This window comes from Rissa tridactyla, chromosome Z (genome assembly GCF_028500815.1).
Source record: "Rissa tridactyla isolate bRisTri1 chromosome Z, bRisTri1.patW.cur.20221130, whole genome shotgun sequence".
In the NCBI taxonomy this organism is placed as follows: domain Eukaryota; kingdom Metazoa; phylum Chordata; class Aves; order Charadriiformes; family Laridae; genus Rissa; species Rissa tridactyla.
This window is the reverse complement of record NC_071497.1, coordinates 14,330,001-14,451,896: the sequence shown is the minus strand read 5'-3', so window position 1 is coordinate 14,451,896 and position 121,896 is coordinate 14,330,001. Positions and strand designations below refer to the sequence as shown.

At 38.3% G+C, this 121,896-nt stretch overlaps 4 protein-coding genes and 2 long non-coding RNA genes across 11 annotated transcripts; 4 read left to right on the top strand and 2 right to left on the bottom strand.

The window, feature by feature from the left end:
• Nucleotides 1-5,288: 5,288 nt before the first annotated feature.
• IFT74 (intraflagellar transport 74) lies at nucleotides 5,289-42,775 on the bottom strand. Of its 2 annotated transcripts, XM_054186801.1 has the most exons (20): nucleotides 42,637-42,775; nucleotides 41,713-41,853; nucleotides 41,143-41,278; nucleotides 40,264-40,312; nucleotides 39,316-39,414; nucleotides 39,090-39,150; nucleotides 38,565-38,624; nucleotides 37,450-37,511; nucleotides 26,255-26,393; nucleotides 25,196-25,258; nucleotides 24,118-24,261; nucleotides 23,424-23,464; nucleotides 22,113-22,192; nucleotides 18,918-18,971; nucleotides 16,159-16,256; nucleotides 15,052-15,178; nucleotides 11,178-11,341; nucleotides 10,380-10,505; nucleotides 7,874-7,934; nucleotides 5,289-6,157 (listed from the first exon to the last, which is right to left on the bottom strand). In XM_054186801.1, exons 2-20 carry the CDS (start codon nucleotides 41,827-41,829, stop codon nucleotides 6,042-6,044), a joined length of 1,797 nt encoding a protein of 598 aa, XP_054042776.1. In that variant the 5' UTR covers nucleotides 41,830-41,853; nucleotides 42,637-42,775; the 3' UTR covers nucleotides 5,289-6,041. The 2 variants fall into 2 exon arrangements, with proteins under 2 accessions (XP_054042776.1, XP_054042777.1); XM_054186802.1 differs by lacking the exons at nucleotides 40,264-40,312; nucleotides 41,713-41,853; nucleotides 42,637-42,775 and having other exon boundaries at nucleotides 41,143-41,279.
• On the top strand, nucleotides 29,578-37,770 carry LRRC19 (leucine rich repeat containing 19). Its single transcript, XM_054186805.1, has 4 exons — nucleotides 29,578-29,617; nucleotides 33,762-34,272; nucleotides 34,437-34,646; nucleotides 35,760-37,770. The coding sequence occupies exons 2-4, from the start codon at nucleotides 33,927-33,929 to the stop codon at nucleotides 36,083-36,085; spliced, it is 882 nt and encodes a 293-aa protein (XP_054042780.1). The 5' UTR covers nucleotides 29,578-29,617; nucleotides 33,762-33,926; the 3' UTR covers nucleotides 36,086-37,770.
• Nucleotides 42,776-42,867: 92 nt separating the features above from the next.
• PLAA (phospholipase A2 activating protein) lies at nucleotides 42,868-61,432 on the top strand. The gene is made up of 14 exons (XM_054186800.1): nucleotides 42,868-43,101; nucleotides 45,057-45,250; nucleotides 47,529-47,629; nucleotides 47,717-47,837; nucleotides 48,170-48,337; nucleotides 49,366-49,501; nucleotides 49,981-50,150; nucleotides 51,083-51,240; nucleotides 52,176-52,395; nucleotides 53,472-53,540; nucleotides 55,126-55,197; nucleotides 55,987-56,088; nucleotides 59,002-59,166; nucleotides 60,709-61,432. The coding sequence occupies exons 1-14, from the start codon at nucleotides 42,953-42,955 to the stop codon at nucleotides 61,272-61,274; spliced, it is 2,391 nt and encodes a 796-aa protein (XP_054042775.1). The 5' UTR covers nucleotides 42,868-42,952; the 3' UTR covers nucleotides 61,275-61,432.
• Nucleotides 52,230-67,079, bottom strand: LOC128902991 (uncharacterized). 4 transcript variants are annotated; one of them, XR_008463930.1, is made up of 4 exons: nucleotides 66,944-67,079; nucleotides 57,613-57,823; nucleotides 55,080-55,211; nucleotides 52,230-52,718 (listed from the first exon to the last, which is right to left on the bottom strand). It is a non-coding gene; the product is annotated as an uncharacterized LOC128902991 (long non-coding RNA). The 4 variants fall into 4 exon arrangements; XR_008463928.1 differs by lacking the exon at nucleotides 66,944-67,079 and adding an exon at nucleotides 66,688-66,824; XR_008463931.1 differs by lacking the exon at nucleotides 57,613-57,823 and having other exon boundaries at nucleotides 66,944-67,017.
• On the top strand, nucleotides 67,059-86,399 carry CAAP1 (caspase activity and apoptosis inhibitor 1). 2 transcript variants are annotated; one of them, XM_054186803.1, is made up of 7 exons: nucleotides 67,059-67,315; nucleotides 68,259-68,459; nucleotides 70,005-70,089; nucleotides 71,111-71,186; nucleotides 74,894-74,968; nucleotides 80,960-81,033; nucleotides 84,346-86,399. In XM_054186803.1, the coding sequence occupies exons 1-7, from the start codon at nucleotides 67,184-67,186 to the stop codon at nucleotides 84,687-84,689; spliced, it is 987 nt and encodes a 328-aa protein (XP_054042778.1). In that variant the 5' UTR covers nucleotides 67,059-67,183; the 3' UTR covers nucleotides 84,690-86,399. The 2 variants fall into 2 exon arrangements, with proteins under 2 accessions (XP_054042778.1, XP_054042779.1); XM_054186804.1 differs by lacking the exon at nucleotides 74,894-74,968.
• Nucleotides 86,400-88,747: 2,348 nt separating this feature from the next.
• Nucleotides 88,748-92,814, top strand: LOC128902993 (uncharacterized). Its single transcript, XR_008463932.1, has 3 exons — nucleotides 88,748-90,010; nucleotides 90,990-91,084; nucleotides 92,392-92,814. It is a non-coding gene; the product is annotated as an uncharacterized LOC128902993 (long non-coding RNA).
• The last annotated feature ends 29,082 nt before the right edge of the window (nucleotides 92,815-121,896 follow it).

Here is a 121,896-nt window from a genome sequence, read left to right as displayed (position 1 = left end):
ACTGATGATGTCAAATACGTATATGAAGTCACATGAGTGAGAAGTAGGTGAGGTAGTTACATCCCACTTAGTTTGTATGAAAAGGACAAAACTGCATCCTTGTCATTGCTTTTTGAGCCTATTGTTTTTCTACTTTAGAGCATGTCTGCTTTTTTTTTAGAAGACCTGCTAAAATGGGTGATTTTGAACATGTGCTAAATTAGCCTCAAACCAAGTTTTTGCTTCTCCGCCAAGATTGGACCAGATTCTGGGAGCACAAATGTAAGTGATGTTAATACTTCTACTGCCCAAAAGCCAAAAGAAGTCCAGAGATGAACGAGATTCTCCAGCCTGAAAGAGGTGTCATCCAACGGGAAGTAAGCAGAGCTCATACAGAAGCTACAGAGCTCACAATTTTTCTCCTCTGTCTCTTACTGCTTTTCTGCTTAATTTTTCTACAATACATTTTGAAAGATGAATGAGTCTGTGCATTTCTGTTTAATGGTAACAACTGTGTATCCAAGTGTCTTTAAGATATTGACACTGAATCACCCCAAATTATGCACAGCAATAAAATATGACTGCCTAAAGTAGCCCAGCATTAACGAGGCAAATTTCATTACCTGTGCAATTTGGAGAGTTAAAGACTAATTGCATGAGCCACTTAATGCATGTGAAGTTTGCAGATCCGACTATTGCTTCCCAGGGCCAGGAAATGGGTCAGGCTAATTAGATCTCAGGGTTAGTGTTTTCATCCACTAAGGTTGCAAAAATTCATTCTGAAAGTCCTGTTTGCAGGACCCACTGTCTTCCACTGAATTAACGTCACACTGTAAATGTGATTTGAATTATAAGTTTTATTTGATGACTGCATCATTTAACTTTATTTAACTTTAACCAGCATTAAAAAAGTGCAACTTAGGGACAAATTTGCTATCAACCTGGTTTTGCTTCCAAATTTATGTCACACTGGGTATTGGCCAAAATTTTGTTACAGGGGAGCCACTTGCACACTGTTGGTGAGCTGCAGTGTGACAGTTCCTTCTCTTGAACATTCCGGCTTTAACTTCAGTCTTCTCTCTCTGTGAGAGAAAGATTTCTAAATGGCAACATATTGAACAATATAATTTTAGCATTTCTTGAAATATGGAAATGTGAAAGACAGGTTAAAAAAGTTAAAATGTAGGTTTGTGTATAGGTAAAGGATTTCAGTAACTTTCAACTCAGTAATCCTAAAAAATTATTAAATACCAGAAACCTGAACACAAGTTCAAGCCACAAACACCCTCTTTTCATTTGATTTGGAAGAAAAAGAAGGAACAGGAAGGATACTGAAAATTTGAAGGCTTTATTTGGAATTTTGTCTCTCATGCGTAACTGATAATTTCTGCTATAATCATTATTTTCTTTTTCTTTCTAATTCTCAGATGTGCTGAGTCCCCCCCTCTCCACTTGGAATATTGTTTATGAGCAGGCTCGTGTTGTGCATTGGAGACAGAGGTCTTGCATCTTTGCTCATCCTTTGTGGTGCAGCAGAAATCTTGGGCCTGATCCAAAGGTACCAGCGCTCCGTGAGTCAAGCTCAGTCACTTTAAATGAATGTAGCTTTCAAGGAATTAGCTTTACAAGAGGAAACAAGAGCGGATCATTTTACACTTCTGGCACTTTTTTTTTTTTTTTTAAATGTCGGAGGCTTCCTCCATTTCACACATTTGGCAAATTGTGCAGTTACTCCTCCTTCCTGAAAGCAGAACCTGCAAGTGTAGACCACGAGTCATGGGCAAGGAACATTTTTTCCTCTGCTCCAAACTTCTGCCAATCCCAATGAATGGCTGATCAAAGCTGGGGTTTGGATTCAGATCATCTCTGCAGTTATGAAATGCTTAAAGGCTTCCTTCCTTTTTTACGAAGGAAGAACAAGATGGCAACTCTTGTTTGGGAGTAATTCAGTTCCCCTTCCCAGGGATGAAACCGCATTTCACAGCTGTGCTCTGGCTGGAGTTGTCACCCACAACATATGTAGGGTTCAGTGGTCAGCTGGTATTCATCATTCTGCATGTGTTCAAGCGAACTTTGGTTTTATGATCTTTCAGAATCCAAGGGTGTTCTTTTTTCACTCAGGACAATTGCCACACCCACTTCACCCAGATGCCTTGTCACTACAAGGCACGTTTCCAAGGTGTTCACTCAAAGCAGATACTTTGCAGAACAGTTATAAAGTAAGTATTGTAATATCTTTCTCCTCACAGTAAGATATTCTTATGGCCAATGCCTCACCATAAGGTCCGCCTTATGCCTTGTATTCTTCTTTTACACTTGCAGCAAAAAAATAGCGGTGTGCTGAAAGACTTTACAAATGCTTCACTTTGGAAACGCATCCCTCTGATTGTGAAACAGCACTAAGAAGCATTAACATTAACTAATGTTGTCAGCCAGAAAAAACTAAAAAAGAATCTCAGTGTTCTGCCTGCCTGGAATTCCTCACAGGTGTGCTGCATGTCATCTTCTAAGCTCACCAGTGCAAGGAAAAAAAACAACTGGTTTGGAAAGAAAAATAAGTTTTTTTTCATCACAGTGAAAAGCAGTGAAGGCAAGATGAAGCAGGGAGACCAATAAGAAGATGAGCTCCTATGCTTATCCTCATGCACAAAACATAGCACAGAAATAACAGTCCCTTCGGTTGAAGATTTGGAAACCAAAATGCTTATTTCCATGCCATGTGCCAGTGAAGTGGGATTTGGAGTGACAGACACCGTAAAACCTGGTCTCCTAATGCCTCAGTGGGATCTTCCCAGAGGTGGACCAGGTTAGGGAACTTCTAAAGACTGGACATATGTAAATCCATGGGGCTTGTTGGGATGTACACAACATGTGCAGAGGGAGGTGGCTGATGGCATTGCGAGGCCATTCTCGATTATCTTTTTTTCATGGTGATCTGAAGACTGAAAGAAAGCAAATGTCACTCCTATCTTTAGGAAGAGCAAGAAGAGCGAGCCAGGGAACTACAAGCTGGTCAGGCTTACCTTGATCCTTGAGAAACTGATGCAGCAACTTATGCTGGAAACCATTTCCAGACACGTGAAAGATGAGAAGATGGTCATGAGTAGACAGCAGAGGTTTATGAAGGGATAATTAAGCTTAACCAGCCTGATAGCCTTCCACAATGAGGCAACTAACTCAGTGAGCCAGGAGAAAAGTGTGGATGTTGTTTACCTCAACATTAGGAAGGTGTTTGACACGGTTTCCCATAAAACGCTCATAAACTGACAACATATGGTTCAGGTAAGCAGACAGCGAGGTGGACTGAGAACTGACTTGGGGTTCACCATGTGCTCAGCAGCCTAAAGTCCAGCTGGAGGCCAGTCAGTAGTGGTGTACCCCTGGGTGGATACTTATGCCAGGACTGTTTAACCTTTTCACTCATGACCTGGATGATGGGTCAGATCACACCCTCAACAATTCTGCAAATGGTACAAAGCTGGGAGGAGTGGCTGATGTACCAGCTTGGTGTCCCGCTGTTCAGAGGCACCTCAACAGGCTGGAGAAACAGGTAGACAGGAATCTCACGAAGTTCCACAATGGTATATGCACATTGCTGCCCCTGGGGAGGAACAACCCAGGCACCTATACACACTGGGGGCTGAGTAGCTGGAAAGCAACTTTGCTGAGAAGGACCTTGGGGTCCTTTATTGGTGGACACCAAGCTGACCAGGAGCCAACAATGCATGGCAAAAAAGGCCAACAGTATGCTGGGGTGTGTTAGGAAGAGCATTGCCAGCAGGCTGTGGGAGGTGATCCTTACCTCTACTCAGCCCTGGTGAGACATATGAGCAGAAAAGGTTTTAAACTTCTCCACCCCATAGAAGCTGCCACTTAATTAATGTCCTGTCAGTATGTAGTCAGCATAAAAAATGTATAAAAGATTGCTTAGGTAGAAGGACCTGTGTCACTGAATTTGTGTCTTGATATACACACAGGAGCTTTGGTGAAAAAAGTGCTCTGTGTCTGGTACTTAAACTTGTATTAAAAAAAAAAAAAAAAGAGACTTTAGGAGCTAGATATGGATACAATTTGCTCAGCTCACTACTGGGAATGAGTTATTGATCTCCTAGAGGGAGATTAAGCACCTGCTGCATAGCTGGCCATTCAGAATCCACACAGTTCTTTTCAGTCACGTGTACTATGACCATCATCCAGGACCATATGGATGAACCGCAAAGGAATGAAGGACGAGATTCTGAGACAGAAACAGGTAATCTGGAGATCCTTCAGTAGAACGAGAACAGCATGCTGGAGAGAGGGCTTTTGTGACAGGCATCTCCTAGGGAACACAACAAGAACCTGTGAACTTCACCATGCTGTTTTAGAGAATCACTACCAAGGAATAAAACCGTCCCCTGCCCTGAGTGAAAGCAAATTTAAAGCAGTCTGTTTATTCAGTCTGCAGCTTTTTTCCATTGTTCATTAAAATATGTTATTGTTGCACAAGTGGAATTCAGGAGGCGATCTCTCCAGCTGATGGTTTGATTGGTGAGAGTATTAGACTTCAACTTTATCTCAACAAATAATGGGCTCTCTCTGGAATAGCTGAAACTTTGAGAGGAAGGAAGAGACATTAGTGGGAATTTCCCATAGATAACAGTCCTAGGTTTATAGAAATCCTGTTCCATTATCTCTAAATGTTATACAGACACAAATATACAGAGCAACAGCGTTTACTGTGCTGAATTTGGAAACACAGTGCTCTGTGCAAGAACCTTCAATATTCTTGTTTTACATACCTCTTTATATGGTATGTAAATGACATACCATAGATTTGGATAAATTTAGAGACAAAAATACAGAACTTCTGTTTTAATGGACTCAGTGCATTTTCTAACTCTTTCTGTACTCCATTTCTGTAAAGTGGACCATATAGTCTAATCCTCTTTTGGAAAAGTTCTCTAAGAGAGAGCAGAATGCCTATAAATCCAGACCTCACTGTTTTTTATTATTTTTTGTAAAAATAGTCAACTGTGCTTTTTTCTCTTTGATCAGGACTAGCTTATAACATACCAGGTGGAGGAAATTATCAACAGGTATTTTATAATTACATTACATGTAGAATGTGAGGGAAATATATACATGGAAATTTTGTTTTATGTAAATTTTTCTGAAATTTCTGTATCATAAAGCACATTGTTATTTATGCATCAATCCTAGTTTTGTTCTATGTTTAATTTCTTCCTATATATTTTTGTCAAAGAAGTGGTTGCTTGTGACACTGCAGCTTGAAACCTGAGGAAATAAAACACTGCAAAAACCATAAATAATTTTCCCTGTTATTTCCTTTATTGGTGAATACTACAAAAGTAAAATGCGCCACACAAGGTCAGTATTAGCTATGTTTCACTACTTTTTATCACAGTTCTCTCGTTACATTAAAAAAATGTAAAATAAGGAATTTAACTGGGAAATGAAAATTTGCTGACAGATCCAAAGTACACTTGCTTTTATTATAAAATTTTACACTATGACGCAGTTCTGACTTACAAGATGCTTGCAATCCTTAGATGTTTTCATTACTTTTAAAAAATTGCTATTTAAATAGGGATGGTATGCTGATGTTACCATTTATCTTATTACATACTTCATTCAAGATAATGTGTAGGAGAGCCTGTCAGGCAGTCCTTATTCAGGGAAAACTCCTATTCTGTTTGGCAGGGATAGGACTACAAGACAATTAGAGATTCATTGTGTAAAGCAGACTGAAGCTTCACACTTGAGACGCGATCCAGCAATGTTTCTCAGTAAAATATTCTGATGATTTTACACTCATTGTGCAGCATTTCCTTTTTATTTCTACAAGTTTCTAATATTCAGAACTTTATTCCTAAAATTTTTAAATGTTGCAAAAGGAGGGATACTATTAAAACCCGTGACTTCTAAAAACCTGGAAAAATACTTTTAAGAACATCTGTTGCTGTAGAGGTGAGCAAATGAGCTCAGTAATCCAGCTTTCCACGCTGCCTGTGCACATCTCTCATTGTCGGTCCACTGGGGCAGGAAGGAAGTGCCTCAGCTCAGTTCTTGATGTTCTGTAAAGCTTCTATGAGAGCTTTGTTGTATTCTGTGACCAGCTTTCTCACGTTCTTCATTATTGGTTGGTAGTCACTCTCCTGACTTTTAGTTGCTATAACTGATTAAAAGAATTAAGGAAACAAACTGCCAGTATAAATATTAGCATAATTTGAGACCATAAGGGAACCACAATACAGTAAGTTTCCTTCTGTCAAAACCGTCAAAGGATTGCAAATAATGGAAAAAAATCAAATTGGATCTAAAAGATTTACGCTAGCTGTCATCTCATGCCAAGCAGGGTAAAAAGAAGAGACTACACGCCTAAGTCAGTTTTGTTTTCATCTTTATAGGCAATAGGTTCCTCGTGGAAGACTCTGCTTGTTGTTACACTGCAAACAAACCCATTTCAAGGCAGTTAGCTATTGCAGCCATACAATTTGGCACTTTAGAACTCTGTCTACAGAAGTTCTAGTCCAAGAAGGTAGGACCTTTCTTTCCACTAGCTCAAGCAGGCATAAAACTCTGTAAAAGGGTCTGCACTTGGATAGGAAATGCGTTATAGCAAGTTAGGAGGTCCTTTTAATATCCCAATCAACAACGCTTAAGTTTGTTTTAGAGTATTTTTCTGTTAGAAAAAATAGGATCCATGATTCTTGCCTTAATAAAATATTCCTGTAGAGCCTTTGTCATAGAGGAGATGGCTCCAGTTACGTTATGTTGTCCAAGACCTTTTTCAGACTTTTCCTAAGAATTAGAGCAGATATGAGAAATAGGATATTTGGTATATGAAAAAGATAACAATACATGCAGATCCTATATTATTTTTTTCCCCTGATGGCTAGGCTATTACAGACTTGCCTGAAATATATTCTTGTGCCATTATCTGAGACATGTCCATTGTCCAACACACAACACTGGATGATAACTTTAAGGTTACTTTTACCAATTACATTTGTAATATAATCATGTGACAGTGATTCTATGCATCTATTTCAGTTATTTTGTTTCATAAGTAATTTTAAAGAAGTGAATTTATTGAAGTGAATTTGAATCAGAAAAAAATAGAATAAAAAATAAAACTGCAACTATGCCCCACTCAGATCTCTACAATAACTACGGAGAATTGTACAAGATAAGAAGAACATCAATTCTAATTAAAAAAACTTCAGTGTTCTTTCCTAATTTCAAAAACTACTTTATGAAAATCGCTTGCAGCAAATAAGATTTTGCTGATGTTTTGTAAGGTCTTATATGATTAGTGGAATTCAATTCTGCTGTTCACTCACCCCAGCCATTTTGCATGTTCTTGTCATACCTTATTTATCTATCCCATGTATCTGATTTTTTTCCTCTCTAATATGCAATTCCTCTTTTATTTGATACGAAATACATTAAATGCATACAATTTGTTGTTTACTTTTTCATCATTGATATTTATTGTGTTTTATAACTAAAATACCATGAAAAGTTACTATGTTGTAGAGATTTTCAAACAATGCTATACTTGCTGGCTAATTTCAGATAATCCTAGACATATGTGAAGATGATCTTCATATGAAATCTAATGGCAAAACCGACCCAACAGGAAAAACTCCAGACTGCAAGACAAATATTAGGCATTAGGACCCCTTAAAATTGTTTCAGACAACACATGCAAGTTTCGCTCCATATAATATCTATTGGCTAATCAGACATTTGCAAAGCATCACCTTTCCCCTCCTCCCGTGTCTCCTGCTCCTCATTCCGTCCTGTCTTATTCTGCTGGAGGAAACAGACTTCTTCCTCAATTAATACAGTGTGTGAATTTCACTGTATTTCTTAAAGAAAAGGATACATTCCTTCATCATAAAGTTATTTTGCTCATGGTGCTGCCACTTCCTCTCCAAATTTGTAAGCTGAAAACACAAAAAAAGCCAAAATGAAAACAACAATTATTACAGACGTACTTCACACAAAGAATCTCCGAAAACTGTTGTATCGATACGTTGTGCTCTATCACCTTGTAAGATCAAAGTTATCTCACAAAAAAAACCTGCAAATATGACAAACCACGGCAAAATGATTTTTAAAACTACTAGTGATTAACCTGAATATAATTTAACATTTTATATATCTACCTATAAAAGAGCACTGTATGCAACTGCAGTGGTAGATGGATAAAATCAGATGAGAATTCAAGACTTGTCACATAGGGAAATGTGTAAGCAAGTCAGAAGTAAAAAGGTGAACACTGCAGGGAGATACCCATTCTCATTATACTTCATATCATTGAAACGATCTCTTCTTAAAATCAGTAAGATCTAAAATCACCAAAGATACAATATTTCCTGACACTGTCTTGGACTTTGAGCTATACAGAAGAAACTTCCTTACTTCCATAGTTAAGTTTCCTGTCTGATGCCAGAAGCTGTGATAAGAACAGAGCTGCAGTGAGAAGATTGTAGGAGTGTGGGTTAAGTGCTGGCACTTCTTCAATACTTTCAGCATCAACAGGAAACTAATGTGGACATTATATCGATGGCTGCTTCCTTACAATACAATTTTATAATATTTGTTTTTCTGATGCTACTGTTCAAGGTTCTGCATTTCAAGATAGGCAGATGTTATTTTTAAATGCAAAAACTGAAAATCGTTCTGAGACTAAACTTTCTGTGGAAACTAAGGTAATAAATTGGGAAAATACTGCAACATTTTACTTAAAAGCTTATACTTAAGCCAGAAGATATGAAAATACTTGCTATATTACTCAAAGTAAATCTTATGGTGAAGAGTAAGTTGTCTAGTGTACTGCTTCACAGCAAAAATGTCATTTTTTCCCAAGATATGATATTTCTCACCAATTATAACTTTTACTGCCCCCTTTGTAGATGTTGCTACGTGCAATACAGCTGGTAAAGGAGCCTAGGTTTAAAACAGTCCGATATATACCAAAGGAAATATTCGTTGTATTTTTATAGTAACTCCTTGAACACTACAACTCATACGGTTTACTGCTTGCAAAATTGCACGAACCCTCAAGATACGTAAACGCTATTTGTACTTCACAATGCTTGATGCATGTCAACTAATCAGCCACTTTATGATATACCTTTATTCACCCTAAAGACATTTACACTCATGACATTAAAAGCAAAGAAACAAATCCTTTTTGCACAGATTGAAATAGAACTGCCACAGCTTAATGAACTGAAGAAATGCTGTACAACTACTACTTTATATAAAATTTTAGCATCATTACGCAAGTATCTTAACACCGGCTGGGTGACCATTTCTGATTTACATTATCTCTAGGAATAAGAATGTGATCTTGGCATAAAGATTATACAATATCTGAAGTCTTGTGCACTTTGGCGTGCAGCTGTGGGGATTTATATCATCACCCTAGAGTGAGACCACGATGATCTTACGCTATGAGTGTATCCATGTACCTCCTCAATTAGAGCTATGCCTTCTCATCTGCACCATAAAGTTCACTCCAGAAGAAAGTTACCTTAAATATGTACAAACACCACCTTCAGCTTTTAACTGAATAAGGAAAAAGTTACAGTTTTAAGCGGCAAAGATCTCAACAACCTGAAACAACAAAAATCACTGAAATGCAGAAAAAATAAGAAATTTCCATTTTTCAGCTTATTTGGAGGTTTTCCATTTTCCTTCTGTGCATTCAAACCTATATGCCAGTAAAGTTCTGTTGCCAAAATGACAGCAATTTATGGGTGTTTACAATGGAAGAATCAAAGCTGTTCAAGAGTTTATAAACATCTTCTTTCCTGATTCACTTTTGAAATATAAATGTTAATATACTTGTATACCAAAGTTCCTTGGGTTTAAAGAAGTCTGAACAAATCCTAAAACTTCAGTGGTCTGCAAGGAGAAGAAGGATTGGAAAAAGGGAAATGGAATAATATAGACTGCAAGAAAAAACTTACTACTGTAACTTTAAAAGGGATCTTATCTAATTAGCAGTGACTTTTTTTTCCTGTAGTTTCTTTCTAAGTTGGTCCTCGAAACTCCTCAAGCAAAGAAATGGCAGAAGTGGAGAGATCTGAGCAAGATAAATACAAACATTTAAACAAAGGATTCACACAAAGGATTAATTTTTAAGCTCAGAAAGATCTCTGTCTAGTAACTTTGAAATCCAAACCTTACAAGAAGTTTACTGGCATGATATTAACTTCTGTTTGAAAACAGAAAACACGGCTATGCATTTAGAACACACAATTTTGAAAACTCACTGAGAAGGAATAAACTGATTCCGTCGACACAATGCTTCATGTGTACAAGAAAATTAAAACTGCAATAGAAACAACTGAAGAGGTAATACGTCGCTTGAGCTATACCTGAGAATGTGTCTCATTGTCTTGCAGCTCTCTCTTTAGTGTCTCATACTCTGTATTCAATTGTTCCATTACTTTCTTAAAAGCATGGCTTCGTTTTGTTAATTTTTCTTTGTCATCCTGGAGTCTCTAGTTGGAAAAAAAACAACAGAAACTGATTAATGGATGAGTTCATTTGCTGTGGGCTATAGACTAATTATTTTAATACAGCTTTCAGGATGCTACTTTTTCTTCCTTTCAGAACAAGATCACATGCATAAAGAACTCATAAGGCTTTTCTCCATCAATGCATTCTCTATCTTAAAGAATTTAATGGTTATGACCAAGTTGTAGGCTTAGACCATATTATATCAGCACACGTGGGAACACTGATGTTAAGAATTTGTAGGAAATTTATCACGTTAAATTGATAGTGCTCTAGATAGAGTTTGTCTTCGAGCAAATACATGCAGGATGGATTTTTCTTTTTTGTTTGGGTTCTGTGGTTAGATGGCTAAATTCAAACTTACAGGTAGTCATAAGTTACAGCAGAAAACTTCAGATGAATCACTAAAATAAATGGAAGATTTTGGGGAAGGAAGTTATTGAAAGGTATCCAGCTGATAGCCTGCTACATGTACCCAGTTAATAAATCACATATATAAGCAGAGAAGCACCACGTGTGCAAGCCTTTGTACTGGTGTGCGAGCCCAGTTTTCAGCTATCAGTCAGGATTCCCAGTCACAAGCCTGGATTCCCCTCCACTAGGTGATCAAAACCACACAAATTCTGTATAATCCAAGGGTTCATTGCTTTCATTACCTTTTTCTTCTCTTCTCCTGATGCTTTCAGAGCTGGCAAATTATTATAGACCTCCAACTCTGTTTTTGTTTGTTCCATTTTGTCTTTAAGAGAAGCCAGTTCATCAACCATCTTGCCCTCCAAGAGTTCCATCTTCTGTAGGTCCATCTGTAGTTTTTGACTCTCTAGATCAACAGATACACAATCTCTAATTAACAGTGCAGAATACTTAAGCAACACAAACAGCTCCTGCATATCTTTCTGATTTTGATATTCATGGGAATGTTAATGTGAATGAACGAAAAAAAATTGATCTTCACAATCATTCCGTAAATCAGACTCCTTTAGTACAATTACTGTATTATAGTCTGTAAGTGAAGAGTAATGAAAATGTGGTGATTTCCTATATCACAATGGGGTATTTCTGTTGTTAAAGTTGTTTATAGTATCAGTCAATTTCAAGTCTTAAAGCAGTGGTGATACTGTACAAAAAGTTGACTGCAAAACTGCAGACAATTTAAAAAATATATTTTTATAAGTTTTTTAGCATCATGTTGTTATTATTTATGTTGCTTGTATATGATAAGTCTTAGTTTTATGACAGTAAATAGCCAAATTTGCTTTAAATATTCACTCTGTACAGGAAAATACTTCTGTATCTCCACAGAACTGTCAAACCTTACAAAATGAGCATGTGCAACAATATACAGCATTTACTTCTGACAATCCATTAAAAAGAAACAACAGAGATACAGGTAATTAAAGGAATTAGAAGTATGAATGGATTCTTATATGAAGAGAGATGTAAAGACTGAAACTGTTCAGACATGAGATGCTTAAGAGAGATACACAAAAAATATACTTGATCCAGTTTTGGGGACAAATTATCCACCCTGTGGAAGGACTAGATGTGGCTAGACTTGGTTTGGGTGGTTTTCTGACCTGCAGCCGTGTCATTTTATTTTCTTCATGTTCCTGAACATTGAAACACATGGCTACATAATCTCACGTTTGAGAGTTGCGTCTAACTCAGAAGAATGACACACATAATGCAGGTTTTTTCCTACATTCTAAAATATCTCCCAAAGCGTGCTATTGGGCAGGATGAGGCAGCACAAAGAAACCTCTCTCAGCTTTGACTATATTTTGCTCACACACTCAGATTTGTTCTGATCACCTGGAAAAAGGGTAGGAAGTTCCCCCCCACAACTAACCAAAGCAGTAGAGATCTTTATGGCAGAAGGGAGTGGATGGGCATATGAGCGAGAGGAAGAGTTCACCTTTCCAAAAAATGTGGGTATGGTTTCCTTAGTGGAATTATTTGGGAAAATCTCATCTGATCAAAACCCTGTCATGGCAAGATTTTGGTACTATTCTCTCCCCTTGTGTATTTGTGTCATATACTCATTTTTTAGAGTGAAATATTGGCTTTAATCAACATTTCTGGCTTATTACGGAGTGCTTTGGGGATTTCTTTAGGAACCTCAAAATAAAAAAAGCCAAGATTTTTGTGTACAGTATGCAATTATCCTGAGAAACACACTTCTACAAGGTAAGACTGAAAAGGTGGTGTATGTGCAAAGAGCATTTATATAAATACAAAAAAAAATCCATACTGGTAGAAAGAAGGGTTTAAAAATAAAAGGTTTGAAACTGCATTGCATGTCTGTGATTCGATCTTTATGCTGCCTTCCACCCTAAAGGGCTTGAGAAAACACCTTCCCCGTGTCTAGAGTATTTCATAATTGCACATAGTTTCACTTTGAAGTTCCTGGTATTGGTCAATGCCAGACCCTAAAACAGGACTGAACAGACCACAGCTCTACTTCTCTTCTCTCTATGGCACTGTGGTTTATAGACAGGCAAATGCTTAAGGACCTCAATAAATCAGGGCCTTAACATTAAAAACAGTAAAAAATAGAATTATAAAATCAAAATAATTCAAATTGGAGGGGAAAAGCAGAAAACAACTTTAGATTTTCTTAAGGATTTATTTAGGCCTAATCACAGCATTTTCACATTTTATAGAGTTGTTCTAATATTTATATTTTGTTATTTTAAAATAATACATAGTTGATTAATTAGGATTTATTTTACATACAAAGAGTAATAAAAACATAAATGCCAAAAAGCCAGAAAGGATTCTTAGACTGTTCTATCTGTATACTGATAAAAACTACGGTGAGACAGCAATGGGCTATTCCTACCCATTCACACTGTCTGGTGAAAATGGAAGAAACTGGAAGGGGTGAATTTTATCTTTATCCAGCAATAGCCTCAATGAAAAAAACCTCAAAACTAAAAAAACTCAAAACTTCTCTAGGGGAAGAGACAGGAAAAGGATGCAGTCCAGTTCCTTCTGATACGCCATGAAGTTGCAGCGTCTAGCAGGCACTGTGTACGCAGTAGCAAACTCTCAGACCAAACTACAGTGACCCAGGGAAATGTTTTTGGGAAACTATGCCATCAGCACTTCTGTTTACTCTTCATGGTTTCCTTTTTTTTTTCTTTTTTTTTTTTTTACCCCTAAGGGTTCTGCTGGTGGACTTTTTATATCTTTGTTATGTCAAGAAAATATGTAAATCCAGACTTTAATCACAACAAAAGAATCCTGAAGATGACTGTGCTATAATTCAAGGGTTAGGAAGAACTTTCACTGAAACTGAACATTCACTGTATTTTTTAAAGAATTTTAAGTTGTTTGTTACAATATCTGTGACTCCCTGCTTTCAGAAGTTTACTTATGAATCATTTAAATGATCTGCTGAAAATTATGTACTGTCACTTCCTTTTCTCCCCTTGCGAAGAAAGAAATATGTCTTTCAATAATGTCTCTATAGTGCTATGTGCTTCCAGAACATCCTCTGTAATATAATAAGAATTAATGCTTACACAAAAGAACAAAAGTCATATATGAACTTTTAATGCATGGCCCAGCTTTTTAAACCACACTACAACTGCAAAATGAGTATTTGCAGACAAGCAAACGCTAAATGTTCAAACACACAACACAACAATCAATTTCTGTAACGCTCTGTGCATAACAACTTCTTTATTGCACATAACCACTTTGAAGTTACAATACAGGCTCCTATTTTGAAAATTACTACCAAGTACAGCACGTAAAAGCCCTCTGAGAAAATGATTTATGGTTCTTAATTCCTGCCCCTTCCTTTCAGGCAAACAAACAAGGAAAGGCTTGCTGAACCAATAATGATATTGGCAAAGGCTTAGAATTATGAGAACAATTCTACTATAAACAGTGCAAATAAAGAACTAAATAGCTACTTGTTACAGAAATGAAAGAAAAATACTGTCTGCTTTTTGAAATTACAGGTTAGATCATGCAGATTCTTACACTTAAGTATTTGAGTAATTCCAAAGTGATGTCAAAATGAATATTCACTTTGCAGAATCAAAGCCTGAGAATTTGAGAGCTATTTACTGTTGTTGACAGTTATTCTCCCATGGTACATACCCCTTTAGAAAGGCACAAATGATAAGTAAGTGATACTAAGAACTACATCTACAAATAACACATGGTTAGATAACTGTGTCTCTACTTCAATATACTAAAAATTACATTAAGATTATGAAAAATGTTTATTGCAAGGTGAATATTAGTAAGTCAAACATCTAGCTCAAAGAACTCTGTACCCCTATATTAAAATACATCTGTTTAACGTACATCTGTGCCAGGAAACTCATAATTTTCTGATAATAGTAAGTGAAATACTCCTGAGGAATATAAATAACTTGTTACCCACAAGAGTTTCAATTTGTAAATTTGACACTTTATTCGTATTTCAGTATTTGAAGATCACTGATCTTGTTATTAGTGTAACAATTTTAATTTTTTTAAGGAATGAATCTGAAAATTCATTGGTGATCTCACCTGTAAGCAGATTCTTAGCAGTACTCTGTGATTTCTGCATTTCATTTGATTTGAAAGTGAGGTCTTCCTGCATTATCTTCAGCTCTTGATTGGTAACAGATGAAATTTGTTTCATACGATTCACATTCTGTGTGTTACCAATAACAATAACGAGAACATGCTGTATCTTTGAAACAACAAATGGTAACTGGACAAGTAAAAATCTCTCCTGTCCTAGTACATTGTCTATTATTTGGCTTTTCTACTGCAAAGACTGAAAATACTGGAAATAGTCTGAACTGACTTAAATGTGAGTGATTTTCATTCTGCCAGCTTTTGATAAAAGATGGCCAGGCCAGACAAGATGAAACAAAAATGCAGCAAGTATAAACTGTGTTGCCGTATTGATCTCTTTTAAATTAAGTGTCATTGCGTAAAATATACCTTATGGTATACCATACTGAAAGAGTTAGAAGACAATTAAAGTGGTGATATAATCAAAGTATTACACAGCTGAAAGATTTCTATGAGAAAAAATTCCATAGGAATCAAAAATGTTAAAAGAAAAAATGTTTTGAAAATGCAAAAAAATGGCACACTGCAAATGGGAACAATTTCTAAAGTGTTTACATTAAATACTACACAGCAGGGTACTCTAGACATAATTTTAGTAGATCAGAGAGACAACTGTAATGTTGTCTTTTACTTAATAGTATTGACAGAATACCCATGAACCGAGATTTGCAGACTTCAGGTGAACAAAATATTGCAGTAGTTCTACTAGCAGTATTCTGAAATGTTTATCATGAATGGAATAATGGCCATTATAGTAACGATGATGAGTTAGAGCAATTATGTAAACATTTGTTTTATTCTGGTCACCGGTATTATCTAATATTCAAAACTCTTTCCCCAGAAATAAAGAGAAATTAAACAAAGCTTTCTTTTTTTTTTTTTTTTTTAAACTACAGCTGTACATAGTTTAATACTTTTAAGAGATTATCATACAGATATTGACTGGATAATATACAAAACCCGCCACCCTTACCATCCTTCTTTATCCATTCATTCTCCTGTTCTGTGCTTCTAAATTCCTAGCTTGGCACAGGAGGAGGGAAATGCACTTACCCTGCTTGAGTGCTCCAGGAGTGCAACAATGTTGGCTTCTATTTGGGCCTTTCGTTCCAATTCCTGATTCTTCACCTCTTCAAAAGTCTCAAGAAAATCTAGACAACAAGAAGCATGATAAAGAACACTGTTACTTGCATGAGTACAGCACAAGCCCTCATTGTTTCCAGCCATAACCTTGTATTAAATTGATAAGCTGCACAATTTCAAACAGGTTACTTTAAGATTAATGGTTTATTTAAAGAGACATGTGATAAGAATCCTTGAAACTTGTCAACTTATGAATGGGAATGAAAAAGAGGACAACTTTTCCAGAGACACATATTCGACTGATAGGTGACATGAGGTCACCACCTTCTCAGATACTGTTTAGGTGAGGGGTGCCACCCAATGGGAAAGGAGTTTCACCACCATCATTTCTGACACCTTTCTGAATGCCTGTCTAGGCAGCTGTTGGTCTTCATTTTTCTGAAAGCTATAAAAATAAGCTACTAAATAAAGGAAATGTCTCACTTCACTACCTCTAATAGCCTGAACTAAATGCCAAACACTGCTGAGGACCTGTGACCATCTCCTTCTTTCAGTATGATGTCCCTTTGCTGCATCTCTTATTTATATTCATTCTAATAAGTGTCCAACTGAAGGAAATGGTCTGAAGTTGCAGCAGGGGAGGTTTAGATTAGATATTAGGAAGAATTACTTTACTGAAGGAGTGGTCAGGCACTGGAGCACCCTGCCCAGGGAGGTGGTTAAGTCACCATCCCTAGAGGTGTTTAAGAAATGTCTAGATGTGGCATTTCAGGGCATGCTCTAGTGGCAGAGATTGTAGGTTGTTTGGTTGGACTCGATGATCTCAAAGGTCTTTTCCAACCATGAAGATTCTGTGATTCTGTGATTCTATGAATCTGACAAGACAGTTGTAGTGGTGGTATGCACTCTGTATTTGTGTCCTAGGCATACTACATTGTATTCCTGGTGACAGACATATTGAAAAAAAGGTGCTGGACCCACCACATGTAAGTCAGAGGCCCAACAAGATGCCACCCAGGGCTATAAGTTATGATCATCCCTTTCTTGCTGGGTGTCCTCACAAAACATGGACTATGTACACAGGAGCACTGAGGAGATGTAAGAGTTTGCAAGTTTTCTAGCTGGATGAAAAAGGGGAGAGCTGCTTGTTTGAGCAAGAAGGATTACATAACAGTAAATTCAAGATGAATTATTTGGGAACAGAGAAAGAAGACAGAAGGAGCTACTGATGAGGAATAGGAACTGCGGATCCCAGAGCATCCAGGATTATTTAAAAATACCTAATTTTAAAATTCTTTATTAATAAAACATTTATGGATAAGGAAACTATTGTTTTGATATGTTATGATATCTGACATTATCTGCAATGCTGTCCATGAAAGAGTTAACAGAGACACTTCACAGAGTCAGCTTCTAAAACTTTTAGAGGGGAAAATGTGCATTATTGGAGCCAGGGGACAATACCAAGATACTACAAAGACTACCTCTCAGGCGGAGATTTCAGGATGAAAGACACTTGGAATTCTTAGAGGTCAATAAAAGTCATTGTACAACACATTTGTAAAACATGTGAGGTATTCTTCCAATTTTTGGTTAAAAAATTAAGTGGGTAATTTTTACAAAGAGAATCACTCAGATAACCTAATACACACAAAACTTTCAATCACATTTAACTGTTTATAGTGTCCTAGTAGTGAGCAAAGGCTTCATCAACACCTGTGTCTTGTGGGGGTCTGAGACACTTCTTTTCCACGTAACAGATGATGCCATGCCTTTGATGTGTCTTAGCAAGAGGTCTTAAATAAGTTCATTGCAGTATCTTGATAAAAACTATTTATTTGCTTCCAAGGAAGCTGTAGGCAATGAGGATATTGAATCTCCCAAAGCATATATATAGGGAAGGCAGAGGAACGAAATAAAAGCACCTTCATGAAGGAAAACCATTCAAAAATATGAAACAAGAGCAAACTAAAGCACTTTACATCCACAAATATATGATTTTATAAAACTGAGCCTGAAGCAGCGTAGGGCAGTAGCAGAACCAAACACCAAAAAGTCACAACGATCAGGAGGCCCTGCTTTCATAGTCTCTATTCATACTGAAAATCAAGATCAAGCAAGCTTTTGCCCTTTTGGTTCTCAGGAAATCAGGTAATTTGAAAATACAAAAACTCTCTTAAGTATGCTCTTATCCATCTTTCTTTATTGTCACCTGAGACCTTTTTTCAGTATCATGCTAGCCATAAGTTACATTGAATATTTTTAGAGAATACTGTTAGAATAAGGTATTACATACTTTGGCCTTCATGGCATATTTATTGATTATTTTCCCGTTTTGCTCAGTAACAGACCAACTTTTTTTGTAAGCTGCCTACTACAGTATACTAGCAATAGGATATATTTTAAAAACAGCTCTGTACATATCTGAACAGCTGGTTTTACATATCTTTTATTTAAATTAATTTTAAAATTAATTCATAAAATAGAGGTGTGTTCCTAAGACCCAAAGACCTTTAATGTTTGATGAAAAGCCTTGAAAGATGCTCCAAATATTTGTACCTGTAAGTGCTATGATATCAATTATCTTGTTCTGAAGCAGATCACAGAAACTTTATGCAAAGATCAGGACATCAGTTCTTTTCAGCTCTGAATTAACTCAGTGTTAACAATACCAGAAAACCTGTACTTTAGTTGAATTAGACCTAATTAAAGTATATTAGACAACTTACTATCCATGCTTTCTTCCCTCTTCTTCAGCTCCTTGTATTTCCAGTTTTCCTCTCCTGCAATAGAGGTTACATTGATTGAACTTTATGCTGCCTCAGTCCTGGATTCCTTTAGGTAGGCAAAATGTCAGTTTTAAAAATAAAAATTCTGCATGCCTAGAAACTACACGACTCATCCCATGTCATTTAATGTAGTCACTTCAACTATGTCATACACAGTTCTATATTAAAAGGAATATAATTAGCGCAATAAATCAGCCTCAATGCAATTTTTAGAACCTTTTTTAGGTTAGAATTCTCGATAAATAAGAGTGGGATAAATACTTAGTTTGAAAAAAGAAAGTTCATAGGATTTTATGAAGTCAGATGAATTCAGATGAATGAATAATAGAGAACAAATGTTTTTGTGTATTTGGGCGTCATGGTTAGTTAAAACGTTCTGCAGCTCTGTTTACCGTATAGGCCATTTTAATTGCACTTTCACCTATTAGAATGGACTTTCATAAGGATACACAGCTTGTAAGCAACAGTGTGACAATCTCAGGGAAATAAACAGGAAAACTGCACAAGTAATGGCATAGGAAAATAAAATGCAGAAAATAAAATAAAAGAAAGCTTTCTAAATTGAGTTTAAAATAACATTTCCATTCTCATTCTTTATAGCTGTTTTAGGAGTACTGAATAACACACAACACATAATTCACTCCATTTTAAAATCCAACCACTGACTATAAATAGCTCTTAATTAAAATGTACTAGTAAAGTGGGAGAACCTGATATATTTGTCACAGGTTTCAAGGAGATGAGACAATTCAGCTCCTAAGAATAATTTTAAGTTTCAAACATGTAAATTTTTAATATTTGTGTTGTGGTCACTGGTTAATTTTCAGCATAATCTTATAACTTTAAAGAATACAAAGAAAAAAAAATGAAGTAGATACAAATATAACTGAGCAAGCAAATTTCTCCAGGTCTTTTTTACTTGTAACCTCTCAGGCTTTCCTTTTTATCTAGTATATATAAACAATAAAAACACCCGTGGGCCCCTAAGGGACTGTGATTCTACTCCAGCTTCCTTGCAGCTGTGGCTTTGTTCCTTGCTGGATTCTCTCTTTCATTTTGCAAGGCCAGTCTCCAACACTTAATAACTCAGTATGTTCTACTCTTAAAATGCCTAGTTACAGTGATCCACGAAACAGAGAGCCACATGATCTGCCAAATGTTTAAAGAAAAAAAAAATTGAAATAAAGAACACAACCTTTGAAATGTCTTTACAGAGCAGTTTTCTTCAAAATATGGCATTATTGTATCAATATCCTAGCTTCTCATGCAATTTATAAAGTGTTAAGTCTATTCCATTACTAGTTAATGTTGATTTTGACTAATCAGTTAAAGGTAACTGTTAATATATGGAACATAAAATAAGTGGGTGGACATTTTACTTGTTTAGACTTTCTTAAGTGAAAACTAAAACCAGTTATTTCTATTTACAGTCTTTTTATTTTGTTTCTCCCACTCAAAAATGTTCCTAGTGCTGAAAAACTTATCCTGAAACATTAAAAAAATCCTTAATTTCTTCTTCACTGGCTATTTTACCTTAAATTTAACTAAAAAACTTCAGGAGCTGAAGTTTTGGGAATGCTTTGTAATGAACAGTTTAAATACTGAGCCAGAAGTAAGTTGACCAGGGCGGGAGAGAGAAAAGGAATCTAAAGGACACACCAAGGTGCTGATTTAGAGCAGAAGTATGAATGGTCCTCTGTGATTCTCTCTCCGTTCACTACAGAAGAGGGCATTGGGAATTTAGATTGCTGTGTCTTAAAGCTACTCCTTATGAATATCTTCTTTATTCCCTCCATGTTATACCAACAGGTATAATTCCCTCTGTATTATACCACAAAGTAACTTTATTCTGAATATCCTGACTGTTCCTCACAGGTTGAGAGAGAGCACGTGCTTCCTCCTACATACGGTTTAAACCCTCTTGTTCAATAGAACTCTTTTTTCTAAAACAGTGAAAGACATACAGTTCAGCAATGAATGACTGTGTGTGTAAACCAAACTATAAAATGCAATAAGCAACTCACTTCTTACCTTCTGCATTTCTCCAAAGATACAAAAAAAGAGTTGCAAGCCAAACAAAAAAGGAAAAATTAAAGCAGAATAGTGAAGTTGGCAATGATATTATCTGGAAACAAGAAAGCTAATAAAACAGTCTTAACAAATTATTTGCGCGAAAATAATGAAATATCTGGAGAAATATGAAATATTTTGTTATGCAAAAGATGAGAAATAGATGTATGAAACATCTGTTTAGGGTCAATTTTAGAAATATTTGTTCACCTTGAAGAAATTTACAGCCAAATTTTACACTGATTGCCCAAGAAAAGTAAAAAGGACATAAACACATTAATTCATCAGTCCTATAGAATTTAAATAACTTGTTAGAAAGCTTTCCCAAATGTATGCACATAGTTATGTAACTCCTATCTAAACAATAGTCCTTACAATTAGAAGAAGGATTTTCGTAGGATGAATCGCCATTTTAAGGAGAATGTTCCACAGCTGTTGAGGGCCTACGCTCAAACTAAGTAACTGTGACTTCCAGTGCTACGACAAATCCCAACATAACCTAGCCTAATGTACTACAGCAGGTGTTTGCTGGAGGCAAGTTTCTAAGCTAATGCCATTGCTAGGCAGCTCCCAAACTCTTCTTAGAAAGACCAACTCAAGAATTTTCAAGGACAGATAAAATAGTACTGAATTCTGCATGCTTTACACACTATTATTAAACATTCTCAATTCCACATTCACTGACAGTGTATCAGATCATGTAAAAGGTAAAATAAGTAAAAGCTTTTCTAAAACTAAGCTGGTTCTAATGTTGCCAGTAAGAGAAACTTTTATTCCTCAAGCAGTCCTAAAAATAAAACTGCGACAGAAAACCAGACAGCTGTACTTTTATTTTATATGGTAGTTTTACTACTTGATGAATGTGCCACTAAAGGTGGTTACTCCCCATTTCTCTCATCTGAAAAGAGAAGTCTGCACCCCTAGAAACAAAACCTTCTTCTGATGGTGAATAATGCACGTTTGCAGAAGCCTAAAAGCTTCAAGCAACTAATTTCCATAACAATACGTGTTACAATAGGAACAGATGCAGCTCTGCAGAGTCTGCAACAACTCTAGTCATATTACCTTGATGATTCTCCAGATCCATATCAAGCCGTTGAATAACCTTTTTAAAATGGTTTATTTTTTCTTTTACTTCTGTCAGCCTGACAAATAGATAATGAAATCCGAGGTTAAAAACGTGTTGTAAAATACTTATTTTTTTTCAGACAAAAATAGGAGAGAAAAAGCAAGAATAAAAATAGCAAACCTAAGTTTATCAAAACCGAAAGCAATCAGGAGGATTGCTGTTATTATAAAAGGTCTATGTAAAGCAGCTTTCACCTTAGTCCCTATATGTATTAAATATAAGTACTGCTGTTCTTTTTGATTAAAAACCTTTCTTGTTGAGTCACGAGTAGTTCTTAACTTACTCAACTGGTCCCTCTACTGGTTGCTATACAGCTTTGCAGAGGTACAACAAACTGGTAAACTGCAACAAGGAACTATTCCTTAAAGATTATGTATGTGTTCACTAAAATCTATTAAGAAATTGCCAAGTAAAACACTGATTACATAATCAATTGAAGTAAGAAACGAAATTACCTCAAAAAAATTCTATGTAAATTCTCAAATATAATTCTCTGTTACTGTTTCTTTCGAAAAATTGTGTTAAGCAACTTACTATCCAATCAAAGGTGACAATGCATTAAAAAATAACCAATTACTACAGTCGGGAATACTGCTTAAAACAATTTAAAATTGTTTCTAGGAAATTTCAGGAATTATCTCAATTCTTCTGTACAGAGAGAGAAATCAAATGGCTCAAAATCACAAAAATATTGTGCTGTTTTAACTCTCCACCCCAATACATTACTATTTACGATAACATTTACCAGAGTTTCTGGCAGATCTTCAGAAAGGTATAGTACCCAAGAATCAAGAAGCAATGCCCTGTTTCTCTTTAGAATGGAACTTTCTGTAAGCAACTTTGTAACTCTTGGGTTTTAAGAACACATAACAAACTAACTCTTCAAAATGTGATGCAGTGTAATGTAGGCTCAACTTCAAAGATGTCCCGGATCAGTAGCTCTTATAGATGAACGTCTTCTTCAGCCTTAAAGAAGTTTATGTCAGTGCTATTACCAATTTACATTCCCAAGGCATGTTCATAAGGATAGACGTACCTTCTTACGCAGATCTAAATGTCCCATCACTATAAAAGCTGTTTAGCTGAAACAGAAGGATATATTCTGTTCTCTGTGGAAGGTTAACACTAGCAGAGGCTCAGAAATGTGGTGATGTTCTAAAAGCCCATAGAAATACGTGATAGAATTCAACTACCTGTCTTTAGGGTCCAATTGTAATTTGTAGCAACAGTATAATGAGATTACTCACTGTCTTTCCATGCTTGCTATTTCTTGACTATCGTCTTTAACCTATAAAAAAGTGTAACAACTTTAACATATGAAATGAAATCTACAAATGAAAAAAGGAAAATCAAAAAAGATTTCTTAATTCCATATACAGGGAATAGAAACTCAGCATATGAAATCACAAACTGCTGTCATATTGTCCAACAACAGCTCTTCACTGAAGAGAAGTGATAGAAGTGTTATGTCTTCCAAACCTTCTCCTCCTTTCTCAATACGCATTTAAAATCAGACATCCTTATCGGTGTCATTCAGTCCAATAATCCATATAGTATATATGGATAGCTACATTACACAGCAAAGACCTTTGTCAACTAACTAAATTGTTCCTGGATTTGTACATCTGCTTACTACCTCACAGGGATACTGTTTGGAGTTATGATATAGAATTGCTCAATAGGATCAGTTTTCCCACACCAACATGAATGATGAATTGGAACAAGTCAACCATTTGAAAAGCTGACTGTGCCAATTTTGTTTTGGCTGAACCTAAAACGTCCCATCCATGCAATTTATTAACTGTTCTTCACTTCAAAAGATTTATGCTGCTTAAAGAGCAAATAAAGGCAAGATCCAAACACAAGTATTTTCAAATATTATCATCCCTTTAAAATACTAACTCAAAGAATCTTTTACTTCATAATATTTTATGTTCCTGCCTGCTTTAGTAATCTCTCTCTTTCCTCCTGTGGAGACTCCATGTTTTTATCCTCAGCAATCATTTGATCTCGACGTTCCTCGAGCTCATGGAGCTTTTCGTACAGCTGCACAGCTTCCTGTTTCAGCTGGGAGTGTGCTATTTCCTGTTGGGAAGAGCAAACACCTGCTAGCTATTTTCAGATGGCAAGACAGCATTGCAGAACTTATGCTTTAGTTAAGCAACACTTACCTATACATCAAAAGTGAAGCTTATTTGTCACAAACAGTACAGAGACAGTATAAACTTCATAATCAATATACTCAATATTCCATTTTTTGGAATTAAATATCCCAGTGAGCTACTTCTTGCTTTATGAGTTCATCCTCAGGCCAATTTTCTGAGTAGATTTACTATTTCATCATTTCTAGGGGTCACAAACAATATACAATATTCAAAAGGACTGAAAAAATGTCTAATGGTATTTGAAGAATACACTTTCTGAAAACATACATGACTATATTTTAGCTCACAGATCCTTTTATCTATGAAAGACCCAATACAAGAAAATTCTCCTTGGTCTAGCAATATGACAGTGTATTACAAGTTTGTGTTTACTTATGTATGTGGGATAAAAAATGTCTTAACAGGTAACACTTTGTGCTTTAAATGCCAGTTGCTTTTGAAATGGAATGTGGTACAAGAAAACCATTCTCACACATCCTGTGTTGCGTTGGAAGCACATTGGAAAATTAGGTGTCACAAATCCTTAAGATGGATGTGAATGATAATTTCATGTTTATCTTCAGAGAGTAAATCCAAGTCAACCAAACATCACACAAAACATTTGAAACCACAAAGTAACTAAATATAGGAAACCTCACTATTGCTATGAAAATTTTGTACTTGGCATCTAGCAAAAACAACTTTTACCCAAAACTAATTAGAAATTATTGATGGAAAACAGAGAGGCAGCTTTGCCTTCCCATTCTAGGGCATGATCCTATAGGAGCAAGATTATAGGTATTTTTCTATTGTATTATTTTTTACACTAGAGTTCAGCAAAGACTGGTACAGAGATGACTTGTTATCATACATACAGCTCTTAGAGCCTCCTCCTTTACACTTAGTGCATCCAATTCCTGCTGTTGAACGATCAATTCCTGAAGAGGAAAAAAAATGGAAAATTCAGATAAAAATCACTACTTGATGAAACCACTTTTTTGTTCTACAACTTAGTCTTCATAAAACGCTGCAAAACACCTTACTAAAAATCTAAAAGACAAGACTGTGTCCAGCTTCTCCAAGTAACTCAGATATAGTATTCACTTACTTTTAGCATTCAACTTTTCCAATAAACTCTTAGCACTGTTATTTGCAGTTGGGCTATAACCAAAGAACTGTTTGCCCTTTTTCCACTATTTTTCTGAAAATCCATACTGAGAGTAGAATTTATAAAATTCTGAAATCTGAACTAGCCACAACAGTTTCTTCATAGTCTTGAAAGAAAACAGGTAGGCCCTGACTAGTGATGCAGTTCATCCTAAAACAGTTGGGAAGCACTGGCCTTAAAAGATGCCTATCTCTCTGTACAGACTACACAGAGAAACTTTCTAAGACTGTATAGCTGAAGCTAGATGATCCCAGAGAACCTAGAAATTTGCTGTTGTTAACATTAGGATTAGTGAAGTCACAAAAATTTTACAAAGCCCAGTTCATTTTTCTGATACATTCAGATGTACAACAAGAACAATAAAAAAACCCCAGTCAGATTCATTTTTGTACACAGGAAGAAAACTTTCTACTCAAGTGAATTAAAAAAAATTGCTGGGGTTCTTTTTCCCTTTTGCTTGCTTTCTACACATGATGAAACATCTAAGCACTAGAGTGGCTTTTAAAATCTGCACGTCAGTCCCCAAATTTAAAAGGAAAATGATGAACATCACTTGTTCTTAAAATAATAAATACAAAAAGACAGTGTATTTGGTTTTAGTCAATCCCTGCATTTATTTTTCATGCACTTGTACAATTGATTAAGATATCGGAAAATTTTTAATTGTATTACTCCACTCTCAAGCTCTTTGATACTTAAATTGTATCTGGAACCAATGGAGCCAGATTGAGAAACATTTTAAGTGAGTACAATGAAACAAACCAACCTGGGAGAGTTTTTCATTTGCAGCCTTCATTTCCATATATTTAGCTTGATTTTCCTGCGACATGTCTTTTATTATGTCATCTGCTACAACCTTTTCACGTTCAATATCTTCTTCTACAGCTTGAATTAACTTTTCTGTGCTGTAAAAATAGAACATTTTTATTACTTTTACTAGATTATGTTTATTTTAAGCACCCATTTCAAACTCTGGTATTCCTTCAGCCTCACTGAAATGATCCTTTAACATAAAAACTCCACATATTTTAAAAAAAGGAGTTACCTACTTGAATCTAATCTTCCTGGAGATGGATTAGCTATGTAAACGTTCACACCACTGAATGCAGAAGTACCCACATAGTACTTTCCAACACTCCCACTCTGTCTACTTGCATAGTCCCCACCACTGGCAAAAATATACTGCTCCTTCTCAGTTGCTCTCAATCAGTGAATTCCTGGAATAAGAATATAATGTCCAGTAATTTCTATTAAATTCCTAAAAGCTAGAGTCAGAAAATTTGAGAACACAGCCAAAGATAATGGAAATTAACAAAAACTCCTGACACCCTGAGGAGGATACCTTCCCTTCACAGTTCATGAAAGACAGTTTAAACTGTTTGCTTATTTCCGGAGTGACTTCTGCTACTTAGGATGACAAAATAAGCTGTATACCTTCCTTCAGGATTTATTTTTCTTCTATTTTTTCATGAACTATTCTTGAGTTGCAAGATGCCAAAAATTTTAAATTGTGTAACTGACACTATGAGATCAATGATTGCAGCCAAGAATGCCCCCAGGCTTAAAAGACGATGAAAAATAGTGGAACTGCACAAGGATAATCTCAGGGTAAGGGAATAATGACAATTTCATAGAAGCAGAGTAAAGCGGTGTTGGAATAGACTGCTGAAGGTCATCTAGTCCAGCCCCACTACTTAAAGCACAGTGACCTAGAGCGAGTTGTCAGTGTCTTGTTCAGGCATGTTTTGAGTATCTTGAAGGATGGAGACCTCCACAACTTGTCCGGAAAACCTTTTGATGTTTGGCTATTCTTACAGTAAACAGAGTTGTTTCTTACATTTAAGTGGAATTTCCTGTTCACCACATTGTGGCTATTGTATCTTGTCCTGCCCTTGGGCATCACTGAGAACAGAACAGCTCCATTTTCTTTACTCCTGCCCATCAGGTATTTACTTTGATAAGATACCCACTAAACCTTCTCTTCTAGAGATCAAGCAATTCCAGCTCCCTCAGCCTTTCTCCATAGTTTTCACCACTTCCAAGGAATTCCCAAAAGAGATTCAAACATGTAACCAGTCTTCCAACTGGCTTCAAGAAAGACCTGTAATCTCCAGGAATCTGAGGATGTTAAGCAGAAATTCTGTCAGGTTAGCAACCCAAGCTGCAAAGATGCTTTGGAGTCTGATGATGAAGAAACAAATTAAAGTGATTTGCCACTTTCTGTGGCAAATTTGGAGTGCACCGGGACTAGGGTGGCCTAAGAAATACTGGATGGTTGTAACATGACATTAAATGGTACCCTCTCTTGAGAGTAAAAATGGTTTGTTCAAGTCCAGTCCAAAGAATGAGTCCCTCATTGTAAATACACTGGTTTGTGAATAGATAATTATGTTATGCTTGGTAGTGGAAAGGAGTAATTTTTTAAGTGAAGCATGTTCTTAAGCTGTGAAAGTAGTTTGATTCAAGAACCTCTGGAAGGCATGGAACTGGGTGTTGGCAGGGAGCTTTCATGTTCCTTCTTTATTGGAGGCTCCTCATCCCTCAACCTGGGCCTATGAAAGCTGTTGCAAGGTCTGAGCAGTGACATTTTCTCTCAAATCAAGCCCAACTGAAGACATGACAGAATGAAGACAGAGAAATTGCAATGAAGAATTCAAGAAAATGTTAAGGTTGCTGATTTCCAGAATAAACCTCCACACTAGATGTAAGTTAGCTGGAGAGACCGTCAGTACTGATCACAGGGAGCTTGTCTTTAAGTACCAACAGGGTGCCTTTTCCTAGAGATCACTGGGGCATTTAGGGAGGGAGAGAAAAATACTGCTTGCTGTATTTCTCCTGTGTTCCAAAACACCATGTGGAAGCAGCTGCCAGCGTTGAGGGCAGTGGCGTCTCCAAACTCTACTGGATTTTTCTCATCTATGCCTGAGACTGCAAGTATGGATGGCAGAGTAAGAAAAAAGCCTACTTTGCAAGCCCCAACAAAGTAAAGCATGCGTGGACACCTTAGAGAGTAGACCCTCTACCTGAGGCAAGACTCTTTTTCTTATATTCTTATGTTTCCTAGCTAAATATTTCAAGGTGATCCAGTATCTCCTTGAGACTAGAAATGTCTGACTTAGCTGTGATGCCTCTTCTCTGGTAGAAACCTTTTGATTGAAGGTTTAAACTCAGTGTTTTTCTAAGAGGCAATGACTGTCACAGGAAGACAATCCATTACAACAAGTGAATTGAACACTGTTGATGAAGCTGAATTGGGGATGAGGCTTGAAAAAGTTGCAGATTGTTTTGAGATAATAAGCAAAAAATATCAAAGTGGCAACAACATCAAAGAGGAATAGTGAAGTACAATGGTTTCTACAGCCACACATTTGAGAGGAATGGAGAATGAGAGGGGACTGAACTGTCTTGTAGCTTGATGCTATGCATTGTACAGAATGAGACTTAGAGAATGAGCACCAATGAAAAAAAAATTATTGGACATAGTGTTTGTGTATCAATATAATCACTCTTTCAACCTGCATATAGACATGCTCCCAAATCAGAGCAAGTATATTTTGTTTTTAGAATTTCTTCCTGAAATATAGTCCATATAACAGATGACTTTAAGAGCTTATAATTCTTTGTGAACAATGAGCTTTACATATTACACGTCGCAGCCCCTCTGATACTGATGTTTCAAAAACACAAGAATTTAACACAGATTAACTAACTACTAGAGATCTTTAGTATGCAAATATCTTGAAATGTTCTTCATTTGGTGACTGATCATATAAAAAAATGCAAGTCTTTAATTGATTATAACCCAACTTGCTTGTAAATTTCCAGTGGCATTTTAACTCAGTGCTTCCTATGCGACCTGGAACTTGACATTCGAGCATACTACTATTAGACTTCCCTATTGGCTGCAGATCCAATTAAATCCAAGATGATTATAAGAAGTTGCTCAACCTAGTCAATCTTTTGCTAAGGATTTTCTAGGTTTGTTTTTTTTTTTTTTTCTTCACACTGCCTGCTTATTCATCAGGTACAAAGGTTGAACAAAAACAAAGTGCTATTGCACCACGTTATTTCTTGTCAGTGCATTGAAAAATCTACACAACATAGGCTGCCTCTAAGAAGCAACAGAAAGGTAAGACATTTGGCATATCTTTTTCAAAATGTAGGCAAAGATTTATCAGTGTAACTTTGTTGCTAGACTGCAAACCAATACATCTTGAGATACATTAGAAGTTCAGGAATTACTATGAACCTTGGGCGTGCCAAGTAGTTAAGTAAATTGTAGTTCAGTAGAAAGTCAGGGAACAGTCAGTTTCTTCACTGAAAAGCAGATGACCTGATTATGTAAACTCCATCACCTCCCCAAATCTTCCTTTTTCTTTACAAATGTAAAAAAAAATAATAGGAATTACATTACTGTTAAACAATAAAATCTTGAAAAGTTCTCTGAGGAAAACTTCTTAAGGAAATGCTTCTAATTACAAGGAAATGTCAAGGTATTGCAAATGTATTGCCAGGCTCAGTTTCTTTCCAAAGCAATTACTTTAAACAGCAGTTCTTAAAAATAGCTAAACTGCAATTAAAATTATAGATGCTTTCCTGTTCTTCCATTGATTATATGGGTTGCCCCACACACAATGCAGGAAATCAAATTTATATGAAAACCCTAGCTTTTCAGTAGAAACTAAAGTAAAAAATAGGAACTATGTTTTTGGCTTAGACATATGTAGAGTGAATTTTTAGACAGGAAAAGATTTTTTCAAGTTAATCACATCCCCTTCATTCTGACATATTAACTTTTTGCTTGAAGTTTTGGAAAACTTTTAAATTAACTTTCATTTTCAGCTTGACTGTTATTGATTGACTTACAGATAATATTTTAAAATAATAACTTGAAAAATAATATTTTAATAGATTTTCCCCATTAAAGACAGTATTTTTCTTGAAATCTGCAAACTACAACCATACTATTAATCTGTGTTTCTAGATTGCCTGGTTAAGGTGTGCTCTGTTTCTGAACATCTTGGAAGAGATATCTTTAAATTCCAAGTATGCCATGAGACCCAACTGTTAACATTGTCTATTACCGGAAATTCTTAAAATGCATCACGTTTTCCACTAGCGACACAAAAACTGCCTCCATACAGTATGCAGGCCACCAGTACTATCACTGACAAGAACAATACCTAATATGGAACCACAGTGGCTGCTGCTGCTAGTACCCCCTGTACTGATAATATCAAACCAAAAGGTTTATGAACTCTTTTTGCATTTAATGTAAATTTAGACATTGGAAATGCACAATGGATCAGAGCAGCATAAGCAGCATTTATCTTCTTTTTCTTCCCAAGAAGTTAGTAAGTTTCCAGGCTGATTCAGCTAGGTGAACGAGGTCAGTCCTCAGACACACAACTGTACAGAAGAAACCAATTAGACTTGACCAGTTTGTTCTGTTACCTCATCTACCCCATACTGACCAGCAAAGGACTGCTGGCACTCTTTTTACGGATTGATGGAGTTTAAAATCTGACTGGGTGCCTATATCTAGCATTGTTCACGCAATTGAGCTTTCTTATGTAATTTCCCCAACTCTTTTCTGTTAAATCCAGTGAATACTCTCTACAGCTTAAGATACAACAGGCACTTTAAACAAGTATCTTACACTTCATCTTTTGGGTCTTTTTTGATCTGGAAAATAGAAACCTGGGAAGGAGACGCTGAGGTTCCCTTAGCTCCCTACCTTTTCTCTTGAGATGCTTAAGAAAAAGTGGAAAAATGAAGGGATAATCTACCTCTTACATAACATTTTAATTCAAATCTGGCATAAACAGGGACTGATTTAACATCTAACAGTGATGGTTTCACACTCCTGTTCAAAATTAGTATATGTTGCAAATAACGCCCGATTCAAAGGGGATGGATAAGTGACACTTTCTCTGAGAGAAGTTAATGTCACAGTGAATATCATTTGTCAGAAAAGCTTTGCTAAGCCTCAAAAAATAAGGTTTGAATCTGTACAAAAACTCCAGCACAAGAACTCCAGTTCAATCCAAGAGACTGAACCATGTTTATTTAGTTCCAAAGATCAGAGTAACTACACCTTCATAATACAGAGGTCCAGGTTTATGCCATATGATATATGTCATATTACGGATCATAAAGAGATTAGAATATCAATCTACTAATTAAAACTTCACAAGAACTGCTTTATAACTTACATAAGAACATAAAAGAAACCTGACTGGATAAACTAAAAACCCATCTAGTACAGTATTCTGCCTCTTGTCTATGTCAACAAGAGAAATTATTTATGGAGAGCATGCAAGCCTGAAAACTTTCTGCAGTTTACTCCTATGATAGTCTTCCAGTACCCACGATTGCTTTAACAGGGATATTATTGAGTACACCCCTGTCAATTTGTTTTATTGATTTATGAAATAGTTGTCTATTAACTTGTCCTTTTCTATTTGTTGATATAGTCTGCTTATTGGATTTTAAATTTGGGTCAATTAAGTGAAAGATGAATGCATTGATTCTGATAACCTATGGTTTTCCTCTTAATTTTACATTTCGTAGTACCTATGTAGAACAAAATTTATGAAATTACCATTGAAATAACTGTATCCATTAATATGTTAAACTACTACTACAGAAGACACTGGTATTCTGGTCCTGGTATACAAAAGTGTTGTTTTTTGCTAGGCTCTAAACATGAAACACTCTTGGCTTGTGATCTGGGCTGGAACACTGTTTTTGAATCCAGTCACTGCTGACTGCAACACTACTTCTCAAACTGTAAGTTTTACATGTATGTAAATTATCCTTATTTTTGAAAGATACACTGGAAGCTAAAGGCATTTGAAAAACCACCTTGCAACCATAAAATTCCTGAAGAAAGAAGCACACAGAGACAAATAAGATGGCGTGGTTTTCTGCAAAACTGACAATGAGCTGCTGGCAGTCATTTTAAGTGGGTGAATAACACTGAAACATATTTGAGATGGTTTTATATCCCAGTCAAATCTCTCTCCAGACAACAGGAGTGCCTCATTTATCTTTTTGGAATAGTCCTAAAAAGCAACAGTTATTTGGACAAGGCCAACTGCTGCTCAAGTTAGAGAGATTTATTGAGTTAGCACTTGCTCAAGTCACGTCCAAATGTATACAAGAAATTTTAAAGTTTTTTTTCAGAGATAAATTTAATGGGTTGTGTATTTATTGGGGAATGGAATACAAGGAAGAAGCCTTGATTAACAGTCAAGTGATAAAACTGGTATTGCACTATTTGCTCTGACTCACTGCCTATAGGTCCAGTACTGTATCTACTGCTTGTTCATCTTTGGGAAAAACATGAAGAACAAAGAAACACACAATGGATATACACGGTGTAGAAAAGGCACTCATCTACATTTGTTTTTAAATAAACCATCTAGACTCAACCTGCTCACAGCAGAGACACGCTGAACATAGGCTGCTTATTTAGGAAGAGTCATAACAAAACCAAACTGTTTCCAGTAGTTACAATCTCCTTTAAAGCCAGTTCCAGTACCTTGACACTAAACTATAGTCTGCAGTGATGCATACACATACATAAAAAGAAATCTACTGTTTTCAGGAAACAAAAATGTTTCAAGGTATTGAGAGTAAACACTCTCAAACCTGGTAAAACCGAGTTATGCTAAACTTTGACCCAGAAAACCAAAATTAATTAAAGTGCTATATTAATAATAAAAATATATATAAAATGTTTTGTTGAAGGTGTGCTCCAAAGATGCTTTAAACACAGCTGTTTTTAAAACAAAACATTACCTTTGAAAAAGCATATTTTAATTAATTTTCAGCCTTGAATCCACTTCCTCTATGACACCTTCTGTGCAGATTATGTGGGAAAGGAATCCTTTTTCTACCCAGCCAACCTTCACACAGAATTCTAAAACAAACAGTCCTACTAATTCCAAAATAGCATGCCACACTGGTTATATTTTGCATGATCATCACATAAAGATTCTTGCATTGCAGACAGTGATTAAGCACTAAGCGATCTGGAACTTCAGGTCTGTGTACACTAGGAGGATTCATTCCCCTGTATCACCAGGCCATGAGTATATTAAAAAGATAAATAAAATTACATGAAGAGAAGTAAAATTTTTCTTTTAAAGCTGGCATTAAAAAATACAAGAAAGATTTTTCATGCCCTTAATACTCATCACTGAGACACCTTCATCACTGGACCTCCCCACAGTATTTAATTGTTGTCATTCTCTTTTTTTCAACAGGTCACTTGTGAGGAGTCTGGAAAGAACCTCTCTGATATCCCCACTGGCCTTTTCCAAAATGTTACCAAATTAAGCCTCAAAAATAATAAAATCACTTTAAAACATAGTGACAAAGAGATTCTTCGAACTTTTATTAACCTCACTGAACTTTATCTGAATGAAAATATGATTACTGTACTGCATAATAACAGTTTCTGCAATCTGACAGAACTTCTAATTCTGGATATCAGCAACAATCATATTAGCACAGTTCATAAAGCAGCATTTGCAGGGTTAAATCAACTGTCAGTGTTGAATCTATCCTATAACATGATTACTCAACTAGATTCAGATGTATTTACCTCTCTAAAAAGTCTGACAGTTTTAAATCTACAGAATAACCTTCTCAAATCTTTTCATATAAAATCACCTTTTAAATTGATTGAAATCGGTTTAGCTGGAAACCCATGGAACTGCTCCAGTGACCTCCTTGATTTACAAATATGGCTAAAGGACCCCAGTGTGACAATGGGTAAGTTTTGGTAACAGCAGCATTTCACGCTTGTTTACATCAAACAGCCTTATCTTGTTTTTTCCTGATCTGGATAATATCCACCATCAACTTATCTGTATTTTGCAGTAATTACAGCGCCAATTAATAATCTCTCATAACCTTTCCACTGCTCACATTCACAGCAAATGAAGACAACGCTACATGTACATTCCCAAAAATCATGGAAAAACTCTCCATCAAGACAGCAGTTATCCAACCAGATGACTGCAAAATTGAAAAAGCTTCTTTAGAAAACACTGTAACTTCCACTTCTGCCATTAAGGTTAAAAGCAGTGCCTTACTAACAACTCAGATGCCAAACAACATCACTGAAAACAATAGAACACGTGCAGGTAATATACTCATGTTTTGCCTTACTGCTTACAAGCTGTTTGATTTGCTGTTCCATAGTTTCATACTGTTTTGTATTCCCAGTACACTGTAATTCTTCCATAAAAGCCAAGGCTACGGTACCAGTATACTTCCAGGTTTTGGTAGACTGTACACACATTATGATGAATGTTAAGCTCTACTGAGTAAGTGTTCAAAATAGATAAATCACACTTGAATTCTCAAATGATCCAGATTTCTGCCTAACAGAACTAAGGAAGTGTCTTTACAAAAATTCAATTACTTCTTCCAAACTAACTGCTTTCTAGACGTAGCTGCTTCTTAAAATGTGAAAGAATAAGCCAATTAATTTTACTCCTGCCCTCAACTCACAGTGCCCTCACATATGCGCCCATGTCATACTCTTTAAAAACTTCAGTGATAGCCTCCTTACTTTTCTTCACCTTTTGATGTTAATTCCATCCTCACTCTGTAATGTCAATTATTTTTTTTCTTACATGTAAATTAATGTTCTTCTCCACTCTCCTCTATTGAAATGCTTTACTTCTTGCTTCTGGCTAAAGCAGAAGAAATATCAATCTCCATAAAGCCACCACTGCCACATACTTCATTTGCTACTGAAATTTTTATTATAAAAGAAACACAATTGAAAGGATACACCAAACAGAAGATGTAATGTTTTAGGGTGCAGACATCATCACCATCAGAAATTTAAGCCTGGGAAATAGAATTTGAAGTCAATTGCTGTTTTTTCTTTTTTTTCCAAAAGCCTATTTTGGAATTTAAATATTGAAAAAAATGATTATTTTATCTTTTCTATGTCCCTATAACTTTATCTAACTTTGAAAATATTATTTTTTATAAATATGCATAGTGGATTTATATTGCTAGTAAATAGGAGACATATATGCATTTTTGGTCTGAGTGATGTTACTGACTCCCTAATAACATAGCAATAACATTTTACTAAAGCTTTGGAGACACTCAGTAATTCCCCTATCATTGTTTATTTTGTGAGTTCTCAAGTTTAACTACCAAAAAAAAAAAAAAAAATCATTCTTGCTGGTATTCGTCATGAAGGTGACTCTTCTTTTTTTTTCCTGTCTGTTTTAAAGATTTACCACCTCTTGGCAAAAGTTGGACCTTCCTAGCGGGTGTTCTAGGGTTTGTCCTTAGCACTACACTCCTGATTTTTACTGCTATAAAATGCCCAACATGGTATCACTATTTGATCAGCTACAGTCACCGTCGTCTGGAAGAAAATGACTCGGAGATGTTTGAAGAGGAGTTCTCAGCTGACATGAGTTCTTCTCCTACAGTATCGGGTACAGACAATGAAGAGCCCATAGTGATACTTGAGAAGATTCATGCATTTGTTCCTGGGGAAGATGGATTTATTGAGGATAAATACATAGATTCTTATGTAACTGAGGAGAGTTAATGTCTCAAACAATGGATGATGATCTGACTTTTCAAAACTGTAGTACATTTGTACTTCCGTATTACACTACTTATATACAATACAAAATGAAGATAAGCAGTCCATCTCCTTTCATCTTGTCAAATCCGTAACAAGGTATTGCTGCATGAATCATGAAGCCAAAAAATGTGGTGCTGTGCATGCTGCATACTGTCACAGCAAATATTTCATGACATGCAAAAAATACTCATAATCCACCTTTTATAAAAACGTATTTGGTTATTCATGGCAGGGCAGGAGCGCTTACTGTATATTGCTTAACATGAACAAGTCTTTGCAAAATAGCTTGTGATGCTGGCATAATCACTAATGCTTTCTATGCGAAGAAGTCCAGAAAGGAAAAGTAATTTCTCTAAAATGTTGAAGCAGACCACAGGCGGACTGGGGACTATGGACACCAAATCAATGGTGTCACAGCTCAGTAGTCTATTAAGCAAAACCAACACAGACACAGAGCATTTGGGTTTTTTTCACCTGAATGAGCAGAGCAAGAAAGACCAAATGCTCCATTCCCTTGAATATTTCTACATACAGTACAATGATAAAGTATCACTACTGCATATCTAGTGCCTTCATGCCTTAGTTTGCTACTGAATCAAGTTTTTTCTCTTCATATTTTGACACTTAAAAATGCATTCAAGGGTAGAACAGACACATTTGTGAGTTGTTGAAAACTGTGGTATTATTTAAAAGTGACTTATTATTAAATGGTAAATTGTTATTTAAAAGTGCTTATTTATACATAAAATCTCAACGTTGAGATTGCCCTTACTGGCAACAAGCAGGATCACATCTCTTTCTCCTGCACATCTTCTGTCCCTAAATTAAACATCTCAGAAACTCACCCTCTCAAACTATCACTACACAAGTCATTCTCACGGCTTACAAATTCTTACTGCAAGCATCTCACTGTCCTCATCTTCCCCTCCACACACCCTTATCCTCACCATACAAGAATCACCGTTCTAGTTCCCACTTCTGCTTGCTTTCCCCACTTTGCCACTCCTTAACACAACCTCCAAAACTCATGACCTTGACAGCAGGTTGCCAGAAGACAGGAAGTCTCCACTGACACCTCACTGCTCCTGGATGACAGGGCAAGTACTTCCACAGCAGATTACTCAGAAGAGTTTAAGGCTGGAAACTCCAGCTGCAGCCTGGCACTGATGTATCATCTTGAAATTGCTCAGTTATCGCTTGTGGTATCCATTGCGCTGTTAAGGAACTTCTGAATTAGGTAACACCTCGATTTTGCCAAGTTCAGTTATGATTTTAACAACTTCGGGGAAGCAAGTACTTAAGAAGCAAGCACTTCATGTACTTACGCTTGTCTTTCTGTGAAAATTTTATCCACGCTCTGAGCATCTCGGTCATTCTGAACCTTTAACTTAAAAAAAACCAAACCTATTTTAATATAACATATAATAATAAAGACACAAATTTTATACACAAATTCAAAGTTTCCTTTAAATGACCACAAAATTGCTTAAAATGCAGTAGAGGAAGAAGCAGCAGAGGTCACCTGCTACAGAGGTTTTTCACGGTTGAAAATTAAGAAAGACCTTCCAAAATTGCACTCTTCAATGGAAACCAAAGGAAGTAAGAAGGCGTCTTTATGTTTGAAAAAGAAACACCATCAGGTTTGTAACAAATCACTTCACTTACTGGAACACTTAGTAAAATACTATTTAAGTCTACAGAAAATAATGAAAATGTAACACTTGCAAAGTATTATTTTCTTTATGACACAGTCATTCTGAATTTGTTCTTCAATTAAATACAGGGGGAAAAAAAAGCTGTTTTGACCAAGAGACACCGAGGTGGTTTTTCAAGCTACCAAAATAACCTTTTCTAAAGCTAGTTTCTTTTGCTTATGGACAAAGTGACCATAGGAAATGGGACATGCTTAATGCCATTCGTGCCTTAATACTTAGCAGAACACTCTAACTGTGTTAGAAAATAGAGAAAGCGAAGGAAGAACAAAGTTCATTGATTTTGTGATTGGCAATGTCAGAGACCTATCTAATATTTATTACACTGAAGTCATTTAAAAGGCAGAAGACAAAAGAGAACTAAATTTCCAGACAACCAGGCAGCTTTACAAGGCAATGTAGTCTAGTGAATTTGCTTTTCATAAGATTAGTGTTCCATGCTTCCAAGTCAAATAAAGAATATGTTTATAAGACTCATAATTTGGGTTGGGATAACAGCCTTCTCAAATTTAAAACACAGAAAACTATCATGGGGCTGGTAATGCAACACCTAAGACAACTGTTTCACTACAAACACATTGCCAATATTATGGTTAATTTAAGTGGAAAAATGGGTAAATTTTAAATTAGTGCTGTGGTTTTTTTATATATGTCACATGTTTGAAGCACCAAGAATGTAACACACACCACTTTCACTGTTCCAACGTAGCAAATATCCTAATTCTTACCATATTGTAATCTCGAATCACTTCTGCTATATCCGTATTAGTGTTAAGTATGTCCACAACCTGAAATAAGACAGAATTCCAAGCTCTTACTGTTCTCCTTTTTTTTTAATTACAAACAAGAAAATCAGACAAGTAAGTAGCAACTTACAAAGTGCTCATGAAAACACAGTAATTTTCTGTTATTACAAATGGAAAAAGCATGTTTTGGGTATCTTAATAGATTACATGCAGTTTTCAGAAGTAATCATCATTGTATGTAGCTGTACAACAGCCACAGATACTATGCAGCAGTAATTTCTTAAATCCATATGCAACTGATGGTCCTAATGTATAGTACACTTTCTTTTTTTTTTGTTTTCCTTAGTTTCCATCTTTTTCCTTTCCAAAAACTGAAAAAAAGCAGTATTAACCAGTACATTTTTACAGAGAATGTCAATAAAAAAAGTTGCTGAAGCAAAACAAAAGCAGTACAAAGTAAATGAGAGAAGGGAGAGCACTCAGTATCAAAAGCTGACAGCAGCATACCATGTTGTAGTCTGCTAGCTGACCTTGAAAGTCTTTGATTTCACCAGCTAAAGCCTCTGCCCTAAATACAAAACAAAAAGCCAAATTTAATATGGGAAGATTTGTACATGTAAAAACAGAAGAATGAAAAAAGAATTATGTAATGGTTCCTTGAAGCCTGAACAATACCTGAGACTAGATTTGTGACTGAGAAAGTTAGCACTGCATTAGCTGCAATACATCTCACCTTTTTTCATATGACAAATAGACAGATTTCTCTTGCTTGTACATTTCTACTTCTTCCTGTAACTTGTTAATTTCTGTTGTGAGTTCATTTGTTTTGCTTCTGCAAAAAAATAAACCAAAAGGATCATTAATATTTGAATGGACAATGAAAACATAGATAGAACAGAAATTTTATTTTACTACAAGAGATACACAATCAGTCTCTCTTTCTCACACTGCACTGTGTTTCAAATCAGTATTTCAAAGAAGAGCTGGATAAGTGAGGAAAAAAGCAGAGTGGTTCTATTAGATAAAATCACAAGTAGTTGTTTGAAAACCTGGATATGAAATAAAATGTTTTAATTAGCTTTTTGTCCCTAATGGTGAAACATATATGAATTATTCTCAAATGGACAGGAAAAAAATCACAGTATCATTCCACAGAATGTGGGTAACGTCCATATTTAAAATGACATATTTTAGGACTCATTATACAATACTGCAATATGATCAACAGACAAAGTAGCTCATGCAATACAGTTTCTGCAAAGCCTTGCCTTTGTCAGTGTTATCACAATGTATAATTCAAGTAAACCACCTGAAATGTACACTAAAAAGCGCTTAGTTTGTAATGCTACTTCTTACAAATGGAGCTATCAGACCTATCAAGCGTTACAGGTAGAAGTTCAAAATCACTGACCCTCCTTCTACTAACGCTGTGGGAGTGCATTTCACTTAGCAAACCTAGTAACAAAATGTCAAAGGAATATACTTGTACTTGGAAATAAGCATAACATTCCTTTCCTTCTACAAACTATATGCAAAATGGCCTTAACTCTTTTAACAGGACAGATTTCATTGTAAGTAAACACCACTTATCCCACTCTATTGTTAAGCACAACAAACTTCAAGTCAGAAAGGGAACAGAGCATTAAAACTTCTGCAGTTTCAATGTGTTGTTAAGACACACCTCAGTAGTCCAAGGTAATATGTTTTATCCATTATCTGTCTCTGAGGACCTATCAAAGGAGAATAAGATGACATTTTGTCAGAAAACAACTGATTTTGATGAACTGTAAATTATTACAACAATCTGCAGAATTTGCAGGCAGAGAACTGCCACCTTCTCAGTGTTCTTAAATAGATTTTACCTCATTAAAACAAATGAAGGCAGAAATTCATTTTAGACTCTTGTGGAGATAAACATTAAAAATCTTGTGAAGATTAAACATTTTTAGGATGTCGGGTAATGGTAGGACCAGAGGGAATGGATTGAAACTAGACATGGGTTGATTCAGACTGGACGTTAGGAAGAAGTTCTTCCCCATGAGGGTGGTGAGACACTGGAACAGGTTGCCCAGAGAGGTGGTGGAAGCCCCATCCCTGGAAGTTTTTAAGGCCAGGCTGGATGGGGCTTTGAGCAGCCTGGTCTAGTGGGAGGTGTCCCTGCCCATGGCAGGGGGGTTGGAACTAGATGATCTTTAAGGTCCCTTCCAATGCTAACAATTCTATGATTCTATGATTACTTTTCAGCTATATGAATAGTTACTATATAACACAGTCTTTTAATTAGTCTGCGGTGCCGGAAGAAGACACAATTTATCCTGTTCTATTCTTTTGAACGATTTTTAAATACAGCTAAGGCACAGAACAGCCTTTGTCTTCAACTGACTGCCAAGAGCAAAGAAAATAAGAGGCATGCTTTAATCTTCCTTTCCTTTCTTCTACTCCTATTAATCATAGCTATTCACTCTGCAATTTATACAGCAACGAAGTTTTCCTTTAAAAACCTAAATATTCCTTTAAAACGTTTGCAGACACTTTGATAGCTATTTTCAGTCAAAAATACCTTTTATTGCAGTTTTCATTCCACTTAATCCCTGCTGAGTCACTGGACGGTCTGCCACTTTAATCTGAGATGATAAGACTCCTCCGGTAGTCGAAGAACCACCACGAGAACCAGGTCTTGAGGTACTAGGAGGAATCTATAAAAAACAACAAAACACAAACCTCCCAACTCTGAATTATGAATTTATGCAATTGCCAAAGCAATTAAAAACTTAAGTTTGTCTCTATACTGTTCCTAGAAGAATCTTTTAGCATTTACATCTCTTCAGGTAAACAAAGCTTCAGTCAAATGTCTGCTGCAGAAGGGCAAAAAATTACCTTTAAGCAGCTGTTCGTTGTTCCCTCTCTCTGCAACATTAATGCTATTACAGTCTCCCAGGTGAACTCCTGATGCAAGAGCTCCTTGACTCTTTCAGTCAAAATTAGAAAATAAAACTCTGTAAAAAATTATAATCTTAAAATTCTTCCTGAGAACCTATCACTCCAGTCACGGTACTAAAAAAAAAATCACTCAAAAAACCTGATAGAAATCTAAATATATGGAAGCTCATGTTCAAATTTTTTAACTTACCCCTGTTCCTATTCTGGTTGCTGATGGAGTCCTTGATGAAGAGGTAGGCCTTGCAGTCAGCCCTATTCCTGCTCTTGAAGAAGGACGAGCTATTGGAGGTCTGTGACTGCTGGCCATATTTGCTCCCTTTTGAACTTCGCCCTGGAAAGAGGAATAGAAATTGTCCTTTAATTTGCACAAGTTCTTTAAAACTACCACAGATCAACTCTTTAAAGCTTAATTCTTCATCTTATTAAAAGGAGCTTAGCTTTTTTTAGAAACTTGTAAAGCACTTCCCTACTGAAAAAGCACAGTACGAGAGAGGAAAAAGAGCTCAGAAAGGAACACAGAAGCTCCATCAGTAAGGTGAGACAGCTGCCCCTCTTCAGTACTTAGTTAGTACTGTTTATATGGTTAAACAGGTAATTACTGCTAATTCTTGTCGCATTTATTGTTTCAGCATTCACTCATACAATTCAAGTCTCTCATGAAACAACCTGGAAGTGAACTGCTGTTGTAAATTCCCATTTCGTCTATCTGGGGAGAGTCCTTCAAGCATCACCAGTCACCAACGCAAACCCAGGCTGCGCTAACCCGACAAACCCTGGTCGCTTTCACCAGCCCCCTGAGGAGCTCCCCTCCAAGCCGTAGAGCCACACAGAGACAGCCTTTCAATGGCTGAGGCTGCCAGGTGGGCCCTAGGAGATGCCGTAACTGTCGGCCACGACCCAAACGAGCAGAAGCGCCCCTGCTCCCCCGGGGCAGAAGTATCCTTGCTCCCCCAGGGAGATAAACACCCGCCCCCAGATAGGCTGAGGGCCTCTGGAGCCGGGCAGGCGCGGAGGTCACAGCACCAGCGGCCCCAGCTACAGAACCGGCAAGCCCAGCGGAGCCGCAAGAAGGCGTCGATCCCGCTTCCCGGGTGGCGCAGCCTTTTCCTCTCACCGGCAGCCATTAAAGCCTCCACAGACAACGGAGCCGGTATCACAGCAACCACCAGCGCCCGGCCATCGCGAGAGTCAGAAATCTCGTTCCGGCCGCCGAGGGACTGACTACATCTCCCAGCGTGCCTCGCGGCAGAAGAGAGGCAGCTCTGCCCCCGCTCCGGGGCGCGGTGCCTGCCGGGAGCTGTAGTCTCGCCGCCCCTCCGGCCCGGCGTTCTCTGTGGGTGCTCTTCCGGCGCGGCGGTCGGCGCTTTCCGGTATCGGCGGCGGCGGGGTTAGTTGCTGTGTCAGGATACCTCACTTGGCGGCCTCTCGCCATGGCGGGCGAGGGCGGCGCGTACCGGCTTCGCTGCTCCCTGGTGGGGCACAGGCAGGACGTGCGGGGCCTGACGTGCGGTATCTTCCCGCCGGGCGGTTTCGTGTCCGTCTCCCGGGACCGAACTGCGCGGCTCTGGGCTCCTGACGGGTGAGCGCTGGGCCGCGGCTGTCGTCTGTAGAGCCGCCGGCTCTGGGCGGGCCTGGGGGGGCGGTCCGGGTTGCGGTGGGCCCGGAGGGTCCCCCGCGGTCGTGTCCGGTGGCGGGACGGCCGGGTGGATCGCCGGGGTCCGGGGAGGGGCTGGGCCGTGCGCGGCGCTGGGAGTCTGTTCATGGAGGCAGGCTGGGGAATTTGTGAATGGCCACGGCGTGTCCGCTTGCGTGCCTGCTTCTGGGATAGGTTGCAGTTGTCAAACAGTTAACTCTATGTCGATATTTTAGCGTGCTTTGCAGACGCTAACAACGCTTATAAATCCGGAGGTCTTTTTTCCCGGTGGTGTTAGTGTTGGTTTCCACCTCTTGATATTCAATACCAAAGTAATCCCGCTAAATAATAATGCTGCATTTTTGATAGTACGGTGATATGCTTTGAATGTTTTTAGAAAACTCCTTTCTTGCCTTTGCTGAGCAGAAATCTTTGACCATAAAATGGGATATGAACCCAAAACCACACAGGAAATTTAAATACACAAAGGCATTGGATAAGGAAAAAAACCCAACATTATTTTCTCTGATATTCATGTTGTACAGGGTTGTCTTTGACTGCATTCATCTTGTTGAATTCACTCTGTGAATTTTTCAGCGTATCATTGTGACCAGAACAGGTAGTGCTAAGCAATATCTGTAGGAGATGGTGCAGATGTAGGGTGTTGCAGGAAGCCACAGGACACATCTCCTCACCTGTCTGTAGTTTTGAATTGTGAACAGGATTCTGAAGTTGCTAGGTGTGGATATTCTTTCCACTGCTGAAACAGGGATAATGGACAAATTTGCCTGAATGCTCACATGTATGTTTAAATTGATATCTCTAGCTCTGCAGCTGAGTGCGGGGGGGAACGCTAATCTCATTAAGTGTGTCTTGTTAAATCTCTCATCACAAGGGGTAGAACTTGTTAAATTGCATAGAAATTTATTGCATATAAGGAAGTATAATTTTAACCCATAATTTTTGAGGGCTGTGTGAGGAAGACATGAGTAACTCATGCAGAGTCATAGCGTTGGTAATGTTTATCTCTCTCTGCTTTGAAGATTCTGGTATTACATTAGGCAGGGTTCAGTGGGCAAGCAAACTGCTGTATGTTATTTTTGTTATTTAAATTTTACAGGGACATATGTTACCTTCATCTGTTCTGTGTACCTTCAGCAGAGAAGACGTTTTAGAATTTAGAAGAGTATCATGATTTCCCTACATATTCCAAACTTTATGAGCATTAGAGTATGAAGGATGATAGTGTGATATGATATGTTATGTTTTTTGGGGTAAGGGGGAAGCAAATGCAGAAAGAAAAAAAGCCCCAAACCAACCAGACACCACCGCAACTCATACTTTTATTATGTGGGGATAACTAGCTTTTTCCAATTAGTGCTATAACTATTGAGGCTGGATCATGATAAGGAAATAAGGGTGCTGCTTGAATCTGTTTAACTGTTAAACCTCTGCAGTGCTCCTAATTAAGAGCCAGTGAATAGATTTGGCAGGCAGTAAACTTCCTTCGTTTATGTGCTCTGTTATTTTAGGGTATATTGGGGTACATATTTAAGTCTTGAGACAGTAAAAGACTTCATAAAGGCAAACTGTAACTACTGATCGAATTGGGCATAGTGTTTGCCAATGAGCAACGAAAATCAAAACTAAGTCCTTCCAGGCCTACCGTTACTGAAAAATAAGTGGAAAGCTTTAAAGATTGCTTACTGAGTTGTAACGCTGGGATATTATTTTTCTGTTAATTTTTTCATTCTTTATAGGAGAGCCATAGTATTTATTCAGCACACTACAATTATATTTATTAATTCAAGAGTTGGAGTATAAAACATGTGTTGTAATTCAGTGCCTCAAATAAGTACTGTTTCTGTCATGACTCTAAACTGATTATTGTATATGTTTAGTCTTAACAGGGGTTTTACTGAAATGCACTGTATGAGTGGCCACTCAAATTTTGTATCTTGTGTGTGCATCATACCTCCAAGTGACCTCTATCCTCGTGGGCTGATTGCAACTGGTGGCAATGATCATAATATTTGCATTTTCACAGTTGACAACCCAGCTCCTCTTTACACCCTTAAGGGTCATAAGAACGCAGGTATGTAGTCTTTTTTTTTTTTAATTTGTTGCATAAGAGTTAATGTGATTTGTTAGAGGAAATTAAAATTGAAGTTATAAAACTCAATTTTAATTTATTTGGTATTTAATGTAGCAAACTATTTGCTATGGCCTCTGCAAAATAGGATTTTATAATCTCAGTTCATGCAGTGACAGTTCATTGCAAGGACTTCCAAGTTTACATTGATGAATGCTTGAGCTTTTACTGTTATGTGTGAACACGTGGCAATTTACAGAATGGTTATCCTTTTGCTTAGAGTTGGATTTTTACGAAGCAGTTAATTTAGTTCTCCTTGTATTAAGCTTAATTTTTATGCCAAAGTTGATAGAAGTAGAAAAGTCAGCTTCCTAAATAAACAAACTCTTACTGCCCATTTTGTTACCTAAATGGGGAATCAAATATTAATTGGTCCTTTAAATACATAGTAAAGACTAAAAGCTGATTGCAGAAATTTCATCTCTCTTTAGTCAGGTCAGTGCAGTATGTGACATAGTAAACCAACTTTGTATACCTCTTCTTGATTATATAATAAGATTCAGCAATTTCATATTTGTGTACAAAGTTTTTCTTTTTGTGTGTGTCCTGGTTTCAGCTGGGCTAGAGTTAATTTTTTTTCTAGTGGTTGCTGTGTTTCACATTTCGTATGAAAGGAATGTCAATAATGCATATTGGTTTTAGTTGTTGCCAGGTGTTGTTTATATTTTTCAAGGACATTTTTCAGCTTCCCATAGAAGCTGATAAGGACTGTAGATAGAACAATGGAATGGGCAAAGGAATATTCTGGACCATAGACATCATGCTCAGTATATAAATGGAGTTAGCCATGAGGGCGCGGGGGGGGTACTCATGATCACTGCTTGGGAAGATACCAGTTCACCAAGTGATGAGAGTGGCTTGTGTCATTATTATTATTTTCCTTTTCTGTTACTGTTCTATTAAATCGTCTTTATCTCAAGTCACGAGGGTTTGGGTTTTTTTCCCTTTCCCCTCCTTTTCTCCCTCTTATCTCCGCCCTTGTGGTGGAAGGGGGAGAACTGCGTGAGCGACTGCATGGTCCTAGCTGCTGTCTGGGGTTAAACCATGGCAGCGAGCTGATCTAGTATATAATAGACCTTTGAACAGTCTAATCATGTAATTATAGGGTATCAAAAATAAACATTTCAAGTCTTGGAGGTTTTGGGGCTTTTTTTTAACTGTGTTAAAGAATAGTTGTGGAGACCAGTTTGAAAATATCCTGGACTGCTAAACAGCACCTAAAATTTATGTTTGTATTGTAAAAGTTCTTGGTTTTCTCTGAGAATGAAAGAAAATGTCACTGTGTAAGGCATGGAATAACTTGTGTCCTTTATCAGAAACCTGGGATGGATGAGTAGTTAAAATAATGTGTGATATGCACTCTCCAGAGGTGTAAAAAGGAATGAAGTGTTCTAGACAAGTTATAGATTTCCCTACAAAAAAAGTATTTGTAGCAATTTTTACAGTAACGTGAAACATTAATAAAATGTAAAATTACAGTGATTGTAAAATCTTTTTTAAGGTGCAGAAAAAGTAGGACATGAGAAATGACAGGTAGAATACTGTCTCATTCTCACTGTGGAGTCACAGAAGGAAAAAATATCAAGCTGTATTTCCTTTTTATGAATGATTAGGTGGACAGGGTACTCTATGACTTAGCTTTTTTTGTAAACTTACTAGTAAACTTGTTAGCATCCTGTGTCTTCAGTTTTGTACTTGTGTATTACTGGAGCAGTTGCAGATTATCTTTTTGTTAAATCTTTAAATGTCACCACTATTTCTTGGTAGTAGTATTTTGCCTTCCAAGAAGGTGAGCTAATTGTTTTTTGTACAAAATTTTGCTTCTTGAGGATATAAATGAATACATGTTGATTAAATCTTGGCTTTCTCTGTAATCTTAAAACTAAACCTTTGCATTAATTCTGTGTCTTGACTGGTTATTTAACCTGCTTGTCAAAATATTCTAGTCTGAGGAGAAGAGATCTGGTACTAAGAGAAATTTAAAAATACGAATGGCAAAAAGATGTGGAATTTTGTCATCTAAAGTGAACAGATTTTTAAGCAGCACCTTTCTAGGTGGCAGTGCATCTACACTTCAACTTAACTCTTCCCCAAACTCCTCAGTACTAAATATACTACTAATACCAAGTAAATCTTCTTAAATAAATCACTTTAAATTGCTGGCATAAGATTGGTGGCAATGCAGGAAACTTGTCAGTGCTGATTTGAATATTCATTCCAGTTTGCAGTCTTTCATCTGGGAAATTCGGCACATTATTAAGTGGATCGTGGGATACAACAGCCAAGGTCTGGTTGAATGACAGATGTATGATGACACTACAGGTATGAAGTTCCTCTACATGAATATAAAATAGGTACTCTCAGTTTGATTCTGACAAGTCTAATAATGTTTTTTGGTTTTTTTTCCAGGGTCACACAGCTGCAATATGGGCAGTGAAAATACTGCCTGAACAGGGATTAATGTTGACTGGCTCAGCTGACAAAACTATTAAACTGTGGAAGGCAGGAAGATGTGAAAGAACATACACTGGTAAATGGTGCTGCAGTTGGTAGTTTAATCAGGGGCATGTGTTCTTTTAAAAAGAGAAAAAAATTAAAACTGTAGGTAAATTGAACAATTTTTAGGTAGGATTTTTAAATTTTCTTGAGTTATATGCCCAGAAATCATGTAACTTTTTTAAAATAATTAGATTTTTTTTCAGAGAATAATGAGCAATAAATTGCCTTTTTTTTTTTTTTTTTTTAATCAGCTCCCATAATGAAGATTAGTTGCCAGGATTTTAATGTGAGCTAAATAGAAATGGTATACTGCTGCTAATGGAAATAAAAGCTGCCTTAAAAGTCTTCCTTTCTTTTATAAAGGACATGAAGATTGTGTGAGAGGTCTAGCTATTCTCAGTGAAATGGAATTCCTTTCCTGTGCTAATGATGCTAGTGTTCGAAGATGGCAGATCTCTGGCGAGTGTCTGCAGGTGTATTATGGACATACAAATTACATATACAGCATCTCTGTCTTCCCTCACTGTAAAGGTAGGATTATTTTTGTGACTATTACTGAACATTCTTCCAAAATGAAATTACAAGGTAGGCATCCGGGAGTTCTGTGGAACTGCCACAACTAAAGAACTGAGGTAGAGTTTAATTACTTCTTTCCTTAGCATAAATAACTTAAAAAAAAAAATAAATTGTGATTGACTCCAAATCGCCCCTCCAGCACAATTGCTCTGGCAGTAGGTGAAGTGAAAGGTCCTGGGTTAGGCCTGATTGTAAGGTTTAAGTGAAACTTTTGCCAAACCGATAGGCAAAACTGTCATCTAGGTTGCCACCTGTATTTCAGCATTGTTGCAGAGTACTAAAATGGCAACGTGTGGCATAACAGATAGTGTAAACTTAGATACTTCCACAAAGGTTTTCAAAGTACGTTACAAATAGTTTAGGTTAAGAATTTTATGTGTGGAGCTTAATTGCATTTGTTTTCAGAGTTAGAGGTTTAGAGGTTCAGAACTAACTGTTGCAGTCAGTTGCAGAAGAAATTCCAAGTCAGTGACCTTTGTGTGGTGTATGGGACACTTGTGCATTTGTTCAACAGGTAAATTGCATGTATATTAGTGGATGTGTATTTTGTAAATCTCTTATGCCTTAAAATTCCTCATCGAGGCGTTTATAGACTTTAGAGAATGCTTTATGCATGTTTCCTGGAAAAACAGGCCTCCTTTGCAAGTATAGTGTAGGTAAAACAATGATGGTTACAAGATTGTTCAAAGTTCCTTGTTTAAACTCTTGAAAGGAGGAAGGAAGCTTTTGTTTGTCTTGAGAGTAATTTCATTCCTTGACTGGCTGCTTAGTCCACAATTTATGCACTTTAATTTTGTTTTTTTGAGAAGACAACTGTGGTAGCTTTCTTTTTAGCTCTCTTCTTGCAACTGAGAGAAGTATTAAATTGTATAAAGGTTCTTTTACTGTTCTAATTTTTAGATACCCAGTTGCAGAAAGGCAGTATCACAGTATCTAGTACACTAAAAATATACTTGAAAAGTTTTTATTACTTTTTCTTTCAGATTTTGTAACTACTGGAGAGGATAGATCTCTTAGAATCTGGAAACAAGGGGAATGTGCTCAAACTATCAGACTTCCAGCTCAGTCTGTATGGTGCTGCTGTGTGTTAGATAATGGTGACATCGTAGTTGGTGCAAGGTATTCAGGTTTTACTCCCAGTGTATTTTTAGATGAAATTGCAAGCTTCACTTTGGATATCATTTTCATCTATATTTAAAAATACAGCCATCCAAGTGTGTGTGTGGATTAAATTTAAACATGTGCTATGCCTATTCCAAAAAGTCAATTATGTGTGAATTGCAGAGGTAGAGTGAGTTCGTTGTGAACGTGGGAAACCACGAATAGACTGAGAATGGACTTACAAGTACTGTATAAGGAACCCTTTTGATAGGCATATCCTATCTTGATTTTAAAATTTTACTACAGAGAAGGTTACCTGCTTAAGTCCTTCTTTGGCTGTTTTTACTGTAAGAGTGAATTCCTTTCATAAAAATAGTTGGGAGGGGTTTTTAGAAATAATGATGGTTTCTTCTGGCATGGAAGTCACCATTAGAATGTATGTAATCATTTTGACATTTAAAATAGTATTTCTGTGTGACTGATTTCTCTCCATTCAGTGATGGAATTATAAGAGTGTTTACAGCATCTTTGGAACGTACAGCAAGTGCTGAGGAGATTCAAGTTTTTGAAAATGAGCTTTCCCAAGCATCCATTGACCCTAAAACTGGTGATTTAGGAGATATTAATGCTAATGACCTTCCTGGAAGAGAACATCTTAAGGATCCTGGTAAGTTATTATACTTTTGTCAGGTTAGAGATACCTCCAGATCTTAGTTCTGAGGAATTATACTTTCCATAGTTTCCAAAATTAAAGCTTTGATCATTTTTAATAGAGCTACTGAAGAAAACAGTTTAATTTTGCTCTACTGTTCTTTCATTGATCCTTTCGAAGGCAAGACTCTAGTTTAAATATATGTTGGGATTTTTTTGCAGACTAAAATGGTAAAAAATATTTCTCTTATGAGAATTTAGAAGAACATGGAATTCGGGATACTGTAGTGTGTTCGAGATGTTTTAGATCTGTTATGCTGGTTGTGCCAGTAGTATATGAGACAGTTACATAATTTGCAAAAGGCCTACTGAATGTGGAAATTTTTTTCCTAAAAGAAAAGTAGATGCAAATTTTCTGCCTTAGTTTTTGGCTTGGAAAAGTTTGTCTTGGCTTGGTTTACGCTTTAGAGGTACTCAGGAGATTACTCAGAATACAGTGGAAGCAGTGATAGTTAAGATTACTCTTAAATAGACAAATACTTTTTCCCAAGGCGAAGTAACCAGTGACCTCAGCCCTTGGCTCTGATCAGCAAGTGGCATAAATCTTACAATCGTATGAAGCTTCCCAACTTGTTAGACCGTGGGAGAATATCACCTTTCTTGATTGTCATCTCCCTGTGAAAATGGTAAACTTTTGAAGTACTTGACTTAAGGATTGCTTTTGCAACTTAGTCTGGTGGCAGATACCATTACTGTAACTGTAAAATGCTGTTGTCAAGATTTCTGCTATTCTTGTTGTGACGTGTAGTATCTAGTTACTTCTGTGCTGTGACTGTTGGTGAACTATCTTTTCATCTTTAAATGTGAGTGCGATTTGAAGACATTTTTCTCTCCTAAGTAAATCACATTCTGGAATATGTTCAAACTCTTAAACACTCCTGTCTACAGGAACAAGAGATGGACAGACACGGCTTATTAAAGATAATGGGAAAGTAGAAGCATATCAATGGAGTGTTAGTGAAGGAAGATGGATAAAGATTGGTGATGTTGTTGGTTCTTCTGGAGCCACGCAACAAACATCTGGAAAGGTTTTATTTGAAGGAAAGGTATATGCAAACTTTAATTGGTTTTATTCCTCCCTAAGTAAAATGCTTAATTTCTCATTAAAAATTTATTCCAGTCTTTGCTTAGATAAAATATAACTTATAAAATAGGTATTTGTTGGTACTTTTTTTGTCTGCCGTGATCTATTAAAATGCAGAAGTGTAAATAAGTACTACTTGCTTTTGAAACACTTTTTGTAAAATGAGCAAGCCAATGGACACAAACCATTTTGGATAGAAGTAAACTATTAGTAGAGAAATTAAGTTCTCTAGTATTTATTGCCAATACCTTGAGAAGTTAGTTTTAACTTCCTTTGCAAAGGAAGTGACCCATACAATTTATAATGTGAGGCTTACCTAAAATATTAAGTACCAGGCTTTCTGTACAGCTTTTCTATAGTAACTTTTGAACCCAAAGACAGATAAGCTGAAAAATGTTTGTCTTACTGAAATATACATAGAACAGACTCTGTCTAGCACAAACTCAGAAGGAATGCGTTTGAGATACTAATTTTATCTCTGACATGGTTGGGAAAAAAACCTTAGGAATTTGTTGTTTTTCAGTATTAGGAGTGTGCTTTTAAGACTGAAGTTTTTTGACATATGTGACTGCCCTGTAGCTATGCAGGCAGCCAGAGATGTCCACGAGAGTTACCTTATGCATCTGTTATTTTGTATTATATCTGTACACACATTATCATGATATGTTGTTCTAGCCTCCTCTCCCCAAGACAAAGAATTCTGGAAAACACAGGGTATAGTTTAAGTATTTTTTACTTGCAGCCTGTGTAGGAGAGTATTATTGATACAATCTGCAAGTAGCAGTATTAAAGTTTTTAGGCTTAGCCCTGGGCCATTACTAGTATGCATTTGGTACATCCTTCTGTAAAAAGTGCTGACAAACTTCTAATTTGTTTTTATTTTTAATCTGCTTAAAGGAGTATGACTATGTTTTCACTATTGATGTAAATGAAAGTGGGCCTTCCTACAAACTGCCATATAACATCACGGATGATCCTTGGCTGACTGCATACAATTTCCTGCAGAAGAATGATCTAAATCCTATGTTTCTGGATCAGGTGGCCAAGTTTATTATTGACAACACTAAAGGGCAAACACTGTTGAGTACAAGTGCTCAATATTCCGATCCATTTACAGGTAAAAATTATAAACTTAAATGATGACATCAGTCACTCCTCTCAGTTCCATGTTATCAGCAAACTCGCTGAGGTTGTGCTCTGGCCAATCTTCCAGATTGTTGATGAAGATGTTGAACAGGAGTGGACGCAGTACTGACCCCTGGCGTACACCACCAGCAGCTGGCCTCCAACTAGGTGGTGTGCCACTGATCACCACCCTCTGGGTCTGGCTGTTCAGACAGTTTTCAGTCCACCTCACTGTGTGCTTCAGGCAGATTTCAGTGTTGTAGCTCCTCCACACTTTAATGTCCTCAAACGACTGAGGGCAAGGCACAGATAGATCTGACAAGAAAAATATGAAAACTTTACAAATGTGTGAATTATTTGTCAGAACAAATCTTCAACAAAATTTTAATCACACCAGTTGTATTTTTTTAGTCTAGTCTTTTTTCCCAGTGGAAGAAAACTCCACTTTTCATGTTACTCTAAGAGGTGGCCAGGTGCTGTTAAGGCAATTAATAAAATACAAAAATTTAGCTAGAGAATGAACTGAAACTAAGTGAAATACATAAATGACCCTTTTTCAGGGAAGCTATGGAACAAGTTAATTGCTCATAAGCTGAACCATGTGTATCAATTACATCCTGCTTATCACATATACAAACCAAACCAGTCTTATTTCATCTAGTTTTACAAACATGAAGGTAGGAATGAAATGTTATTACAATAATTGAGCAAAATATATTTTTTTGCAGTGAACTAGAAATGTGACTAGAGGCTAATTGAGTTCAGATGTAACTCATGGAGCTGCAGTCATCTGAACTTACGCACATACTTTTGATTTGGCTGTGTCCAAATGTGTAACGTATATGCCCCAGAAAACAAATTTTTGATGCTCAAATAATTAGGGAGAATTTGTTCAGCATCAGGGGACTCTTGTGTGGATAGGAACAGATTTCTTTTAATGTCATAATAAACAATAAGACATATTTGATGTTTGGCTTTATTTTTGAACGTTTCTGTATGAAAACTATTGACATTTTAATAACATCAAGCTGTATATGATAGTCATTGCTTTTCTTACTGTTTCACTAGGTGCTGGACGTTATGTGCCAGGCTCTTCATCTGGGTCAAGTACAATACCTGCAGCAGATCCATTTACAGGTAATGTAAAATTCATAATCTGTCTTGCTAGCATTTAAGATGCGTATTTTATCATGATCAGTTGCATTCAGTGTTTGGCACAGACCACTGTTTCTTGCAGTTGTCCATTTGGGGCAGTAGTGTGGACTCTGCCGCTATCAAAGCATGTCCAGGTTGGTTTAGGAGAGCCCCCTGCTGTCTCATCTGCTTCCTGTCACTCTGTCCTCTACAGCCAAAGAGTAGGTCTTAAACTCTATGTTTTGACAAACTCTCAGATGCATGGCCAACACAGCCATGAGTGTATTCATAAAATTAGTTTTCTTTTTTTTTTTCCCTTATTATTCCTTTTTTCTTATGACATGGTCTTTCTTGGTACCTTGCACCCTAAATTTAGATTCTAACCCTCCCTGGCAGAGCTAGTTTGAAGTCCTCCTCACTAGTTTAGCAAGCTTGCTTGCAAAGATATTCCAGCCCTACTTCGTCAGACAGATCTCATCCCTGATAAGTATAGCTCTTGCTCCTGAAAGATAGTCTTGTAGTCATTGATGCTAAAATCCTGCCTGCAAAATGAGCCATGCAGAGTTGCTGACCCACTTGGTAAGCCTGCTTCTACTCAAGAGTTTTTGCTTTACTGGCAGCATCAAAGAAGCACCACCTGGGCCCTTCATACTTGCCTCCAGAGCTCTTTAATCGCTCTAGATGCTCTCCAGGACTTCCTTGGTAGTACCGTTGATGCCCATGTGGAATGGTAGCAGGGTAATAGTCTGAAGGCCATGCAAGCTTTGGCAGTCTCTCTGCAGCATCCTGGCCTCCAGCAGACAAAACCTCCCAAGGTATCAGGTTATGTCAGTAGATGGGTGCCTCCATACCCTGCAGGAGGAAGCCTCCCATCACTGCTGCTTGCCTTTCCCCTTTTTTCAGACACAAGGTGTGGTCTCAGCTGGGTCTGATGCATCCGTCCCCTGTTGAGTGTCTTCACCAATGCCAGGGAACTGTGCCTGTTCTGCATTTGCAGATCTACAGGTGGAGCAGAAGCCTTTGCGCTGTTGCCAAAAGCCATAGCCTTCAGCCTTCCCCATCTTGATAGTCTTTCTTTGTTCCTATTCTACTGTGGTTTTCATCTGTCTCTCCTCCCTTGCTTCGTGTGTCTCAGGTTGTGCTCTCTGCAGATGCTAAGATCCTGCAATTCCTTCACCTGAGGCCTCAGTGCCACAGAGTCCACCTCCCACAGGAGAGGCCACTGTTGGCCCCAGGCACGGTGAGAGGCAAGGCCTGGGCAGCAGTGCCGTCCCCCTGTAGCTTGTCATGGATAAAGTATCTGCTGTCCTGAGGGCCTTTGCACCAGTGAGTGCGGAGACCATGCCAGAGTGTCTCCCAGATGTGGGTCACTGAGCTTGTGAATGCCATCCTCATCACCAGCACCACCCTCACATATAGGCATAGATTTAATCCTTAAACTTCAGGAACTGTTGAAGACTTCTCTTTAATTCCTTTAGCGCAAAGTTAACACCTTTAATAGTGATGTCTGAAAACTAGTAACTAAATACAGGTATACATTACCTCTTTACCAGTGGTGGTGTTTAAAAAGCCTAATGTCTCCGTTCAGGTGCTGGTCGCTATGTTCCTGGTTCAGCATCAAATGCAATAGCTCCAGTGGGTGGGGTTGATCCCTATACAGGTAAGAGATGATGACTGCCAATGAAAAGCATCCCTGAGCTTTTGCTTCAGTTACTCCCGTGACATGGATTCTATATTGAAGCAAATTTATACTTAATTAAAAATAATGAGCAGATTGAAGCTGCTTATACTCAAAATTATTCAGAAAATAGGGATAACAGAGCCTTCCTTTGTATGCAGGAGTCATGCACAGTTGTTTTTCTGTGTAGGATTTTTGGTTTCCTAACTGATATTTCTAGTTAATGGAAATTACACAGTATCAACCACTAATTCACCTGTGACTGCAGGAAACCACTAGAGGTCGTGATTAAATTATTACTCTCTTTCTAAAGATATTTCAGGCTACTATTGTATGACGTAACTTGGTCACATCTGCAAATCTTCCAATATAAAAACTTGGCCTATTCATTATGAAAATAATCCAAAGATAAGATTTCAGGTGTGGGAGGGATCTTTGTTCAAAAATGACCTTTACATTTTATGTCTTACCTGCAATACCCATTCCTGTGAATTTGTATTTAGTTCATGTAATTCAGAAATCGCTGTTAATAATTTGCACTTGTATAGTAAATTTTTACATGGAAGAGAACAGTTTGTGAAGGTATTGCTTTAAGCTTTAACCCTTGAACGTAAAAAATAATGTAAGGAATGACAGCTATTTGCATAAGCATTCAATTTTTTAAAAAGCTATTTTTGAGTAATGTCCAGTAGGAGGGACTTACTGGTAGGATATTGTTCTATGTCAGACTCTCTGATACACTGTTGAACTTCTCATATTTCCTTTATGCAGGAATGGGCGCCTACCAGTCAGCTGCAGCTAAAGTTGAAAATATTTATTTTCCGAAGAAGGATGCTGTCACATTTGACCAGGCAAATCCTACACAGATACTTGGTCAGTTTCTTACTTTTAACCATGTTTTTATTTTTCATCTGTTTATAGTAACTTCACTTTTGATCTTTTCAAAAAGCTAGGTGATTTCTCATAGCTTTCCTACTGTTTCCGGTTTTTGACCTTTTAAAACTGCATTCACCACTTCAAAGGGGCGTGTATTTGAAGGCTTAGGAGTATGAGTAAACTTCACAGGAACTCCATCTAATACAGGATATCCTTTTTTTTTTTTCCCCCCTCAGCTTATATCTGCTGTTGATCAGCATCTTTTTTATCAAGCTGGTACATTGAATACTGTACTTTTTTTTTTTTTTTTTTTTTTTTGCCTAGCTGCTAAGTATGCAGGTCATGTGCAATCCCTTTCTGATCTTGCTCATGAAAGTTTTAGTTCACCAGATAACCATACAGTGTAATCTATGAAGTTTTACAGTTAGGCATTCTGCAATTCATAGGTTGCAGTGGTGACTTCTATATTTAAGAGAACACTCTACATAACAGAAGAAGTGTACAATATTTAGTAATTATACGCTTCTATGTAAATTTTATTATTGGCTTGTTTTTCCTTCTCTTCCCATGCTTCAGTCCTGTTCTACTATCTCTTTCTCTATATTTTCTGTAAACGTTCCACAGAATCTCTACCCTTTTTGTTACCAGTTTATTTCAGTATGTTTCTGAACATACATTAGTACATTTAAGGGTTTTGTAAAACTAGCTTGTACTCACAGTGTACCTGCCTTGAAGATCTCCACATTAAAATTCTCTTGCTTCCTTCCCTCCCCTTTATATACAGAGCGTGAAAATGTTGTAGTTGTCTAGATAGTGTGATGAAGAAACTTGAAACAAAAGATTCTGCATTTTGGAAAAAAAGCACCTTTACCCAACTTCTTGAAGAGGGCAAGCTCCTGAACTTATAGGAATTCTTCTGTATTCTAGGATTCTATGGAATCATAGAATGGTCTGGGTTGGAAGCGACCTTTAAAGATCATGTAGTCCAAGCCCCCTGCTGTTGGCAGGGATATCTTTCAATAGGTCAGCTTGCTGAAAGCCCCATCCAACCTGACCTCAAACACTTCCAGGGATAGAGCATCCACAGCTTCTCTGGGCAACCTGTTCTGGTGTCTCTTTTGGTTTAAAACCATTACTCCTTGTCCTGTCACTACAAGCCCTGATAAAAAGTTTCCCTTCATCTTTTAAGCCTCCTTTAAGTACTGAAAGGCTGCAAAGAGAAGACCCCAGAGCCTTCTCTTTGGGCTGACTAACCCAAGCTCTTTCAGCCTGTCTTCACAGGAGATGTGTTCCAGCTCTCTGATCATTAGTGTGGTCCTCCTCTGGACCTGCTCCAACAAGTTGATGACTTTCTTGTGCTGGGGACCCCAGAGCTGGACTCAGTACTCCAGGTGGGATCTCACGAGAGTGGAGAATCACCTCCCTCGACCTGCTGGTCACAATTTTTCTTATGCAGCCTGGTATACAGTTGGCTTTCTGCGCTGCAAGCACACATTGCTGGGTCATGTCCAATCCCAGTACCTCCAAGTCCTTCTCTGCAGGGCTGCTGTCAATCCATTCATTGCCCAGTCTGTACAGATGCTGGATATTGCCTCAGCCCAGGTGCAGGACACTTGCACTTGGCCTTGATGAAATTCATGACGTTTGCATGTGTCCACTTCTCAAGCCTCAGGGTCTTGCTTGTAGAAGCCTCAAGGTCTTGATCTTCTACGTATTGCTCAGGTTTCACTTTCTGTTTAAAAATATCAGTCAGAATCTTCAGTGAGCTTCATCCTGTTTCCCTGAATTTTCTTGCACTCTGGTATTTGTTTTTTCAGGGTGAAGATAAGGGATTTGCAAAATAGGTTATTTTCTTTCCGGGAAGTTGTTGCTACTAAATAAACTTAGCCTCTTCCTAGTTTTGCACAGATTTTACTGTAAAACTTTGTCCAAAACTTCTGAAGAGGGAGAATGGCAAGACTGGCTGACCTTCATTCTGCTATGTTATAGCAAAGCAGAGACTTCTACATAGTCTTAAAAACATACTGTATCAGTATTTATTTTTGTCCAGTATTCTTAAATGGTAACCAGTTTAGCCACAGGCTCAGTGGGTTGTTTGGTTTTTTTAAAGCTTAGAATCTGAAAACTAGCTTCACTGAGTTTCCTGCAGTTTTGTAACAGTTCATGATTAAATACCATTGTAAATATTATGGCAGGACTGGGATGGATTTAATAGCTATATGTTTTTTTTTTATAGGAGGCCCACAGTTGATTTCTGTGCATACTATAAATCTCATAATGGTGTACTAATGTAATGCTGCCTGCTTGTGTTTATTGACATGGCCCTCGTCAATTCTGGAAGAACCATGATTGCCAGTAACTTAATGCCAGCTCCATTTTAAGCAAAATTCTGTACATTACAATAATTTTAACAGTACTTTGATTTTTAAATTACATTGAAATTTGGACATAGGACATGGTGCAATCATATTTTGTTTATGGCACTTAAATAAGTAAAAATACAAAAACTGTCATCACACTAAGAACATAGAGTTTCTTTATTGTTTCTACTACCTAATAATAGAAAAGAGCAAAAAAGGAATCATATTTCAGTTATGAAAACTAATGGTCTTATTCTTTTCTTTGTTTCATTGTATTTATTTTTGCCTGTGTGTAGGCTAAGATGTGAATTCTGAATCTTTGTGTTGCAGTATTAGAGGGGGCTTAATAGTAGCAACCATTGTGATGATTAAAACTTTAAAATTAGAAAATGATGAAACTAGGAAAAGTAATGTTTATAAATCCAAATCTTCCCCAAAACAATTACAATAGTTGTAACTTGTTTATAAAGTGCTTTTGTGGTATCATTCAAGATCTGGATTTGTGAAGTTCTAATGTCAGTAAGCCATGCGTCTTCTGTTGGTCTTACAGGCAAATTAAAGGAACTTAATGGCAGTGCAAGTGAAGAACATAAGCTTACAGAAGATGAGTTGATAATCCTAGAAAAGTTATTGTCTGCAACATGCAACAACTCTTCAGAAACACCTACAGCACAGCAACTTCAGACTTTATGGAGAGCAGTTAACTGGCCAGAAGGTACGCACTCGCAGTTATTTTTTGGACCATCATATCGATACTTCACCATGAACCAAAAGTCTTCTTAAGTTGTCTGTTACACAGAGTATGTCCCAAACAGTTTATAACCCAAGTAGAAACCAGAAAATGATAAACAGATGCTAATAGCACCAATCAGTAGCAGGGGTTGTGGCATGAATTGCAGAATTGGTAATTGGTTTGCAAGTTTTGTTGTTGGCACAACAGTAAACATGAAGGAGAAACTTGATATGAACACCGGTCATGGTTATTTCATTAGCAGGAGCTAATGAATTCAACAAAGAAGTGTGAGGCTTGTTTGGAGAGAGAGCAAAGAAGTGTGAGGTTGGAGTCCTAAGTTGTTATGAAATGAGAGATGGAATTATGGAGATAAAATCATTAAAAAAACCCTCAAAAGTAGCTCCTGCTTAATATGGTAGAAAATAAGTTACTGAACCTAGGTTACGTGGTCAGAACTGCATTAGTGAAATGACATTCTGAATGAATGCAAATGGAAGTGATACAATCTCAATTGATAATGTATTGTGATCAGCACTGATGGATTGGAAAGTCTATTTTGGTTGTTACCGCGCATTCTGGAAAAAATGGATACATTGCATATACAAGTATATAAACATGCAGTTAAAATGAACGGCTTTCTTGAAGCTGCAGTTAAAGATTTATTAACAGGAAGAATATTTTGGTGTCAAAAATTCACATTCATTATATAACATCACTTAAACTATGTTTAGCACAGCTAGGAGCTGGTAATAGCTAATGTCATCATACCTTTCAGACTGTTTATATTGTACAAAGTATTAATTCTCAAGATTCTGCATATCTGTAGGACAAACTGCTCAATAAGTAGCCAACCAAGTTTAGCTTTGATTTGGATAGAAATATGGGATACTGATAGTAGACGTAAGGAGCAGATATATTTGAAATTTGTGAAAGTGGGAGGAAACTACTGAGAAAATGCTTCAGTTCAGTTTCCTTACAATGACTTCCAGCTGATCAGTTGAGGACATCCTTTTACGTCTTTTATGACATCCAAATTACGTCTGAGAGTTGAAGGTAGTCTAAAATATTTTTTTTTCTTATTTTCCTTTCTGTAAGCAGTTTTGTAGCCACACTAAACTGTAAGATACGGAGTGAGGACAAAGGGAGAATGCTGCCTTTGTACGGGTGTTTAGTCACTGAGAAGCTTTCAGAGACCTTTTTGGATTATTTACTGTATTTTGTGCTTGCCTTCACTGTTATCAATTGGAGCTTTTAGGAAAGATTTTAAGATTTTTTGCAAAGCATTGTTTATCCTAAATTAAGGAGCATGTTTTTTGTGATTAATTTGTTACTAGAATGAGTTTGTCAATACTTGTGTTTATGAATTTCAAACAACTTGTGCTTTACCTGAATCTTTTCCTGCATGAAACTGTTGCTGTCTGTTCCCAAAACAAGAGGTTTAAGACTGTATCTGAAAGAAACTCACCAGCACATGTGCACATAATGCAATATTAATAATAAAATATTTTTTATTTTGTTTCTTAGATATTGTCTTTCCAGCCCTAGACATTCTTAGAGTGTCTGTCAGGCATCCCACTGTGAATGAGAACTTCTGCAGTGAAAAGGATCACGTCCAATTTATCATCCTTCTCCTTAAATTTCTGAACCCTAACGGAAAGCAAGCAAACCAGCTGTTGGCACTTAGAGCTCTTTGCAATTGCTTTGTCAGCCAGGCAGGCCAGAAGCTCATGATGGAACAGAGGGATGAAATCATGACACAAGCAATAGAAGCGAAGTCGGGCACTAATAAGAACATCCACATTGCGCTTGCTACGCTGACATTGAACTATGCTGTATGTTTACATAAAGTCAACAACATCGAGGGCAAAGCTCAATGTTTGTCAGTAATCAGCACAGTTATGGAAGTCGTTCAAGATCTTGAAGCTGTTTTTAGACTGCTTGTGGCTCTTGGGACGCTAATCAGTGATGACACAAGTGCTGTGCAATTAGCTAAGTCTCTTGGAGTTGACTCTCAAATAAAAAAGTATGCCTCTGTATCAGAACCGGCTAAAGTAAAGGAATGCTGTAGGTTTGTTCTTAATCTGCTGTAATTGTTTTTCGTAGCAACTGAGAGACACCATGTATGCAGAAAAAAAAGATGCTCTTGTTCATATTTTGTGACCGACTATAATTGAGAAAATACTGTGGATGATTACACTTGATTTGTTGCAAGATACAGAGCAAATAAAACCTTTTTCAGTGTTTGTCATTTGACTGCTTTTCTGAAGTCTGTAGCGCACAGGATCTTTGCAAGAAGTCCTGACATAGCTCAGATCAAAATAGATCACCAAGAAGTCAAACCATCTCAGTACTTAAAGGCCATCTAGATGGAAATGTAGGAAATGGCTGTGATTCAGTGACTGTCAACTCCCGACACCCACCCCAACCACACTTCCACCTTTCAGCACAGTGAGTCTCTTTCTTGACAGTGCTTTTTGTCAGCAGACAAGGGGCCCTGGGAACTGTTAAGTTCAATGGTGCTTTTCACAACCTTGTTCCTTAACATTGGTTAGTATTAACCCTTGTCAAATATCCTGGTAAGAAAACGGCATGTATCTGATTTTTCATCAGCTTTTTTCCACTTCCTTTTTGAAATCTAGCTGTTCTATGGCTCTTACTGTTTTTAACGTAGAATTAGGTGACTTTTTGAGGGATAGACCCTTTAACTGCTGTATAGATGTTGTGCTTCACTGGTAAGTGGATATCTTGTAGCTTGTAAAATGGCTTGAACTTCAAAAAAAGCTTTTACATGACTTAACTTTCAATGACAGGAATATTACACCAATTGATAGCAAGTGTCTTACTCTATGTTGTAAAATATTAGATGATTTAAAAGAAAAAAAAAAAGTCATCTGGAAGAATGGGAGAGAAATTTAGGTGCAGAGAACAGACTGAGCAGCAGAAACCGGAAGAGGCTTCCTAGAGAGGTGGTTGATCCCTCGTGCCTGTCAGTCTTTAAGGGACATTTGGACAATGCCCTTAATAATTTGCATTAACTTCTGGTCAGCCATGAAGTGGTGAGGCAGTTGACTAGAGATCATTATAGGTCCCTTAAAACTGAAATATTCTGTTCTAAACTGTACAAATTTAAAGTCAGGTTTTATGAAGTAGCTTTAACATAACTGTTGTGACTGTGAAAAGGGAAAATAATATTTCACTTCTGTAAATGTTATACTTTGGTTTAGAATTAAGATGAAGTCAAGATGTCTATGTTCAAAGTTACATTTTTCATGAAACTAAGAGAATGGAAAAAATGAAAAAATAGGCAAGTTTTTCTGGCACATGAGCTCTTCATCACATGATACCTGTCCACCTCATCAGTGCCAGATGGGAAGGGTTTTGTGACCAAGAGCTCTAACTTTTTGCTCCATTTAACTGAGCTGTCTGAATTAGTACATTACTTCCAGCAAATCTTGTTTTTCAGATCTTTAGTTGCACACTTGAACTGTTACACTTCTGATTAATTTCCAGATACATATCCTCAGTCTTGATCATGGCTTAGTCACAGGTTTTCTCATTTGATCCATTGTAGGTTGACGTATAAGGCACTCAAGAAATTATTCAAGATTTACAGTGCTTACCAATAGATCAATCCCTTCCTGAGAAAACATTTAATAAGCTACCTTTAGGAAACGTGTCCGTGAAATAACGTGCCTGGTTTTTGAATTTTGGTTGCCTACTATAAAATTGTTCTTGAAGCTCTAGCTTTTCAATGTTGTGCTCTTTAACTGTTTGTATGTGTGCTATTTTAAGAAATCTATACTCATCTAACATTTCAGTTTTGTTATTGTGGGATTGCTCTGTTACAGATTACCTCTTTACGTGAAAATTGTTATTAATTTCCCAGACCAAAAATTAATGTTTATATTAATAAACATGTTCTGGCAACTCCAAGAAATGGCATATTAAGAGATATTACAAAATTCACTTAAATTTGCAAGGCAATGATGGGGCATAGAAAAACATCCTTCATCTGGGGACTGCAGTGCTACATGTTAGGCAAGATACATAAAGCAGGCCAGGAATATTTGAATAGAAGGACAGCTGCTGCTACCAGGGTACCATGAAGACCTCACCATTCCAAGAGTTAGCCTTCTCTGAGGGAACAGAGAGAGTGGGGAATATTGGATTCCGTCCCCATAGGGATTGTCCTTGGAGAGTCTGTCCCCACAGAGATGCGCAGTGGCAGCATAGGCAGTGGAGGTAACGTGTAAAGGAAGTAATGAAAAAAAAAATGTTAAAACACACAGCAAGATCTTGCAATATGTTTTAAGATAACTACAACAAGGTGGGTTTTTTTAATTGATGCAGAAGCCTGTTGGTGTTTTTATGCCTTCATGCATTTGTACGGTAGCTTTCAGTGAGCATTTCCCCTAGGTAGCAAAACTGGGTATGTGCTAACACAGGTTAACAGCAAAAAGGGGAGAAAGATCTTTTACAAAGCAGTGGGCATGTTTTTCTGTCTTCTGACTTACAGCAACTGAATATGCTCTTTCTGTCAGTATTATCTCAAAAATGAATAATTACTATTGCTTTTGTTATAAATGATACTGTTCTAAAACTCCATTGTACATGTAAGCATGCATGTACATAAACACACAAATATATGTAAGTGTACTACATAATCTACTGCTGAGATTGCCAACAACTAGAAAAACCTAAGAATGTCACCAGGATGAAGTTTCCATTTCAGTGAAAGGATGTTAAATCTATGCGTAGGAAGCATGCCAGACAGGAGGTCCATGTGTCCAATCTTTTGAGACCAGAGGATATTGAAAACAAGTATGTGCCTAGCACAGAACTCAGAGCTGGATTGCGATCTACAGCAATAAACCTCAAATAAAGTTGATCTGTGTGCTAAATGCTCCTGATTTGATTCATCAGGGGAATAGCAAAAGTACGTTTGAGAGATTTCAAGAGCCCCTTAAAGAGAAATTGTGTCTTCAGCTAAGAATTTAAAGCTTCTCAGTAGATCATATAATTCTTCCGCTGGCATCTTTTTCTAAGCTAGAATGGAAGCTATTGGAACAGCAAACAGCATGTAGTAGTGCTTCACATTAAACCTTTGTTGCTAGGCCTGCCGTGGGTTTTATGAAGTGGAAGTAATTGGGATCTACTTAGACCAGAACTCAGCTATACAACATAAAATGTTTTACTAGGGAACTGAATGAGGAACCAAAACTGACTCAGGCCAGCACTGACTGCTGTACTTGCCAAGACAAATGGAGACTATAGTCATGTAACCAGAGATACATGAATCAAAAGATTTCTGTAGTGATTATTATTACAGGGCCTAATGTTAGGCAAACTTTTAAAAACTACAGTCATGTTCAGTTTGCAGGCAGAAATAGACTAACTTCAGTCTACAAACTACTATTTCATGAAAAGCACTGTACATTGAACTATAAGTTCATTATTGTTGGATGTAGTCCCTTCTCTATAACATGATATGTTATACTCTTCTATACTATAGAAGAGTAGTGCCACAGATCAGTACTAAGGACGTAACTAAATGCTTTAGGGAATATTATAACCTGCTGATTCCAGTTGCGTGAAGTTTGTTGTTTATACATATTTAGTTAAACTGTCTTAGCTGAATTTGATTCATTACTATATAAAAGTGATCACTTTTCTTTTTTTCCTCTCTCTTTAAACTATCCAAATCCAAAGGCTAGGAACAGTAGATATGTCCCACCTTTTCAAAATGTGTACTGAATGGACTGTGAAAATAATGTTCAGCAACAAGGAGCCATATGCAACTGCTGAAAGCATAAAGGAATATCTGGGCAATTTCAGATTTCCTATTCTTCCAATGGATTTTTGATGTTTATTCACCATAAAGAATGAGCTTTCAATTTTGGTGTGAAATTTTTTTTCTAGACTTCCCAGTTGCAAGGATGAATTTGCAAATGCGGACCAAGTCATTGTCAATCTGTATCAAACACACGGAAAAAATAAGTGTTAAGAGTGAATCACCCCTTTTTGACAGTAAATTTAAAAGTCTGTGACCACCAAAACATCAATATTGTTAGAAATAGTTTTATCAGCATACCTGGTTAGCTTCTGTACTGCGTGAACAGATGCTGCTTTCATTGAAAACACAGTCCACACAAATAAAGGTGCAGGTTTTGTATAAAAATAGCAGTTATTAGGTATTTGATTATTCTTGATTCACCTTTAACACTTGTCCTGTTTGCATGCCTAAGCATATACTCCTTAACCTTTCAATTTCCGTATAGTTGCTCATTTTCCTGTCAAAATTCTACACCCTTCATCAACATTTCCCAATTACATTACCTCTACCATCTTCAGAGAGCGCTAAAGCTGTCATTTGGTGATGGTAAATACAAAGATCTATTCCCACCATCCAGGTAATCTAACACCACAGACTAATCAGGATCAACTCCGACCCTGTGACTGCACCTTATCTGACTCCACAGGGACTCACGCTTACTGAAAAAAAGAACAGATGATACTTAATAAATTCTTCTAACCCTTTTGAATAACACAATGTCAACCATGGTGTTACCTATCATCTGCCCACGGCGCTTTTGATTGCTGCTAGTTTTGTACAACTTGCATTTTATGGACCTCTACCTAAATGGGGCAATGCCACCAATGCCATTTGAAGATCCAATGCAATGTGGAATATATCAAACTGGAAGGCAATGTGTTTGAATTTGTGGAAAAAAAACAGGTACAGAAGAAAGATGAATGGACACTTTGGTGCATTAAATAAAGAAGAAAATTGCTGCGTGTCTGCAAAGAAAATGATGTTATTAATATAAATTCCTTCTGTGTAATGATGCACATTTGTCTACGCTGGTCTTCATTTTTGGCTAACTATCCTCTTTAACTGGCATTTCCCTCTACAGCTTATCTAGACGCTGGTGGCTGAAGGCTGATCAGGGTCCTACTGAATTGCATGGAGCGGCCATCTGCCTTGAATGGTCTTCTTTGCTGTGATTCCTACTTGTTTGCATCCCATGAAAAGTAGTTTGTGTCACACTTCTGCAATACTTGTGACATATCACAGAAAAACTGAATTTATTGTCAACATTAGCACCCACTGAGATGTGGATATTTGATATTTTAGTATGGACGTCTCCATGCCTGAAGCACTTTTAACAGAGCATGTCTCAGTAGAAGTTAGCAAGACATCAAACAAATCAGTAAGAACAAATTTCTGGGGACAAAAGGTTACATGAGAACCAGTGTCTACTGTGGCATGCAACCTGTTTCTCAAAGCTTTGCACCAGGGGCTCAGAACAGCATCTCTAGCAACGTTTAAGCGAGTCTGAGAGGCGACTCTCTAAACAGCTGAGAATTAAGTCGAGTGCCTCTCTGTCAGGAAGACTATATGGACTAGAGCACGAGTCTTATGAGGAGCAGCAGAGAAAACTGGGGTTGTTCGGCCTGGAGAAAAGGAGGCTGAGGGGAAACCCCATTGCTCTCTACAACTACCTGAAAGGAGGGGGTAGCCAGGTGGGCATCGGCCTCTTCTCGCAAGTAACAGGCGACAGGACGAGAGGAAATGGCCTCAAGTTGCGCCAGGGGAGGTTTAGGATGGATATGAGGGAAAAAATTCTTCACTGAAAGGGCTGTCAAGCATTACACCAGGCTGCCCGGGGAAGTGGTGGAATCGCCATCCCTGGAAGTATTTAACAGACAGACGGTGTTTCTCGGATGACGCAGTTTGCTTGCATTTTACGTCACCTACTTGTGCTTCCACATTGCTTGGGACAGGATCCTTGGTTCCAAAGAGCTGCCAAGGCAGCAACGCCCCCGGGGGGGGCGAACCCAGAGGCCGGAGCCCCTCCTCCATCACCACCGGGGACGTCGGACACCCACCGGTGCCCGCCCGGGCCCGCCCCGCCGGAAGCGCCGCTGACGCCTTTGCCGAGCGCCGGAAGCGGGCCTCGCCCGGGCCGTGCGGGTGTGAGGGCGGCGGGGGTGGGTCATGCCGGGCAGGAGGTCGGCCAAGGAGAAGAAGCGTCGCCGCTCGCGTTCTTGCTGTCCGGAGGGAGCCTCGGGGCCGGGCGGCAGCGAGAGGAAGCGGCGGAGCACCGAGTCCAGCCATGGCGCCCTGGAGGTGGGGCGGGAAGGGCAGGCGGGCGGCGCTGGGTCCCCCGCCCGGGAGTGACGGTGCCCGGGCGCGCCCCGGCGGGCGAGGCCTGGCCGTTTTCCCCGCCGTGAACTGGATGCGGGAAGGGTCGTGGGGCAGGCGGCTGTGACCGCTTCTCGGCCGGCTGGTTGGGGCTGGCTTCCGTCCGTAGCTGTGGCACCAGTTGCAGGGCTGGTTACCTTCAGTTAGAGCTTGCCAGCGGGCAGCCGCAGGGAGGACGGGCGGTTCCGTCCGTGGTGCTCCCCGTGCACCTCCAGACCGGCCTGTGTTTTCCCAGGTGTAAGAGATCTGGGGCACAAGCTCAGACCCCAGTCACGGTGCAAACCTCAGGATTGGGGGTCTGTTCGATGAGGTGTTGGTGCCCACGTTCCAAAACTTGTGGGACACACAGTCCTGAGTGGGTCATAGGGAGGACAAAATGTATTTCTAGCTGGTTTTTTGGTGTTTTTTTTTTTTTTACTGTAGAGGTCTTCCACCGATGAGTGGAAGATATATTTTCTGATGTGAAGCCCACTTTTATCCTTAAAAAAACTGTGCCACCCAGGGAATTGTACACCAATTTGCTTCTTAGAAAGTTAACTATAAATTATGAGATCAGTGATTTATTTGCATAGCAAGTCAGAGACAGATGTCTTCTGCCTTAAAGCGTGCTTTTGTTTATAAGCTACATTATTTGCAGATAATGTTTTCCAGTTAAAAGCGTAAGAATGGTTTCAGTAACCAAAAATGTAGCTTCTGTAGTGCAGTTACCTTGCAAACTAAAACAGTGTTTGGAAGCTCAGAAGTCTACCTTAAGATGTCCGTTGCAATTATGAAGGGGAAACTATTGCAAGCATAAACGAAGCTGTAAGTTTCCTTCTTTAGTTCACTAGAAAATGTGAAAATTGTACATGCCCTCCTTGATTTTTAGGAAGTAAAATGCAGTGTACCATCTGGAGAAAAAGTGGAAGAAGCTGAACAACCCAGTGATATAGAAGAAGGAGGATTAGATCTCAGCATCTCACTCAAACCAGTCAGCTTCTACATTGCAGACAAAAAAGAAATGCTTCAACAGTGTTTCTGTATCATAGGGGAGAAAAAACTACAGAAGATGCTGCCTGATATTTTAAAGGTACTGAAATACAATCTTATATACTTTTTTATAAGCTTGAGTGCTTGTGTAACAAAGCACATTTATCTCTCAAGTCTAGTGGACTTCTAGTTTAAAAGTTGCCTGTATATTTCTTAAATAAAGATTATGTCAAGTCTCTGAGACTTTTTAAAGATTTGATATAGTTATTCCAGCTTACTCCTTTTTCCACTGCTCAGCCATTGCTGAACTGCAGGCTGCTTATTTTTTATACCATCTGTCTGTACTGGTTAGTTATATGCAAAAAGAGTTTCATAGTTGCATGGAGTAAATTCAGTACTGTTGTTCACTAATAAATATGCTGATTTGTTAATAAAAGTTTGATTTCTGTTTGTGTCAGCTGAATTTTTTTGTATGGTATTAAATTAATGTCTGAGATAAGGCAATAAAACTCCTTGATAAACAGCTGTAACTTCTGTGGACGTTAGTCGTAGTATTGGTAGAGTTTTACTGGCTCAGAACGCAAGCTTTTTGAGTCTTGTGAACTGCAGGACTTGCTAAAAATAAATTAGACTAGCAGCCCGTACTGAAGAAGAGGCTGCAGGTGAAATGCTATTTGTGTGATGTTTGTTAATAGTTCTAAAATAGTTTTAAAATTTTTGTCTTTAATTTTATCTTTATGAGTCATATTATTAATATAAGTGAGGCAGGACTTCTTCATTTTAAACATGTAATGAATTGCCTAGAGTCTTATCCATTTCTCATCTCTGGGAGGAGAAAAGTGGTCTGGAGCAGCTGGAGGCAAAGGTGTTACTGAGTTTGAAAGGAATTTGCCTGATGGTGTAGAACCAAACCGACATTAGCGTCATGAATATTACAATATCCTCAGCACTTTCTAATTTTGGTGCTTGTATGTGGTATCATAGTTCATTTGAAACTGTGAAATTATGACTTTATTTCACCAAGAGGACTCCAAGTAGTATGAAAGATGTGACGGTAAGTAGAATACCCATAAAATCTGTGGCAGCGTGTGGTGGGTATTAAGCATAAGAAATGGATCACGATTTACATATTTCTTATATTTTCTTTATGATGATATACAACTATTGGTGTGTCGTCGTAGCTGAAGTGTTTACTTCAGTTTGTGAACTTGGATTCAGCAGTTAGTTCTGGCTCTGCAGGCTTAATTAAGAAACCCACCTGCTCCTGAGTGATGGAGAATTAGGAGTAATCAGGGCTACAGTTGTTTGCTGTTCCCTGCATCACTCATCTGGCCCAGTAGTTCTACTGCTCAGTGTTACAGCTGCAGTGAAAACTCATAGGTCAAGTAACTGATAGTGTCTATTGCTTAATTTCTCAGAAAAAAAAAAAAAAAGCACAGCAACACAATTTTTGGTAGTTGCCAAAACTGAACTGCCTACCTGGTGTTCTTCAGTAGTTGCATCAATGAAGGTCAGAATAGGTGAGGGACTTGCACCCTGAGTTAGCTCTTTGCTCAGTACAATTGTGAGTACTACTTACTGTTCATAATTACTTTGTCCTCAGAAATTTTTAGTAGCTTGTGGTCTGTCTTATCTGTCTTCTTAGAACTGTTCCATGGATGAAATCAAAAGGCTTTGCTTGGAGCAGTTGGAGCTGTTATCTGAAAAAAAACTGTTGAAGATACTTGAAGGTATGAATGAAACTTCCAGGCAGTGCTCTATACCAGGGAATAGTCTGCCTCTAAACTTGATTTTTCACTCCATTTCTAGCTACTAATATATAATTAATTAGTGTGCATATATATATATTAGTGTGCACATATATGTGTATATAAGTATACATATATTTTAGTATTATATATATATACATGCTAATAGTGTGTGTGTGTGTATATATATAGCGTGTGTGTATATATATAGCGTGTGTGTATATATATAGCGTGTGTGTATATATATGCTGGTTTTGATCTTTTAAGCTTGGATGAAGTCGTTGATTGATTTAGAAGCTATGCATTCAGAAAAAAGTAGTATAAGCTTGTTTTCCTTAGTACCCAAACTAAGAACAAAGCATTTGACTTGGTGGAAAAAACAAAGCTAGGATGTAGAAGTACTTGAAGTAAACTGACAGTAAGTTGCCTCCTGGTTCTCTGCAGAGTAAATCTGACATACTTCAATACTGGTTCAGTTGTGTTAGCAATTGCACTAGAGTATTTGGTGATAAAAGATTCTTAGTAGATCCCTCTGCTCTGCTGAGACACAGAGGTCATGTACTTTCATTAAGGATATGACATACCAGCTTTTCAGTATCTTATTGAACTTCCACTTGATATTTAAAGGCTGTAGAATTTATTTATAAACATATTGCTGTCTTCTCAGTTAAGTGGAACTCTTCGAATCTTGAATACTTCAGAGTATCTTCTGTTAATTCTGTCTCCTATGCTTTTTTTTTAGTGCCTATAGTATTGCACTAGCAATAGATACTATGTTTTTTGTAAGACAGTGTAACTGAAAAATGCCAACCATGTGGTTAGCAGAAAACTCATAAATAAGGTTTTTTGGGTTTGAGTAAGTCTAATTTTAGAACATCTGCTTTAACTGGGAAAAAACCCTCTTCTGCTGATTGCAGTAGAGTTAATTAAGATTAAGCCTAAATATATAATATTAATTATATTATCTGCCTAAATTTTCGTTTTCGAAACTGTGTATATCTAGGCAAGATTGGAGCTGATTCTGATACTGACGAGGAGGCAGATGGAGGAGACAAGACTGGAGGTGAATCAGTCAGTCAGTGAGTAAAAGACAAAACACTTAAAAACTTAATTTAAGAATAGTGAACAATACAGGGATTTTCCATGAGAAATGATCAAACAGAGCGTTGAAAGACCCAATTGCTATATCCTTAATTATGTGATTACTTTAGTTGAATGACAATGAGCTGTTACTGCTAGCAAGCACTAAACTTATAAATGCGTCTATAAAATGTTAAATGTGTCTTGAACACATAGCTGAATTTCATAGTGATGTTACCACCCGTCAGTTGAGTTGTAGTAATTGAACATGGGCGAAGTCCTGGCCTGCAGCAGAAGTGGGTTAACCCTCTTTGAGTGAGCTAAAGCAGATTGAGTAACCCCTTAAACCAGTGAACTGTGTTAAGTGTATTGTCTCTTCTCTTCCACCCTTCTTTCTAGTCCTTCATTCCTGCTCCAGGCAAAGCAGTACTGACACTTACCTGTTCCCTTGTTCTCTGATAGCGGTGTTGTAGAATGTCTAGACTTTCAAGAACAGAGGCTTGTTTTCTTGTTCTTAGATTGGCATCTGTCAGTTTTGTAAAGACCAACACCTTTTAACCTTTTCTTCAAATACTTGTCTGTTTTTTAAAGACAAGTCTTGTGTAGTATATAGCTAAGTCTATTGAACAGGTAAACTCTTTTTGACATTTTCTATGGAAGTAGTGAAGGGGAAAAGAAAGTTGCTAGCTATCACCCACAATGGATCAAATTTTATCAGTTGAACTTACTTGTAGAAGACAAGATAAAAAGCTTTTTGTTTTCATTGCTGACCTGATTACAGCTGGTCCGCAGGTTCAGTGCACAAACTTAATAAACCTCTGAGACAATACAAGACAGTACACCAGAGTTGGGCAGATTAAAGTACCTCTTGGTTGCTGGTTTGGTTACTTCATCTAGACTTACTAAATAGGAGCAAATGTATGGGAAAGGTAGTGATAGTAATCCAAATTTCACATTCTGGTTGGTATTCTTGATTTAAGAGAGACCTGGTTTCTGATCCTGTCTTTAACTAGAACAAGTCATGAAGTTATTGAATGAAGTAATTTTCTTCGGTCACAACTTATACATTATACAAATATACTAGAAAATTGAGTGATACTAAGTTAAATGATGTTTCAGCTTTCTCGTGTGATACATTTTTAGTACCCTTTGGCACTGTTTCTTCTAGGGTTCTGTTTGGAACTGATTTGTGACTGTATCTCCCCCTCCCCCCCTTTGTATTTATTTCTTACATGTTCTGTGAGTGGTGTCAGTATACCCATTTACGTGTACTAGTTTTCTTATTTTGGACATTGCTCTCTGCTGGCTATTTAAAAAAGCAAAATAAAAAATTCAAAATCGACAAAATACACTAAATATCAGGTCTCTTTATGTGGGGGAGTCTCTGTTAAGTGATTGATGTTTTGCCAGTGAACTTCTAAATAGAATGAGAAGACAAATTTCTTGGCTAAGGAAATGATGAAAAATGCCCCAGGATTTTGATGTTTGGAGAAATTACATGATTTTTTTTTTTTTTTAAGGCCTAATTCACATGCTCTTACTATTGCAAAATGCATGAAATGTTCTTCATCTTAACAAGGTATGGTGGGATTAGTGCTGCTAGATTTCAGGAAGGTATTTCTGTGGCTGTAAGGTGTTTGGAAGCTACTGTTGAGACATGTATTTGTGTCCCTCAGCTACAGTAGATTGAGTAAAGTCTTGCTTATATGCAAATAGAGTAATGATTCGAGCAGGAAAACAACATCTATAGGATCTAAGTTGCAGTTTGGAAGTCTACTGTTTTCACACTGGACAGGTGACATTCCAAGCATAAACAATGAGTAAATCAAAGTTAGTGTTGTGTACCTTTTTCATAGCTGTGTTGAAGTACAGCAGAATTAAAACTGACCAAGTTCTTTAACCATTGCTGCAGTTACCAAAAGCCGACAAAGCTAGGTCACCTTATATCACTTATGAGAAAGATGTGAGCAGTAACTGACAGCAAATCAAGAAGAAATTGTGTTTAAAAAAAGTAAAAGAAACTAAGAGATGTTGATCAAAGTTATAGAGCAGATTGCTTCCTGATGAATGGAGTGGTTGGGTTGTCCTGTTTTTTGTATCCTGTCTCCATCCTGATAGTTCAATATTTCAGACCTCTTTGAACTGTCCAGGAAATATATGTTAGTGTAGGCGTTGTGGCTTTTCTTCTCCTTTTAATGAGGTGGGTTAAAAAACATGCTGCGCACAAGGGTACTATCTCAGAACCTTGGCCCAAAGGTTCAGCTGTATGCTAGCTGTTTTTTAACAAAAAACAAAAGGGAAAAGCGGTTTGGATGATAGAGAAATAAAGGGATAGGGAGAATTAGGTAAAATGAGGAAAATTAAGGTGTTTTTATTAATCATTAAGCCCAGTGCTCAGTAAGTAGAACAGTATTCTGCTTTTACAACCGTAAAATGTCAAAAGCTCTTTTTATTAAATAGGTCTAATCTCTGGACATTTAGGTTAACTTTTTGGCAACCTGTGTGTAAATAAATACAAATGCAAGTTTGCAAAACTTCAGAAAACTTGTGTTTCAGCCAGCAGCAAGTCAGTCAGTAGGCAGGGAGGCTGAAGTGAAGAAACTGAATTGCTGAGCTAAACTTTTTAGCTTTTTTTGATTACAAACAACTAAACTGTTGTTTGTAATCATTAATATGTTTTTAATTATCATCTGAGTTTAAATGGGTGAATTTGCCCTGGGAAGACTTTTCAGAATGAAAAAAGACAGTTTCATTGTTTATATTCTCACTACTTCTTCATAGTTTGTCTTCATTACTTGTGGTTGTCTTGTAAATGACTACTTTATTCTGCATTCTATTAATAATGCAACTTTAAAGCTTTTTGGTTTTAATCTGACTTAGTTGTTTTCATGGACATGTAAATGTGGGAAGGGAAAATGTGAATAGTTAATATTACTCTGGTCAAAAACTTGTTAAATGATTGGAAACATCTGTTTGTTTTTCTCATCCTTATTCTTTAAAAAAATAAAAGTCCGACAAATTTGTACCTTCAGCAGTATCCATAAGTCAATCAAAATCCAGAAAGCTTAAATCAATACATCTGAAGGAATGAAAGGTGTATCAAAATACACAGGCTTTCTTAGAAGAGTATAGTGTATACTATGTCTCTTTTTTTTGCAAAACATGCAAATACTTATCTGTCTCTAAAGACCTGCTTCCTGTCTGTCAGTCTAAAAGTAGTAGAGATTTAAAGAAGTTTTTCCAGGTACAGGGAAGATTGCAAAATTCATATCTCTATCTGAAGCTTTTGAATAGTATTGCATCTGTAATTGTAAATTGGACCTTCCTTTTTCCGATGCACATATGAAGTCCTCATTTACCGGAACCAGAAGTCCTGAGGCTTTTCCTAGATTTCAGCTCTCTAAAAGCTTCAGATGCTTTCATTAGCATGTAAAACACTTGCTCTCTTATTTTGTCATCAGCTTCTTCCCAGTTAAACACTAGAAATCCTGGAATAAGCATGCAGAACTGAGGAAGCAAGGCTTGTGTTTCCCAATAACCTGAAATTGCTGTTACAATAGATAGACTTCATTACTTGTGAGTTCTGAGTAGATTTTTAATTATGCAGTTGTCAGATTTTTGTTATTGTTTATGTGTTACTGTCTGCAATAGAATACCATTAAACAAAGAGAATTGCTGTATACCAAGCTTCCAACTAAATTGACAGGTATTTAATTGGAAGGAGTCAGCTACTGAATGTCCTGCAAAATCAAGTAGACATTCTTCCCATCTCATTCAAAAGGTATTGTCACGTTCTTGAGCTATTTCTTTCCTGTTCCCTGAATTAGCATTTTAAATACCCTCCAACAGAAGGACTGAAAGTAAATTATTTGCTGTAGTAGTAAAACATGCATTAAAAGAACAAGCATGCTAATATCATTATGGTGATCATATGTTCATGTGTATAATGTGAGTAAATGATCTTTTGCTCCGAAAAATTTAATATGCTTATTTTTTCCACTGTGTGAAAATTTGCAGCTTAATATTTGCTCTTCCAAGACTTCATAGGTTTTTTACTGCTTTGCAGTCATGAGTGCAGTTTTTGCTTGTTTTGTTTTAGAGAGGATAGCAGTTTAAAAGCTTGCCTTGTTATAACATGTTTTGCTCCTGGATACTGGACTGTTCACAAGCATGCAATTGCCATCTGATATTTACCCCTCTAGGACAATTTTGTTATTCTCATCATTTGGAATCACTGGAAGAATAGGCTACATGGTTCACTAAACAGATACATTAGCACTTGGCATCTTTTCACAGTCTTCTGTTCTTGTGGTGTTCTCAAACTTCACCTGTAGTTGGACTGGTGAACCTTTCATAGCACATTAAACTATTTGATTAGCATTTGTTATTTGGGACACCTTTCCTAAGGAGCACTACTTCATATGGATTTTTTCCTTTTTTTTTTTTTAAAATTGCTTGCTGTTAATTATTTTAGTTCTCATTCATCATGGAAAACCAGCCTTGGAACAAAAACTTGCAGGAAGCTTACGAGGACTTGGGACTTATAGAACTGTTTTTTAGACTTGGAACTGAAAAGGCAAATTTTAATTTAATGCTGTGGTTTGGGCTGGACTGGCCACTGGATGAAAGACAGTTGCTCTTGTTGACCTCTCTGTCTCTTCAGAGAAGGAAGAGCATCTCCCATCAGTGGAGAGAAGAGAGAATGAGAGGAAGATAGAACTTACGGGTTGAAAAAGAAACGAAACTACTTTAATGAAATATTATTAAAAAATAATAAAAATAAAAGATAACAATATTAATAAGAAAATAATGAAATATATACTATACACAAACCTGTATTTTCTGTATTGTATATGATAATCACATCACTGGCAGGCACTGGGGAAGTCCCAGACTGGACTCAGAAAAAGACAGGAACGGGATTCCTGATCTGGATTCAGAAATGCATGGATTGGGATCAAAGGCAGACAAACGGACAAGAGTCCTCCTTGGACACTGGCCACTGAAGAAAGAGGCTGACCCTTTTGATCCCTCAGCTTTTATACTGAGCACGGGGCAGATGGGATGGAATACCCTGTCGGTCAGTTTTGGGTCCCCTGTCCTGTCCAGTCTTCCCTGCAGTTGTGACCCCACCACGCTTTTCCACTTCCAACCTGCCAACAGAGCACACAACAAAGTTAGCTGACCTTGGTTTTTATAGTGATAGTATAAGCAGGAGCCTCTCTGCATACCATTCCTTGCTATTAACTGTAAGCGTCAGGCCTGTCACTCTGGTAGTAGGCACTGTCTACAGAATATGCTGTTAATTTCTGAGAGTTAGAAGAAGCTTAACTGAAAAGTAGAATTGCTGAAAGGGAAACTTCGTTCTGTTTTACCTCAAACCAGGGTATTTAGGAAGGTACATTATGTTTATGTCAGAGTAGCAGAGGTGCTGATTTCAAGCCTCGCTCCAGAGATATAGGTGAATGTTTCTTCACAGCAATTAAAAGCTGTGTAAGGAAAGTATCAGCGTGACTGTATCTCATGTGTCGAGACTATCTTCTAGTCCAGCATTTAGATATTTTTTTCTGTCACACAACTTTTCCTGCTGGTCTCCAACCCCAAGCTGATGCTTGGAATCCCAGCCACCAGTGTTGTCTTGTTCCTTAGCCACCCACTCCTCTGACCAGTATGCCTTTTCCTAACCTGTGCTGCTTTCTTTCCACACTCCACATGATCTGCTGGATTTCTAGTACCAAATCACCCTCAAACCCAGATTTCTTTGACAGCTATGCAGATTCCTGAAAGTAATAGGTTCTGTACAGAATTCACACGCGTGATCCCAGGTAAGCATTGCACTACCATGGAGCATACCAACATGAAAATCTAGCATAGGGAAAATTTAAATTTACATTTATCACCAATAAACTGTAATAGTTAGCTCCTTTCTGCTAAAAAGAACATACTGTGCAAATGTTCTTCTATTAAAAAAAAAAAACAGAGTTTATTTCTTGGAACAGTGACTTTGATCTTAACTGCCATCCTGATGGAGAAGTACTTTTAAAGACTGATACAAAGAGGGAGCTCCAAATTACTGTGGTCACTTAGTAGCATGGCATGAAAGAAGAGGGTATTAAATTTGTATACTGTGTCTTAATTTTAGATTACTGTGTCTTCTGCTCCCATTGTTTGGAGACATGATGTTTTCCTACCCTTTCTTAAATCTGTACTGCACTACAGATAAGTAGGAAAAAAATTTTCTTAAGTTTCTTAAAAATTTCTTAAAAAAATTAAACAAGGCTTATAAATTGAGAGCAAAATTGAACTGTGAACTGAAATCCTTCTGCTTGGCCACAAGATGGTGCAAAATGCCCGCCTATTAAATGAAGTAGTGAAGGTTCACCAAGAATACAGTCCAATCCAATCAATTCTAAAAGGGTAAAATGTGCTGTAAAAGTACTTTTGGGCTCTAAAAATTCTTTTGCTCACAGTAGGTAGTCTTTAAAAGTACGTGGTTTTGCTATAATCCGTGGTAGTGTCAAGGCTACAGGAGGAAACTTTACAAGTTTTGATATGTGTTTTTTTAATTGATAATTTCTTTTCATGTAGCTATTAAAATGGGTGTAGGTAATTTCACTGCCAGTGTTTGAACAAGAGAGGTCACTCTGAGTTTTCTGTCAAAGGGTTGATTGTAATTCCTCAGTGAAATTTGGAGTTGGAGCCCAGGGTGATAGCAGAGATGTGAAGTTTCTTGCCTGGATACTATTTGTGCAAGATCAGGCTTTCCCAAGTGACACATTGCTGTCCAGTGCAGACATGACTACTCAGTTCAAAACAATGAAGTGTGTGTGTGTGAGGGAGGACGGGGTAGGGGCAGCCTAAGCAGCTTTTGCTCATAGTGAAGAACAGAGTATATCACAACCTTATTTTGGTCAAGATTTGAGTGCTAAGTATAGCAAATCATTAGGAGTTGCTTAAAAAAAAAAAAAAGAAATGGATCCTTCCAGACCTGGTCCAGTAGCTGGTCCCAGGTCTACTGATCTTTCCAGTTGCTGGCACTTGGACATATAAGCCTGCAAGGTGTGCATCCCCACTCCAGTTGCTGCTCAGACCTCCTTGTGCACACAGGCTGGTGCAGACCTGTGATCATCCCTAGCAGCTGATGCTCAGACTGTTGGATCTCTTGGGTATCTAGCAGAGCTACGGTCCCGCAACCTGCCGCCTTGCCAGACCCCGGTCTCTTTCAGGAATTTGGCCTCTGATCTTACAGTCTGTCTGGTACCTGACTCTCAGATGTCTCGTCCTGCTTACTGGCTAGAGTAGCCTGAGGTTTGCTGGTGAATTACAAGTGTCTGCATATACACTGATGCATGGCATTGGAGTTTGCCTAGGAAATCTGCTCATTTTTCGTTCTGTCTAGTTTCTGGCAGCGCAGTCTTGCAGGCCCCTATGGCCTATGTCTCCTTTGCAGTTGCTGGCACTTAGACACACACACATGCATATATAGAGAGAATAGTGTCCTGTCATTTAGCAAAATAGTTAGTGTAGCAATAGAGTTCAATAAGAAGGCAGGACAGGCTGTGGTGATCCGTTCTAGGGCTTAACCAGACAAGCGTACTGACCAGCAACATGGTTTTGCTCTGCTGGCCCTTTCTTTTATTTTTTTTTTTCCTCTTTTTTTCCCCCTCCCCATGCTTGTTTCTTAATCTGCCTCAGTCTCTCCCTTTTCCCACCTTTGGTTCTTCCTCTAAACCTCCCATGCTGCTTTGCATGTTCCTACACTCCTTTTCAAAACATATGACACTGTGTTTTATGCAGTCCTGCAGTGCTTTTCCGAGCATCCTATGCAGAGCCCCTTGCTTCCGTAGACAGTAACACCCTTTCACCTATAAGGTGATTTCTCTGGCTGACTGCTCTTACTAGGTTTCATTCCCAGAAAATGGGCTTTTTGCTCTCCTTTCACAGCCCTAGGAGCAACTCAGATGGGGTGATCCTGCTGCACTGAAGGGCTCCTCTGCTTGCAGTTTTTCTGTTCTCTTCACTGGGCCTTTGTGCTTATGGTGACTTGCCATTAAATGTATAACCTAATGGACAGAACAGTACAATGTAAAAGTGAGTGTGATAAGCCTTGGCAAGTGACAGGAGAGGAAAACCTGAAATTTCTGGGAAGGTGTCCTGTGATAGCATCATGGGCAGATTTAGCTGGTGGTCTGTGCTGGCATCTGGACTAATCCCAGTAATGGGTGGGGAAATGTTGCTACCCAAGAGCCTGGCACTGTCTCAAAGCAGAGGACCAGTTAGGCTTTGGTGCTAAGCCGTGGCCTGGCACTGGGAGTGCACAGAGGGTGTTTCCCTGAGCTACGTTGTACAGGCTCCCCGAGTGGTAATTGGGGTAGGTCTCAGTTAACTCTGACCTTACAGGTGTGTGTATGAGTGCAAAACTTTTCCACACAGCCTGTCCTCTGCTTAATCCCCTTAACAAACTGAATGTGGTGATGGCATGTTGTCTGGTGTTCCTTTTGCCCCATGACAGCAGGAAGAGTGAGACTCTGGTTAACGTGTCTAAACTATCACATACAGCAGACCTAATTTTATTTGTTGAATTCCCGGGCTTATTGCATGCTACCATACGCATTTATGTTGCAATGGGTACAAAACATGGGAGAAACAGAAGGGTCTATTGATTTGTAACCATTGCTACTACAGAAAAGGAAAGAGAATTTAAAATAACTCTGTCTCTCAGACCAAGATGGCTAGAGATATTACAGTGTTCTCCTTTTTGCCCATAGCCATTGAACAGCTGAAAAAAAAATATCTGTAGATCTGTACTGAGTTTCAGGAAAAGCCTTCAGGCCATTACTAAAAACCAAGTTGTTAAAGTCATTGTATTTACATCTGTGACACCAGAATACTGCTATCCTTTATATAGTGTTATTTAGCTCCCACAGGCAGGATGGTTGCATTGATCCCATAATAATATGTATGAAACCAATGCCACATTGACATTCAGGGTAGGAAATTGGCAATTCTACTGTCAAAATGCTCACTAAACATGGCAATTGAACTCTTCCTATGATTCTGGGTCCTTCTGTCTTCCTTCTTCCTGCATATTTCACAGTATTTTCACAGTTTATATAACTAGTACATGTGAAATGTCTGAAGGACATCAACATTTCACAAAAGTATCTCTTCTTTATCCCTTGCATAAAGCAGTTGAAACCTTACAGGTCAAAGATACAAATCTTTAAATAGAAGAAATCGAGAAATGTAGATGCTGAATACAATTTAACAGTTTAATTGTGTTTTGTTTTAAAAAGCGTCCCTTTGTGAAACTATGAGATTATGATGTAGGAGAGGTGGATGTCGGTGGGGTGATGGTAACTTCATGAAAATAGCTTCTTAATTTCAAAAGAGAACAATAAATAATACTTGAATGCAAGTGAAATTATGGGTTTTTTTCAAATCATTTAACTGTGTGACAATGGATTCTGAGTTGTAGAGAAAAGCTCCTAATACTAGGGAGAGGTTACCAGTGAGGATTGTTATTCTGAAAGGCTGGGGTGTAGTAGAAATATTTGCTTTATCCTCGTGTATTGCTAGGCAAAGCAAAAAAGAAGCTTATTATCAAGTGCTTAGATTAGCACTCTGTGCGTTTCTTTTTCCTTTATTCATAGTGTGGCTGGCCTATTGGCCTACCACCACATAATTTCTTTAGTTAAAATAAACGTTTCTTAGAAAAGTTCTCTTAAATTATAAAAGATGTAGATTAAAATGTCTTTTCATTTGTTTCTAGACAGGACAACAGTATAGACTCTACTTCTTCTCTGAGAGAAGACAACAAGATAGAAGGTCAGGAATCAAAACAAGGTATGTAGTGGAGAAAGCTGAAATTTTGTGTTCTTCATGTTGGACAGTGACTAATTCCAGTAAACTCTCTTTTGAACAGTAGCTGCAATCACAGAGAATCATCCTCTTAGAAATCAGCGGTTGTAGGGTTACAACCTTTCCCTTTGGGCCCAATTCCAGAAAATGAGAGGGGAACACTGAGGAAGACATTGTAGGAGCTTTGGCTTCTTAATTCTGTGAGACTGGAGGGTTTTTTATGGGTAGAAGCAAATAGCAGCTCTTCAAAGTTTGCTGGTTTAGCTTCTGGAACATGACTAAAGCTTGTGCGAGGCTCGTTTGACTCTTTATATCTATTTTTTCAGCTGAAGAGGAACTTCAGACATTTCAATTTCATGGTATATAGGTGATTGCTAATATTACTATTACCACTTGCTGAATTCTTCAAGAGTCGGTTTTACTTTCTGTTGAGATGATCATAAGAGTCTACAGTACTCTGTTTTGACATTCATAGAAATCCATTCTAATAATTGTTTGCCAAAGGACTGCTTGTAATTTAGTAATCTGTTTGGTCTTGATTTGTTTGATTGTGCAGAGCTGAGGTCCAGTGGAAGGGTGCTTAACGCCTATCACTGCTGATGACTGGCTTATTTTACTTGAAGTCAGTGCCAGTGGGGTACACGCTCAAATCTTTGAATCTCTGAGGATGAGCACTTTGTCTTGTATATTTTCTCTTTGTAAATGCAAAACTGTAGTGGGTGAAGCGTTCAGGTACTATCTGATTGGCAGAATAGAAAATGAAAAAGCAGGGAAGTTAGTGGTACACATTTGAGTACCTGCTGTGTAAAGAAACAATTTTCTTAACCTGCAGCAGTATTTGTTTTAGTCCAATCATTAAATCAGCACCATATAACAACTGCCAGTATTATTTTCTACATGAAGCACTAGAATTGTAGTTGTTTCTGTCTCAGTCTATTTCTTTTCATTTGGACTAGCTGCATGCCGTAACATCAGAAATAGCTTTTCCAATCAAATCATATTGCAAATTCTTATAAGCTATATTTGTTTTCTGTGAAGATCTAACATAATTTGCTTCCTGCAACACCTATTTCACAATTCAGAATGTTGTCTAAAAGACAAAGCATGTTTTTTTTCTAGAGCAATTAGTGAGGGGAGTTAAACAGAGAAGTAAAGTCATAATAAAAGCATCAAAACTTTTAGGAGCAGGTTGGTATGGCTTTGTGAGGAATGCTTTAAATGTTGCTTGTTGTACTATACGGAATAACCTTAGAACTGACAGATTTCCTGCAGATCTGTTCCACTTTTGTATTATCAAAGGGAATTGATGACTGTTAACAGTTGATTGCTTCATTGCTGTTTTTTATGACTTAATCAACCAGAGTATCATGATGGCTTTGGGCTATAAGAGTGCCTCCACTCAAGATGTAAGCTTTAAAGAGCTTTTGAGAATACCAACATAAATTTAGAAATATAATTCTAATCATTCTGCTGAGCTGCAGCCTGTGATGCTATGGGAAAAGAGAAAATGAGAGGATAAGCAAAAGTGGATAAAATAAAATTATGAAACAGAATTAAGTATGCTAAAATGAATTTCACGCTTGTAGCTGAAGGAAAAAGTAAAAGTAAAAGTTACCAAAATGAAAAAGATAATGAGACATGCCAACCGTGATCTGTATTACGGGGTAAAATGACAACTCCAAAAGAGGGAAATAAAGCCCATTGGCTAATTAAATGTTTGTAGGCCAATGAGCTTGTATGTACACTGTAGTATAGTTTTGGAGGCTCTGAATTCTGAATGGAATTGCCCTCAGAGTTGAGGTTCAGGAACCAAAGGTATGGGTGGATGAAACTAGCAATTAACCAGCAAATTAACAGTTTGGTGATGGAGAACATTTTAAAACCAGATGTCAACACAGTAATTTTAAGAATCAGAGAGTCACAGAATCATTTAGGTTAGAAAGGCTGTTTTGAGATGATTGAACGCAGTCATCCTGCTTAGGCACGTCAGCTAGAGCAGGTTGCTTAGGTCCATGTGCTGTCAAGTTTTGAATATGTGCAAGGATGGAGGCTCCACAACCTCTCTGTGGAACCTGCTCTAATGTTTGACCACCCTCACAGTAAAAAAGTTTTTACATATGTTGAAATAGAATTTCATGTGTTTTAATTTTTGCCTATTACCACTAGTCCTGTCAGTGTGCAGTACCAAGAAGAGTTTGTCTCCCTTGTCTTCATGCTCTCCCACATTTTTAAAGGACAATTAAAGAAAATTAAAAAAAAACAGATTTGCAATACTGTCTGAATATATATTAAATAAAGAATATTTTTGAGATATAGAGGATCTTTATAGACTAAAATAAATTACATAGGAATGTAAACATTCTTTGAATCTTCATGGTAAGAAATTACATGTATTTCAAAACCACAGATCTTTAGCTCTAAACCCTCATTATTAATTAACAGGGAACACAGCCATACCTTTGGATAGTGGTACTACCAAAAGCAATTATAAAGCCTTTAGAATCGGTAACTTTACCATCATCCGACTATAAATCGTTCATTTTAAGCAGGAACCAATCCTACTCTTAAGATTCCACAAATACATAGGTTGGTGAAGGACTAATAATTTCTGAGGCTGATGTGTCAAAAGCACAAGTGTCTCTGTAGCCAGATTGTGAGAACGGTTTTGCTTTTATTTTATTGCACTGATTCTTCTCATTATTTTTTTTTTTTAATAAACTCCAACTTTTAGCCAGCATTAAAAGCCAATGCCATAACTTTCCGTATGTTTTTACTGAGATAAATACGTTTGAAATCCTTGTGGTAGATTAGGAACAGTTGCACTTTAAGTGGAGTTTCTATTAATTTTAGTACTATGCCTAGGGTCCCACTCCCTATAATACATACATAAAATAGTTTTAAAGTGTCATTTAAAAAATTGCATTTTGAAAACTAAGTTTACTTTAAAGATAATAAACAATAATAAATTTTGCACTGCAGAGGCTTCCTTATGGTACAAACCTTATGGTATTTTAATTAGGAAAATAGATCATGTGACTCCATAGGATGGAAGAAATTTCCCAGTACTCCTGCTTTGCTATACTGCATGTTCTTCTAAATTGTCATAAAAATGCATTATCACTTGTCTAAATTAGATAAGCCTTAAAAGTTGGAGGAGAAAAAGAAGAGGAATCAGTTGTCTTAAATTTTTGCCACTCTCTTAATCAGCAGAAAACACTTCAAGCAGAAGCGATTTTGTAAGTTTAAAGAAAAATGTTTCTGTTAGGCAACTGTATGATTGTTAAATTTGTGTTACAGGCAAGGGAGAAGATAGTGATGTCCTCAGCATAAATGCAGATGCGTATGATAGTGACATAGAAGGTCCATGCAATGAAGAAGATGGCCCCGATGTGCAAGAAAACACTGTCAGAAGTGGAGCCGGCCAGATAGATGACCTTCAGAAGGACATTGAGAAAAGTGTGAATGAGATACTGGGGTTGGCAGAGTCTAGCCCAAAGGAGCCCAAAGCAGCAACCTTAGCCATTCCTCCGTCAGAAGATGTTCAGCCATCAGCACAGCAGCTGGAGCTTCTGGAGCTTGAGATGAGGGCCAGAGCTATTAAGGCTCTGATGAAAGCTGGAGACCTGAAAAAGCAACCCTGAGACTGTTTAGATTTAATTTTCAGTATTTGTTTTGAAGGATGTGATGCCTGTTCTCTTCAGTGCTAAAGTATATTTGGGTTGAGTATGACATTCCTCATTCAAACCCTATTGTGTATCCTGACCTGTGGCTTAAGCCATTGATAGTTGTCTTTGTTGCCTTTAGTGTGCTGCCTCCATGACATGAACAGAGTGGTTTGATCCTTCACTGAGATCAGGTCTCTGTTCTGGGTTATCTCTTCAAGGAGTAACACAACGTATACAGCTATGACAGGAACCTTGTGCCTTCCAGAAAGGTTTGGAGAATCAAGTTCTTTGTAACGTGATGGTTAAAAATTACCAGCTGTTTTATTTATTAGCAGCTTGTTAAACTACTTGAGAAACTTGGATTTATATGTACTTCATTAGAAATACCATTTTGAAGAGGTCTTTTGTCATGTGACTGCCTTCAGCATTCTGTGATGGGATTTGAGATTGCTTATTTCTCCTTGGGGCTCAGCCTATCGTGGTGTAGCCATTCTAGTTAAAATGAATGATGATTCACTTAAAAGCATACTTAATTTTTAGAAAGTTGAATTCCTAAGGGGAGGGATTTTCTACTTTCAAATAATCGGTTGAACCATGTTATTTTCAGAGTTGTGAAAGTGCCTGAAAGTGACAAATACCAGAGTCTTTACACTGTTGGCCATTTAATTTTGTAACTCTCCACTGCTGTTTATCTTCTGTGTCATAAATGAAATAACGAAAATAGTTTTTTTTTTCTTGACTATGAAGCTTTTTTGTTGAATATTTGGCTTAATATTTAGGACAATGCAGCAAATCAGACTGTTTAGAAGACCTTGAGTTTTTTAACATTTAGTTGATGTAGTAATTTGATGTCCCCTGTAAATACAAAAATCCAACTAATTTCAGTATAAATGGTTTTTTAGAAAAGCCATTTAATTTATTTATACCTATTATATAAGGTTTTAAAATCATAATTCTACTTTTATCCATTTCAAAGGTATTTCTTTGTAAGTAAATTGTATTACAGGATTAATTTTCCTGCTATGATTTCTTACAACAATTAAAATAATCCTGATTTTGTTTAGAATTTGTTTACAATTAGTTTTATACTTCGCTTCTAATCAAATGCATATTAAAATATTTGCTTGTCTTTGTTTACATACAAACCCAGAAATTAATTTTTTTTTTGAGGTATGAAGTTTACAAATGTGGTCCTTGTTAAATAAAATTGTATATTATATATTGTTACTACTGATTTTCCATTGCTGTTAGAAACCAAATTAGATACTTTGCAACAGTAGCATAGATAATTTCCACACTGTATTTTGTAATATCACTGCAGACCTTGTTCTATTCAAATATTATACCTTAATTTCGCTTGCAAGTTTTATAATTTTCTTTTTTCTCCCTCCTTTTTTTCCTTTCCTTTTTTCCCTTTATTCTTTTTTTTTTACTTTCCTTTGTCACCTTTTCTCCCTTTATTTTAACCCCTTTTCTACCCTTTTCCCTTTCTTTGTTGGTAGTCAAGTGCATTGTGTTTAGTAAGAAGCTTCTTATATATTTCTTAAATATATTTCTTGCATATTTCTTAAAGTATGATTGATTTCCTCTAGAATCAACAGTATTGTGAATAAAATGGTAGCAAAATATTGCAGTGTAAATTTGATTATAAACTAAAACCTTCATTAAATACAGCTGGGAAAATTACAGCATGCGTTGACTAAATGATGGCAGTGACCTGAGTAAATTTCATCTGACTGTAATCAGTTATCCCCAGCAACAACATTTTTCTTTTATTTTTTAGCAAGTGGAGAATGTAAATCAGAATATATATATCCAATTCAAAAGGTAATTTAACTGTTTCAGAATATATGTGTGTGTTGTCTTCAGTTAATTTCATTTGGCTCTTTGGTGAACTTGTGATTTGTTTGAGTACAGAGAAATAAAAGCAGGTAATGAGAGAAAGACAGTTGGCAAAACCTAGATGTGCTCTCCTGTTCTTTGTAAAGTCATAGGCTAATGGAACTATGCTAAACTGAAAAAATAAGTTTTACTGCTGCTATACTTAGATCCTTAAGGCACTGAATACCTCGCTTTGCCTGCTGTGGAAATGAAAAAGCTCTCCTGCAAGGAGATTTTCTTCCTAGTCCTACTGTGCAACCCTGTATATCTCGACCAGCAGGAAAACTTGTTGCTTATTTTTTGCCTTTCTTCTTTCTTGTCAGGGTTCATTTTTTGGTTCCGCAATCTGCCATAGCATTGATGAGGCCTGCAAAATCCCAAGCAATGTGAATAAACAAAAATCAGTCTGTTGAAGAAAAATGTACAATGCAGTACTAGTTGATTGATAGGGCAAATGTTTATAGACCTGTATCTTTCCTTTTTTCCTGGTACTCCCAACACCAGTGGGTTTATCTCCTGCAGAGGCAGTTCCTTGCTGACTGCATGCTCCTGTGCATTTCTGCCAGCCACTGAACAGCAAAAGGTCACTCCACGCAGAAGGCGTGCCTTGGTAAGGAGTTACTTAGGGTGTCTTAGGAAAGCTGAATGTAAATCAGGTTTAATTAGAAGCATGTTTCCTACACCGCCATAACTGATACAGGCAAATGAGCGAAGTCCATTCAGTGACGCTGCAAACAATACATTTTCAGTTGTTTGGCAGCAAGGAAATACTGCTTTTCTTCTATTTGCTGGGGGTATCTGGCATTTGTTTTTGAACTGAGCTTCATTTTCCTACCGGTTTTCCAGGTCACCTTTAAAAGTTCATTTTGTAGTGTATTGGACTGTCAGAGGTTATTCTTTCAAGGTCTGTATCAAGAAGTTGCATATGCTAACTTTAATATGTAATGTGACAAAGGTGAAACAGTTTAATGTGCATATGACAGAGAAGATTTGTAATTACAGCCTAATTAAATTTGAAGTTAGGAGAAGGATTCAAAGAAAATCAAATTAAGCTGTTTACAAAAATAAAATGTGTGTATATATATATCATAAGAGAGATTTCATGTGATTGATTACACAAGTGCTAATTCATTTTTAGGATATTATACTATTGCTGCTTAGGTTAAAAACAGATCCGCTAAATTTTATGGATTCCTGCATTGATTCATATCACAGCACAGTTAAAAAAACCCAGTATATTTAAAATATTTATTATGCTATACTGTTTTGTTGTTCACTTTTAAATATCTCTTTGATTTTTTCCTTAAAAAATAAATTTAATATTTCCATTGGAGGAAGAGGCAATTTGTATGCAAAATGCAGTCATGAATTATTTATGAAACCTTAAAATAATTTTACTGGTTTTTGATCAACCACTTTTTTGAGAAAAAGTATTATACACTGGGTGTTGGTCAGCATGAGGAAAAGGATCCTGATTGGATCTGGACTGCAATAGAAATATTTTCTAATGAATTTTGTCTCTCCTTACAGATGAAGGAGAGGAGGGTTGGTTGTGTTTATGTTAGGTAAATAAAAAGGCGTGACTCCCCAGAGAGCCAAAAGTATCTATTATTTCTGTTTAGAGGCTTTGCTGTTATTTTTGTGGTGGTTTCACAGAGAATAACAATGAGACTTCAAGATGCTACTTTTGAGACACAAATCACAGGCATTTCTTCAGAAAATAATTAGTTCTGTTTGTAACACTCGTCATTACAGTATTTGTTCTCAAAAATACTTTGCCTGCGGGACTGAGTGCCTTGCCTAATGTTTTGTTTTGTTTGTTTTTTTTTAAGCTAGGCTATAAAACATGTTTTTTGCTGTTTAAAAAGATTGTGGTTATTAATCGCAGTGAGTGAAAGTTTTGATCGCTGGCTTCATGTTGCTTCTAAGTAGATACAAAGGTAGGGAATGCAGTCACCTGTGCAGATGGCGTAAGATGCTGTGTTTCTACGTGGACACAGCTGAAATGCCAGGTTAAACGTGAGCAGTGTGGCACTGCATTTGTGAGTCTCGCCAAGGGAGGCAGCTGGATAACGCGCTCCTGCAGCGTTGTCTGTATTTCAGGGACCAGAGTTTCACAAACAGCACCCTGTAACGGGGCAAAATGTCTCTTCACTGTCTGATTCCTTAAATGGTCAGAGCTATGAAGTTCATAAATGGTTGCTTGGTTGTTATTATTATTTGTTATTTATTTAGTTATTTATTTATTTAGTTGTTATTATTTAAATATTAGTCTACAAAAGCGCTTGCCGTAACTCAAGTTACTTTGTTTCAATTTGTGGACAAAGCATGACAAGGGTTTTCTAAGAAAGGGCAACTGAAAAAAGGTTTTGTGCATGTGAATGCGTATTAAGTTGCTACATGGCAGTTTACATGCCCACTTTAAAATTATAAGCACTGATTTAGCTTTATGAGATCACTGACATTGGTATATGTGTCCTTTTCATAGAAGATAATTGAAGATTAATTGTGAAATAGGACCTTTAGTCAGGAAGGGAGATGAGGTGGTTAATTGACGCAGAAACATAAAGAACAGCGTAACTTTAGGAGCATAGACACCAAATTAAAAACTGATTATGAAGTCCTGCAATTTAGTACCAGTAATATAAACCTTCATGTTTATTGCTAAGTCAATCTGCAATATATGGAGAGAAAAAAATGTTCACCTTATTTATGGCCAAATTTCAATGTTAAAGTACCGGATCTTGTTTTGGTCAAGTCTCGTGTTTCATGGGCCTTTCTTGGCATTAATATTAAAATATGTAAACAGAAGACATAAAAGGCAAAGAAAAATCTGAAGCTTGTAAAAAGGTTTAGCCACATACCAGTTAATCAAACTGACTCTGTATTCAGACAGGGAAAGACCCCAAAAGCGTAAATGTAAATATTGCATGGTTATTAAATTTTAGAGCACAATCGAAAAAAACACCCACATGCTCGTTCATTGCATCTTCCCTTTCTTAAGCACATGGGAAAATGTCTTCTTTTTTCGTGGGATCTGCCTTCATTGTCAGACTGAATTTTTGTCTTTTATCTAATAGTTCTGCAAAGTTGTTCTAGACGAGTATCTTAACACTGTGCGTTGTCGAATCTGTCGTCTTGCATCCAGTCTTCCATTTTCTGACCCCAGTCCATCTTACTTTACTTACAAAATCTGTTTTACTTCCCTGTAATACCGTGTGCGGGTGTGCATGTCTGTATCAAAGACGCATCTATTGGCAATGGAACAAATGCAGACAAAGACTTCTGAGGTCACCAGAGGAACAGAGGACATGAGACATGACCAGAAAAGCCTGTTTAGTCTAAACATGTTGAAACTTGCCTGTAAAGACAGGCAGAAATGGAGTACTGGGAAAGACATTTGAGTACGAATACTGGTGAGTACCAGTGAGGAGCTATGTTTTTGTTGTGTTGGCACCGCAGAATGAGCAGTGCAAATCTAACTGCTGAAAATGGGGCTGGATTATCTTGCACGAGTGATACCCCAGGTTCTTCCAGTCCCTGAGATATGAGGCATCAGAATTAAGGTCCATGATTTGATTCCATCTTGTTGAAGTGATGCGGACCTTCACAAAAAAAGGGTAGCTGAACTGCTCCAAATTTCAGCTATTAAAATTGGCAGTCTACATACTTCTGATTGTTTTTTTTTTTTTTTTTTTTTTAAGCAAAGTGGTTGTGATTCTTACCATGTGTAGTCTGGTTAGTGTCACTTAATTGTATGGAAATTAAACTTTTGAATTGCATCCACACTAGGGGGCTGTGTTGCTTTAACAATGTCCGTGTCAAAGAGCTGTGTACTAAGAGCAGAACCCAAACTGTATAAACAAGTTGTAAGCACTGCTTTTCCCTAAATAAAAAAAGGGATGGGAGCAGAATAGTAAAGGGGAGTGACTGCAATTTAGAGAAATATAAGGCAGGAGGAAGGAAATTTTGTTTGTTACATGTGTACTTAGACAAAATGTTGAAGCTTAAGGATGAAGCGATGCTCTTGTCTTGAGACGAGTGGGAAGGCAGAGACCAGCACCCTGGTTACTTCAGTCCTAATATGATGCTTCAGACTTAGGATGCATAACCCAGTTTGCTGGAATTGGGGACAGGTAGGTTGCTCTTCAAGATTTGGCAAAAGTAGCATTTTTCCTACATAAAGAGGAATTTTTATACACTGCATATCCCAGTGCTTCTCCTTTAGTTTCCTATTTCTTTGGCTGCACCGGTTCCTGTATCACTAGAGGTTGTAGGATTGCTTAGTTACAAACACAGGCAGTTGTTAAACTATGTTTTTAGGAAGCTGTCAGCTGTATATCCCAAGCAAAATTAAGATGAATTGATTGATAAGTTCTCCAACTTGCTTTCCAGGCTTCATCAAGACATTGATGTAGAGGTATACTGAAACTCCAGTGGATGCAGTACTGGAAAATTAACTGAAGGATCTCCTGCCATTGCAAAGGCAGGTAATGGCTTTTCTATCTTCAATTTCTACTAACCCTTTTAAATACTCCGTAGATCTAAGCAGCTCTACTAATGGATTGCCTTCTTGTTTAATTGTGTTAAAAAGGGTATTTTAAAGAAATAACTTTCTTATGGAATTTATCTTTGTAGTGAAATCATAGAATCATAGAAGGGACCTTAAAGATCATCTAGTTCCAACCCCCTGCCATGGGCAGGGACACGTCCCACTAGACCAGGCTGCTCAAAGCCCCATCCAGCCTGGCCTTGAACACCTCCAGGGATGGGGCATCCACAGCTTCTCTGGGCAACCTGTTCCAGTGCCTCACCACCCTTAGACTAAAGAATTTCTTCATCATATCTAATCTAAATCTCCCTTCTTTCAGTTTAAAACCATTACCCCTCGTCCTATCACTACACTCCCTGATCAAGAGTCCCTCCCTATGTTTCCTGTAGACCCCCAGAAGGCCACTATAACATCTCCTTGGAGCCTTCTCTTCTCGAGGCTGAAAAACCCCAACTCTCTCAGCCTGTCCTCATAGGAGAGGTGCTCCAGCCCTCTGATCATCTTCGTGGCCCTCTGATGGACCCGCTCCAACAGGTCCATGTCCTTCTTGTGCTGAGGACTCCAGAGCTGCACACGCTACTCCATAGAGCTATTAATATTGTTACAAGGAAGTTAAAATAGGCAGCATCTATGGGGCGGCCCTATTTAGGGCCCTATTTAGATAATCTAAGTTCCCTTTAAATTCCTGAGCCTATTCTTTCACATTTTATGGGCACCTCTGAAGAGCTAGAACCCACTAATAGAAGGAGTTAGGTATCAGGATTTAGGTAAAATTTAGGCCATTCAGATATGTCCCTTCTTGTCAAGTATTGTTGTCAGGTCATGTAATACTAGAGCTTCATCAGTTGATTCACTAGCTAATCTGCATATTCTTTTCAAAAGTACAATAGTTATATCTACTTTGCAGGAGAGCCCATTGAGGCAATTTTTATGCTTTCATTGTTTTAGGATTCTGCCTTTATACATGTCTTGGCATGATGATGTTTATCATCAGTAAATTACTCATTTGGTAAAATAAACTGATACAGGAGTTGGATCGTGGTTTTACTGAATCCCCAGGTGGTAAATCTTAGTCCTGTAGCAAGGCGTGGCCAGGCATCTATGTCTGCAGGCTAGGGTCATTCCAGTCTGGAGAATCATGTTCCTTGCAGTTTTGTTATGTCGGGGTGTTTTAATAAAAGCATTGGCTGTCTGATAACTGATAAATGAAGTTTACTAAGACTTTTATCGTCTCATGAAAAGTAGGGCATGTCAAAGGTGCAAGTGACTGAAACGCTTTTTAGTGGACCAATTTTTGAAAACACGTTACTTCACTGCCACAGCCCCGAATTAACACCGAAATTTGTATCGGGAAGCCAAGCCATAAACAACAGAAGGGGGAGAACAGGGAGACACTGGGTAAATATACCCCCACTTCCTGCAGAAAAAGGTAATGTTGCCAGTATTGTTTACTAAATATCAACAGGCCAAAGGGAATGAACTTAACTGAAGCGAGAGCTGTGGTCAGTGAAGAATGGCAGCTCCTGAAGCTGTTGGGGTATAATATGTGCTTATCATAAAAAACTGGAATTGGGGTCAGGAATCAGTGGGCAGTGTTTGACATGGTGAACATGTAAACCTGGTTAGAATTCCAATTCAGACTATCCCTGTAATGTTGGAAAAAGATCTTGGGTATAGTAGCTTTAATTTATTGTTACTTTAGCAATGATGTGTATTAAGCAAATCTCCAATTTTTCTATGTCCTAGTAGATTTTATATTTATATTTTTTATTTTATATTTCATATTTATAAGGAAGGCTTTCCGTGTTAATTGTACCGTTAAGCGAAGAACAGTGAATCATCTCTCTGTTAACTACCCTTATCCCGTCTTAAACAAAGGACGTGGATGCAGGATGAAAGGCAGTACTGAAATGTATGTGGGGGGTTTTTTGTGCATCTGTGATTATATTGTGAGATGGCATGTACATTTACTACTAACGTTTGAAATGACAGACATACCCATATGTAAAAATTAGGAGTTTTCATTCCTTACTCCTTTGTATCCAAAAGGGAGAAAATGTTTGCTGTTTGCAGCTCCCTGCATTTTTAGTGATAAAATGTTGTAATCAACACTTTGTCTCACTACTTCATTTCATTTTCCTTATGTGTATCTCAGTGGGGAACTCTAAACTGTACTTTTATAGTGTCCTCTCTCTCTCTGCTAACTTTTATCTTTAGCTACTGAAGAAGATTAATAATCCCCATACCTTAGCTGCAGAAGTTTAATAAACAAAGCTTAATTAAAACAAGAGAAGCACAATAAACCCAAGGGGTTCTGCTTTAGCACTGCAGATTCATGTAATTTTTCTTGTTTGTTGTGTGCTTTTAAAAATTGGGGTGGGGGGAGGGCTGGAAGAGAACTTCAGGTTTTTATATTTAATTGAACTAACAGCATGTGCTGACAAGTAATAAATAACAGCGACACAGAGTGACTAAATAAATTGGTTTCCTCAAGCAATGATTCATTCGCTGTCTTTCATTGCCATCAGGTTAAAAGACAGCTTCTTTTTGTCAGCCTACAGGAGAAATATTTGATAGCGTAACAACCTCCTTTCCATTCCAGCCACAGCAGCCTTTTAAATGCATTGAATTAATATAAATAAAAATGCAGCAATTAAACAAAACTTGGGCTGCTCATTGACATACAAAAAATATCCCTGCAGAATCAGTTATCAAGGAAGCATCTTGCAGTGATTCAGACCACTTTGCAGGAAGGAAACACTGCTGATAGGCAAGGTTTTCGTACTTTTGCAGAAAAAGGAATGTTGGTATTGAATCATGGATAACATCCCTGATCTTAGTAGGCTTCTGCTAAGCACTTATCATTCAAGAATAGGGTAAATACAGACCATGTTCTTGCAAAAATTCTTTGCTGTCAGACCTATACCCACTTATGAAATAGATTGGTCAGTTCTTTAAGTGTGCACCATTTGGAATATTTTCTAGTAGCTTAATGTATTGTGTGGTTTTACTAACCTTACATGGAGCCATGGCTATGGAGACTGGAAAAGAAGAAACTAAACAGAGAAACTAAAAATCTGCTTTTCTGACCTTCCCATCACATAGTCCAACAGAAGGATGATAGAGTAGCCTTGGAGGGGTGCTGCGAGAGTGAAATGTATGGAGCTAACATAAATTGCATATATAATTCAAATTGAAGAAGTCATTGCACTTGTTGTACTGATACTCTGCTCATTTCTTTAACTGGATTCCTTTTTGGCTTTTGGGTCTGAAGAGCCTAGCTGGTCAAAAGACCATTTTCTATTGAAGATAATGGGGATGGCTGGGAGAATATGCTTATAGAGGAGAGGGTGGCAGTTCAAGAGATGCTCGTATGGCAGGCTCCTTGCTGCATGGCTCTTTGTTAGGAGCCTCACCCTGACCTTATGGCATGGTACGTGGCAGATATGGTACTGCCTGGCATCCGCAGCAGCTCAGCCTCTGTCCCAATAGGTATCCATGCAGCTCTTGGGAAACAGGAAACATCAATGAAAAGGAGGGAATTAAAATGTACTAGGCTTTTTAGATATAATGAATCTTGCCACTTGGCTGCTTAAGTGTTATGAAAGGCATTTTCAATGCCCGGAAGGCATCCTCAAACTTTTTCATACCAGAAGACACGCCTACTGGGAATTAATTTTTGGGGGTCAGCTCTACAGCTTCTCTTTGTCAGACCTCTTTTCTCCACACATTTACCATACTAATGCCTCCTAATATAACTAAAGCAACATCCAACATAGGCTATAATACAAAGAGAAATGTTTGCTAGTTATTTTCTATGTCTTTTAAGAGTGAATCTGATTTATCAGGAAGTACACTCCTGATCTCACCAAAAACTCACTATTTGTAATATATTTGTAATGCCACTACAGTATTAGCACAGGTGCTGACTGTAGCTTCTGCTTCTAGCTCATGCATGCAGTATTGAAATTCCTCATTTATTCTGCCGTTTCTCCCAAACGCCTGTGCTTTGTACCTACAAGTATTGTTGGCACATTTACAGCTAATTATTGCTGTCTTATGTTATGTTTGTACTGCTTAAAAATAAATATTAACCATGTACAGGCTGTTATCTCAGTCATCTATATAACCTTCTGATGCACCTTTCCATCCAGTCGTCATGGAACTATAAAGAGCAATTCTGCCCTGCACAGCATTGTTTTAAGTCCAGGACACAATAAAGGAGTGCTCTGCGTGTGCATCTAGAGTCAAGTATGCTGCTGTTACACCTTGACAACAACTGTAAATTGTACTCCTCTAATGGTACTGGACAGTGGCAGTACAAATGGCATAACAGCTTCTCAACACAGAAAGATGGTTCCTGCTCCACATAAATTTCCTTCTAGTTATGCACTGCAAAGTTACAGACCTAAAGCCTGATTTGCTGATGATCTGTGGTTTTGTTAAGCTTGCAGAGCTATCACAAGAAAGCCAGAATGAATTGAATTAGTGCAAGTCTCTCTTTTTTTTGATCTTCCACATAATGTCAGCTTATTATTCTCACCTGTGCAACTCTATACTTTTATTTCCTTTGGACTTCAGTTTCTTTCCATCCATAGGCTCTCTTCCTACACTTTATTTTTGTATCTTCTCAGTCAATGGCTGATACACGTTTTTCATTTTTTTTCTTTGTCAGAAAAAACTCTATCCTGTGTTGATCCTTTTTGAAACAGAAATGTTATTCAATGGTGAAGGTTCCCAGAATAAAAGGCCCAAATGCCAACTATAATTGAGCCTACTTACATTCTGCTGAGACTAGAGGATTTCCACAAAAGAAATACTCAATTATGTTCATTTAAAAAAATGTCCATGTTTTTTCTTTCTGAGACTTTCTTTGTCTCCGTCATTGGATCCTGTTATGCCTTCTCCTGGCAGACTGAAGGGCCCTCTGTTATCAAGTTTGTGCTTCCTAAGTGGTACTTAAGGACACTGATCAATGCATTGACTAACCTGCTTCTAATGAGGTAAAAAGATTGAGATCCTTAAAATCTTCCTCTGCACTGCATGTTGGCCAGTTACTTAATTTATCCTTAATCAGGTCTTCCAGGAATCCTCTTCAGCATTCTGATGTCCTCCTTTGAGAACAGCAGATCATCATAAGATACTTCAGGCCAGCAGAGACCTCAGGTGGTCTCCACTCCAACCCCCTGACAAGAGCAGGCTCAGCCATGGGGTCAGGACAGGGCTCAGGGCATTATCCCATGGGAGCTGGAAACCATCCAACGAGGGAGATGGCACCAGCTCCCGGGGCCCAGCCCCACTGCCCAACTGTTGTCATGGGGGAAAAGCTTTTCCTTACCTCCAGGCTCTCTGGCCCTGCTCAGCTGGCTGCCCAACACAACACAGAATGTTCTCCCCAGGGCTGCCCCTGGCCCCACTGGCATCGCTGCCAGGGCTTTGCCTGCCTGGGACACGGCTGCACAGTGCTCGTGCCCTGAGTGCATGGGGGTCCTGGTGGACCCTTCCTCCCGGTCCATCTGGGAGGGACATCAGGACTAGAAAGATTATTTTGTTATCACTAGTACTCATGACAACTTGAGAGTACCTCTCCTCTCTCCACTCCTTGATAATTTGTTTTTTTACCACTCAGGCACCTCCTCCTGCAGCAGTGTCCCACGTGCTGAACTACAGCTGTCCTAGATGTGGAATCCCCAACGTTTTTTTACCAGCTCTTTTATCGTATTTTTGGGTGTCCACAGTGAAAAAAACTCATTCAACTTAATTTCAGCCTTTTAATTTAGAATGAATGAGAATTTTAATGAATGGCCCTGTGGAGCAGGGCAATCCTATGATCTCCTTTACTGACATGGGAAGCTAAGCCACAGAGATTTGAAATTCAGTTCACAAAGCTACTTGGGCATTGTCATACTGACTATTAGCATGACTACCTTTTTTAGCTGCTGCTCCGAGTTAGGCATAAGGTTCCCATCTTACTCCTTATTTACCCAACAAAATGGGCATCAGGCATCCTCTTCACTGTTCTCTGCATGATCTGTTGTGCTCTCAGTCTAGTGTTTGGTACTGGTAGAGGTACCTCTTTCATATCTATGGGAGAAAACTGACACTGTCTTATGGGCAAGCTCTGATAATCTAAAACACATCTTCGCTCAGCATATTAATTTTTGTCCTGCAGACTTACCTCCAAGGCTAGAGCTGTTGTGCAGTTATAGTAAATACTAAGGAGGTTTTCATAAAGATAGAGCTCGTGCACCTTCATAGGGTGTCTGTCTCTGCACTCACATTCAAATTAGTTTTTCTTTTTTTAATTTTCCTGCACCTGTTCATCATGCGTCCCTGCTCCTCTCTCCCTGGTTTTAAGTTGTGGCTCAGTCTCCCTGTGAAGGTTTCTGCTAGTAGTGCTCTCTTGGACCATGCTGTATGCCTTCCCAGGTAACTAGAAATTTCTTTTGTCTTTAAAAGTACAGCCAGTTCTTGGGGTAATCCTGGGGCTTACATTGAGGAAAACAACTACAAATAGTATCCTTACCTGCCAGACGCTTTTCCTGACCCTATCCTTTTCATATCCTTTCTCTCTTCCTTTGCTTGTGAAGCACAGTCTCGTTTTAATGAGCCCAATCTTTCCCTTAGTTAATGAGAACAGAAAGGATTTGTGTTGTTCACAGCCAACAAGTGTTTTATTGGCAGTTACTAGAGGTTGTTAACATACTTTTTGGTCTGTGGGAAAAAAAAGTATTGAACAGGTGCTTTATATATATTTCAAAAAGAAAGAGGGGATATATTATTTTATACAGAGAATTGGTTGGTTTTGTGACCTAGGTTATTAAATCCAAGGAAGTTCGTAATCTGATTTTTTGATGTTTCAATATAAAGTTGTCCTTAAAACAAAACTAACAAAATCCAATATGCATTCACATTTGGAAGAATATAGTGTTGTAAGTTCTTAGGGCAACAGAGCTTTTCTCAAAATCGAGTGTAGGAAGTTTTTCTGCAGTAGATATCTGACTTGAAAGCGTTCAAAGCATGTTGCAGTACCCAGATGGTGTGAAGTTCCAAGCTAAGAGAAAGGTTGCTTATGAAGTGAGTAATTAATGAATAACATTAAAAATCTCTTCATCATCGAAGGGTCTACTTTGCTACTAGTAAAGAATGTAAAATTGAGGGACAGTGTTTAAGTAGCTTGGCACCCTTCTTTTTGAAGAACTGTGTGCTCCACATTAGAGTCTTTGTATTATGTCACTCCACTGTAGCATGTCCTCTTATTCCATGTGAGACCAAATATTTCCAAATGACTAGCGTAACACGCATTTATAGATTATTAAATAAAAACAAAAGAATTGCTTGAACAGTGTTGTGCCTTTTTATACCATATGATGCTCTGACTCAATATTTCCTTTTCATTTGATGTATTTTTGTTATTGAAAATATTTAGTTTGCTAACACTGCTAATGAATGCACTGCTGCCATATCTGGATACGAATTGCAGTGGCCATCTGCAAAGAATGAGGAACAGCTCTCAATAGTTTATTAGACTGCCTGAATTTGTATGCTAGTCATACTGCAAAATTTAATTGAGAGGCGATTTCTTTTGCCAAATTTTAGGCCTGCTGTTATTGCAGGGCTGCAAGATTTTCTGACTTAGAAATGCAGCAAGACTGTTGGCTTGTGAAGGTTTTACCATGTATAATAGGCTGTTTCTACGTGAATAAAGAGTAGTAAAAGCATCCTGCTATTATTTCCTTTGTGTGCATATATATGCAGCATGTAGGTATGTATGTACATAAGTAAGAAGCCTCTCTTTCTTTTTTTTTTTTTTTTTTTTTTTTCTACCAGCAGATGGAGGTAATAAAAGCCATCCTTGGGAAAGGAATAACTGGAAAACAATATGGGAGACTGGATGGATGAGGTCTTCAAAAAATTCTTGGAAGAAAAATCAGAGATAAATCATGGCAAGTATTGATGAAATCAGTGGCTGTCAACATTTTCCACAACCAAATGTTTTCATTCCATGAAAAAGCACTTCCAGTGTGCATGAAGGCTGAATGGAACCATTCAGCGAGCGTGCCTGAACTAAAGGCTTTTTAGGACAGAGGGTTCTCTTCTGGATTTGTGCCTTTTGGTCAGGGAGTCAGTGGGCGGTGTATGTTCCATGCCAGATTCTGTTTCTTCCTAGCTGCTTAATATGAGTCTCTGTATAGCTGTAGTAGTGGGGTGAGAAGGAAGAATAGACAAAGCATTAAAAGGGACTTGGTGGACATTTTAATTTCTCCATTTGTAAGTGTAAAAAATTTAAGTAAGGGCAGGAATGAAGTTTGCGTATGTATTTTTGATGGAAGGACATGGGCAAAGCAGGATGTATTTTTTTAGTAATAAAGTAATTTTATGCCACAATAAATTAGACCCATCATCTAGGGCAGGAACTCCTTAAACTGACATTTCTGCTGGGACAAAGTCTGCTGACACTGTTTCGTAACATCTGCAAAGATCTATTAATACGCATGTACTTCACAGAACGCGTACATGCATCTGTCTTACATGATAACAGCTTTTAATGGAGGAGTTGTTAGTCTATTCCTTGCACGTGTCATTTCCGTAACATACCAAGTTGGTAAATTATGGGTAAAGTTCCTGATGTAATTCCTTTCTAGGGTGACCTGAGTGATAAGAGCCATGAAGTCACTATTGTGGAAACTCTGAGGTCATTGAGAAAATGATGCTCCTGGCCATGCAGTCACCAGGCCAAGCCTTCGTAAAATTTGCATAGCAGCCTGAAGGTGTCGCTTGAAGGAACTGATGGAGCTTTCTCATTAACCAAGAAATGGCAGCAGTGGAAATGGAAGTAACAACAGCAAAACAAAAATGGGGAGAAGAGCAGGCGGATGGCTGGGACCCACAGATGCTGAACTGCAGCCAGAGGTGTTGTATCTGCCCTGACCATCCCCGGAGCAGGGATGGGGGAGCTTTCATCCCCTGATGGCCAGCGCAAGCCGCCTGCGGGCACAGGCTGCGCGTTAGGCAGCTCTGGGTCGCTCCCGTTGAGGGCAGGAGGACACGGGATTTAGGCAATTCACAGTGCGTAGCTGGAAAACCCGTGCGTACGTTGATTAGGAGCCTGTCCAGGCCCTGCAACTCTGTGCCTGAGGGGCTTCATTGTACCGCTGCAGGATGCACGGAACGACTTTGCGGTCTCTATTTGTAGTGATGCTCCTTAAGCACTAACAATCAAAACAAAGTTGTATTTTTAGCAGAAGTATTACAGGAATTAGCATATAAACACATGCAGGAGAAAGACAAAACTTGTGCAAGCTGTTTTGCTTCCGGTATCATTTTCTCAAATGAATTGACTTCAAGCTCCAGTCCTGGGGCTGTGTCTGACCCTGAGTCCCCTCACCGGGCCTGATCCTGACCCCTACCCACAGGCTGATGTCCCGGACCAGCCTCTCCCACCTGCCTCCCCAGGGAGGTGCCCGATGCCCAGGGCTGGGGCTGTCCCTGCCATCCCCCAGTTGCGCTGCTCCCTGGTGGGGTGGTGGGACAGTCCTGGCTGCCAGGTCCTGGCCCCCAGTGCTCCTGTCCCCAGCAGCCCCGAGCCCCCACAGCACCCTAGCAAAGGTGATTTTTTGACTTTTGCTTTGCTTTCCTTTAGCTTTATTCATAATCAGTGTCTTCTGGCCAGAATGTATGACCACGTGGCATTCATTCATGCCTAAGAAGTATGTTGACTCCAGGGGAAAGCAAATAGCTACGTACTAACACAAATAAGAATCAACAAACTTCTATGCCCGTCACAATCATTTGAGAAATGTCCAGCTGTGTCTTCCCATCTCTTTATACACCAAGAGAAATAATTGTTGAAAGTGGGATCTGAAACCCACAGAAGTCAAATGTCTTCGTCCCACCAATAAGTCTGATACCAGTCCACCCACGACTAGATTGACTGAGGTGGCTTCTCAGGTCTTTGTGGTGGCACATTTGCAGCCCAGTGAAGCCTGTGACCCTGGGTGCACTGCCCCCCAGGGGCTTTGTACTAAATGGGTCTCCTGGGAACATGGTTTCATTTTGTTATTTTTATCAATCTATCTTTCTAATCTCTTGAGGAGACTTTTTTCTGCCTAAACTGATGTTTGCAGCTCCTCCACATTTAGTATAATTTGCAGGAGGCTTTAAATAAAACCAAACCTGACACAGTTCCTTTTCCCTGAATATCTGTGTGCATTTGAAAAATTACACCACTGTCTTTCACTTTTGACTCTTCCATTCAGTCTCTGTAAAAGTCTGTCTTTTATCCAAACAAATTTGACTGAATTTTGATCTAAGTTTTCATAAAAATTCTGAAAACTGTACCAGCATCCAAATACAGTTCACCTAGTCCCATGTTCCCTTTATCCCATAATCTTAGAAGTCAAATAACAGTAAAAAAACACTTCAGTTTTTTGATCATATTTGATCTTTAAATCCTCTGTCTGGTGCTAGAACCAAGGACACACTGAGCTAGTGCAACCAGTCGCTTTCTGAAAGTAGAGCAAAGCCAGCATCCCTTCTCTGAAGAACTGCTAATACAAGGAAAGAAAAAGTTCTAGAAATCTCCGAATTCAACACTACTAACAAGTGTTTTTCACACAGAAGCTGAACCAAATCCTTGCTTTTTAACCATCAGTTCTTGATGTTTTGGAACTTTCAGCATAACTTTTTTCTTTTTTTTTTTTTGTTTGTTTTGTTTTTGTTTGTTTTTTTCCCATTGATCAGCTTTATGTGAATGAGATAGTGACTGGTAATACAGCTTTTTATCTTAGAAAAGTAGTACGGCACTTGTTCATTTTTGGGTTCATGTGATTTGAAAAGGAGTTAAGCTGAGCTCAAGATTTCCAAAATCTTGAAAGTGACATTCTTTAAAATCTTTAAAAATATGTTTTTAAAGATTAAATTATTTTTATTTGCTTTCTGTTCTTTTAACCTTGGGCTGACATCTTCAATCTTTTCTCCAAAAATGGGAAGGTGAAAAGCTTACTTTTGAAATAGGAAGACAAAACAATAATTTTCCTGTGTCACGTGGCTCTGGGAACAGAGGCTTTATGAACAACACATTTGTGATATTTGTGATATAATTGCACATATTCCAGCTTGGCAATAATTCCCTTGGTGCCCAGATTTGCATATCAATATCACTAGGCTGTTACACTGTGATGAAAACCAACTGGGCAGATAAAAGCAATGAAGAGAGAGGCATTTAAGGCAGTGGTTTGTCCATCTGACTTTTACCACTACTTTGAGGTCTATGTCTATCTTTTTTTTCCTTCTCACAGTTTTCTTTGTTTCTGTTTGCTGAAGGTGCATTTTACAGGGAGGAGACCATTTCTGCTACTTTTACCTCTGGTGTAGTCGGACTGCCTGTGCACTTATACGAAAGACACACTTAAGAGCTTGACATTGTATGTTGTGGTCCCAGGACAATAATGTACGCTTTTCTCAGTTCAGATTTCAAGCTACTTTTAATTCTGTCACCTTAAGCTAATCCTTGCTTTTGTTTCATTGCCTGTACGCTTTCCCTTGCAAGCTTAAGCTAACATTCAATATTTTTGGCTCTTTCTCCCTTGTTTGGGTTTTTTATTTGCTTGTTTTTCTTCTTGAAATTCTGGGTCTCTGAGAAGTTTATCCATGGTGCTTGTGTTGCCTTATCCTTCCTCTCATTTTTTTTCTTTTCTTTTTGCATTTTTTTTTTTTTCAGAGAAGGTGGTGTCTGCTGTATTTTAATTAAAGAGGTTTCCCCTAGCTGCCTTCTGCACACCCTGCTCCCCTCCATCTCCTACCACTGTCTAGATAAGTTTATCTTGCTTTACTTAGAGTTATTGTCCAACATGATCTCCCTCTGGACTCCTAGTCATGCTCTCTGAAATCATTCCTGTAAACGGAGGTGCGGCAGGGTTGCTTTGTGCTGTAGCCTGTTTGGGGGATTTGACATTCCTGGTGTCCCTCTGACTCTTGCAAGCAGAACTGATGGGGACAGGGATCATAGAATCATAGAATGGTTTGGGTTGGAAGGGACCTTAAAGATCATCTAGTTCCAAACGCCCTGCCATAGGCAGGGACAATTTCCATTGGATCAGGTTGCTCAAAGCCCCATCCAGCCTGGCCTTGAACACTTCCAGGGATGGGGCATTCACAACTTCTCTGGGCAACCTGTTCCAGTGTCTCACCACCCTCACAGCAAAGAATTTCTTCCTAATACCTAATCTAAATCTACTGTCTTTCAGTTTAAAACCATTACCCCTCATCCTTTCACTACACTACCTGATGAAGAGTCCCTTTCCATCTTTTCTGTAGGCCCCCTTTAAGTACTGGAAGTCTGCTATAAGGTCTCCCCGGCGCCTTCTCTTCTCCAGGATGGACAGCCCCAACTCTCCCAGCCTGTTCTCATAGCAGAGGTGCTCGAGCCCTCTGATCGTCTTCGTGGCCCTCCTCTGGACTCCCTCCAACAGGTCTATGCCCTTCTTATGTTGGGTGCCCCAGAGCTGGATGCAGTACTCCAGGTGGGGTCTCACCAGAGTGGAATAGAGGGGCAGAATCACCTCCCTTGACCTGCTGGCCACACTTCTTCTGATGTAGCCCAGGATGCGATGGGCTGGGATTTCTGGGCACATTGCTGTCTCATGTTGAACTTCTCATCAACCAACACCCCCAAGTCCTTCTCAGGGCTGCTCTGAATCCACTCTCGCCTAGCCTGTATTTGTATTTGGGACTGCCCTGGTCCATGTGCAGGACCTTGCACTTGGCCTTGTTGAACTTCATGAGGTTCACATGGGCCCATCTCTCAAGCATGTCCAGGTCCCTCTGGATGGCATCCCTTCCCTCCAGCGTGTTGATCATCCCACACAGCTTGGTGTCATCAGCAAAGCTGATGAGGGTGCACTCAATCCCACAGTCCATGTCACCAACAAAGATGTTAAACAGCACGGGTCCCAATACTGACCCCTGAGGAATGCCACTTGTCCCTGGTCTCCACTTGGACAGCAAACAATTGATCGCAACACTTTGAGTGTGACCATCCAGTGATGGATGGGGAAGCATTAGCATTTTATGCTTTTTCTTGTTTGTTGAACTTTTACCTGCATCTGACAAATCAGAGCTGTTGGAGGTTGAGCAGGATCACAAGACATTACACTAAAACAGCTAAAGGAGAGGAATAACTTCTAGAGATGACTACATATCCTGGGCTCCCCAGTAACAGAGAGGCATGGAGACATTGGAGTGAGTCCAGAGCAGAGCCACAAAGATGATGAAAGGATTGGAGCATCTTTCCTATGAGGACAGGCTGAGAGCTGGGACTGTTCAGCCTGGAGAAGAGAAGGCTCCGGAGTGACCTTATTGATGTGTGTAAATATCTCATGGTGGCAATAAAGAAGACAGAGCCAGGCTCTCCTCAGAGGTGTCCAGTGACAGGACAAGACACAATGAGCACAAACTGAAGGCCAGAAAAGTCCATTTAAAAATAAGAAAACTGTGTGGGTTTTTGAGTACAGGAACAGGTTTTCCAGAGAGGTTGCTGAGTCTCTGTCCCTGGAGATATCGAAAAACCAACTCTTCCCTGTCCTGAGCAACCCGCTTTAGCTCAGCAAGGGAGTTGGGCTAAGTGATCTCCAGACATGCCTCCATTCTTGGCCTTTCTGTTATTTAGTAACATTTCTAAGCATCCTCACAGTGGGATTTATCATGCTCTCAATTTATCATAGTGAAATTATCAAGGAATTTTACTTGCAAGCAAAGGGAGTTCCCAGATTAACTTTATTATATCTGCATATTGACTTCAGATGAAGTCCCTTTGCCCTGCTCCCCTGATCTGCTCTTCATATATGCTGTAAGCGATTCCTGCACATTTCTCCAGGGAACCCTGAAGCCCTGTACCCACACTAAGCCTTGTGGTGAGGAGAGGAAGGGTGCACGGTGCATTTGCAGAAATATGTAGGTCCCTTCTGCATCCTTTTGAAAGCAGCTAAAATGCCTGGTTGGCTGGTGAACTTGCTTTTTATTCAGTCCCATTATTGACGATGTTCCATGTGGCAATAACTTCACCAAGAGATACTTAATGAACTTAAAAAAAGTTTTGAATATAAAGGTTATATTATCAACAAACGGTGGTTTGAAAGAACTAAATAAGATTATGAAGATTATCCTTCTTTAACAATGCCTTAAATTTTTATCTCCTTATCCCTTCCTCATTGCTTTCTCTCTCAAGACATTATGGTTTATTGTGTCTCCACTAGGTACCTTGCATATGATTTACACACTGAATGGCTCTGCTTTCAGAGCAAGGTAATGATATAATATCCCCATTTATATTCAGAGCAGTCAACACTTTCTAGCTCTCTGAATAATAAAACCACCTGCATTTAATATACATGGAAAAATGGGAAGGCAAATAGCAGATATGGCACAATCAGATAAGTGTAATCAGATAAAATATCACAATATTATAGCAGATCAGCATCTGGTAATGACTTGAATTTTAAAAGACTGACAAACAGCATGGCCTAAAGCAATCAGGCATACCTCATTCGGAGCTACTTATCCCAGATTTGATTGCTCTTCTCATATGTTTCTGGCAGATTAAACATTCAGGCTTTCTGTTTTTAACTCTTCCTGTGCTATGTCTCTTTAAGTGGAAAAACACTAGCTTTTTACCTTTTTCTCCCAGAGTGAGAAAGCAACAACACATTATGCAGGGGAGGAAGGAGCCCAACTCCCCTCAACGGTTGCAGTAAACTGAGCCAAGCAGCCCTTCTGCAGCGTGCGCGACGTTGCACATCAGCCCGTGTCCTCTGTCTCTGCAGCTGCTGCCAGGGCTTTGGGATCTGCCCTGGCTACTGGAGAATTGGTGGAAACTGAAGAGGTTGGGTTTTTTTTGTATCTGTCAACCCCTGGATGCGTGGCCTGTGGAAGAATTTATTTGTGCATGCTACTGCACTCAGTGGGACCATGGTAGAGCTGGTGCTCTATGGATGCGGGACATCATCCGTCCTCTAATTATGTCTATGTCCCTGTCTCTGTCAACAGCAAGTCTCAGTTGTGAATGCTGGAGCAGCACCCAAAAATGATGTTAGGAGCATGTTCCTCTCTCTTCCCCTCTCCCTTGCCTCATCCCTGACCTTTACACAGTATATTCTCCTCTCATTTGGACAAACACCTCTGGTCATGTGAGGACTGCTGATTACGCGCAATAAAATATAGCTGTGAGCTCTCTCTTGTATAGCTAGTTTTAATGCAAGCATTGGTGGTGAGAAGCTGCTCTAATTTCTTCTTTCTGATTTGGTGTACCAGGTGATTCTACACCCAAACGGCTCATGTCTCATGTCTTGGGTATGGGGAGTTCATTTGCTCCTGATTACTGAGCTTGTGCTTGGACTTTGCATGCTGCAAATTGAAACTCTCTGTCTCCACTGGGGGCTATGTGCTTGCACTTAAACTAAATCACTAAATGTTATGCAAGTTTTGGGTTTGGTTTTGTGTGTTTTGTTTTTTTTTACATCATAGGACTCTGCTTACTGCAGTACCAGAAAACCTTTTACTATAGCTAAAACCAGCCATGTTTTTTTCCCCATTTGATCACACCTGAGATTAAATACTAACTCAGATATTTTGCATGTAACTGTGAGAGATGTTCTACAGTCAGAGGATATCAGCATGTTTTGTAAACATAAAATCTGAAAGCTGTTTCAGATTTGCCATTGGGCCCCGTGTACATGGTTAATAGTAAACTGCCCCAGCCCTGGAAGAAATCATGTCCAAAGTGTGGTATGCACCCTGGAGAGGGACCTACAGAAGATACTATCCTAGTAAACACAAGGCACTTTTAATATCAGCACAGGTAAAGTGCTCATTTTAACTCACAAGTCCTCAACAAAGAGTAGCAAGTAAGACTTGTAACAACTATTACATTGAGCCTTCTTTTCATGAGGAACTGTCTGAGCATCACTTTGGCTCCCATGAACTGGGTCACGTGAAGTAGCAACATATGATCCTCACCAGTAACTGTGAAATAAAACATGACACTTTCCTGCCTTTGTTTCCTCTCTCATTTTCTGGCTGTTATAGGTGGGACAAGCAGATTTTAGAATGGCACATACAGCTTAGAAGCAACATAGCTCTTCCTGTAAAATCCTACCCCATGGTTCCTTCACCTCTTTGTTCTATCTCCTGGAGAGTGAATAAACTGTGCATGGGGATGGGGCTCTACCCTATCCCTTGGCTACTGGTGTAACCATATAATATCAACTAGAGAGGAAGGAATAAAAGACCTAAACACCTGATCCAGAGAGTTCAAGAAAATGGTACTCACAAAGTTTGGTGTATTCCGTGCAAACTCACTTAATCTATGGGTAAAAAAGTGCATGGAAGGCATGACCAAGATGTCACAGCAAATCAGGAGCAGAGCAAGGGAAAAATGTTAAGATGTAAGTGTTGCTTCCTGTCATATGTTTAAACTTTATGAAACACAAATATAGACTTTTTTTTTTCTTTCTTTTGCAAATAACACAGATTTCTTCAATTTGGAGCAGGAGACTCAAAGTGTTACTGCCATTGTATTCAGTCTTATGGGTGTATATTCCTGTACCGCTTCATTACTGCAGGGGATCAGTGAACAAATATATTAGGCATCCATTGTGTACAGGGAAAATAAATGAGGGATGATGTGTCACGAGTTCTTCTTTTGTATTAGTAAGACATGTGGCACAGAGATGAGATATGATCTGTGTTTTCTTTTGTCTTCCATCCCTTAATGCTTCCGATTCCTGTTTCGTTGTCCTCACATCCATATGGGGCTCCTTTGGTTTGCAGTGTTCTGTTATCATAGACTCATAGAATTGTTAGCATTGGAAGGGACCTTAAAGATCATCTAGTTCCAACCCCCCTGCCATGGGCAGGGACACCTCCCACTAGACCAGGTTGCTCAAAGCCCCATCCAGCCTGGCCTTAAAAACTTCCAGGGATGGGGCTTCCACCACCTCTCTGGGCAACCTGTTCCAGTGTCTCACCACCCTCATGGGGAAGAACTTCTTCCTAACGTCCAGTCTGAATTGTCCCATGTCTAGTTTTAATCCATTCCCTCTGGTCCTACCATTACCTGACATCCTAAAAAGTCCCTCACCAGCTTTCTTGTAGGCCCCCTTTGTCTTTCACAGTTCAGTGCTGTTGATGGCATTACAGCTGGCCTGGACTGCAGTTTTGGGGGACCCAATATAAAGCCGGTGCTGTTACTGGCCACAGCTTGTTCTTTGCCACAGGTATGTGTTATTGCCACTTAAAAATTGACTAAAATGCATACCAATCAAAAGGCTAAATGTACTTCCCAGGGGCTACCAAAATTAAGAATATGAAGCTCTGGCCACAGTGAAAACAGAGACAAATCTTTCACTTTTTACTGGAGACTTTACACAAAATGTGTGTCTGTCAGTGTAATACGGCTTTAGAAAGGTGGTCCAACGAGTATTCCAGGGACCTTGTTTCATGCCTGCATTGAGAGGATGAGGTGAAATACATTTTGATCTCTAACAAACGGGAACTTCTGATTTTCACTCTATTTTTTTTGTCTAAAGGATGGAAAGGGAGTCAAACTCAGCTGAACTCCAGCAACATTTTTTCTATTTGTAAGGCATACATGGTAAATTTATTCCCTTTCACAAGAGTTTCTCTTTTGTCTCCCCTCTATTAGCTTGAGGAAATTAAGTATGTGTTTAGTTTCACCCATATCTTGGGGTTAGCTTTAGGTCTTGAATTAGGGTTGGTTCAGAAGTCCAGCAGGACCGCTTATGGAGGAAAGTCCCCCAGTGGGGCAGGAATCTAGGCCAAAGGCATGGGACATGAGAGACCTTTTTGCAGCATCCAATACAAGCCTTATCGTTCATCCAGTGTTGGATGCTCGCTCTCACTTCACAGTCAGGCAGAAATCCAGTTTGAGCTCCACATGGAGTATGGATGATTCATCCCTTCTCAGCAGCAGCCAACACGCAATTTAAACTAAATTTCAGGTCAGCTTTATGAGAACGTCCAACATATTTTCTTTCCCAAGCTAAGGCGTAACAACTAGCAATCAACAGAAAGATGCTACAGCTTTTCAGATTTAAGTCACCAGCACTGTCTGTTTGGGCTCGGGAGTGCCCCTGAATGCACTGCTGTGCAGCAGCTGTAAATTCATTAGCCGTAGCAGTCAAGGCCTCAGACTGAAGCACTTCTGGAATTCTAAAGTCTGCTGGAATTGCTGCTAGTCTAAGACCACAGTTAAAATGGCCAGTCCCCTCTTTTTCTCCTGCTTTCTTGGAATTTCTTTCTTCAGAGCAGTACCATGTAATGCTATGAAGATGCATAGCTCTACATGGACTGTATACATGTGGAATGTATACACGTGGATTTTGCTGCCTCTGTTTTCTGCTAAAAATAATGTTGAACTCCAGGGTTAATTTTACAGATATGCGGAGCATCCCTTGTCTCTCATACCACTGAGAGTTGTTGAGAACTTACTGAACACCTTACGTGCAAGTTGGTAGGATTTGAGTGCCAGATGACCCAAAGGTTTCTTTGAAAATTGGAGCCTAAATGCGTAAGTCATTGAGAATTTCTAGGTTATGGATACTGATTTCCTCGAAAACAATTTGCATAAGCAAAATCCCGCCCTCTTGAAATTCTGAATGCATACCTCCTCTTCCATCTCTTCCTCAGATGATGGTGTTTTTTCTTCTTCTTTGTTTTTAGCTTGTGATCTGGAGTATTATGTGCAAAATGAGCATGGATTGGTGTGCTAAGAAGTGAGGTTTATCTACACCTCTTGGGTAAATAATTTCCTCCAGTGTCAGACAACGGTGAGTGTGATGGTGTGCTATCTCCAGCCCCCAGGCTGACCTTTATCTCCCATAACACTGCCCAAGCAATAACCACCTGTGATGGTTGTAATGGGTGCATGTGGTTGTGATGCACCCAGCTCAAAAGTGTTTTTGGGGAGATGCATAACAACACAATAGCCAAGGGCTAACTTGAGCAATGCACCCACCTAACCACAATGCTGGTACTGTGGTCAATACGCAAATATGGCTATAGGTCAATCATCTTACCCCCATAAATAGTGAACAGTCCAAGAGCCCTTTGAGCTCTCCTTCATGGCAGTGGATTGCACGCCAGGATCTTCCCTTGAATAGGGGTGCTTCTCAAGGTTACTCTTGAGATTCAAAGACTTTTTGCCACAACGATCCTTGGTAAGTGACTGACAGCATACTAAACTTCGAAATCTTAGCTAAGTCATATAAAGGAATGACTGCACATTATAATCCTTTAGACATAAAGCATTGACAAAGTCTGGGACTAGCATTGGATCCAGCTGCATCTAGGTTCCTGAGAAAGAGTTTAGAAATCCAGGGGGTCCTTTCTGAACCTCGTGACTCAATGGGAGGGTCTCCCTGACAGCTTGTCTGACTCTGTCCTCCATGCAGTAAATAAACAAGTGTACCTTGCCATCGAATCTGGTTAAAACACTGTCTCATTAACTGTAAAACTTTATTAAATCATTGTTTTATATCAATAATTATATTGCTACCTCTCCCTTACGAGTGAAGTGCTTCACTCCATATGCAACAGTGAAGTACAGAAACTTGGCAAGGAATACAGACAAAGGAATTATAGCCCATAAGGTGACTGTTACTCATTTTAAAGAGAGTACAAGTGGTGAAAATGATCAGCTTTTGCAAGCGCACACACACATACACACCCCTATTTGCCCCTCTCTTGCTTGCATTCACTATCAGGGACACGTTTCCTGATTTATTACTTGAAAGGCTGTCATCTCTCTTCATCGCTTGAAAGGGAAATATTTTTTTTTTAAAGGTATGTAGATAAGATCTTAGGCAGTCCAAAAGATATTGCCACCCACAGATGAAATATCAGAATGGGGAACTTGACATCTAAATGTTAAGAGAGCCCACTAGCCCCTGCTCAGTGTCCTCCCAAAAGCTAAATGGAGTAGGACCCTCCAGTATTCCATGTTTCCATAGAGAAAGTGGAAAATGATGCATTAAATCACAGTTAATATTCATTATGCTTCTTTATACACATTGATGTGCTGTAAGACCGTCAATTTGCAGTCTGAGAGGAATATAGAGTCATTATTGCACAGGCACGCCTATATTAGCATTAGTAGAATCACTCAGGCTTGCTGGCGACAAAAATATACACCCTTGCTTACTTACCATTTTACAAATACCACAGATATTTTGCAACAGAAGTGTGACTGAACTGTTTGCAGCTGTTCTGAACCCATGTTGAGAACTGCTGGTACTGAAAGCTAGTTAGCACTTCTGCTGAGTTCAGATAGATAGTTTTCATTAGTAACTGAGATAGATTGAAAAGCAGTCGATAGTGTGTACCAAATGTACATTAACATCTACGTCTGATTGGTGATTTCTCTACAAAAGTCCTCATGAAACCTATTTTTCAATTAGCAGGAAAACTCTGCCATTTCAAAGGAACTTAGATGTGGTTTTAGAAATGTTAAAATATCTCTCTTGACTTGTATTTAGGAAAGCAGTATTGGAAAGTAGCTAAGTAGGCTGAATAATGAGAAGGACAATTAACATATTTTCAAATGCATCAATATTATGGCTTGGCATGTCCTTGTTCCTGTTTAAAATTAGCAGTGACAGATACTGAGACCCTATTAATTTCTTAATAGGCTGATAGGCACAGCTGAGCATGCAGCAAAGAATAATATAAATTAGTACTTAGGTTTATAAACCTGCACGCCCTATTGGGGATGATGTAGCATAGAGCCAGATGCAGAAAGAGAGAAGACATGGGTCAAACTCAAAGCCCTATATCTCAACTTTCGGGTCTCTTTCTTCAAAACTTTAGGGATGCTGGAATGAAATTCCAAAATAACTCCCTAGTTTTTCTCTAAAAAAGAACGATGAGCCAAATCCAAACCCATGTTGCAGGATTATAAACCTAGGTTTCTTTAATTTCCTGTTGTGAACTGAGCGTCGGGAGATGTTAAAAATTTAGAAGTACCTGACTATTTTTGTATCCCTAATTCAAGATGTGTATTGTGACGTCACAATATGAAAGTATGTGCTTATGGCAAAAAACCAGTCACATACTTTATAGAAATTTTGAACATATTTATTTTGTCCTTCATACTGCCTGTGTGTACCTGCCTTCTCCAAGCTGTTCCTCTCAACGCTTCACAAGAATATTTACAGAGGTGAAGGTAATTTAGTTAATCCTGGAGACCTGCAGCAACTGGTGAAAAAAATGAAGTCTAAAATCTTGTCTGTGGAGACAGTGAAATGGCTAATTGCATCAGCCTGCATTCATAAAAACCCCTTTATTTCATAAAAATTCTTCCTGTTAGAACTCCTAACTTTTTTTGCTCTCAATATATTTTTTCAAAGTACAATGCGGGGGGGGGGGGGGAAAAATGGTTTTATCAGAGAGGAGTGGAGGGATAAAATTAAGAACAATGCATCAAATCTTCCTGGGTCCTGGTGGGGTCCTGGTGAACACCAAATTAACTATGAGCCTGCAATGTGCCCTTGTGACAAAGGTGGCCAACAACATGCAGTGCTGCACTGGGAGGACTGATGCCAGCAGGTCAAAGATGATCCTTCCCCTCTGACGTGGAGTACTGGTCCCAGTTCTGGGCGCCTCAGTGTGAGAGAGACTAGGCATACTGGAGTGGCAGTATGCCTGCGTGAGGGCCACAAAGATGACGCAGGGATAGAAGAATCTCTGCAACGAGGAGATCGAGAGAGCTGGGACTGTCCAGAAGTGAAGACTCAGGGGGATCTTATCCATTGTATAAATATCTGATGCAGGAGAAAAGAGGATAGAGCCGCTCTTCTCAGCGATGCTCAATGACAAGAAAAAAGGCCACGGATAGAGGCTGAAATACAGAAAAATACATTTAAGTGCAAGACAGAAGTTTTTTACTTTGAATGTGGTCAAAGACTGGAGCAGGTTTCCCAGAAAGGTTGTGGAGTCTTCATCCCTGGAGATATTCAAAACCTGACTGTACACAATCCTGTATGACCTGGTCTATCTGACCCTGCTCTGGGCTGGGAGAGTTGGACTACATGATATCTAGAGGTGTCTCCAGCCTCAGTTATTCTGTGATTCTGGACGGTATCATGCATTACTCGCCTATAAAAAGAAGTGCATGCTTGAAGCTTGATAATGTTTTTCATTAAAAGAAGTCACGCACAGAGAAGCTCCCCAAATCCTAATAGTCTAAAAAACTCCAAAAATCCTAATAGTAATTTTTTTTTGGAACCAAGGGTAATTTCTTAACAGAAAAAAAAAAGTTTGAAAAAGGAATATATGTATATTTATTCCTGAAATTTCCACAATAAATAGAGATCAATTACATATGCAAATAAATAGCTTTAATGAACAGGTTCAAAACAGCATCTATTTTTAACTATACTTAAGAAGCTTGTATTTATTTTAACTGGAGATTTCAGGGAGACTCTGAAGTTCAAGCTGAATTTAACTTTCACTCTGAGTAGTGTAAGCAAACACGAATGACATGATGTAGCTGTTATTTCATTCAGTTATTTAAGAAGAAAACCTAAAAGTTCACTATTTAGCACTTATGTTCTGTTTTTTTGCTGTAAGACTGGTGGACACGTTCTGCTGTTTCAAAAGCCACTTCAAGCCAATTCAACCCTGAGGTGTGTTTTCAACACATTTTGGTTTCAGGGACACAATAAGCACCTCTATAATTTTCTTATATTATGATTTATCTTATGCCAATTTTCTATAGTACAGAATTTAAAATCAGATCAGCTAGACAGAATGTGTATTTGAATATGACTTTGGGTTTTATATTCTTGCTCCTGAATCTGTCAGTAAATGCTTCTAACAGGAACAGCACACCGCATGCTTCATCGACAGGGGTTTTGCCCCTTTTCAAACAACCAGTGTAACACCTGTTTCTCTGCAGCAAGATCTAAGATCTTCCTTTTTTTGTTGTTGTTGTTTTTTGTTTTTACTGTGTGCACCACACAGGTCGCCAGGTCCTTGATGCAGTATGTGAAGTACAGCCACTGAAAAAGCAATAAATTAACCTTACCATCACTGTGAATTAGCTGGAATACAAGGTAATTCTGCTAATTTCTGATTTGTGTACCCCTCCAAAAGCCTTCTGCCTTCTTTCATTACTTCCTTTCATGCCTTTCCCATGCTAATGTATGGGAAAAATGCCTGATCCTGGATGAATATCATATGTCACAGTATTTTACTATGTATTTGTCTTAATTTTTCATTCACTCCATCCTGACCTTTTTTCTTTTTTTTTTTCTTAGCAGAGTAAGGACCGAATAAGCTGGAGGACACACTCCTGCTCCTCGTATTGACAAGTGACTAATTCCAAGGAGAAGATTGTTTCTGGTCCAAAGTGACACAGAAGACGGTGTGGCCCAAGAATATTCTCTATAATAGACTTGTGATACAGCCTTAGGTAGTAACATGATATTGTTTATGATTCTACTCCTTTTCTGACCCCTGTAAGAGATTTGGGTTCATGGTGATGCATGGATTTCTCTCAAGAGCTATGCTCTGTAACTCAGCAAGGTGCAGACCCCTTGTTTCACAAAGCTTTTCTGATTTAAAGATGTTACTAATGAAGGTGGGGATCAGCAGTCACATGTGAGTCAGTGCTTTATTTCAGCTGTGGTGAAACATGAGGGTATTTGTGATGCCTGCCATAAAGCTTCTTTGGAGTTTAGTCATTAAACACAGTCACTCTGATCCTGTTTTGTCCATTATTTGTATCCTCTCGTTCCAGGTGACAGAATCATTTTTTAAAAGTGCATGCTATATGAGCTGGTGAGTGGAGAACTGTGAAAGACTTTAATAAATTATAGGTGGATTTATTAATTCTGCTCAGGGCCATGCTAACGGGGCTGAATTGAAGGGAAATTGAACTTGTCCTTTTAGACAGGAGAGCACCACTGCTTTAAAAAAAAAAAAGAGGGAACGTAAAAGTCAGGTCCATTTCAGCTGCATCCCAATTTCAAGGTTAGAAAACTTCATTTTCTCATCTAGTGAACAACTATAGTTACCCTCCCCCTCAGCAGTGGCAGCCTTTCAACAAACTGAAACAGCAGAGAAAGGAAAGATGTGATGGGCCTGACTGAAAGCTAATAGAAAATGATGTCTTGAATATTGCAAAGTAGCATGCAGTTTCTTAAAACACTTTATTCTGAAACCCTCTAAGGTAATGGTGTTCTACTCAAAAAATAGTCAGAGGACACCAGTGAGGGACTGAAGCGAAAAGCTCATATCCCCTCACCAAAGTGTCTGTCAGATTTGAACACTAATGTTGCACTTTTCTTGGAGTAGTGAATGAGATGAGATATATAACCTGAGGTGCTTTTTCTAATGGGTATAATAAGCAATTTATTTTCATTTAGATTAATTTCTCTACATGAGTAGCTACAAGATGCATTAAACTGTTAAATACGGACAATTCCCAGCTTCTATTTGTTGCCAAATAGAAATGCTGGATGAATATATATTTATCTACCTGTCTATCTATATACCTACCTATCTACCTGCCTTCCCACCTATATGCATACATATAAAATAATCCACTTAACATAGATGATATTACTCTGTCAAATAGTGGAATTATATTAATGGACCCTGCTAATGGATCTTTTGCAGTGCTCTGCAAATGTTTGAAGGGTTTGGTTTTTTTTCCAACTGATGATGTGTTAGTGACACAATGACCGATGTATTAGGAAAAAAACCCATCCATTTAATTTATGCATCTCATTGCAATACCAATTATATCTGTTTATACTTAAGCTGAATATTACTGGAGGAGGCAGGTTGGCAGCAGTGTGCTGTTGTAAAATAAAGGAGGTGGTGAGCAGATTTATTAATGAACTCCTTGTCCATGGAGAAATGAGACAGTTACAAAGTCTGTGTTTAAAATGACAGATAACATTAAGCCACAGAGATCAAACCAAAATTACAAAAATTCTCTAGGATTCAGATTGCAGAATTTGTATTGTGGAGTGTGATTTCCTATATACACATAGCTTATTAATTGGATTAGAATATACAGAAAGTGATATTTTTGGTCTGGTTTTATATTTGTCTTAATCTTGCTTAAAAAGTAGCAGTAAAACTCTCTGAGCCATACAGTGATTCCATGGATGCTATTATAATTTTAAAAAATGCCATTGGTTTCATTGCATTACTCTAAATTGACATCAACAACAGTGGAATCTGACCTGCCAGTTCTACCAAATGCACTTCTTTCCTTCAGGGAAACTAACTAAACATAAAATTGGCTTTGAATTTGTCTATAATTATTATGTATCTATAGAACCAACAGAGATTTTAAAGTCAGGATCTCTGTGGGACAAAATGTGTGCTGATATAGTTTAAAAGGAGTCTGAAAACACCTTTAAGTTACTAATATTTATTGAGGAGTAGGGGAAAAATTTAAAAGCCCTCTCTCTCATAGAGTTGAAAGTCTAAATTCTCGCGCAAATCTGCTAATTGGTGCCTGCCTTTAAAAAAATAGTCTAAGGGAAGTCTTTTCCAGCATCACAAGTTGAAAATTAGTTATGTTTTACACAGAAAAAATACTACTTGAGTTTTTCGATGTAGCAAGTAGAAAGTCTGTGATCATACAAGGCTATTCTATGTTGTGGTGCAAATTGTTCTTAGTTAGAAATATTTATGCTCTATTGGGTACCAGTGGACCTATTCTTATTTATGCTTATATAAGAATATGTCATGTACATTTTTTCTTCTTTTATTAGAAGAGGCAAGAAATACCTTTTTCTTGTTAAAGAAATGCCACAGGTTATCCGACTAACACCAGAAGTGAATAAAACCAGACCTCATCTTTAATTAATGAGTTCTGCGTTAATGTGATCATTATAGGCGGATGTCATTCACCTAGAAGCTATCTCCTAACCTAATAATACCAGGAAAAATGAGTTGGCATGACATTCTTTTTTGGACACTAGGGTATACCTATAGGGTAATCGCTTACCTTTTTTCCTTTCAAAAATGTAATAGAATGTAACGTTTTGGAACAAGAAAAGCAGACGCCTCTTTTGTATTAAAATTATGACCCTCAGCTGTGTAGAAAGTATTAGTTTGTGAAACAGCATGTAATGATTTAAAAAATGAGTTTCATACTTAGTGTCGCACCCACTCAAATATTAGCAACTGTGTATCTCCAAAAGGCAAACATTTTGTTGAAGTCCTCTGGATAGTGTGGAAACAAGCTGTGTTACCTGGGTTATGTTTTGACTGACTTTATACCAGTACGTTTTGGTTGTTACAGTCCTTTGATTTAAATTCACTTATGCAGGGTTCTTTTCACTGGATTGCAAACTTGTTTTTTTGAAGTTGGTTACGGTTTGAGGTGGAGATGAGAAAGAAGTGATTTTCAGTTCTCAATGACCTCGGAGGGGTTGTTTGGAATCTGGTGCAGCTCCCACTGTATTTAATGACATAAACTCTCCTTGACTCTTGCAGTAGGATGAAGCCTGTAGTGTTCAGTCCTTCCATCTATCAAGTACTTCAAATTAGTGCTGAGTGGCCTTACCCTTCATTACAGTCAATCAGAGTTAACGATGAGTATTTGCTCAAAGTAATAGTGACCTAATTAAGACCTATTGTGGTGATTTAAAAGATACGCCGGTTTTTTCCTGTTCCCCTGCATTGTAGTGAGTATCCTCTCAGTTGCATTGTAGCATGAGAGGTAGAACTGACAGACACACAGAACGAAGGAAAAAAGTAACCACAGCAGAGATATGGGAATAAAAATCTTACACAACACACTGAACAGCCAAGCCAGACAGCACTGGGAGAAGTATGAAGCATTGCCTTAAACCTCATTTCCTGAGGTAATATAAATGGGTCCAGTGTTTTCAAGCTGACTCCAGCTTTATGCTGCTATAAATCAGCAGAGAACTGGAGGAACACATAGGGATGCACTTTGTTTTGAAGCTCAGCGTGTATTAGACCTAACAACAAATCACCACTTAATGTTACAACAAATAGTGTCTTGCCAGCTTAGTAAACATCTGTACTTGCTGTGTTAGGTGTTATGATGACAGAACAAAAAGAAAAAAAATTTCTAGCGATGGGTTTGCAAGCCAAGCATAAGACAAGTACAGCAGCGGAAAGGATGTGGTACAAAAATGCTCATTAGATTACAAAACTGGGGTTGGCAGAACTTGGAAGTGTTATACTACATGTTTCCTCAAGCAGTTATTCCCACAAACAGTTCTCCCAAGAGCTCCTTTTTCCTGTTGTGCCGGATTTTGTATACTACTTTTGTAGCTTTTGTGGGTTTAGATTTTGAGAACATCACAGTTTTGTACATGAAGTGTAAAGGCCAGTCACAGCTACCTGATTTGAAAGCAATAGGCTCCGTGAATTCCCATCACTGGACCCACTGAATCTGCAAATTTATGACTGATAGACTAGACATCAGTGCATATGTGTGAATCCCTTTAAGAGTCCAGTTTGGTACGGTAAACACAGAGCACCCTGGACCTTTTGTGGGTATATCATAATGGAAAGAGCAGCAGTAGGCTTGGGCAGAATATCACATGTGCAGAAGAGCTCTTACGTGTGCAGTGGCCATTTCTGGGCATCTGCCTGAAATACGAAGCCTGTTAGAGTCCATCCCCAACCCCAATGTGGCAAAATAGCAATGAACTAACAGTCAAAAATTATATTCTGCTGCCAATGCTGTTGAGGTTGGTAGGTCTGGAGAATTACCCCTTCAGGCAAAACTGATAAACAAGGCAAAAGGCAAATGTCCCCTTCCTTTCTTTTTGATGGGAACACGACTTATTCAGAGCCAACTCTCCTGCTCCACATAAATACGATGCCACTGGAATGGCTGAAAGTTGTATTTACACTGGAGGATTAGTATGAAGGACCTGAGATAGAGTTATCACGAAGGACCTGACAGAAATAGAGCTGTACAGGTGGAGGAATCACGTTCTCCTCTTGCATGACTGGGATATGTGGGTGCACAAATATGCGCCTCAGCCTGAGTGCATGTGAATTTTGAATCCTTGAGTCTTTCCTGCAGATCTTGTGAGGCTGTGAAGTACTTCTCCAATATTCAAAGAAATTTACTCAATATAAATGGAGTAGAGGGAATTGCATTGAAAAGGGCTCCAGTTGCAGATCCTGAAATTTTAAGGTCCCTTATCTTTAAGCTACTGCCTGAGCCACACCTACAGAAAAAACTACACTGAAATCACAAAAAAAAAGGCCAGGCAGCATAATGAAGCACAGAGTATAGGTAGCTACCTATCTACCATTAATCTCCTTCTGAATCCTCTTTCCTGAGATTCCTTCATTTGTTTTGTACCTTCTTGACATTACAATCGCCTTAAGAGAAGTGTGCAGAGTACATCCTGTGCTTGTCCCTGTCTGCTTGCTTCACTTTGAATTAAGGGTAGAGGAACCCCCAGGAAAAGAGGATGTTTGGCCAAATTTTCAAATTGTCTCCTTGAATGTTCTGGAAGCTCAAGCACTTTTTGGTTGCGAAGGGAGGCTCTGAATGCAATGAAGAGGCTCTCACTGGTAATCACAGGAGTGTACATGGGGTGGAAGGCCAGTGCCTGCCCCATTGGCTTAAGGTCTGTTTCAAAAATGAAAGTTCGCCTATTAGCCATCCTTGCTGTGAGCTGCTGGCAATCTCCCTCCCTGGAAGTTGCAGTCTCTCTTGCTCTCTCTGTGCTTACCTTCAAAGCCAACTAATAGGAATGAACACCAGTTTGAAAGCCATGCCACTTCATTAGCCTGACACAGTGTTCTTGGCAGGGTTTTCTGCATTACCTTAAACATGGTGTTTTCAGGGCCTAACAATATTGGAGCATAATGAGTGCATGTTTGTCTGCAAAAAAAGCGTGAGTGCAGATTTGTTTGCAAAAACTGTGCAAATAGATCAGAAGTACAACATCAACGGGGAAGCCTGCCTGCTCACTGTGCACTGGTATTTTCAATTTTTCTACTTGACATGAAGGGTAAAATCAGGGTTGTAACCCTTTTTCAGAGGCAGCTATAGTTGGATCAAATGCATTATTTACAGCTTTCTGTATTATTACTTGTTTTACAGTACTGTTTGTCAGCCTGATCAGAGTGACCTTCTGTCCAAGGCTCTTCACTCTCATACTGCCACTGAAAAAAACTGTGTCATCAACCAGGGAGGAAACGGTCTTTCTCCGGGACGTGATCTCTACTCTGCTCAGCTGCACTTGAATGACTGTGGGTATGCAAAATTCCAGATTCAAACATAATCTCAAAATACCTGAACTCATCTGAGAAATTCAGTGCTCACTGAAATGATCACAGTGTCATATGGTTTTAGCAGGGGAGGTTTCAGTGCGTCTGGCCGTGGTGTGCTTACTCTGTTGCAGAGGCTAGCAGCTGGCTAGTTTGGGTCCAAGACTCTTGGCTAGAAGGACTGTAAATGTTCTTTTTCATATGTTAATTAATGTTGACACTATGTTTAATTTTAATGCCAACAATTGGCCAAGATCTAAAATAAATCATCCAGTCTAAACAAACCTTGCCCACTTTTTCTCCATGTGCTGAGCCACAAAACCTAGTTAGGTGTTCTGGAATGTACTCATATAAACTGAAAAGAAGGCACAGTGGTTTGATTTGGTTAGAATGCACAGAAATGTTGTAATAGGATCCTGTATTCGACTTGCTTTTCCTGGCTGAAGTTGGATAAACATTTCCTCAAATGAGCATGGAAAAGGTTCTTTGTTTTAGGTTATGCACTGCAGCTTAAATTCTTGTTGGGAGGCCATCTTTTAATTATGGACCATAAAGATCAGGATGTTCAGCTGCTGATACATTAATGGATGCACACTTTACTTTCAACTTGTTACAGTGCACCTACTTGCTCATGATCTCTTGGCTACCCACACTTGCAGGCATCTGTTTGAATAGCATGTTGCCCACTTTCAAGTAAGTCAAGTTGGTGTCATAAAGCATAACCACCAAGGAAACATGGCTTATGCGTACAGTTTGTATAATGCTGCAGGAAAACCAACTCCAGAAATAACCTTTGTAGTGACGCTACAGCCTGTTCAACGTGCTTTCTTATACTCAATACACCTCTTGACACTTAAAGTAATACCTCTACATCCAAAACGGGCCCATGTACAAGTTATGCCAAAAGTACTTGCTATAATTGGAAAACCTCTTGGAAAATGATGTGGATCACTGGAGGCATTAAAGTGTGTTTTAGAAGGTGGGTCTGTCTATAGGCAATCAACAGTACATGCAAAAGTATCTTCTCAGCCCGGTACAACAGAACTGCTTTCAATGGATATTAACTGTTCTACCTTTTAAAAGATGTGCGTGTATTTAATAAACACTATATGAGAATGCCACTGAAAATGCCAAGAATGAAGCAGAAAGAGATCAAACAGGAGATCTGTATCAAAGAAAAATGAGATTTGTAATTCATTAACTTTGCTTGTTGTAATTACGCTGGAAGACAGTGAACAGAGAAGAGAAAGACACATGTGCCACCTTACCCAGAGGCATGTTTATATTGGCATTTCTTTGGCATGGTTGGCATGCATTGAAGGTGAATTAAATCCTGACTTTTACTAGCATAAAATGACTGGTAAAGCCATTAGCATATCCAGGCATATTTACCTTCCCATCCTCCCTGCCCCCCTTGCCCCCCCACTAGTCAAAACCTAA

Excerpts from the sequence above, each read along its gene's own strand:
- CAAP1 (XM_054186803.1), top strand. The coding sequence starts at position 67,184 with ATGCCGGGCAGGAGGTCGGCCAAGGAGAAGAAGCGTCGCCGCTCGCGT. Across the intron at positions 67,316-68,258 it reads CCAGCCATGGCGCCCTGGAG|GAAGTAAAATGCAGTGTACC; the intron begins GTGGGGCGGGAA and ends CTTGATTTTTAG. Across the intron at positions 68,460-70,004 it reads TGCTGCCTGATATTTTAAAG|AACTGTTCCATGGATGAAAT; the intron begins GTACTGAAATAC and ends CTGTCTTCTTAG.
- LRRC19 (XM_054186805.1), top strand. The coding sequence starts at position 33,927 with ATGATTACTGTACTGCATAATAACAGTTTCTGCAATCTGACAGAACTT. Across the intron at positions 34,273-34,436 it reads GGACCCCAGTGTGACAATGG|CAAATGAAGACAACGCTACA; the intron begins GTAAGTTTTGGT and ends TCACATTCACAG. Across the intron at positions 34,647-35,759 it reads AAACAATAGAACACGTGCAG|ATTTACCACCTCTTGGCAAA; the intron begins GTAATATACTCA and ends TCTGTTTTAAAG.
- PLAA (XM_054186800.1), top strand. The coding sequence starts at position 42,953 with ATGGCGGGCGAGGGCGGCGCGTACCGGCTTCGCTGCTCCCTGGTGGGG. Across the intron at positions 49,502-49,980 it reads GACATCGTAGTTGGTGCAAG|TGATGGAATTATAAGAGTGT; the intron begins GTATTCAGGTTT and ends CTCTCCATTCAG. Across the intron at positions 52,396-53,471 it reads ATATTCCGATCCATTTACAG|GTGCTGGACGTTATGTGCCA; the intron begins GTAAAAATTATA and ends CTGTTTCACTAG.
- IFT74 (XM_054186801.1), bottom strand. The coding sequence starts at position 41,829 with ATGGCCAGCAGTCACAGACCTCCAATAGCTCGTCCTTCTTCAAGAGCA. Across the intron at positions 37,512-38,564 it reads TGATTCGAGATTACAATATG|TTAAAGGTTCAGAATGACCG; the intron begins GTAAGAATTAGG and ends GTTTTTTTTAAG. Across the intron at positions 10,506-11,177 it reads CAGGAGAAGAGAAGAAAAAG|AGACTCCAGGATGACAAAGA; the intron begins GTAATGAAAGCA and ends TTTTCCAACTAG.